We start from the raw sequence: 142897 nt of genomic DNA on the forward strand, positions 1-142897 counted from the left end.
CCGTCCATGGAATAACAAGTCCCTCGTGACAAAAAGATTGGCGACTGCTGCCTCAGAGTGCTGACACACTTGGAGGGCTCCGTCCCAGGCCAAAGTAGCCAAGGTCTGTCACTTTGTGTAATGTCTTATCAAGATTATATATTTATCTTTACATTCAACTGAAGAATGCGCCCAGCTGGGTTTTTTTCTTGGTATAGCTGGGATTAACTTTCTCTTTTCTCGGTGCTTTTACTACATAATAGAAAAACCTTCTGACTCTTGAAAACCATCAACAGATTATCAAACTTCTAAGTATAAAGCAAATATCATATTTCATGACTGTGCATTTCAGGATTATTTTGATCCTTCAATGACAGCCTGAAAACCTGATCTCTGATGAGCTCAGAGTTCATTATTTTTAAATCCAGAACTAGATAATAAATCTATTTTATTTGTACTTCATTTGATTTTATTTGATTTTCCTTCTCCCTTGGGGTCTGTTGAAGTAATATTTAAAAATCCACCAATAATAATAATAGACCTTAGGACTTCCAAAGCTGACAGGGTCTGTAAAGATGTTCTAAATAAGTTATTCCCCTAATTTCACAGAAAACCATAAAATAACTTAAGGTCACCCAGCTCCCAGAGGTAAGACCGGGATTTGTGTCTTCTAATATGCGATGAGGTGTTTATCCAGTTTTGTTTATGGGCCATTTGCTCTGGGCAGGGGCCTGGGCTGACCCTGGAGGATGCCCTGGTGAAGGAAACAGGACAGGGTTCCCGGCCTCCTGCAGCTTAACATTTGGTGTCAGGGACTGACGACAAAACAAGTAAACAAGCACTGAGTAAGAAATAATAGGATAATGAGAAACGTGGATAACTATCGTGAAGGAAACGAATGGGGTAAAAGTGACAGAGTAACTGGGATGGGCACAGATCGGGGAAATTGCTTAGGTCAAAGAAGGCCTCTCTAGGAAGGCGCGTGTAGGCAGACCTGAGGGCAAGAAGAGAGACATGAGGACCTGGGAGCAGTCAAGTCCAGGCAAAGGAAAAAGAAGTTTTGCGTGTGAGAGGTAGTACCGGAAGGCCAGGGCAGCTTTGGAGAGGGGGAGCAAAGGCAACGTGATCCAAGATGAGGCCAGAGAGGAAAACAGAGAGGCCGGGTGAGCCAAGGTCTGGGAGGTGTTGATGAAAGAAACATTTAAAGCTGTAGAGAGTTTTTGGTGAGTTTATTTGAGCCAAACTGACGACAATTGCCGGGAAGCAACATCTCAACAGACTGAGAAATGCTCTGGAGAAGGCAGTTTAAGCACCTTATTTTACACATTAGAATCAAAGGAGGAGCCAGAGAGAGTTACATGAAGTCTGTTGGTGATAGATTAGGGGAGGCAGGAGAAAGCAAAGCAGGGAACCCTCTGGGATTGTATAAAAGTAAAATGATAGACACATGCTTCTTTTACGTAGGTGGGCACAGACAGGATAATTAACAATCAACAATGCAGAATAACAATGAGGGGATTCTGGTCTCAGCTTGTGCCCAAGGGGTTTTGGGAAAAAATGGGATGTTACCTTGACATTCCAAGGGTATATTATCACAGATGCAGAAAAGACAATAGACAGGCTTAGCTCAGGTAAAACTTGACCTTCGTTAGGGAAAAATACTGGCCTAGGGAATGACTACCTGCCATGACCTGCTTTTAGTTAATAAGCGGTAATTTTAGAGCATCGTTTGTGGTTACTTCAGGTCTCTGAGTCTGTAAGGCTGCGGTGCAGGTCTGCGCGGAGCTTGTCGGGTTAATACAGGGTCCGGCAAAAATAACGCCCCTCGTTTTACTGTAAAATCTTTTATAACAAAATCATAAGCATGGTTTGTTTGTTTTTAAGTAAAAATCATAAGGATGTGATTCTGTAACGTAACAATATCCCACTCAACAATACCATATGACATGTTAGGTGAAAATGTTCAAATTAAAACTATAAATTATCACCCCACTACTATTAACCTACCAATAAGGTTACTTCTGGTAATCTCACACTTGAGCAGGCCTTACTTTTGCCGGACCCTGTAATGCGGCCCCTTTTCTTCTACGGAGACTTTAAAATTGTACTCCATTCCAAAAACCCAGCAGGATTTTCCTCACCGGATGATGTGAACTGACTTACGTTTTTAAAAGTTACTTTGACTCCCATAGACAGAGAATGGAATTAAGGCAGGGACATTTTACTTTGTTTATTGAATTACACTAAATTTGATAAGAAAAGAAAGCTAGCTTCTCCCAGGCATGGTAAATGTTGCCTATGGAAATGTCAGGCAACAATGTAGGTAATTTTACTCGGTGACTCTGATTGAGAATTAATTGCCACTACATCTTTTTGATTATTATTATTATTATTGTGAAAAATCCCCAAGGCTGCTAAATGAATAGTCTGTACTTTACGAAGAAATCGATCCCTGCTGTAGATCTCTTCCTATAGGCAGGCAAATAAAAATATAGGCGAGTGGAAAGAGACGAAATTAAAACTTGTGTTTGCGGACTCTCTTGTCAGTTCTAAACCTCTCCCAATTCTTTTTTTTTTTTTAAGATTTTATTTATTTATTTTTAGAGAAGGAAGGGAGGGAGAAAGAGAGAGAAACATCAATGTGCGGTTGCTGGGGGTCATGGCCTGCAACCCATACATGTGCCCTGACTGGGAATCGAACCTGCGACACTTTGGTTTGCAGCCCGTGCTCAATCCACTCAGCTACGCCAGCCAGGGCTTAGTTCTAAACCTCTCTTTTCTCTCTCTCCCTCTCCGTGGCATTACATAGGACAAATCCAGCATCTCTCACGTTACTGCCAGATCTCAAAAGTCTCTGTGATTTTTTTTAATGTGACCAGTACTGAGTATCTTCTTTGAACTTCCATAACAGTCTGTAATGTTCTAGGAGCAATGGGACCCGAGGGCTTCAGAATACCTGGGAAGTTTCTAAGCAGCTGTGTCTGCTTGGGGTGCAGGACAGGGAGTGTATTCCAGAAAAATGTAAACAGTTATACATCTCAACTGTAGATGATCAGACTTTTGAACTGGGAGGGGCCTCAGAGATCCTCTAATCCATCTCGCTTATACAAATGAGGAACTGAGACTCAAAAGCCAAGTTCACAGAGCTGGTGGGCGGCAGCTCTCAGGTTGAACCCAAACCTGCCTTCTCCCAGGATCTCGGGCCCCCTCAAGAGCACTTCCTTTCAAGGAGACCAACCAAGAAAGCTGAGCACTTCCTCAAAGATGGGAGGGAGAGAAACTCCAGGGGGACTGGGAGAGATTCTCATTTAGGCAGGCTCTGCTGAGGACCTGTGTGCCCGAGTTGTTAGTGCCATGGAGGTCCACAAAGCTCCTATTGGAAATGATTCTAGAAAACATTACCTGCTCCTCCAGGGAGTGTTGACCATATAATAAGCTACAAAAAATTTCAGAAAGAAAAGAACTGAAGGCAGAAGAGTGGACAGGAACAGGAAAGAAACACTGGGTGGGAGGATCATTATAAGCAACGGCATGGAAGTAAGGGGTACCTGGAAATAGGAAAAAAATGCCTGCCTGTGGCAAGTGAGCAATATATACCCGTACTTGACAGTGATGCTTAGAGCATTCGAAAGTAGAAAATGGTGAGGAATAATGTTACACAAGAGCAGCTAGACTAAGGTGGGCCTTGGAAGTCAGGTAGCAAGGTTTGATCAGTACACAAGACAGACTTGTTCAGCCAGGGAATAGATACATTATATATATAAACAGCTGGAATATGGAAAAAGCTATCAGTACGTCTGAAAGGAGAGATGAAGAAAAAACATCAACAAGTTGTACAAAATGTAATTAATTTATGAGCAAGCATTAAGTCTTTATTGAGTGCTTGTATTGTGCAAGCAATCAGGCAGGGAAAAATAACGAAGACATATAACAAGTCCTTTATGGGCCAAATAAAGTATGACACACCTGTATAATGGTGGGGCAGGATGCGGCCATTAAAAGGAACGTGGTATCACGGAAAGGTACTATGTAATCAATCTCTGCGTTTGAGTTTTAAGTCATAAAAGTGAGGAGCAGGACTACCACATATGTGTACGCTGTTTGTCAAGAAGAGGGGCAGACGTATGTTTGTATTTACATAAACAAGCCTTGGACAGACAGGAAAAACACAGGGGAGAAATGAAAAAAGACTCACTTTTTACTGTCCTTTCTTTCGACCCTTTTGTATTTCATAACAGATGCACGTATTGCCTATTCGAACATAATTTTTAGAAATTTAAAAATAAAAGCTCTATTCTTTTTCAAAGGTGCTCATGCCATGGGTCCTGGATCCTAATCTCACTTGTTTCAATCAACATGGACACTTCACCTCTATAGGTGTCCCTTCCTAGACTCACTAACATTAGCAGATGCACCTCTTCTCCCTTGCCTGCCCTCCGCAGCAACAGCAGCAATAAAAAGAGTCCTCTGGTCCGAGTAACCTTTGCATCCACTTGGACTGCCTGCCTTGTGCTTGCCGCATTATCTGATACCCACATCTCTTATTGAACCTGCCTCCTATGGGACAGCAACACTTTCTTTAGCTGGGATGAAAGAAGTTTAAAAAGAAAATAATAATAATAAAAAGCCCAGAGTTTAGCCAAATACGCTCTTTCAGGCTCCTGCCTGAACGTCCTGTTTCCTCTGGGCTTAAAGGAGATGATGTTCTTTGGCAAGAAGGGCGTTTTTTGTCTCCAGCCCACACAAACCCACACTTTTTTCTTGCGTCACGTGCCTGGCTCAAGCCATTGGGCTGCTGTGTAACTCGATCTCTGTGGCCAGCCTCTTGACCCACTCCAGTAGCGACAGCAGGGCACAATAGGATTAGGCGACAGCCACCTACGAAATAGGGGCCGAAGGGGAAGAAACAGCAACCTTGAGCTGTGGCCAGGACCTTGGAGGAGCTGGAAAGCAGCCTACTGCAGAGGTAAGCGGGAGCTGCTGGGGAGGGAAGCTGTTTGCCAAGGTCAAGACCAGTTCAAGTTCATTTAAAGAAAGGCAAAGTACATTCTTCTCACCTCTGCCACCTCCTTGTCCTCTCTACTTTCAGTACAGGTGAGATCTGAACAATGTCCCAGGATGTTTTCTTCCTTCTCCCTAGCTTCCTTCTTTCTTAATTAATTCTAAAATGTTTAAATTGAGGTAAGATTGGTTTATAACACTATGTAAGTTTCAGGTGTACAGCATGATAATTCACCACATGTATGTGCTATGTCATGCTCACTCCCTGAAGTCTAGCTTCCTTCCATCACGATGCAGTCCAGACCCTTTACCTGTTTCGCCCTCCCTCCACCCCTGTTCCCCTCTGGTAGCCACTGATCTGTTATCTGTAAGTTTGATTTTTGGTTATTTTGTTGTCGTTTGCTCATTTGTTTCTGTTTTTATATCCCACACATGAGTGAAATCATATGGTGTTTATCTTTTTCCACCTGACTTACTTAGTATAATACCTTTGAGGTATTAATGTCATAAACATTAATTCATGTTGTCATAAACAGCAGGATTTAGCCCTGGCTGGTGTGTGGGTCAGTGGACTGAGCACTGGCCTGCGAACCAAATGTTTGATTCCCAGTCAGGGCACAAGCCTGGGATGCAGGCCAGATCCCCAGTGGGGGGCACACAAGAGGCAACCACACATTGATATTTCTCTCCCCATCTCTTTCTCCTTCCCATCCCCTCTCTCTAAAAATAAATAAATAAAACCTTTAAATAAATAAATAAATGGCAGGATTTCACTTTTTTATGGCTGAGTAATATTCTATTGTATATATACCACACTTTTCTTTATCCATTTAGTTGTCAATGGACACTTGGGTTATTCCCATATTTTTTTTTTTAATTGATTTGAGAGAGAGAAACATCAATTTGTTGTTCCACTTAAGTATGCATGCACTGGTTGATTCTTGCATGTGACCTGATCAGGGATTGAGCCCACAACCTTGGTGTAAAGGGATGATGCTCTAACCCACTGAGCTTCCCAGCCAGGGCCTCCTTTTCTTGACTATTGTGAATAATGCTGCAATGAATATAGGTATGTATGTATACATATATATATATATATATATATATATTTAAATTGATCACTTTTTTAAAAGATTTTATTTATTTTTAGAGAGAGAGGGAGGGAGAAAGAGAGAAAGAGAAACATCAAAGTGTGGTTGCTTCTCATGTGCTCCCCATTGGGGACCTGGCCCGCAACCCAGGCATGTGCCCTGACTGGGAATTGAACCCACAACCCCCTGATTCGCAGCTCAGTCCACTGAGCAACACCAGACAGGGCTACATACATATTTTTGAATTAGTACTTCATGTTCTTCAGATAAATACCCGGAAGAGAAATAGCTGGGTCTTAGGGCAGTTTGAGGAACCCTCCTACTGGTTTCCACAGTGGCTGCACTAATCTACAATCCCACCAACAGTGTACAAGAGTCTCTTTTCTCCTCATCGTCACCAACATTCGTTACTTCTTGTCTTTTTTGAGGATAGCCATTCCAGCAGGTGTGAGGTGATATCTCACTGTGGTTTTGACTTACGTTTCCCTAATGATCAGTGATGTTGAGCATCTTTCCATGTGCCCGTTGCCCACCTGCATGTCTTCTTTGGAAAAATGCCAGTGTAGAGCCCTTGCCCATTTTTAATTGGTTTTTGTTGTTGTTGTTGTTAAGATATTTGAGTTTTTTATATATTTTGGGTATTAACTGCTTATTGGGTATAAGGTTGCAAACATCTTCTCCCATTCAGGAGGTTCCCTTTGCATTTTGCTGATGGTTTCCTTTGTTGCACAGAAGCTTTTTAGTTTGACCAGTCCCATTTGTTTATTTTGGCTTTAGTTTCCCTTGCCATTGGAATTAAATTCACAGAAACATCGTTAAGACTGATGTCCAGAAACCCAGCATTTATGTTTTCTTCCATGTATTTTATGGTTTCAGGCTTTACATTCAAGTCTTTAATCCATTTGGAGTTCATTTTTCAGTCTGGCTGACAGGCAGTCATCCAGTTTCATTCTTTCGCACGTGGCTGGCTACTAGGGCGTTTTCTCAGTGCACAGAGTACCCTGTGTGCCTGTCACTGACGCCTGCATCCTCTGCCTCTATTTGTACCACGTACCTCCACTGAAGTCTTGTTTGGTAGCAGTTGGCAGGTGATTCTGTCCTACAGACTTGGGTCTGGCTTCAAAACCATGTGTAGGAGAAACTCCCGAGTCAGAACTCAAAAGAGGAAAATCTAACTGGAAGAAACTAGCAGGAAGCAGCTGTGGTCTAATTGCTCCTCTCTCACCTGCCAAAGCCACTTGGAAAGCGATGGGGCCAATTACAAGTCTTAAAATGTAAAGCCCAAGATAGATGTGTGGGCTAGGAGCTAGAGAACCATGTCAAAGCTGGTTTTATTTTAAAAAAAATTTTTTACTTCTTTATTTTTAGAGAGAGAGAGAAAGGGAAGGAGAAAGAGAAGGTAAGGGATACATCAATCTGTTGCCTCTGACATGCCCCCACCTGGGAACCTGGCCCACAACCCAGGCATATAGCCTGACTGGGAATCGAACCCACAACCCAGGCCAGCACTCAGTCCACTGAGCCACAACAGTCAAGGCCCATGCCAAAGCTGTTCTGATGCAACATACTGAGATTATCAACAATGGCTCTGGTTTTGGAATTGCTAGTGGCCTGGTAGTACCTATGGCAGGTGCTACTTATTTGTGCTGATCCAAAAACACACGTAGGCCGAGGCAAAGTGTTTAGGAAGCCTGGCTTTTGTCAGACACTGTGGAGTTCAGGACGAGCCAGTTCTGTTATCCAGGCTCAACAAAGTTTACTGGGTGAGATGCATACAGTCGGTGTGCCGATGGGAGTGAACAATAGGCCCAGGGTTTGGGGTTCTCACCCAGGCCCTTTGGAGCTCACGACAAGCAAGACAAGCTAGACAAGGAACAGACAGACTTGTGGTCTGCTTCACCACTCATGTGCAACTCCAGCTAAATTTCTCTGCTCAGGATAGAAAGATTCCATTCTACTGGGTGAAACAGAAGTGCTGCGAGCAGCAACGTTTGACCTTAGACCGGGAAGCTGTTAGTATACGGAAAAGTGCTAAGGTGTTCAACAGCAAATGCTGGATGCATTCTGAGGGCAAAAAATAATGCTTTTTATTCATTTCCCCTTCTTTTACTTGTTCGGCAAATGCTTCCTGGGTATCTGCGACGTGCCAGACTTGTGTTTGCTGCTACAGCTAAAGTAAACAAGATGGGCAGGCTTTCAGCCTCTGGGGCCTGCAGTCCAGTGGGGCTGTACTCCAGGGTTCAAGTACAGGGCAGCAGCGAAAGGGAGCATGGCTAAAACTGCCCAGAGGGAGTTGTTTTTGTCCCAGAGGCTTTAACCTTTCCCTTCATGCATTTCATCTTCTCGGACGAATACCTTTTTCCTTAAAAGTCTCACTGAGGCACAGACCTTGGTCATAGCAGCTCCTCAGACCCCTCCTCACCAGTCTTTCAGCTGTGTCACTGCATTTCAGGTCTGTCTCTGAGGCCCCATAAGCAGATTGCTCGGCCTTTGCTAAAGATACAAACAGCCTGAATACCAGAAGCTTCAGTCCATGTCATTAGCCCTTTACCTGGGTCATTTCCCACTGATGAAATAGAATTGCACTATTCCAAAAACACATGTGACAGTAGGCAAAGGGTTAGGAAGCCTGGATTTTGCAAGGAAGTGTGTGGCGTTTGGAACAAGTCAGTTATGCTTTGTTGGCTCTATCTCCTTGGCTGTAAAGAAGAAGCAGTAGACCAGATGCTCCACAAGCTCTTTTTTTCCCTCTCCTCTAAAAGTAAATAATTGTCATAATTTTACAAGAGGTTTACAAATAAACCTTGCACATTCACATAAAGATTATGAATCTTATACCTATAAAAGGGGAATATCCTTCAACCATGTTGGATATCCAGGAACCTGGAATCTGAAAGAATCTGGCCACAGACAATAAAACGTAACATTAAATTCTCTCCACTCCCCCCACCCTCGCTTCCATCCCCTGTCCTGTATTCAGATCCTCGAGGTCATGAACATCAGCTGTAACGTCACGGTGTCATTAACCTAGATTGGGAGAATCGGCTGCTTTTGAAAAAAACACACTAAAAAGTATCTAATTTGAATAATTTCATAATACATATCAAATTCCCTTTAAGGAGGAATCAACTCATTGTTACAAAGTATCAGAATACTTACTTACAATGCATTCATTTCTTTCTCTTCCCTGAATACATTCTCATCATAAATTCTATTTCATAATCTCCTCCTATATACTTTCTCATTTGGAAAAATCAAAGTTATATAGTAATTCTTTATTAACTAGAACAGGAAGCATGTCTTATTTATCTTTGTATTCCTTGAGTATAGCAATGTATCTAGCACAAAAGGAATGTTTCTTGAAAGGATGATTAATATTTTAGAAAAACATGTTTTGCCCTGGCCAATGGCTCGGTTGGTTGGGGCTTTGTCCTGTATAACAACAGGTTGTAGGTTTGATCCCCGGTCTGGGTGTACACGGAAGGCAACCAATCAATGTTTCTATCTCACATAGGTGTCTGTCTGTCTCTCTCTATCTCACATTAATAAATACATTCTTGGGCGAGGATATTCTATGTTTCCTTTGGTATTGAAAACACACACAGACACAATATCTAATCCACTGTTCATGGCAAACAGAGGCTGATCTCATTCTTTTGTGTCCCGTTACAATCGTGATGCCTACTCTGCATTCACCAACATCAGCACATTCTACACTTTTTGCAGACTCAGGTGGTATAATGAGCGCTGAATTCAAGTTTGCCAGTAAATAGCCATGCAATTTGAAGTTGAATATTGAGTATCTTTAGGCCTCCATTTCTTTAGATGGAAAATGGGGGCATTGGAATAGATGAGCTTAAAACAACTTCCAGTTTTTAGATGAGAGACTTCAAAAGGTAGAGATAGAGGAAGCACAATCAAAATATGATGGTTATAGTACTTTAACATATTCAATATTTAATCATTGTTAATTTTGTTTGCCAATTTTTTTGACAGAGAGAAACATTGATTTGTTGTTACACTTACTTATGCATTTATTGGGTGTTTCTTGTATGTGCCCTGCCTGGGGATCGAACCCACAACCTTGGTGTATCAGAAGGATGCGCTAATCAACTGAGCTACCCATCCAGGGATAGTCTGCCAAAACTTCCAACTTGAGCACTACCATTATTAGCAAAGAATGTTAAGGAGTTTCGCTAAGTGAAGGCACATCTGCCCACCATGGGGCTTCCCTAGAATCTTTCTGACGGACTCTGTTCACTTAAAAGTAAAAACATGTCTGCAGACAGGTAGGGACGTACAGAAAACAAGCTGCTTAGGCATAAAATATTTAGCAGAATGGTAGGACTGAGTAGCTTAGAAGAGCCTGCTGCCTAGATAAGGATCTTAGGAGATAGCATATGGGCTATTGGCTTAGCCAAAGAACAAACAGGCAGGTTAGGAAATACTTGGTTGCTTCTACCGAAATCAGATGTCAACAGATAAGTGCTGTGACTCCTGCAGCCAAATGAACCCTCCACCATCAAAAGATAAAGAGTCACTCTCACTTTGGCCAGAAGGTTTACATGAAGCAGAGGGTCCCAAGGTCAAGTTTATCTATCAGCCTTTAATCACTCAGTCTCAGCAACACTCAGTTTTCATAACATGGGTACAATGGGCGTCAGCACCGTGCCTTTTGAAATCAACCAGAGCTGCCTCCTCTCAAGGTCAAAGTCTGTTGTACTTGTATCGACCTACTTTCTCTTAGGTTTTGTTCTTAATTTTAATATCTGGGTTTGTTCATTTATACTTACTTTATCCCTAGCCTCCATCTCAAAAGAATTTGAGATAGCTTCCGATAAAAGGGTATATACAGAACAGTTTCAAATAAGTAAAAGCTTATTAGAAACCTTGAGGCACTTAACAATTATCTCTCATACTGCTTTCATGGGGTGGAGGAGCTGGTGATCGGTAAGGGAAAGAACAAGGTGCTTCCCTGCTATCGCTTTGCCTTCGGACCATGTAAAAGTGTTAACAAAAAAAGGAGGAGGAAGAGGAAAAGGAAGGGAAGGAGGGGAAGAGGAGGAAGGGAGGATGGAAAGAAGGAAGGAAGGAAGGAAAGAAGGAAGGAAGGAGGAAAGGAAACAGGGCACCAGTTCTTTTTTTAATATATTTTATTGATTATGCTACTACAGTTGTCCCATTTCCCCCCTTCACTCCCCTCCACCCTGCACAGCCCCTCCCACCTACATTCCCTTCCTTTAGTTCATGTCCATGTGTCATAAATTCTTTAGTTTCTACATTTCCCATACTATTCTTATCCTCTCCCTGTCTATTTTCTCCCTACCATCTATGCTACTTATTCTCTGTACCTTTCCCCCCTCTCTCCTCCTCCCACTCCCTTGTTGCTAACCGTCCATGTGATCTCCATTTCTGTGTTTCTGTTCCTGTTCTAGTTGTTTGCTTAGTTTTTGTTTTTGTTTTAGGTGTGGTTGTTAATACTTGTGAGTTTGCTGTCATTTTACTATACATGTTTTTTATCTTCTTTTTCTTAGATAAGTCCCTTTAACATTTCATAAAATAAGGGCTTGGTGATGATAAACTCCTTTCACTTGACCTTATCTGAGAAGCACTTTATCTGAGGGCACGAGTTCTTAATTATCATTGTTACCTTTAACAATCTAATGAGAGCCAGGGATCTTTCCACCCTGAAAAATGAACATGGAAAAGTTGGCATACAAATTCAAGAGAGACAAAGACTTCTCAAAGCCTGTCAGGAGTGGAAATTAATCTGATTTAGAGTAAAGGGACAGCAGATTACTCTGTGACTCTTCAGTAAAATGCTTCCTGTGAGTGGGCACTGAATTTGTTGTAAAATGTTTAAATGTGTCTGTAATCTTCTGAGTAGGTAAAATATACTCGTGGCACGGAATTCACAACAGAAAAAAAAGCACGCAGTGAAAAGATGGCCCCCCTTCTGTCCTGGCCCTGAGCTGCCCAGTTCAGCTCACCGGAAGCCACCATCATAACCAGCTTCATAGACATCTTTCCAATGCCAGTCTAATGTTACACATTATTTTATTCACACATAAACAGCATGCAAATACACACATGCACAGTTGCAAATGTTCCACGCATTGCTTTTTTCACTTAATACTTCTGGCCAATACGCACAAAACTGCCTAATTTCTTTAATGGCTACAGAATGTTGCATTACTGAATGTAATGTGATTTGTTTAAGCAATCCTCTCTTTTTTAAAATTCTTTTTTAAAAAATTTATTTACTTTTAGAGAGAGGGGAAGGGAGGGAGAAAGAGAGGGAGAGAAACATTGATGTGTGAGAGATACATGGATCGGTTGCCTCTTGCTTGCCCCTAAATCGAGGCCTGGCTCGCAACCCAAGCATGTGCCCTGACTGGGAATCAAACTGGTGATCTCTGGTTCGCAGGCCAGTGCTCAATCCACTGAGCCATACCAGCCAGGGCTAAGCAATCCTTTTTGCTGGAATTTAAGTTGCTTCCAATCTTTAACCATTAAAAACAATTGCACTATGCCTTGGCTGGGTGGCTCAGCTGGTTGGAATGTTGTCTCATAACCAAAAGGTTGCAGGTTCAATTCCTCATCAGAGTACATGCTTGGGTTGCAGGTTTAGTCCCCTTACGATTCCTAGTTTGGGTGCCTATGGGAGGCAACCTATCAATGTTTCTCTCTCGCCCATCCTCTTGCTCTAAAAGCAATGAAAAAATGTCCTTGAGTGAGGATAAAGAAAACAAAACAAAAAAAAATTTTTCACAATGAATATCCTTGTACATCATTTTTAATACACAGAATTACATAATAGAAAAAAAATCCCAAGAAGTATAACTGAGCATTAAATTTAACTCTGAGTTTACTGGCAGCCAAAGCAAAAAGGGTGGGGGCAGGAACAAACTGACTATTTCTTTTTCGCATTCCACGAGAAAGCATGCCGCTTCTTCCAAAGAGAAAAACTTTGGTGCACTCATTTCTTCATAGGAATTTGTCATCTGCATCCTCATAAAAAGTGCACTATTTCTTTGGGGGAACTAAACAATGGTGTAAGGAATATCTTCAATGGTAGAGTTTATATTCATGTGGCAGATTTTCTACATCTGTCTTGTTTTAAAACAAGAAAAAGAGGAAAGCATGGTCGAACGAAAACCCAGCCTTCCTTGGACGAGCCGAAACCCGGTCTGGGAGGGAACGCTCAGTGCTGAGGTTGCAGACCGTGTGTCCGTGAGCACAGAGGAAGCCTGCACACTGTCCTCCTCAGAGGATGGCCTGGGTGTGCCCGGTCTCCTCCCCTGCTCGGGATTTTCTTAGCTCTGGCCCAGACCTCTAGCCCAGTGCTTGCTATGTGGATTTTGGCATGATGAGTGTATGTGTCCAGACAGAGTTTCTCCCTTCTCTCTGCATCTCCAGGGCTCCTCCACAGAGTAAGTTCTTCATAAATGTTCTGGGAAGGATCGGGTGAGCTTCGGAGAGATCAAAGAGCAAATGTCATTTGCTTCGCAAGCTCTTAGCACAGATAGCAGTGAGGATAAGACACTGGGGAAAGGCTAGAAAGGAGACTTTGACTTGTAAGTGACATTCCTATGGCATGGCATCTCAGAAAGAGTCCTGGAAACTTAAAAGGCAGACAGACAGACGGACAAACAATCCCCTCAGTTCACCTCCCAAAGAGGATGCTGACCTCAGCATCTTAACAGGGTCGACAGAACCTTTCACTCTTCCCAAGAAGCACTGAGGAGGGAAATCGTGGTGGTGCCAAGGCTCCACCCGCCTGCAAACGGTTTGCTCTCCGAGTCTTTCCCAGCTTGTGGCATTTCCTCTAACACTTGCTTCCTTGTTGTTAAGACCCTTGCCAGGCTCTCCCCAAAGAAAGGGACCCAATACCACTACCTTCCTCATGCTTAATGATCTGTGCTTTTGGGGACTCCAGGCAGCAGGCACACTGCAAATGACCTGCCTTGCCCTGGCCAGGCGACTCAGTTGGAGTGTCCTGTTCTGTGCACCAAAAGGTTGTGGGATCGATTCTTGGTCAGGGCACATAACTAGGTTGCAGGTTTGACCCCCACTCGGGGCACATGTGGGAGGTAACAGACTGATGTGTGTGTGTGTCTCTCTCTCAAATCAATAAATGTATCCTCAGGACAGGGTTTTTAAAAATTAAAAACAAAAAACAAAAAGAAATTACCTGCCTCATCCCACAATCCTATTGCTGTGCAAAGAAGGGTGGCTTCTCTGAATGGGGCCTTAACCACCATGATGACAGGGACCAAACCCTGGACTGGGCCAACCGGAGATGCTCTGGACAATGAAGAGAAAATCGCTATTTAAAAGGAGAATTCTGAGCCCTGGCTGGCGTAGCTCAGTGGATTGAGCGCAGGCTGCAAACCAAAGCATTGCAGGTTGGATTCCCAGTCAGGGCACATGCCTGGGTTGCAGACCACAGCCCCCCGCAACTGCACATTGATATCTCTCTCTCTCCCTCCCCTCTCTAAAAATAAATAAATAAAATCTTTAAAAAAATAAATAAATAAAAGGAGAATTCTTTGGAACCCGTATCACCCCAGACCACTAAGTAACGCTGTTGTCCTAGACGTGGAGCAGGGGTATTTCCCATCACTCGGGCAGCAGGTCACCTTGGCTCCTTCACCCTGGTCACATGGCAGAACCGGCTGGTCTGTCATGCTCCTCTTCAGCCAGGGTATGATGCTATTTAATAGGCGAGGAGGGAAGAAAATTGGAATGCTCACACATGTCAATTGGGGGTATAAACTGATGCAACCACTTGGAAAACAGTTTTGTAGGTCCGTCCTCAAAAGGTTAAATATAGTTATCATGTGCCCTAGCAATTCCACTCCTAGGCATATATTATAGAGGAATTTAAAAATATGTCCACACATGAACTTATGCATGAATGCTCATAGCATTTTTTATATTAGTCACAAAGTGAAAACAACCCAAAAGTCCATCAGCAGATGAATGGATAAACAAAATATGGTCTATCCACATAAGGGAATGTTACCTGGCAATAAAAAGAATGAAGTCCCAATACATGCAAGCACACGTATGAGTGTTGACAACATGAGGCTCCGTGAAAGAAGCCAGTCAGGAAGAACCACCAACGGCGTGATCCCACTGCTGTGCGACGTCCGGAACAGAACAGGCAGGCCCACAGACACAGAGTGGACTGACAGCTGCCTGGGGCCAGAGTGGGGGTGGGAGAGGATGGCTGAGCAGTGCAGGGTTTCTCCTGTGGGTAATGACGATATTCTGAAATCAGTGGGTGTGGTGGTTGCACAGCCCTGTGAATGTTCTAGAAGCCTTTGACATGTATGCTTTAAATAGGTAAATTGTATGGTATGTGAACTATATATCAAGAAAGATATGTTTAAAAAGAAAGAACAAATACAATTTTAAAGTCCGCTTAGCTTTGCCAGCAGAGCATGTGGTCAAGATTTTGGATGTTTGCCGCGCTGATGGGTGAGAAATAACACTGCCTTGTCGTTTCGATTCACATTTCTCTTTACGGGGGAGGTTCAGCATCTGGCCGATTGACATTCCAACAATATCGGTTTCTTTGTATCGTATAATAAACTCCCATTTATGTCTTAAGCCTATCATTTATTTTCTGGACTTTCCAATCTGTTATATAAGTGCCTACATAGGCTAGCCCTGCCCTTTCATTTATTCTTTTTTTTTTTTTTTTAAGATTTTATTTATTTAGTTTTAGACAGGGGAAAGGAGAGAAAAAGGGAGAGAAACATCAATGTGTGGTTGCCTCTCACACACCCCAACTGGGGGCCTGGCCTGCAACCCAGGCATGTGCCCCGACGGGGAATTGAACCAGTGACCTCGAGGTTCACAGGCTGGCACCCAATCCACTGAGCCACACCAGCCAGGGCATCATTTACTAATTCTTTACAATAAAACAGGTAGCAGAATACTCAACAGAGTCCAGCTGGCTGCCAACTCAAACACCCTCCCCACCAAACCCAGCCACTGCCCCAGGCTGTCAGCTTCCCAGAAAAGTTGTGGCATGTTTCAAGCACAGAGAAACACTGTACCTTTGTTGCCAAAACACTTCATATGAGTGCTGTGAAATGTGATAAAGAAGGAACTGAAAAAGGCCAAGACTTAAAAGGTCAATCAGAAGGGCACACAGAAGTCGCCAGAATACACACTGAAGATGCAGACCATCAGACCATCAGACAAATCAAGCAATGAATTCCTTGAGAATCAGGGCTGGGCAGTAGGGGGATGTCAGATGCTACACTGTGGATGCTACACTGAGGGGTACGAACCTGGACCAAGGGTTTCCGACTCCAAGGGCAAATTTGGGCACCAGTCTGAAACACTCGATGTTCACACACAAGAGATGGAAGACACAATGCAGACACAACCCTAACACTGCCACAAAACCCACAGGATATGCTGCTTCAGGAGATGGCTGGTGCACTGGCCTTGACCTCAGAACGGGGCCACCACGGGGTCAGACAGGCGTTGTGGGCACAGGAGCAGGATGAACCGTCAGAGATGGCACCCATCTTCGTGATCGGCGTGATGCAGGGAACTGGTGTTTCCGAACCCCACTTTGCACATACGGAAGCACGGCAGCCGAAAGGCGGTCAGCACGCGGCTCCTACCCGTGTGCTCACCTGTTCTCAGTGCTTTCACTGGGCTTTCGGCGCTTTCCAAATGCATGGGGAAATTCCAGAAAGTTTCCGCCTTATCACACTTCACAGTTCTACGGAGTATGTGTGTAAGTGTGAGGGACATATGATTGTCCTTGATAGTAACGAATTAGCTTGTTGTAAATGAAATATCTCCCCCAAACTTAGATCAAAATTCTAGTTCTAAAGTGCTATGGAATCTACTTAGAATAAAGGTTTTTACTTTTTCATTCAAAGTAATTTATTGCTGTATGCACTGACTTGTGTTGCATAAAAATAAAAGCTGGGAAGAGTACACTTAATATGTTTACATAGCCAAAAAACATTTCTTTTAGCATATATATTAGACAATGACTTTTGGTGCTTTTTGTTTATTTTGCTGTCTAAGTAGAGATGCAATTGGTTTTTAATCTGTGTTCATCCCTTTTTAATATTGGAATTGTTACCTAGTAGCATAATGACTACTGTTTGGATTCCTTAAATTAAAAAATAATTTTGTGTGTGTGTGTGTGTATCATTTTCTTTATGTAACTAGGGAAACTCAGCAACATCACATTAAAAAATAAAAACGAGCAAACCTTAGTTTCTCTACTCATTAACTATCGGTTTTATTAAAGACTCCCAGAAAGGTTTATTCTGTTGTGCCTACACAAGGAGATCTCAAACACACGACAAATGCTTCTCCTTCTAGCTGATTGTCGTTAGGCTGCATTTTTAAAGGAGGTTCATTTGTGGCATTTATATCTATTGGCTGCTCCACAGATCTGCTGATTGTTTTCAGAAAAACCTTGATCTTTGTATGTAAACCAACCCACAGTTAATGACAAAGAATATAAAATTGAACGCCCTCCAGTTAGAACAACTGTTTAAGTCCTGGCTAAATCATTCCTTTATCTCACAGCAATAACTCTTTAGTAACATGATGAGAAGAGAGTAAATGTGTCTTTTGAAAAGCTTTACGATATGGTTTTATAGCTGCTGGACCTACTACCCCTGGTCCCCTTCCTCTCCACTGTTCTTTTTCCTTTCTGGTGTTTTGCTGCCTGTTCTTGCTTATTTGTTTCTCCACATAAATTTTAGAATCAGTTTGTCTGGTTCCAGGAGCAATAACAAACCAACCTGTGTCTATATTGAGACAACTTTTAATTTCTAAGTTACTGTAGGAGAAACTGGTGGCTTTATGAAGCTGCGTCTTCCCATCCAAGGATGTGGCGGGTCATTCTGTTCGTTCCAGTCCACATTTGTGTCCGTCGGGAGTATTTTAAAGTTTCACCTCGATTTTGCATATGTCGTGTTCGGGCTACTAAGTATTTTCATCCTTTTTTGTTGTCTCATGCATTATTTCTTCTAACCATTTGTAGCTATATATCAAGACTGTTTGAGTGCTGGCTGGTTGACTGGAGCGTCATCCCCTACACCAAAAACTGGGGGTTTGATTCCCGGTCAGACCACACGCCTGGTTTGAGGGTTCGATCCCTGGTTAGGGTACACGTCAGGGCAGCTGGTCAACGTTTCTCTCTCACGTCAATGTTCTGTCTCTCCTCCTCTCTAAAATCAATAAACATACTTAAAAAAATATCTTTAAGACTACTTGATTTCTGACCCTTAAATTTTTTGTCCTACTTTTTCAGCTTTTGTGTGTGTGTTTACGATCGTTCATAATTACAAAATGGCAGGGGGAGAGAGGGGCTGGGGAGAATGGAAAACCGTAGACGGAGAGCCTGCTGAGAAGAGAGCGAACACACGAGCAGGAGTGCGCACGGGAGAGGACGCCGAGGGTTTTCATTCGGTTTTGAAATGAAAAATACTATAGCACGAGAATGACAATCCATAGGTCGTTGGCAGTTGGGGGACAGTTCAGGCGACAGCGATTTCTTCTGGATGCGACAGAGCCATACTGGGCCAGAGCGTGAGGCTGTTCCAAAGGAAGCGTTTGTCGCAGCGCGTGTCTGAGGAAGCCCGTTCCAGGCAGACCAAGTCCCACTGTCGACCCCCCCGATTCCTATGACTGACGCCCACAGCAACTTTTTAGATTGCCCATGAGTAGCAAGCATTAAAAAGTCACTGCTAGCCATTCTCCTTGACCTTCTCCATTCCCTGTGTCCTTGGTTGCATGGGAAATGACATCCAGACTCACCTGTGCTTTCTTATTTCAGATGAAGGGAGAAGCGGGAAGTCAGCTCCGTGATGAGAAGCCAGAGCAGGTAAATCCCACCCATCCAGCTGGTAAGGATGCAGCCCGTGGCTCTCTCCGTGCCTGTGCTTGTGGCATGCCTGACGTCTCTCCCAAGGTTTAGGGGTAACCGGTACATGGGCCATGAGCCCATTTCCGTGGCTGAGCTGAGAGCACTTAACGAGCAAAGCCCTTCTCCTGCACAAGGGAGCAGCCTGCTGACAGCTACCCTACCGTTGCCTCTTGACCCTTGAAGTGCCCCATGCCCCACGCCTCAGGCCTTCAGAGCCACCCCTCTCTAGAACTGCTCTGGGGACACGAGGGGCCCACCGGAGCCTGGACACTGGGGTGGGAACCAGCTCTGGACCCCAGCTCGCTTCCACCGTCCACAGAGATCTGTGTTCTCTTTCTACTCCCTTCACTTGGGCTGCTGGGGACCGAAAACCCCACAACCCCTGAAAAAATATCTAATCTTAAATGTGAAAGTCAGGTGTTTATTTTTTTTAATCCTCCCCCAGGGACATTTTTGCCATTGCTTTTAGAGAGAGAGGAAATGAGAGAAAGAAATATTGATGCGAGAGAGAAGCATCAATTCACTGCTCCCCATGCACGCCCAGACCAGGGATGGAACCTACAGCCCAGGTGTGCGCCTGACCGGGAATCAAACCCACAACCTTTCGGTTACAGGATGACACTCCAAACATACTGGTCAGGGCATGAAACTGAGGTTTATAACTTAATCTTGACTTGATTAAACTCAAATGAGCCCTTATCGGGTAGCGCAGTTAGTTAGAGAGTTGTCCCGATACACCAGGTTTGAGGGTTCGAGCCCCGGTCAGGGCACATACAAGAGTCAACCAATGAATGCATAGAGAAGTGGAACAACAAATCAATATTCCTCTTTCTTTCAAAAAATCCATCAATAAAAACAATTTTTAAAAAACTCAAATGAAAAATTCCTAGCGAGTTTGGAAAATTCACGTAAAGGGAATTTTGGAATTCAGGTCCTCTGAATTCCAAAAAAGGAGTAACCGCAGAAGCCCAGGCTAACCGGTCTGACAAGCTTGGGGGTGAGTTTGGAATGGCCTGTGTCACAGAACAAGTTCCTCTGGTCCCGTGGGTCCAGACCCCAAGGAGGGAGAGGCAGACAGGGAGGGAGAGAGAAGCTCATTGCCAGAGCTCAAGACCCCGAGGAGTGCAAGCCCGTCAACAACTTCTCACCGGCCATGGAAAATGACCTGCTTCTCTTCTGTCTCTTGATGGAAGGTGGGGTGGGTGAGCTGAGGAGAAATGATTCAGTGCAGACTCAGGTGGCTCTGAATGAGTCAATCAAAACAATCTGCTCCCTCAGATCTCAAAGGTCTGGGTTGAAACACAGTGTCCTGTTCGGTCCCTTTGGACGTGGCCCAGTTTACTGGGTACGCTGCAGGGGCACAGGGCCGGGCAGCTCCAGGTCTCCCCCATCAGGTTTAGAAACAGGGGATGTAGGAGAGGTTAGTGATTCCTGTCGGTGGCGCTGTAGAAATCGGTGACTCACCTGGCAGCCAGTGTTCTCCCTCTCCACGCCTGGGACCGTCTTGTGCAAGCATCAGGCTTGCAGTGACCTCTGCTTTAGGCTCTGGGGGGCCTCTCAGCAGCTACCAGTGACCACCAGTGGTCTGCGCTTGGCCTCTGGAACTGCTTATCACCCTGCCCGGCTGGCAGCCTTGGCCGGTCTTGCTGGAAGGCAGAGGAATTATTAAAAGTCAGAACATATGTTCATATACTTTTTCTTCAAGGGCGAATGAGCAGGTGATGGGGATGGGGAAACGGACCTGGCTCATGGGTGCAGGGAAGTCCCCGGGTCCTCACTAAGGGTTCTGCAGATCCTTCTGTGACGGCGGTCTCAGCCTTGCAATGAGCCTGCGAGCTTTTAAAAACCCAGAGGCTCAGGCTCCACCCGAGACTCTTGTGTAATTGGATTGGGGAAGGGCCTGAATATCTGAATTTTTAAAAAGCTCCCAGGTGACTCCAGTGTGTACATAATGGGCATCTCTGTTCAACAAAAGGACTGGTGACAAAACCCCACAGCTGCTGGAAGGCTCGCCCGGCCTTCTCTAGGGGACAGAATCGCCAGATAGTCTCTCCGCAGCCGGGCTGGTCTGTTCCCTTGGCCAAGCTCGAGCTCTGACATCATAAACACACCTGTAAACAGCCACAGAGTTCTTGATAAGCTGCCTGCAGGAGCTGGGGAAAGGTCGGCAGATGTTCAGTGCTGGTGCCGTTGAACCCCGATTGCACACCACTCCTGTCAGCCTCCGCAGAGAGTGCACTGTGTGGGACGACAGGCTCGCTGGGACCTGATCTTTCCCTGTCCTCCCAGGAGGGACACATCTGGGGCTCCATGCGGAGGACAGCTTTCATCCTGGGCTCCGGCCTTCTCCTGCTTGTGGCCTTCTGGAACTCAGTCACATGGTGAGTCTGTGGGGTCAGCTTTAATTCAGGACCTGAGGGCAGTAGGGTGGTGGTCTAGGGTCAGAGCACCCACCTGTTTTCACCCAGAAACCTGAGTGCTGTTTTTTCTTCTAAGGCATCTTCAGAGATTTTGGGGTGCTTCTGGCCACTTCTGGCAAGCTCAGTGGGAGAGGCTGCTGTTCGCATTTGAAGGGAAGGAGTGGATCCTCTACATGCTAAGTGAGCCTCCTCGACCCCCAGCCCTGGGGGTGGAGCACCTGACTATAGTTTCCTTCCTGTTCTGTTGTTTTGTGCTCTGCTTTGGGACTCATGAGCACACTCTTACGAGGAATAAGGACTTCAAGTTGAGGGTGGTGGTAAGCCCCGAGAGTCTAAGCTTGTGGGTAACCTGGAATGGATGTCTAAGGATATCAAACAGAAGAAGTGGAGAAATGGAGACCTCCCTTCCCTAAAAAATAGAAAAATGAAAAAAGAAATAGTTTGTGTGAACACGAAGGCATGTTTAGAGCAACGAGCCGGCTTTCGGGTGTGGGGCCCACAAGTGCAGACAGCAAGCTCCACGGCACGCGAGGCTGTGTCCTTGGCGCCATGTAGCTCTAGGAGGCTGGACAGCAAGTGGCCACTCAAATATTGACTGACAGTGTGAATGGCTCGAAACTAGCCTGAGGAAATGTAGTGGAAAAGCCACTGCAGCTATTTATAACCACCTAATCTACACGAGTGAGTGTCCTCATTCACTCAAACAATAGTTATTAGTGTTGCTGCTCCGTGCTGAGTTTGTATGGAAGGTATAGGGGTGTTTAAGATAAAATGTTTGTCTACCCCACAAAAAAACTACATCATGGTCTAGAAGGGGGGATTTTAAAAAAGGGTCAGTTGTCACAAAACAAAAGTATAAATAGAACGTCCCCTGTTTTCAGCCGGAAGGACAATCTGAAAATGGGCTGAACACTAAGTAGGACTGGTTCAAAGGAATCTTCTGCAGTCATCGAAAAGAACAGTGCAGATTGCAAATGTATAAGGGGAAAATGTGGGAAAGCATTTTACGTGTTTCTGTTACAGTGATGAGAATACTCCTTATTACCTCGGCAATAAGCAAATATCAGACAAAAAATATGTGCAATGGGAAATGTTAGAGTTAAAAGAAAGTTCAAGGTTATCACTTGTGGTTTTCAGTCTGTATTCCTCAAGGAGCCCTTAGATTTCCAAGTAGGCAGCCACCCTTATAAAAAAGTCTGTAAATAGATGCTCATTGTTAAAATAAAAATCAGACAAATCATATAACCATAAAGAAGGTAAAAAGTCACCCATTCTCCCATATCCAAGAAGTAACCACTCTTAAATATATTATTAATGTCTTATATATTCAATACATGGTTGAATTTACAACATCACCTTTTTCATTTTTATTTTTTTAAGATTTTATTTATTTTCAGAGGTGGGGGAGGGGAGGGAGGCAGAGAGGGAGAGAAACATCCACGTGAGGAATATCAATCATATGCACCCCAACCAGGGACTGAAACCGCAACCCAGGCACGTGCCCTGACCAGGAATTGAACCGGCGAACTTGTGTTTTGTGGGAAGATGCCCACCAACAGAGCCACAGCAGTCAGGGCAAGACACCACATTTTTTAAAGCTTTTTTTTTTTTCATTAGCTAGATTGTAGACATCTTTCTATGTCAATTGATATAAATTTACTTAACATTTCAAGCTGCCCGTTCCATTCCAATGTAGTCTTTTTCCTACTAGTGGACATTTAGGCTGTTCAAATGTTCTGTGATCATAGTAAGTGATGTGTTATTAATTATGCTGGAGGGACAGAGGTCATTCAAAACTGTCCTGGGCGAACTGGGAGATGTGGCCATCCTGTTCTCATGAGTTCTGAGAAAACCAAGTTCTAGGGTTGAGCCTGGGAAAGGCTGAGTCTAGCAAGGGCAAGCAGGCGTCTGTGCCGCAGACTGCTCACAGCCGTGAACACACTAGTCTGGACCACGGCTGTCCAGGAGGCTGTCTGACCCAGAAGTCCGTGGGACATCCGGATGCCCGAGGTCGCACTGCTCAGTTAGCAGGGTAACAGGGATTAGGCCCCTGGTGGACTCCTAGTCCTCTGCTCATTCTGAACCATACTGTGCTTCCTTTGCTTCTCCTTTCCTTGGAAATTCAAAGGGTTCGAGGGGCACAGACTCCCAAATGCCAACCTACATTGATTTATAGTTTAGAGCATCTACTTTTTTTTTTGTCTTTAACCACCTAGGTTGTTGTTCCTGTATTATGACTAAGAAAATAAGTAAAGATACTCCTTAAGTAATGACCTGTTCAAGTTTCCCTAAGCTAGTGTGTCACTCCAGACCACAGGTAGGTCCCCTGGCCTCAAGCACTGAGACTTCTGTGGCCAGGGACTGTCTACAATGTTGCCCAGGTCACTGTCAAGCATGAGGTTGGTTAACACCTGTGTGGTGAGCACCTGAAGTCACCTGACCATCCCCTCTGCTCCCCAACCCTAGGTATCACCCACGTGCCCCTTATATTCTTCTGGGGCCTCAATGGGCTTCTGCTGGTGGTCGACACAACTGGGAAACCCAACTTCATCTCACGCTACCGGATTCAGGCTGGCAAGAACGAGCCGGTAAGAGCTGCTGCAGCTCCTCCTGGCCAGGGCCCAGAAAGCAGGCACTGAAGCCACACTCTCAAAAATTCTCACCGCTGGCTATGGCCAGGGCGAGCCAAGTTAGGGTGTACAAGGCTCCCCCAAGGTAGAAGGTCAGAGAGAGGAGATAGTTTGGCCCAAATCTCAGAGCCAGCCATTGAGACTGCTGTTCTGGTCGTCTGAAGGCCCGCCCCACGCTGTCCCTGCAGGCAGCTAGGCCCTCAGCCACAGGAGCAGGGAAAGCCGTGGTGGGCGGGGTGGTGAAACCACGAAGAACAGCCCTCACGAGTGGCCGACCCTGTCACCATAGATTGGGAAATGTGGATTCTGAATGTGTAGGTAGTGGTTGTTTTTCAAGCAGGTCCTCCTTCCCAATTATTCAGTTCAACCAGCAGTGTTTATTTTACCCAGGATAAACAAGGCCCAGCCCCTTTTTACAAGGAACTGGCCCAGACAGGGAGAGAAGGCCAGCACACACATCTACTCACACAGCACCCACAAGATAGCTGCTCAGTGCTCTGGCAACAGCCAGGAGCCTTTTCTTCTCTCCTTTTTAAAGACTGTATTTATTTTAGAGAGAGGAGAAGGGAGGGAGAAAGAGAGGGGGAGAAACATCAATGTGTGGTTGCCTCTCCTGCACCCCCTACTGGGGACCTGGCCCACAATCCAGGCATGTGCCCTGACTGGGAATCGAATTGGCGACCCTCTGGTTCGCAGTCTGGCCCTCAATCCACCGAGCCACACCAACCAGGGCCCAGGAGCCTTTTCTTACTCAGCAAGGAAGCAGCTGACTCTTCAACCCAGGTTCTTTGCCCAGCTCCACCCAAATCACACCCTGGCTTCTTTCCCAGAGGAGATGATCATCTCTTAATGATCTGCCCAGGTGCCAGGTGGATCACCTCAGCTTGCAGGGTGCTCTCCCCCCGCCCAGCACTCCAGAAAGCGGAATGGGTGGGAAGGAGTGTCCTTGAGCCAGGCTTTCAGAAAGCCCCTTCTTGAACCAGAGCTGTTGGCCTGGCTCACTGTCCTCCTCACCTAGGACAAGAGCTGCCTGCCAGCCAGGGGGCTTCCTCCAGGTCCAGCTTGGCAGCATAGACAGGAACCTAAGTGCCCAAGCCAATGCTTGGCCACTGAGAGCCCTTCACCTGTCAGACCATGGGGGTCTCCTTACCAGGCACTGTTGACTAGATGCTCACATCTTCCAGGCAAGCACCATAACAACAACCTTCATGGTTCAGACGAGAAAACGGAGGCTTTCAGATCCAACACGGGCAGAACCACGATTCACACGCAACCTTTCAGACGCCAAGGCTCATGCTGTTAGCCATGAGGCCACCTCAGCTCTCAAGAATATCACCCAACACAGCGACACTTTCCCAGCCTACAGTGATTGCAGAGCCACACAGGGAAGGTGTCACACTTTGCAGAGGCCGAAGTTCAGAAAGGACCAGTGACTAGCTCAAAGTCAGACTGTCACCAGGAAAGAGAGCCGGGGATCGTCTCACCTGACTCCAGGTCCAGTGTTCCTACCCTGTGTGCATTGCCAGGTAGACACAACTAAGAAGGAAGCCCTGGAGGCCATTTAGCTTCCGGCCGATTCCAGAAGGGCCTGATCCCTTCCCTAAGACACTGGAAACAGATCCTCACATGGGATCTGAATGCTGCAGGCATTCGTAAGATCCGTCCCTGGTCTGTTAACTCTCCTGGATAGCTAGTTCCCACCTCTCCTCTTTCCTCACATCTCCCACACTGCCTCCCCCAACCTCCTGGAGCAGGGTGGCCTTGCTTCCTCTTCCCTAAGTAAAGCGGAGCAAGCAGGGGAGCGTTTCCAGACGCCCACCGCATGCTCTGCCTTCCCACCTGATACAGCAGGCGAGCTCTCCTTGTTCCAACTGCAGCCGTCCCTCCGCGCGCTGCACGCCACAGCCCTGCACCTCTCGGTTCCGCCAGGAAATTGTTCCGGCCATTCTCGCTTCTCTTTCAATGTATCCCTTTTTCCTTCCTCTCCTACATCATTCCTCTCTGGATTGTGAAAACATGTGACAACCACACAAACACCCTCGACTTCATCTCCCACGCTCGATACCACTCCTATTTTTGCTCCTCTTCGCAGCAAAGCTCTTTGTCTACAGTTTTCCATCCTCTGTCCACCCTTTCTTCCCCACCAGTTTGTAATTCTGAACACCTGGAAACACACACACACAGAAGTTGAAAAAGTAGTATGGTAATCACTTTTACACAGCACCTAGATCCACCCACTTCAAACATTTTACATTATCAATATATAAAAATATAAACATCTATGCCTCTGTCATTTTTTGCTCAAGCATTTGGAAGTCCCAGACATCATAACATTTCACCCTAAATCCTTCAGCCTGCATCTCCTAAAATAAACCCGAGTTGGAGAAAGAGGAAGAAAGCTTCAGGCCTGAGGACCACCTTGAACCCAGGCTCACCTCGGGGAGAAACCCCTCCTGACCAGGAAGTCACCAGTGATTATGGGGCTGTTCCCGGGCCCCCTGGTGCTCTGCTGAAGGGAGTGGTCAAGGGATTACTGATTCTCAGGGAAATGCTAGCTGTACTGTGGGCATTTGGGGCCAGCTCTCCACAGTGACCCTAGAGAGAAAGCTCAGGCAGGTCCCCATTTGACAGCCACACGGTCAAAACCAGGAAAACCAGGTCACGGGAATTTGGGAGGCCAGACGGGCAGCTACCTGGCTCACTTGCTGCTGTGCTCCAGGCCCCATCCAGTGAGGCTAGGCCCCATCAGGAGGCAGATGACCTTCATCTCTGCATCTGATTACGGTCAAGGTTCTCCAGGTGAGGAAGGGTTAAAAGTCTGAATAAGGATATCAAGCTGAGAGTTGATAGTCTTCTCCAAGTACCCTGGAGGCCCCCAAGGGCTTGGCCAGAGAAATGGGGAGGATAGTGGTAGTTGCAGAAGCAGGAAGGAGACTGCGGGCTGGGGCAGAGACTGAGGCTGCCCAGAGCGGAGTTTCCCAAGGCAGGGCCGTTAGCAGATGGCTCCACCCCAGGACTGGCAGCAGGCAGGGGCTGCTGGCAGACATTCCTCCTACCACCCACTCCGAATGAGGGCTTCCTGTGAGCAGGTCACAGTGGAGACCAGTTTCCGGAAAAGACCTCCTTCTCATGCCCTCGTGCATCTCCTTCCTCCCTTCCCTCGGGCAGGTGGACCCTGTGAAACTCCGCCAGGCTATCCGCACAGTTCTGGCCAACCAGGTCCTGATCTCTTTCCCCATCATGGTCCTCTTCTACCCCATCTGCAAGTTGCGGAGAGACCCTTGCCGCCGAGAGCTGCCCACCTTCCACTGGTTCCTCCTGGAGCTGGCAGTGTTCACGCTGATCGAGGAGGTCATGTTCTACTACTCACACCGGTGAGCGGGCCCCGCCCGAGCGCAGCTGGACCCACACTCTCCTCCCCCTCGTGAGGAGCCTGAGGCCTCAGAATCGCAGGCCAGCACACCTGGCCTCGAAAGCCTCCGACGTAGCTAACAGGGAGACGACTGTTCCACACCTGACAGCTTGAGGCGACCGGGAAAACGTCCAGAAAAGAGCGAGCCCTCTCCATACGCGTGGGTAGCAGGGCTTTTCCCGTTCATTTCCCAAGAGAAGCCTTTCTGGGCTTCATCCCCATTTTACAGCTAATACACCTGAGGTGGAGAGAGGCAAAGTAGCCCGCCCCCAAATGATGCAGAAGAGGCAGGGCAGAACTCAAACGCAGGGCTGCGTTTTCGGCCTTGCTCTGTAAATGTAACCCCGATTCCTACCTTTGGTCTCTCCTGCTCTGGGGGGTGGAGGGCGGGAGACTGGCAGATTGTTAACTATTGACCGTTTTCCAGGCTCCTTCACCACCCAAAACTGTACAAGAAAATCCATAAGAAACACCACGAGTGGACAGCTCCCATAGGCGTCATCTCCCTCTACGCCCACCCCATCGAGCACGTGGTGAGTAGAGCCCCGCCCTCCCTGGAGGCCGAGGGCAGAGGCCCCGCCCCCTCCCGGAGGTCTGCAGAGAACCAGCCTGCCTTCTCCCCACCGAAGGGCTATCGCTACTGCTGACTGGGCATAGGCCGGGCCGTGCTGGATACCCAACACGCTATCTCATTTAATCTTCCCGAGAACGATTTTAATCCTCACTTTGCAGATGAGGAAGCTGAGGCGCAAACCATTAATAACTTGTCCCAAGTTACAGAGGTGAACGATTCCAGCAAATCCCGGCCCTGAAACTCTTTCGGCTTCATCACACCTGATTCAAGGAAGTCTTCCTGGTACCACCCCTGGGAAGAGGGGGCCCACCGCTGGGTCCCCTCGCCCTCCCTGGAGCACGCCTTCCAACAGCCCCCTCTTTCAGGTCTCAAACATGCTGCCGGCAGTGGTGGGCCCCCTAGTGATGGGTTCCCACTTGTCCTCCATCGTCGTGTGGTCTTCCCTGGCCCTCGTCATCACCACCATCTCCCACTGTGGCTACCACCTGCCCTTCCTGCCTTCGCCGGAATTCCATGACTATCACCATCTCAAGTAAGGCCCCCCTTTCCACTGTGGGCCCTGGGCAGTAACCTCCACCTTACTCCGGGAGCTTCCGTTAGCAGACGCTGTTATCTCGGTTTCAGTGTGGGTGCTAGCGCAGGGAGAGGTCTGGAGGTGGGGAAAGCAATGGCCATGCTGGACCCCAGGACACCTTGCTGTTTTCCTTCTTTGACACTGGATCTTCCTGCAGCTGGGTTTTTATCCTTTATTAGGTCCTGGATCCTCTGAGTATCCAATATAAGCTATGGGTATTGTCAGAAAAATGTACACATACATAAAAATCCACCCTGGCCAGTGTGGCTTGCTTGGCTGGAGCATTGTCCCTCCGACCAAAAGTTTGCAGGTTTGATTCCTGGTCAGGCACACACCCAGGCTGTGGGTTCAATCCCCAGTCAGGGCACATACAAACGATAGATGTTTCCCTTTCACACTGATGCCTTCTCTCTCTCTCCCCACCCTTCCTCTCTTTCTCAAAGCAATGAAAAAATGTCCTTAGGTGAGGATTAAAAAAAAAAAAAATCCTGTGTGCAGTTCAAAGGGACTTGCGCACTGAGAGCCTCCAGGCTCTCTTAAGTGAGCCTGTGAACCTCCCGCACCAGAAGCACCTGAGATGTGCTTCGCAAACACTGGGTCCTGGGATTCACTCTACACATGCTAAATCCAAGCATCTGGGGGCCAGGGAAGGAGGAGCAGAGCCCAGAAACCTGCATTTTAATAGGTGTTCCAGGGGATTCTGATTCAAGTGGTCCCCGAGCCTATCGGAACAAACCGACAGAGGCTCCGACTTGTGTGCATTGCAGTCAGAGAGCTTTCCAGAAGGAGACGGCAGATTTTCAGTCTGGAGGTGCCCTGGGAGTGTGCGCAGCATCTCCCTGGGCTATTCTGATGCAGGTGGTCAGCAAGGTGGGGAGTAGGAGAGCTTAGACATGTGCGAGAGGCTGGCGCGAATGAATTGTGGAGATTAGCACCTGGGCCTCCAGCACCCTCTTCTCTCCCCCAGGTTCAACCAGTGCTACGGGGTGCTGGGCGTGCTGGACCACCTCCATGGGACGGACACCCTGTTTAAGCAGACCAAAGCCTACGAGAGGCACACCCTCCTGCTAGGCCTCACCCCGCTCTCTGAGAGCATCCCCGACTCGCCGAAGATGGAGTGAGAGGGCCCGGGGGCCATGCTGGCCGTCCCCTCTGCAGACTACTAAGGTGGCCTGAGGCCTCCAGATCACACCTAGGGACTTCCTCCTTCAGCCACACACTCTTTAAGGACAGCACCACGAGGACAGGGGGAGGGGCGGTTTCCAGGACATGTAGGCAAAGGCTCTCCCAACTGCCCTGGTTATACCTCAAGGGGCCCGAAGTTCACTTAAGAGGGACCCCTCCTTGTGTAGGCAAGATGGAGAGAACGACAAATGTAGCAGCCACAATGCAGGCAACATGGCTCGGGAGAGCCCCTTCTGCTGCCAGGGTGTGGGGGGACCAGGACACAGCGCTTTACCCCTTTCCTGTCCCCAAAACTTCTCTCACACCCAACTCGGGCCGGGGCCCCAACACCCAGGCTGCAGTCACAGCGGTCAAGACCCCATCCCCCATCACACACACACTGAGTCAGTGACAATGCTCCCATGTTATCTTGGACCCACGGCCAACAAAAATCATCCATCTCGGGAAAGGAAAATACCAATTGTGGACGCTCCTCCCTGGATGCAATGCAGACCTCAGAGAGGCGCAGCCCGAACGCCAATACCTTCAGCCATCCCCGGGAACCAGAGGCAAGCCCGGGACACCTGCTAAGCTGGGGGCCCTTAAACCTATGGAAGGGAAGGTCCCAGTTGCTGACCTTTGGGGTCACCTGACTGAGGCCCCTAATGAGTCTCAGAAGGAGGACCTGAGGCTAGAACCCTCTTCCTCCAATGAGAAGGCAAGAAAAACACGGCTGAACAAAGGGCAAAATCCTCATCTGTTCCTGTAGTTTCACACCACTTACTCAGGATTTTAGCAAGGGTGACTTTTCAAACGAAATTGTACCAGGAACCTTATCTAAAAACCACAGGTGCAGTCCCCTCACTTACTTTTCCTCAGCAGCCACTGACACTGCTGGGGACCCTGTGGCTCCCAGGAACCACCGAAGACCACTCCAAAGGCCACCATATGTCAGGCACTAAATTCTTATACATACTTGGGTCCATTCCTGAACTTGCGGTTCTAGAACACCCAGGTCACCACTCCCTGTAGCTCTGTGCAATACTTCACACCTGATATGGCCGAGTCTCCAGGCAGAACCATCAAAAAGGACCCATCAGTCCTAGGACCCCAGAGAACCTGCCCAGTAGGCCAACTGGGTGTTTACCAGGCAGTCCTCCCAGGCCTTGCCCAGCCCCCCGCCCCCCCCCCCGCCCCCGGCACTGGTGCACCCGGCCCCTCCCTAGGACAACCTGTATATACCCTTAGCTTGAAGTACAACTCTAGTGCATGGATGCTCTACGTTACCACGGCCGCTGGCCTACACCCACAACCTTTCCCTACACTTAGCCCACCTTCAGTATACTTAACAAGGGCAGGAAATGAGGAACGTGGAGAAAGAAGAATGGAACACCTTTCCCTCTTCAAGGTCTTGAGAGTTTGAAGGTACAGCAGGGTGCCTAGGGGCACAAGAGGCTGTCCGCTCACCCCCTGGGGCAGGCAGGTGGCTGGGCCCCGTCAGAGGGGCCGGGCCCTACCCTCTTCTGCCTCCAGCAGAATGGACGTGAGAGGAGGAAGCATGGAAAATAAACTGGTTTCCTTTAACTCCATCAGCTAGTTCACTTTTTTCTCTCCAACACTCACAGTCCTGTGGCTTCTGGGAGCTCCAGCGGTGCAGGCGAGACCAGGGCGATCAGTGGCCTCTCACAGGGTTCCCACCAGGTTGTGGAGGCCACGGAAGGCATTCAAGTGCCTGCCCACCTGACAGAGGGTGGCATTCTAGGCAGAACCATTTCTGATGGGATGCACCAGTGCCAAGCATGGAAAACAAAGTTGTCCGATGAGTGAGTCAATGTGGCCACACCTCACTTTTAGTTTTGTAATTACACATCTAGGCCAGACTGGCACTCACAACGTTACTACTGCCAGCGCCTGACCTCACAGGTTGGGGAAAAACCAACAGCCCAGAGACCAGCCACCGTGGGGGCACGAGATGGTGTCCCCCACCCCAGCATCCATCCTCAGGGCTCCGTGGCTGACCCAGATCCCCCATGGCCCGTGTTGAACTTGACACCCCAGCAGCGGAGTCTGTTCAGTGAGGGGCTGTGCCCGCCCTCCTGTGAGAAACTGAAGTGGCCTCCATCTTCCTGGCGGCCTCTTCCCACGATGCCAGCGCAGGAAACCCTGGAGTCTGAGCTGGCAGACTGGTGTCTCTTTCTGTGGCTTTGGCTGTAGCTCCCACTTCTTCCGTAAGACACAAGGTGAACACGAGTTCAAGGCTGGCAGCGCGCTCACGACCACCGAGGAATCCATTGGAATGCACTGGCAGCCTGAGAGGCCAAGGGGCCCTGCCTTGGGCACAGGTCTGTAAAGCGCTCACATGCGGGCCAGGATTCTTCCCACACCCCACAGCCGCACCCCAGATAGGAAACCAGCCAGTATTGTGCCTTTTCAAGTTTTTATTTTTATACATTTTTTTGTATTAAAAAGAAAAGCATAATTACCACAAATTACAAAGGACTAAAGCAGACTAGAATAATGAATGAATCACTTCAGCCTGGAACGCAGATACTCTCAATAATATTAATGTTATAATACAAGCTCATTCAAGTATTTTACATTTTTTTTTTGTCCTTTTAAGTGTGACATCCAAGCACATGGTAGAGATAACGTACTATGAGCGTAAGGTGGAACCTTCTCCGCAAAGCCAGATGACAAGTTTTCCTCTCCAGTGAGAATGGGCCGTTGAGTTCCAATCTTCTCTGCCACCAACACGGCTGAAGGAGAGGGCGAGGTCCGGGCAGATCCAGGGGCCCACCGCACAGGAGACAGTTGGGGATCCCACTCAGGAGGGCGCCCGATGATCCAGACCGCTCTACCCAGGCTTTTGGCAAAAAACCCCACCCCAACCCTACTCAGATAAGCCTTCTTTCTTGCCCCTCCTCCCCACTTTGAGGACCTTCTCAGGAGCTTACTTTTTCTAAAATCAATCACCAGGAAAGGTGGGGGGAAAAGAGCTACAAATGAACGAAACAGAACATTAACAACTTTGACGTGGGGGCTCAGCAACTCGGTCTGAGCCCCAGGGGTCCAGGCTGGGGCAGACCCAGTGGCGCCTCTCTACTGGCAGCACGGAGGCTCCCAGGTGCAGGAGAGGATGACAGAGACCTGTCCCTTCTCAGGGCCGCCACACACAGGCTTTCTGGTGCTGGATGCCCGAAGCTGTGCTGGCATGGCCTGGCCCTGGGAGGGAACAGGATGAAGAGGGTTTGGGCGAGCTGTTGCTTTGTGTCTCAGATCTTGGATCCCCGGGAGAGGATGGTGGGTGTGAAGTGGCAAGCCCCAATGGCCCCTGCCACTCCTGCATGCTTGTCACAGATACATCGGTCCTAAATTCAAGTGTCTTCAGAAAGTGAAGATGTAAACTACTCTTTGCAACATCAACTCCTAACATGTTACCAAAAAAAAAGAAAAAAAAAAGGTCTCCTTTCTCCCCATCCTCAGCCTGTGTTGAGATGAAGTCCTCACCTCCTCACCTCAAAAGGGCCTTTTCTCTTTCTGGGGAGGGTCAGGGAGAAGATGGCAGCGCCCTGGCCTGGGAATCAACTCTACATCGAACCACCTCTCCCCACTCCCAAGGCTTCTGCATGCCCCCACACCCAGCAGAGGACAAACACTGAGGTTTCTGTGGTGCTGGATACAGTACAGGGCTGCGCGCCCTGAAGGAGAGGGGAATGAAGCAGGAGGCGGCGGGGGTGTGGGAGTCCAGTGTCTGGTACAACGTGGGGCCGGCACCAGACCGGGCAGGGCAAGGCCTCAGATCCCACAGTCACGGCGGAGACCAGACACTTGTCCTTGGCTTTTGAGAGAACTGTCCCTCAAGAACTGAGATGGGCTTCCCAACACACTAACCACTGGGCGGGCAGAGGTGGGAAGGGGGCAGGCCAAAAGCAATGAGGTGCCCAAGACAAAGGCAAGCCCTTGCCAGTCTGGGGTACTGTCTCCTACTCCCAGCCTTTGGGCCCAGCAGAGGGAGCAATCGAAACAGAGGGCGAAGGAAGAGTCACCGACTGAGCAACACTACCAGGGACTTCTCCGTGCTGCCTGGTCCCCGCTGGAGGTGAACGTGTCATCACGCACGCACCTAACACACAGCCCAGCCTGTGCGGGCCGGTCCTTCGTCACTCCCCCCAGCTCCGAATGCCGGCAGACTCCAACCGTCCCACTGTCGTTCGCAGCCCAATCCGGGGCCGGAGAAGTCAGGTATACTCTATGTCCACATATACCTTCCTGCCGCGGGGCTTCTCCAACTGGCAGGGTTCTCCCCGGCCCCCAGCTCCTCCTCACCTCCTCAGTCCTCACTGCCAGGCAGGACCAAGCGGAGGGCGGGCAGAGATGGCTCGCAGAAGGGATGCAAGATGGGGAGACCACACCAGACCCACAGGAGAGTGGCATTTTCCTCCACCTTTTATGAGACAAAGCCTCCTTGAGGTCTCCAAGATCTTTCCAGGCAACACAGAACAACACTTCCAAGCCCCAGCCTGCCAGGTGTTCATCTCTCCCCGAGATGGGGGGACGGTCAAGTTGAGGACAGGCCTGTCCCAGCTCCAGGCCAACGCTCTTCTCTAACAGTCTGAAGCAAACTTGGCCATGGGGTAGGATGACGAGTGTCACAGCAGGGCAGGGCCCGGCGTGAGGCAACAGCAAGCGGAGTGAGGACACGACAGTGGCAGCAGTGTAGACACAGGATGTCAGCTTCAAACGATGCAACAGCAGGGATGCGTGGGGTGCGGCTCTCACCCGAGCCATCCCCAACTCTCTGGCCCCCGAGGCTGGAGGCGCTGTACATGCAAATCAGTCCAGAGAAAGACCCTAGCCAATCCAGCCCAGGCACATCCAGAGAAGGTGGGAGCTTGAGTCGACTCCACTGAGGAAAATAGGCATTTGGGTATTTCAGATTCCCGCTCCACAATAAGGCAACTTTTAAAAGAAATATTATTTCCAAGAACAAAACAAAATAAAACAAAAAGAATTCCATGGGTAGGAAATAAACATCACTTTCTGTGGATTAGGTGGGGGTTTTCTGATTTTTTTTTTTTTTTGGTCTTTTAAGGTCAGTTTTGTCCTTTTTTTTTTTCCTTCTTCCCCAAGGATGGAAAGGTCAGAGAAAAATAAAATAAATCATCTTTCAATAGTCTTTTCTGGTATGAGCAGCGTCTCTCTGGGCTGGGGAGTATGGGGCACGGGGAGAGAGGAGTGCGGGGAGGCGGAACCCCCCCTCCTCCACGTTCAGATCCTTTGGTTTCCTTCTCCCGGAAAACGGCAGAAGGGCATGGTGGGGACGGCGGGCAGAGGACACGGCGATGGAAAGCCCCGATGACAAGGGGGCCAGTGCCCGTGGGGCCCAGGGGCACTGCCAGAGCCTCCCATGGGACAGTGCCGGGCGATGGTGCCCACGGGCCTTCGTGTGGGCTGCATAGTTGGCTTGAGAGGGAGCAGGAGGCCGTGGGGCAGGGACCAGGGTTGCGGCCTATCCGCCGTGGGCAGGGCTAGAGTGATTTTGGTAATCCAAATGAACTATCAATAATTTAAAACTTGATATATATATGTATATATATATGTATATATATATATAAAATCTCCCCCCGTCCCTCCCCCCTTAGAAGCTAGGCTGTGACGAAGAGGCATGAAGAGAGGAGGGGGAAGGGACGTGTGGAGGCTCCTGCCCAGGGGTACCTCTGACAGCCCAAATGGTGTGCACACTGCTACTCAGCACGAAGGCCCATCCCAGTGAATCCAGGCCTGCTCCTTCTCTGTCCCCTCTCCTGGGACTGGGCACCCCCACGGAGTCTTGCCCATCCCCCCCCCCCCACAAAACCCCCCAGGGCGACAGGTTCTTTCACTTTCCCAAAGTCTGTGCGTCTGAGTGCTGGCTTGTCCATTTGGCATCTTCCCGGATGGGCTGGCCGGTGGGTGGTGTGGGGGGTTGGCTGACCACGGTGGCGGGCCTGCTGGAAGACTGGGAGGGGCACCGCTTCCTGCCCTCACCGCCGCCACCTCCTGCTGCCACTGGGTGTCGCTTGTGGCTGCCCTCTTCACCCATGGGGGGCTGTGATAGAGAAGGGAATGACAGGTGATTAGGGGGCACCACCCGTGCCTGTCCTCCCTGCCTTGGCAGCGCTGTCTGAGGAAACTCCTATTTCCCACCTGAAAATGTGATGTAGATAATGAGTAGGCTTAACCCTAAGAACAAATTACGAGTTGCACTGAGCACGTCCCCACGCCAGGACCTTGCACTTTGCTACTTTATGCACTTGCTCATGGGGTCCGCACCACCCTTGGATGCAGACCCACGCATCCATCCTGCAGATGAGGAAACCGAAGCACAGAAAAGCAATCTGCCTGGGTCCCCATGGCTGGTAACTGGTGAAGACAAAACGTGGGCTGGGCCCACGGACTGCTGAAGCCCGGGCTTTTATCCACAGGAGTTCCTGTTCCCGTTAGGGGAAGAGATCACTGCTCTGGGGTAACATGAGGAATGTGGCATGAAACAGGCCGAGACAGCTCAGCTCACAAGGCCCAAAGGCTCCGGGGACTGCCTCGTCCCCTCAAGGGCCTAAAAAGGACACTGATCTAGAAGTGAGACCACGACTGATCCAGTTGGGCTGCACCACTGCTGAAGGTCTTGTAACTTTGAAGAGATCTCCCTCCCTTTCTGGGCGCCAAAGCTGAGCCCACTCTGTCCCGCCCTAATTGGTCCTTCCTATTCCAAGGGTTCTCGGCACGTGTCCCCCCGCCTCCAGCCCTCAGGGGAGAGTGCTGAAGGAAGGACAAAAACCTACTCATCTTTATTCTGGGAGCCCTAGGCAGTGCGGCCATTATCTCACTGGGTGGCCGTGGGCTTGTTTATCCGCTGGTCAGGGGATGACACCATGAAACCTTCCTACTTCACCTCTTTATAAAGGTTAAAGGAGGACAATGCAAAATGTCTAGCACATAGTAAACAATCAATAGCAACTTTTAAAATACAATATAAACTACTATTACTGTTTACTTTTATTTGCCTTTTTTCTAAAAGGTTTCAAGGGAATAGTGGCATATCCCTTGCCACCATACATTGTACACTGTTTGAAGGAAGAAGAGTCTTTCACTCATCACTGGAGTCCCTGAAGACTGCACACAGAGAGACATTCCAATTACTCCAACCACCCTTCGCCTTGAAAAACCCAATAGCAATGACCCCGACCCACCACTGGATGTCACCATTGAGTTACTACTCCAAAAAGACAGCAGAGCAGGGTGGAGGTGGAGAAAAAACAACGTAACGTATAAACTCCTGGGGTTAGAACTGGCCTCTTCCAGTAAGATAAAAAAACATTTCACCTTGGCTACCCACCCAGACCAACTAGGGCACAGCAGCAAGGCAGGGTGTGAGATAAAAGGGAAAGAGCATCGTGACAGTTTAGCCATTTCTACTGTGGGCAGGCAAGGCAGGAGCAACACATAACCCCTCCAGTTAGCCTTCACTGCCCACTTCCCACGCTCTGCTTTACAGAGGCAGAGATGAGGCCCAAATTGGGACGGGCGCTGTCCCTGGGCCAGTGGTGCAGCTGGGGCCAGAGCCCAGGTTTCCTGATCTTGGGTCCAGTTTTCTTTCCAGGACAACCAGGGTGAGAAAGAGACTTTTACTTACATCCACTCGGAAGTCTTCAAGACGTCGGAATTTGCCGAGGTATTCTTGAAGTTTGGGGTCGATGTCCAAATTTTTGGCTTTGGAATATTTCAAGAAGGCCCAGAATTTCTCCAGCCCATAGAGTTGCCCTGTAGAGGAAGAGGAAAGAGAAGTAGGGAGAGCTGGGCTGGGGAGGAGAAGCTGAGACCAAGGGAGCGAGGTGCGACGTGACCAGGCAGAGCCAGGTCAAGCTGGGGAGGGAGGGGGACAAGGCTAGATGGCCGGGGCTCTCACCGGCTTCATAGTCCTTCACCGTTTCCTCCTGAAAATCCTTGAATATGTCCAGCCGGAACTTCTTTTCTAGGCCATAACTGTAGTATCTAAAAAGGCACTCCAAACCATATCTGCAGAACACAAGGCAGTGAGACAAGGACTCAGTTTCTTCACCTTAAACCAGGGGAATGAACTCACAGATGAACCACAAGAGTCTGATGGCAGTGGGTTATCGAGGAAACAGCAAATTCTGTAGGAAAGCTAACATTTACTGCTAGCCTGGGCGGCTCCAACATTAACGTGTACAGCCCACCAGGGGCCGGCAAACTCTGGCCAGGTGAACAGCAGCCCCCGACCACACCACCTTTGTGCTCCAGTTCACTTGTGAACTGTCATTGGCTGCTCTCTGCTACAAGAGCAGAACTGAGTAGTTGCAGCTGCAATCACAAAGCAGAAAATATTCGTCATCTGTCCCTCTACAGAAAAAGCTTGCCAGTCCCTGGGATAAGCTCTCTGGAAAGCCATCTGACTGCGCCAGTTAGTAGGTCTGTTCATGTCGATGACTCAGAAATGTCACTTCCAGGAACACCACAGGGGAATGGCCAAAAATGCAGATTTAGATTTTACAGATGCACCAAAACTGTTCATAGAAGAATTATTACAGAAAATCTAAATGTCTAAGAATAGATAAGTGGTGAAGCAAAACACGGTAAATCTGTTCAATGGAATGATAAGCCATTAAAAATGACAATGTAAATATTCACTGATGATACTGACAAATGCTTTGAGATATTATCAAGTGGAAAAAACATGTTCCAGAGCATCATGTGTGGAATTAACCCATTTTTATAAATGGGTAAATCTTACATCTGTGTATGCACACAAAATCTAGAAGGGCATACATTTAAATATATTAACACTGGTTATCTTGGGGAGTTGGTACTTTTTAAGTGATCTTATTTACATTTTCTAAGTTTTTAGGCAAAAACACATAACTTCTGTAAAAAGCCCCCAAAAGTCAATTATTTTAACAATGTGGAGAAATGCTCATGCTTATTAATGGTAAGACACAAAATGTGTCTCATTCACAGAACGATCTAGGAAAACATGAAACATGGCAGGGCTTTAATATGGGTCGTCTTTGGACTGCAGCTTTCTGAGCATTTCGGTTCTTTTCAAACTGCTTAGAGAACAAATTTTACTTCAGTAAAAAAGAGAAGAATCCTTTAAGAGGTTTTTTAAATTAGTCAAATATTGACAACAACCTAGACCCATCGATCAGCTGCCTCCCACATGCGCCCTGACCGGGGTTGGACCTGCAAACCTTTAGTGCACGGGATGACGCTCCCATCGCCTGGGGCCCCCAGCGTGGGCTGGCAAGACCTTTAAAATATACCACTAAGCAGAAAGTCAAGAAGCAAAAGCATACATAAGAGAGGCCATCTTTTGTGCAAATAAAAGGGGTGGGTAGGGAGACTACACAGGTGTATGTCTGTGCTTACACAGGCAACGTATGTTCAGAACGGACCCACACGATTCTAACCATACTGGCTAACTCTGGGGAAATGAACTGGATGGCGGGAGAAAAGCATGAAGAGACTTTTCACTATGTAATCTTTCAACTCTTTGAATCTTGAACCATGTGAATATATTACTCACTCAAAAACAATACATTTTAAATAAAGTACTTACACAAGCCATTTCCAGTTACCGTTCTGGAAGCAGACCCATCAGGGACCCCTAATCGCCTGGCAAGCACCAGCTAGAGCCCCTCCCCTCCAACCCACTCACCTGTAGCCTTCTTTGGCATCCTCCAGAGCCAGCTGCTTGAACTCCTCGTACATCTTTTTGTTGAAGTGATCTCGGAGGAAGAAGGACCAAAACCGAAAGAGAGTGTTCATCTCCTGAGACTGGCCGATGCCCAAGCGTTTCCGCTCTGACGGGGAAGGAAGGAGAGACACGTCAGGACTGGGCTGCCCGGGCTTCACAGGACAAACGGATCCCAGAGCTCAAGGACCTCGGTCCTTGCTCCAGCACCTCCCAGGTCCCGTGTTCAGCACCCGCCCCCCGCCCCCGGAGATGTGTCGAGCACTAACTACTCTGGGCCAGGCCCTGCTGCTGGACTCTGGGTCTGTGCCTCACCAGAGGCGGCTGGCATGAGCTTCCGAACCAGGTCATTTGGGTCTAGCTCTTCACCTCAAACAGTACTGTGCTCACGTGGAGTTAGAACAAAGAAGAGCATAAACAAGAAGTAGTCTGTACATTCCGACAAGTTACATTCTTCATTATTCATTACCAATAGTTATTTTAGGAGTAGTACAATATTAACAAGCACAGAGGGAAAACATTAAAAAACAGTACACAACATCATTGCACAAGACACTGAAAAAAAGTTGATAAATTCGATTAAAAAAATTAAAATCTTTGTGCTTCAAAGGGCACTATTAATAAAGAAAAGACAACCCACAGGATGGGAAAAATTTTTTGCAAATCATGTATCTGGTAAGAAATTGGTATCTAGACTACATAAAAAACTCTTATAAGTCACTAATAAAGACAAAAGATCCAGTTAAAAAAATAAGCAAAGGATCTGAATAGACCTTTTCCCAAAGAAGATGCACATGTGGCCAACACGGGAGAATGGTCAGCATCACTAGCTAACAGGACAGCACAAACCGAAGCCCCTGAGGTATCACATCACACCTGCTAGGACGGCCATAGTAATACTGACAGACAATAACAAGTACTGGGAGGATGTGAAGAAATTGCTGCCACTTTAAAAATATTTTTTTTACTGATTGATTTTGAGAGAGATAAAGAGAGGAAAGAAGAAAGAGGCAAAAAACAGAGATTCACTATCCCACTTATGTATGCATTCGTTGGTTGATTCTTGAATGTGCCCTGACTGGGGATTGAACCTGCAACCCTGGTGTGTCAGGTCCATGCTTTAACCAACTGAGCTACCCAACCAGGGCCGGTGCCCTCACTTTTGAACAAAACAATCTCGCTGTTCCCCAAAAAGTTAACAGTAGAGCTACCACATGACCCAACCACTCCACTCTTCCACCAAAAATAAATGAAAACATGCCCACTCAGAAACTTGCATAGGAAACCTCATAGCAACACTATTCACAATAGACAAAAAGTAGAAAACTCAAATGCCCATCAATTATGGACAAAATGTAGTACATATCCATAAAATGGAGTGTTGTTTGGCAATGAAATTAATGAAGTACCGATATATGCTACCACACCTTAGATGAACCCCAAAAATACGCTAAGGGAGAAAAGCCAAATCACAAAGAACCACATATGATTTCATTAATACGAAAGTCCAGAAAAGGCAGATCTATCGAGAAAGACAGTAGACTGGTGTTTGTAGAAGCCTGGGAGGAGTTGGGGGCAAGGGAGAGTGTTAAAGAGTGAATGACAGGGGGCCAGGGCTTCTTTCTGTGGCAATGAAAATGCTCTAAATTGTTTCTGGTGATTGCACTGTACAGTTTCAACATTTTATTTGTTTTTAGAGAGGGGGAAGGGAGGGAGAAAGAGAAGGGGAGAAACATCAATGTGTGGTTGCCTATCATGTGCCCCCTACTGGGAACCTGGCTTGCAACCCAGGCATGTGCCCTAACTGGGAATCAGACCAGCAACCCTTTGGTTCACAGGCCAGTGCTCCACACCATTGGCGCATTGTATAGTTTAAATGGGTAAATTGCCTGGTATGGAAATTTTATCTCAATAAAGCTGTTGCAACACACACACACACACGCGTCCATGCAGAGGAAGAGGAAAGTAAGACAAAGAACCAAGCATTTAGCAGCCATGCTTTGCTGAATGAAAGGGGGTCGGGTGAGGTTAGTAACTGCAGGTGAGTATTAAGACTGGTTTTGAGCACTTGACAGCCAACCTGACAGAAGCCTACGGTGAAAAGGCACTTCATTTGTGATCAAAGGAAACACGTGAGAGCACCTAGAGAGGATCTTCCTTAAACTATCATCTAGGGCAAGGGTCAGCAAACTTTCTCCTGTGAAGGGCCAAAGAGTAAATATTTTAGGCACTGCAAGCCACATATGGGTTCCCTCCACAACCTCTTAAAAACAGAAAAATTGTTGTCAGCTCAAAGCGTTCCACAGAAACGGGCTGCTGGCTGGGTCTGGCCCACAGCGCAGGTGGGCAGCCCGCTCTAGCAACACGTGCTGCCTCACACACACCGTCTGGGACGGACAGGAGACCACACCACAGCGGACGACGGCGGAGCTGGCAGTCTGGCCAGAAACTTGAGGGAAACTTGATTTTTTAAAAAAATCCTCACCTGAAGACATTTTTTCATTGATTTTAAAGTTACAAAGGGGGAGAGAGAAGCATGGACTGACTGTCTCCTGCATGTGCCTGTACGGGGAACCAAACTCGCAACTTTTTGGTTATGAGATGATACTCCAAGCAACTGAGGCACACCAACCGGGGCAACTGAGGCACACCAACCGGGGCCAGCTCTTGATTTTTTAAATTTTATTTTTAATTTCAGAGAGGGGAAGGGAGGAGAAAGAGGGAGACAAACATCGACGTATGTGAGAAACATCAATCGGTTGCTTCCTGTGCACACCCCAACCGGGGACCGAGCCTGCAACCCAGGCACATGCTCTGATTGGGAATCAGGAGACCTTTCGGTTTGCAGGATGATGCCCTGCAGAACTGAGCCACACAGGCAGGGCTTGTGAGTGTATGTGTGTTTAAATATCAGTAGAAGGTCAAAGAACGGGAGTGTTCTGAGCATCACAACTTTTGGCCTTCTGTATTCCAACACTACCTGGCCTGAGTCTATCCTCCTTTCTTCGTGCTGTAACGTAGCACCACTTGTTCTGGGGTCAGGGAAAAGCCACCTACGCCACCAGCACCAACACTCTAGACCTAAGTAGTAGCCCCAGAGTCTGGGCCCAGCCCTTTCCCCCTGTGCTTCTTACCGTTAAGGCAGCGCCTACGGTACTTGTGGTAGACATGTTGTGTGAAGCCATTTTCCTTGAGCAGCTCATGGGAAGGATGCTGGAACTTGGGCAGCGACTGAGGGGTACAACCATAGCTGCCAACCGTAGGCGTCCCTTCTGACGGGCTGGAGCTACGGAGGCCACGGAAGAGACAGTGTCACCAGGTTCCCTGGAGCAACTGGCTATCAGGTTAGCAGGGGCCCCTCCAGTTTCCTCCCTCCGCCAAGATCCAGCCCCTGACAGGACAACCAACAGGGAGGCCCCGGTGCTGTACTAGGCCTCTGACTTATACCCATGCGTCTGACTTGCTCTTTGCATCCAACTTCAGAGAGTTTTACAAAGGGGTCACTGAGGTTGACAGAAATTGGAAGACTCATCCTAAGTCATGCAGCTGTTTAAACGATGCGATTTGTAGACAATGCCCAAACCTGAGCTCTTAACTACTGACTTATCTCGAGTCAACATTTACCTTTCCTGAATGAGCAAGTATAGGTTAATCCACTACCTTTATCTTAAAATGCCTATTTTCGGTTCGTACCATCTTTTCAGGAAATAGTACACCAGTCAGTAGTTCCCAAACCTTGCTTTGGAACAGGGAACACTGGGACTATTTTGCTAAAAATGAATAAAAAGGAGTCTGGGTCCTTCCCCCAGTAGGACCCAGGAATGCGTTTTTGTTCAGCTCCCTGGCCACCCTGAGGTAGGCAGCACACATCCTGTTTTGAAACCGACCCGAGAACCCTCTCTGAGAATCCAGCCCCACGCGGCCGTGACACTGCCGCCTGAGAAAGAAGCCCCCTCTCCAGGCCTTGGATGCAGCTCTCCGGACCAGTCCCGTTTCTCTGGGTTCATCGATCTCACGGGGCTCCTCCCCGCCCCCCGCCCCAGAGCCAGCCGGGTCCCCCTCCCTCCCCGCAGCCCCGCACCTGATGGAAGCCGTCCGGGGCCTGTGCTCTCGGGAGTCCATCACCCACCCCACGTGACTCTCCAGGGGCGGGTTGGAGCTGTGTCTCGTCTTCCTTTTCCGAGGCATCTGCAAAGGTCAGTCCAGGGCTTGTTATTTCCTATACTCACACAACGCAAGGAGCGTCAAGCGTTTTGTAGTAGACCCTCACGTGTGTGTCCTCTCACAATCTACGGCCCACCTTCCTGTCTACTGTGTCACAACGTCCACATCTAGAGGCTGGTGTGCCCACTTCACAAAGAAAGGAGTCGAGGCTTAGGAGTGGAGCAACTTGCCCAAGAGACGAAACCCGGTCAGTCCTCCTTAGGTCTCATCCCAGCGCCGTGGGGCTACCACTCCCACACCCAGGCGGGCCCACCAGCCCGAGAACTCAGAGCAGGTGGGGGATCGGGCACTCTCTTGGTTTAGAGCAGGCAAGGGGGCAAAGCCAAGCACGGAGACGCAGCGAAGTGGGCCCAAGACTCCCAGCAGCCCAGCGGGAGCGCCTCACCTTGGCATCTAGTGTCCGTCCTTCCTTCACCACCGGGTAAAACCGTGGAGTCTGGCTTGAGTCTTTGAGCTGCGGTGTCCGGGGAGTGCGGGGGGTCCTGGCGTTGCGGTAGTTTGGCGACTCGGGGACAGTGGTGGGTAGAGAGCGGGCGATAGCGGAGGGCTCAGGAGCACCAAACAACTTGTTGGCCAGGGCGTCGGTGGGAACTGCAGAGGCAGAGCGGGGTCAGTGAGCAGGGGCAGGCCCAGGACTGATCTATCCTTGGAGGCCCCCTGCCAGAGGGCTCCAGACCCTCCAACCCAGGCCGATGTCCCCAGTGTCGCCCTTCACCTTGCTGGAATCGGGGTGGCCCCGGAGGGACCTCCTGGTTGGGATCCACAGGTGGCTCAGGGGTTAGTGTGTCAAACTGCTCCCGGCTGATCATGTTGACTTTCTTGAAGTTCTCGACTTCTTGCTGCAGAGAACACGAGACGGGTGGGGAAAGATGTTAGTAAGAGGACTGCCCTAGCCTGTTTAGGAATCAAGACCTGCAGGAAGCTGGGGAGGGCAGCTCCCACATCCACATACGTGGAATTCTGGTCCCCAGGCTGTCGGCTGCCCCATCGTCACTCCTCAACCCCGGTCACCGGGGCACAGTGTGCTAACCCGGGAGGGGGAGAACTAGCCCAGCCCTCTCTGCAACCAGACAGGCCAGGATTCCAGCTCCCTAGGAGCTCAGTGCAGATTCCTCCCAAATCTCTTTCTGCTCCTCTCTTCACCCCCACCAAACACACCGCTACTTACTATATAGGCCCCCCACCCCATACATCCACCCTGCAGAAATCTACAACAGAGGTTTTTACTGTTTCCAAACAGCAATGATTTTTAAAAGACTTATCTTTTCTCCATTTTCCAAACACAAAGCAAGCTCCTCAAAAAGCTTTTACATTTTTACATACACTTAAATACTTAAGAACAGAAGTGACAATCTAATCCTTTCTGTGCCCAAGGTCACGCAGCTCATTAGCCTTCTTCCCCATTTGTTATAGGCACCCCACGTCTCACCCTCACTGCCGTGTCAGAACCTTACCTTGATCTGGGAGTACTCAGGCTCGAACTTTGCAGTCCACAGGTCCTGCTCATAGTAGAAGAGCCCATCGTTAATGACCTTGGCCAGCTCAGCGCTCATCTTGGCACGGGAGGTGTGGTTGCCTGTGCGGTCCCCCCCTGGGTGCCGGCGCATGTAAGGTGGAGTCTGAGTGACGATGAGGATCTTGTTGACATCCCGGTCGTCAATCTCATAGTCAGAGTCTTCATCAGACCAGGCGGTGAAGGTGTTCTTCCGTCCGTCCATCTGCTCCATCTCCTCGTCAAACAGGAAATCCAGTTCCTCCTGCTCGTCCTGATCCTTGGACAGCAGCTGCTGAGAGGGCAGCTGCTGAGGCAGAGAGGTCTGGTGGAGGAACCTGGGCTCCTCGGACTTCTGAAAGAGAATCACCAGGGTGTCCTTAGACCAGGTTCTGTAGCTGTCCTACGATGGAGGTCTCAGCCCCTCAACACACTGGATCGCCACAACTGTGTCCTGATAATGCCAGTAAGTCACATGTGCCTTGGAGGCAGCTTCGAGGGGAAAGGACGTCCCACAGGATTCCAGGTTTCTCTACACACAGCTCACATCACAGTCATTCATAGGCCATGAGCTGCCCAGTTCCCTGCAGGCGGATACTGTGTTCTCATTCACCCCCAGAGCCTACGCAGCACCTCGCCTGGGAGTGGGCGGGCGGCAGTTCAACAGGCTGAATCATCATTTATCATCCACCCAGCACCTCCCATAACACTCCGAGAGACAAGGACCACATCTGCCTCACTGCTCTTTATATCCTCAGTACCTAGACTGGGACCTAGTGACAACAGATGTTCCACTATTTAATGAATGAGCAAATATCCACTGGTACCAGGCCCTGCATGAAGAACCCTAAAAGCAAAATAAACAGGACAAAGTCCTTGAACCTAAGGAGCTCACAGTTGAGTGGGAGAAGCCAACCATCAGCCAACCAAGTGCAAGGTGGTATATGGTCAAGACTACAAACAGGACCTGTACAACTACACAGGGAGAGGGGCACTTCACCAGCAGGGGCAGGAAGCAGCAGAGTCAGGGAAGGCTGCCTGAAAAAACGGATTACAGTGGTACAATGGAAAAGGGGAGTGCAGAATTCAAAAGGCCCAAAGTCCAAGGTCATCTTTGAGGCCTTCTCACAAGCCCCAGACCAAAGAGGGTGGAGGGAGGGGAAGGTGGATGGAGCAAAAGCCTGCTCCCGGGAAGGCGGGCAGTGACTTCAGTCTGAGAGTGAAACACTGCTTTAACAGCGAACTCAATTCCTACTCTTCCCATATTGCTTTACTGTTTCTATAGCAGTCTAACTCCTCCTTCGCCTCAAAGACAGGGAAAATGAGGCCTTGAGATCTTAAACAAGCTTCCCAAAGTCACTGGCCACAAGAGCCAGGAGGCCTATGTTCTAGTTTGCAGACTCCAACTGCACATCCAAGCTGTGAATATGCTTCCCCTCTCCCCTCTTCTGAGGGCCTGAGGAGCTTATTTAGGTGCAAGGAAAACAAATGCAGGGAAAAGGCACTTCAAATGCAGCCCCAGGGATTGAGATGGGGCAAAAGAACAGCCAAGCATCAAGAAACTCTGAACACTGCTGGCAGAAGCTGCACGCTCTCCTCCCGTGAAAATCACCACTGACAGTGGAAACAGGCCACATCAAGCTCCTGCAGCCACCAGTGACCTCAGCTCATACTACCACAGCGAGCCACCAGCTTGCCCAACAGCCCTTCGGAGCCAAGAGCTCTGTGATACCCCCTCCAAGCACTCCAGCCTGGGGCCTACAACCCACGGCAAACGACAGGCGACAGGCCGCACCCACCTTGAGTCGTGCTGGGGATGGCCGAGGCCTCTTCTTCACCTCAATCCAGTTCTCAGAATCCAGGTCAGGCAGGCTGGCAGACAGGCCCTTGGGCAGCGTCTTTAGGTTGCTGACCTCCTCTGTTTTGGTTGGCACTGGGGTGACTGCACGAGGAGAGCCAGGCGCCGACTCTGAAGGGTGGAAAGGTGAGGTCCTCATCCCTCCCGTTCCTCCTCCTGGTGCCAGCCCTGAGGAAGCCCACTGGCTGGGGGACAAAGGCAAGGGGAGGCACCTGTACGCTGGCAGGGTACCTACCTGTTTCCTTCTGGTAGTGCTGGCGGGGCACAAACTCAGGGCAGTTGAGAAGCTGGGAGAAATCGGTCTGGGAATAGTCCACTATTGGGGGACCAGGAAGAGGCCATTTCTCTGGCTCTTCCCTCCTGCGAACTTTCTCATCAACAATCTCCACCACCTTGCTGTCTTTTAGGGCCTGCAGGGGAGAAGGAGGGATAGGGAAGACTTAAACAGACTGAGATTTAGAAGCTGGAAGATGACCCCATGGGCTCAGCTGTAAGTCCAGTGCAGGCAGAAGTATTAAACGCTGGCACCACCTGCCATAACTGGTAGACGGCGAGACATCCTACCTCCGACCCTTCCATCTACATCCAGTAATCTGCCCCAGAGAAACACCTGCATGAGCAGGTGACAATACGTGTTAAGATACACATAAAAGACCATTCATAGCAATGTTGCCTGTAACAGGAAAAAACGTGAACACTTCCTTACTTGCCACCACACAGGCAATTTAAATAAATTATGGCACCTCCACTCAATGGAAATCTACTCAGACATTAAAAAGTAGCTTCCTGGGTGCTGAGGTGGAAGGAGCCACAAAAAATAGGTCTAGGTCAGTGAGTATAAAACCCCATTGGTGTTTAAGTAAAAACATATGAATACAAATTTTTCTAGGAGTAACAAGTAAAATTTACAAGTGTTTATCTCTAGGAAAAAAGGCAAAGAGTAGAGAGGGGAAGAAAGTTTTCTTTTAAATAAAATCTTTATAGAGACAAGGCCTGGCTGGTGTAGATCAGTGGATTGAGCGCAGGCTGCAAACCAAAGGGTCACTGGTTCAATTCCCAGTCAAGGTAAATGCCTGGGTTGTGGGCCTGGTCCCCAGTGGGGGCCACATGAGGGGCAACCACACAGATGCTTCTCTCCCTCTGTTTCTCCCTCCCTTCCCCTCTGTATAAAAACAAATAAATAAAATCTTGAAAAAAAAAAAACCCCACAAAAAACAAAGACACAATGAAAACACTTTGAAGTGTCTCTGCATTCTCTGCTGGCGAGGCTGGGGAGAGGCGCTCTCAGGTGCTGCGGGTACGAACGCAAAAGGCCCGTCACTGGGAAGAGGACCAGGCGACAGCAAGCGAAATTGCATCCGCACCTGCCCTTTAGCTCAGCCGTTCTTCTCCTGGGAGTTTATACCAGACACACTGGCAAAACCAGGAAAAGATGCAAGTCCAGCTGAAGAAAGGACAGAGGAGTATCTTTCTATTACATACTCCTATGCTCCCAGACAGATTAAGCGGAAACATAAAACAGGTGGAGAAACACACGTGTCACATGTGACCACTCATCTAAGAAAGAGGAAAGAGACAAATAAGTTTAGAAGTGTGTGCGTACTTTCTAATGGAACGATTCAAAAAAGGTTACCTATAGGGGAAGTGGGGGAGGTAGAGATGAGAGAATTTTAAGTCAGACTTCTGTGAATATACTTTATTGACTTGGAATCATGTAAATGTTTTACACAAATGTAAAAACAACCTGAGAGCAAGATGAAACTAACATATCAAGTTACAGACATAACCGTCCAAAATTTATTTTTGTAAGTTGAAAATACAGTCATCTGACTTTGTAAGTAGAAGGGAGAAAACCCAATTTTTAGTAGTTGTAGAAGAAATATTATGAAGGCAGTTATGACTCAGTAGCCCTGAATTTTAACAGAAAAATAACAGTATAACCTCATGATGTACTAGAAAACAAACAACCCCCTCAAAACCTCTAGAAACAATGAACAATCAAGTAGCAATTAATACCCCTTTAACGCAGATGTGTGGTATCTAATTATATACCATTTCCCCAAAACAGAAGAACCAGATCGCCCGGCCCAAAACGGTCAATTCCAGACCTCGAGCAGGAAGCGCACAAGACGCACCAGCGCCCCACTGGCCAAATGCGGGACAATGTGATTGAGCGGGACGACCCCGACACACTGAAATAAACAGAGTATGTCTGAATCTGTAAGTTGATAGTGACAAAAATTTAAAAAACCCAAAAAAGAAACAAAAAAAGCCCAGACCTCACTGGTTACCATGAAGATTATTGGGGATCAACTCATAACTCTGAAAACTGGTTAATAAAAGTAAAGATCAAACATTCGCCTATCCTTCCTGTACAAATTATATACCTCTTGGGAACTAAATAGTTGGTGAAGCAAAGGTCCTCCTTAAAGAAGTATTTCAGCTAACAAATGAAGATGGATTGATAAAATTAGAGGATCACCGTTTTTCAATCCCCCAACAGGCAAATAATAGGCAAGGGTCATCAGTAGAAGCTTTATCATAAGGGGAAGAACCAAATTATCTACCAAGTACTCTTGACAAGGAGGGGGGAAAAACCCCCAAACCTGAATCTGACCAGGCCTTTGGATCACCAATTTACAAAAAATCTGGAGTATAGGACATGTTAAATGACACCATTGTGTCCTATAAGACATATAACCCAGTTTATTCAAATAATAAATTACAAGAAAAAGGTAGGGGGGACCTAAGACAATACATGGGTCTCATAAACTACTAAAAGAAAAAAAAATTTATTTAACCTGAGGACATTTTTTCACTGCTTTTAGAGAAGAGAAGGGAGAGGGAAAAAAACATCAATGCGAGAGAGAAGCATCGACTGCCTGCCTGCCATAAGCACCCTGGCTGGGGATTGACCCCACCACCCAGGTACGTGCCCTGACCAAGGATTGAACCTGCAACCCTTGGGTTATGGGACAATGCTCCAACCAACTGGGCCACACAGGCCAGGGCCTAAAAGAAATTGTTTTTGACAACTGGAGTGAATTTGCAGCTGACCAAATATAGGTGATCTTAAGGAATTACTGATACTTTTACACGGGATAATAATGTTGTGGTTATTTTTAAAAACAAGTCTTTATCTTTTAGAGATAGGTACTCGTTACCAGATACTGTCTTCAAAGTAATCTGAGGGAGGAAACAGATTAGGGGGTAGATGGAATTTAGGCGGGCCATGAGTTGCAGAGAGAGAGAGAGAGAGAGAGAGAGAGGAGGTGGGGAGAGAGGCTGGCCAAGCCTCGGATCTTTAGCAGAGGGAATCAAATGGGGGCCCAAACTCCAGCTCCGTAATCTGGGACCATCCTCTCCCCTGACCCCCAGCCCCAGGGAGGGAGACATACCGCAAAGATGAGTGAAATGTCAGTGGTAAGGGCCTGCACTCGGTGGAAGGAAGCAATAAGAGTGATGGGAAGGAAACCGTCAGCATCCATTTTCCGTCGCAGGAAGAAGTCTCGCTGTAAATTGTCCACGCTGAAGTAGTATTCACTAGGGGGAGGGGAGAACGGGTGTAACTGCTGCTTCACGTACAGGTAGGTCTTCCCAGTTCTGCCGTACACCCCAGCAACCTCAGCGGCCTCTGACTTAACCCCTGAACCCCCAGTGTACATACATTGGTTTTAGGGACTGAAAGAAATGGTAGCCACCTGTGGCTCCCTAACCTTGGGTGAAGCCATTCCCTCCGCCCTTCAGCCCTTTTGCATGCCTGGCAAACTCCCTCTGTTCTGCTTCTAAACCACTATCACATTCTACGTGCCACGATGCCACATCTATTTCCTTGTGTGGCTCCCTCAGTGGACTGAAAGATAATAAATTGGAGTAGTTTGGAGCTAGGGTTTTGCCATCAGACAGAAGTGGATTCAACTCTGTGCCTTGTCACTTACTAGCTGAGACAATGGGCAAAGAACTGGGCCTGTTTACTCATCCATAAGATGGGGTTAAGACCCAGCTCAGAGGAATTAAGTCGATAACTGCAGGATTAAATAAATATGAGAATGCCTGTCAAGCACTTGAGAGTCACCAATAGTTAGGACTCAATAAGCATTTGCTAGCATTCTGGCAATGCAGCCATTACAAACAGGAGCACAGAGAGGGACTGAATCTAGACATTTGCTCTCCATTTTATTAGTGGCAATTTATAATTTTCCTAAGGTAAATATGGTATTACTTCTGTAATAAACAATAACTTTGTGAAAAATTAGCTTAAAAGATGAAAGTCATCTTTCTTAGCTCCAGCCAGGGCAGCAAATGAAGGGCCGGTGCAGCCCCACTTTGCCCGGCTGCCAAACTCAGGCAGCCCCCAGACCCCCACCCGCCCGTCCAGAGAGAAGACGCCCTTCCCACTCACATCTGGCGCTTGATGTAGTCCTTGAGCAGCTCCTGGTCCACGCTGTAAAGCTCAGTGCTGCTGACATTGTCAAAGTAGTAGGTGATGTTGTTCATGTACTTGTGGGTTCGAGGCCCCTCTGCACCATCGAATTTTCGGTAGCTGAACTGGTAGTCAAAATGGGCTACAGGGAAAACGAGTGCCATGAGGGAGAGGCGACCCGTGCCCACCGCCCCGCCGCACTCCCTGGGACATCCCGGAGCCCAAAGGGGCCTCACGTACTTCGAGCGCCACCCCGGCCGCGTCCCCGGCCACGACCACGCCCCCGTCCACGGCCGCGGAAGGAAGCCCGTGCCCCACCAGCCCCATCACTCTTCACACTCGATGTCTCATCCTGGTCGGGCCAGGCAGGCTCCGGTTTGGTTTCTGGTTGCCAGGCTGGGGTAGGGGGGGCCACAGGCACAGGCACGTAGGGGGCAGGCTCAGACCCTACAAGGAGAGAGGGCTCTGGGTCAGGCCCGAGGGACCTCCATGCCCAGGCCCCCCATAGTAGGTGGCACATACCTTTGATCTCCCCGCGGTTGGCAGGTGTGTGTCTTGGCTCTGGTGGGCGGGCAGGGCGTGAGACCAGTTTCTCTCTGGACACCTCAGGCTTCATGTCTATTTGCAATGGGACCCACTTGTGTTTGTTCCCTGGAGGACAGCATGGGCACACGAGACAGGCTTGCAGGAGGTCCTTCCCAGCCATCTCTATCCACAACCTTCCTCCCCAGTGTGGGGCTTCAGGCCTGAATCACAGCCTGGTGACCTTGGGCAAATTCCTCTCCCATGCTGGACATCATTTTCATCTCTAAAATACGGAGGTCATAGGCCTGGGTGGTGTGGCTCAGTTGGTTGGAGCATTGTCCCATAAACTGAAAGGTTGTGGGTTCAATTCCCAGCCAAGGCACATGGCTGGTTGCAGGTTCAGTCCCTGGCTGGGACATGTGAAAAAGGCAACTGATCGAGGCACGTCCTCAGGTGAGAATGAATGAATGAAAATGAATGAATGGAAAATAAAATTAGATAAAATAAAAATTAAATTAAATAAGGAGGTCATGGACCTCGGGGTGATGGATACTGCTGGGTGACTGACTCTTAACACCGATTTCTCCATGGTCAGAGAACACCATTCTGGAGCTAGACACATGGCTGCCCAGCATCAGGATGGCGCTCCCCAGGCTCCCCTTAGGCTCGTGCCAAAGGTCTGGCTGTGAGAGCTGAGGAAGGCAGTCAACCCCAGGTGGAGTCCCTAAAAGGGAGCCGCTCTCCCCGTCCCTTCCTGCTAGCTGGGATGAGGGGATAAGGACAAGCTGTGTTACATGAGAGGCCCCGACACACCAAAGCAAGACACGAGGAATCAAAGAGTTGTTATCCGGGGCCTGGTCTACTTACACTGAGCTGTCAGGTGAGAGAAGTAAATTTCATCTTGTTTAAAACACTGTTACTCTGGGATCTCTATTAGACCAGCCGAACTTGTGCCCTAATCTTAGCTCCGGCCAGAGCAATGAGAACTCTTGTCTTTAAGTGAAATCTTTCACAGGAAAGCAATGCATTGAGACATATAAACAGTACTCTGAGGCGGGGCCTCACCTGTCCCGTGCACTGCCAGAGCCCCGCGCTCGCAACAGGCTTACCAATGCTTGTCTAGTGAGAGAAGAATCTGATGGACTGGCGGCGGAGGTGCAGACTGCTGGCCCAGGGGCCTGCGCCAGCCAGCCAGCCTCCCGAGGACGTCTCAGGGACCCCCCGAGAGTCCTCTGCAGCCCTCACATCCTGCCATCTCACAGTGCCGCCTGCCACCCTCTCCCAAGCCCTGCTCCAAGTCACTCACCTTTCTTCTTCTGAACCCCTCGCTGGCAGTCCTCATCCCCATTCTTCTCCTCCCCTGATTCATCCGATTTGGTTTTCGGGCTCTCCTTACTATCACTCCCCTCTCCTTTCTCCTGCTCCTTCATGTCCTTTTTGGGTGGCAGCTTACGGGCAGGCTGAGACTTGTGGGGCTGTGGCTGCAGCAGGAAGTAAAGTGACAGGTGTGGTGAGTCTGAGAGTCTCTTGGGGTGGGACAGAAGGGAGCCCCCATCACTAGAAAGACAGGGGAGAAGTAGCTGGAGCACGTGAGAGCAGGTTGGGCTGATAAATTCTAAAGGTCCTGTTTTCATGCCTGAGACGCCTTCACTGGGAAGCGTGGTCCAACAGGCAGGAGGTGGGAGACAACCTCCAGGACAGAGGGACTGGGGCTTGCAAAAGTCAAATGTTTACTCCCTGCAACAGGACCATGTCCAGGTAGTCTGCGGGGGATGGAGGAGAGGCTGGTCCGACGCCTGTCCACACCTACCCTATCTGCCAACTGGAGGCCGGTGGCCACAACCAGGGAGGGACCTAGACCGTCAGCCTAGAACAAAAGCACAGGGAAGGACAGGACTGACCAGGAGCCCCTCCCTCTGCTAGGACTAAGTACAGCTACACAGCTTCCCCAAGACACGTGGTCTAGGGGCACCTGGCCAATGACCACTCTCCCGCTTCACTCGCTGGCAATTCAAGTGCAGTGACGGAGAACACAGGTTCTGGAATAATGCAATACTTGTGACTCCCAAGTACCACTTGGCCCTAAAGGGACAGTAATTAACCTCTCCCAGCCTTAGTGGCCTCATCTGTAAAAGGGAATTATTCAAGGGCCTACTTTGGAGTCACTGTGAGGGTTAGATGAAATGATGAACAGACAGCACCTAGCAATTCCTGATACACAGCCAGGGCTCAAACAGTGACTTTTAGCTATTTTGATGCCGCCCCAATTATACTACCCATTCCTCTTAAGGTAAGACTTGAAGCTCTGAAAGCTTGCGAAACCAAAAATGTGTACATGTAGACAGAATTCCATCCCAGCCATCCCGTCCTTCCGACTCACCTGCACACTCTTGTGGGCTATCTCTCCAGGTGTGGGCCAGTTGATTGCATCTCCAAAGTCACCAACCTGCAAGGCACATTCTGTGAGGGCTCTGGGGTGACCCTGACTGTGCCCTTCATCCTCTCACCCCAAACGCAGCTCCATCAAGAAATCAGAGGCCAAGATCAGTCTGCCCACCACCATCAACGCTGGAGCCCCAGAAGCGGCTCCCCTGCTCTTTAGAAAGAATCCAGAACTACCTGGCAGCTCAGAAGCCCTCGGCTAGAACAGAAAAGAGACTGCCACCTCCAGCAAGTCCTCCCCTTGGGTGGCCCACTCCCACTCCTTACCTTGCTGCCTTTGCGCTGTTTGGGAACTGCTGCCCTCACCACCTTGGCTGGAGCAGAAGGTTCTGAGGGAGCGAGAAGGGAGAGATGGTTATTCAGAACCTGTGGGGCAGGGCCACCACCAGCTCCTCACTGCCGTCACCACTCCCGCTCCAGCATGCAGCCACAGGCAGACAGGGCAGTGAGTTAAAGGGCACGTGCTCACACACCAATGCCAATTTTACCAGCCTGTCTGAAGAAATCATAGAAAGTGAGCTCACGGAAACAATCGGCCGTCCCCAGCCCCAGCACTGGACTCTGAGGTGGGAAGGCTCCCGCAGCCCCGTGCCCTCTTGTAAAAAGGGCCCCGAGGCCTGGAGAGGGTGAGTCCAGGGCAGATTGAGTCCATGCCAGAGTTAGCCCTCAGGTTCCATGCAGGAAGGGTCTACAAGACCCTCCCTGATTCTAACATTCTAAGAGACTGTGTGTGTGAGCAGACATGGGCTAGCGGTCACGGGGGAAGTGAGATACAAACTCTAACTGGGCAGCCCAGAAGCCCAGGAACCTCTCCTAAGCCCTCACGCAGAGGGCCGGCGTGGTCCTCAACGGCCTGTGGTCAACAGGAAAGACAGTCACTCAGGAAAATCCTGTCTACCTTGCAAGCTTCCAAAGAAAAAGTGAGACTCCCCCCCGCCCTCATTTGACTCAATGGTTCTGCCTTTAGGAATTTATCTTGATACAAATTAGACCAGTGTTCAGAGTTATGTGAAAAGATGTCCATCAAAGTGCTGCCTATAACTTCAAAACAGTGAAAACAACTCACTGCACTTTGGCAGGTATCGTGCACACCCACGTTTCTGTGCGCATCACACACGGGGTTATTATGGCCATGGCATGTCGTCACTACACCCACGTGTAATGCGCATCCTTATTTTTCCTCAAAAGGTTGGGCGGGAAAGTGCACATTATACACAGCAAAATACAGTGCATGTCCAACGGTAGGAAACTGGCTCAATTAAAGTTTAACAATGTTTATAGCCATGAAAAGATGATGATCTCTACTGATAGGAAGAGATAAATAGTAAATGAGGAAAGTTACAATCCTACTTTTGTAAAACAAATAAAAATGTGTATATTCACATCTACATAGTGGCCACTCTGGAAGGACATAAAACTAAGTAGTTATGGAGTAAAGTAGTATGTTTATAGTGATTTAATTTTGTTTGGAATTCTCTAGCAGTGTCAAAAAAAGACAGGTGTAAGCTTTGAAAAAGAAAACAAAGTGTGTGTGTGTGTGTGTGTGTGTGTGTGTGTGTGTGTAGGAAGTGGCTGTAACAGGCCTGGTCCCCTCCACACCTCCACTTGTGTTCTCAACACATTTGGAAGAACAAGAGTTTCTGAACCCTCCCTCCCCCAGAGCCCCGCGGGACTCTGCTCTCACCCACTCCTCCACCCCTCTGCCCCCACTGCTGGTCAGCCATGCCAGGGCGAGAGCTGCCCCGACTCTCTCGAGCAGAGAAATGTGCAGGGCTGGTCTCAAAAGGAACGTTCTAGTCCTTGACCAGACCCACGTTCCCTTAATGAGCAGAGCGAGTCCTGGCCCGACTCGAACTGAAAGGCATTGCATTCTTGGCTTCCGCTCCAGAGCCGAGCCACTGGCCCCTCGAGACACCCTACTCTCCTGGGAGACATGCGACCATGGAACCCAGTTCCCCAGCTCGCCCCAGCCCCAGTGCTGGGCAGCAGAGAGCCAGAACTCGCTCCGTCCCTGCAGGGTGGAACCCTGAGGCCAGAAAGAGGCTTACCTCACACCGATTTTCTTGCTAATCCCGGGTTGGCCCAGAGAAGCCTACCACTACCCAGTGCCCTGCCAAGGCTGCTTCCGACGAGGCCGCTGGCAGAGGCAGCCATTTCCTTACAGGGTCAGCCTCCTCGAGTACACCGTGCACCGGTGCTCTGGTGGCGGCCGCTCCTCCTGGCCCCGCACCCCCTGCGCGCTCCCAGGACAAACACAGGCGAGGGTCCGCAACAAGTTCATTGACAAGGTGGAAACGGGAATCGGTTTTGGTTGATGAGTTATTCCTGAAGACTTTCTTGGAAAAGGTAAGGCAAAGTTTTTGAGGTCCCTGTCTGTTTCTTCTAACAAAAACTCTTTCAAAACTGGAAGAGTCAGATCCTATGATCACCCTGCCTGATATTTTGTTCACCAAGATCATGAAAGGACACATGGTCAGCACTAAAAGCTCAGTCTCCAGTTAAGGGGAAAGCGCTCCCACTGCTAAAAGATCCCACTGATTCCCTCCACTTCCACCAAATCTCAAGCTGACAGGGAATGTCCAGGGAAGTCTGGACACACGCAGAACATTCTTCCATCAGTCTTGTGTGAAGTTTGCTGAAAAAGCCCTACCCTTAGCTAATGGCCACCTGTCCCAAGGACCCACAGCGGCCTGCTCTTATTCTGCTCCCAGCTAGGGTGTCGGGCTGCCCCTATCCCAAGGAAGAACCAAGTCCTCCAAGAGACAGAAGAGTCCACCAGGGAGACAGAACTACTTCTGCCTTTAAAAAATATTCCTAGATCTGTTCAAATCCTGTGGGACCTAGGGAAATCCCGGAAGGCTCAGGAGCTGCTGTTAAGCCCTGAGGGAGGGTGGAAAAAAGACTAGGCTTACTGACCTCAATTACACATCCCTTTCAGAGTCCACCCCCCCCACAGCCTCCCACCTACCTTTACCAGGCAAACACCACCCCCCCAATCTATACAGTCCCCAATCTATATATGGCACCTGGCATCTGAAACAACTCGCAACGAAAACCAAATCTCTGCACAGGCACCAGCCCCCTCCTCCCACCTCTGAATTCTGAAACTTGTAGCAACCATCTCTGACCCAGCCCAATTCAGAGAACACTCCAGTCACCACCCTGCACCTGCTTAAGAGCAGTTGTGAAATGTTAGAGCTGCAGAAAGGACCCCAGCTCTAATGCCCTCTGTTTGCAGACAGGGGAGGGGCTTCCACAGGAGGACCCAGGCCGGGAGCTGGAGGTCTCAGTGCCCCTTGTCCAGTGCCTGGTCAGCTCACCAGACATCCTGTGTCCCCTGGTGGGAGGACGGGTCCAAAACCTGCCCAGCGCAACCTTAGGGTGCTTCCCTGGTGTCTCCTGGTAAACGGGCTTACTGATGGTAGGGAGATTTTCTCAGGTTGAGAGGAAGGGAGAAGTGGGGTGAGGCGGGACTCACGTGGGGACCCCATTCTACATGGGGAGGAAGGTGGCAGGCCGAGGCCGTTCAGAGTCCCCTCTCCTTGACCATGGCAAGGCAGGGGCTACTGGTGATGTGGAGAAGGAGACACGCTGCTCTCGGCCCCGCAGGCCCACCGTCAGCCAGGAGCCAGCACGGACTCGAGTCCCAGGGGCAGCACGCCAAAATCCCCTTGTGCGGTGGGAGGGGCACAGAGAGACTTTTCAGGATCCCGTATCTGCGCAGCCAACTCACTATTTCTACTTAATAGTATTGCGTGGTGGGAAGCAGGGAGCTCAACTAATGCAGCTCATGCAGGATGGCAAGAGACAAGGGGTGGGCGGAGAGGTGGGCAGGCGGGGATGGACTAATGAGTGAGGTGGTGGGGGCCGAGAGGGCAGCTTCCCAGTAAAGGGGGCGGGGGGCTGACCACTAACCCCGGAGACTCTGCACCTCAACTTTCAAATGTGTGACACCCCTTTATTCAGACACTGACTAGGCAAGAAGGACAGCCTGTTCTCAAGCACACAGACTTTGTTATGTGATGCACTTGGGCCAGAGTCCTTGCAAACTCTGCCCCTTGCAACTTCAGCTTCCTCACCTGTAAAGTGAAGTCCTAACGACCTCACAGGGCCACTGTGACAGGGGAATAGAGCAAAGTAAGAGTGCCTAGCACACAGCAGGTGCTAAAACAGTTGACTTTTTTTTCTCCTCACCCAAGGACATTGTTTCATTGCTATTTAGAGAATAAGGAAGAAAGAAATATTGATGTGAGAGAGAAGCATCAATTGGTTGCCTCCTGTATGTACCCGGACTGGGAATCGAACCCTCAACATCTCAGTTACAGAATGATGCTCCAACCAACTGGGCCACAATGGCCAGGGAAATACAGTTGACCCTTAAACAATGCAGGGGTTTGGGGCAGCAACCCCTGCACAGTAGAAAATCCACATATGGCTTGAGTCCAAAACCTAGTTGTTCCTTGGTATCCATGGGGAATTGGTTCTAGGACCTGCCCTCAATAAAATCCACAACTGCTCAAGTTCCTTATATAAAATAGCACAGACCAGCCCTGGCTGGTGTGGTTTAGTGGACTGAGTGCCGGGCTGAGAACCAAAGGGTCGCTGGTTCAATTCCCAATCAGGGCACATGCGTGGGTTGTGGGCCAGGTCCCCAGTCGGAGGTGCACGAGAAGCAACCACATATTGAAGTTTTGCTCCCTTTCTTTCTCTTACCTTCCCCACTAAAAATAAGTAATAAAAAAAATAGCATAGATCAATACAGAGAAGTTGACCTACATCTGCAGATCGAAACAGTACAGGTATTTATTGGGGGAAAAAACCCATGCAGTTTAAATACATGTTATTCAAGGGGCAAGTGTAAATGCTAAATATTACAATTTAAATGCACAAGTGTAGTATTTCCAAGCGATCCCTATCCTCATCAGCAAACATAAATTAATCTCTCAACATGGAGAGAATCAAAGCATGTGGGGGAAAACTCGTGGGGATCAATTACCTCAATTCACTGATTCAGATTACAAATGAGCGCCCCCCAAGCCCAGTCCATCTTCTGGACACTGCCCTCCAGACACAGGCTGGGCCCCCGGGCCGATTTCCCCAGGAAAGAGGAAAGAAAGGGGGGGGGATTTGCCACAGGTCCCCAGGGAGGCGCTGGCAGCAACCTCCGCCACGCTAGAGAGGAAGGAAGAGCACACAGCGCCCTTTCGGTTAAAATGCAGTCACTCAGTTTTCCCCTCCGCACGGAAGTGGGAGAGAGCCCGGCCTCAACCCGGCTCTTCCAGCTCACACAGGGCTAAACCCACAAACACCTAGAACAAAGCCAGATGAAAAAACAAAATGCTTTCTATACTGTCTTGTTCCAGAAAGGCCCCTGAAGCTGCCGACCTCTGAATTTGAAATAAAAGCTACCCGCATGGGCCAGATCCGGGAAGTCCAAGGAGCAAGAACTTGGTCAACCGAGGGAATACTAGCGAAGGTCTTCAGGGGCAGAGGCATGTGGGTGAATCAAACCCATCCATCAGGTCGTGGTAAGAGGAACTGGCAAGGGAGAGAGAGAGGCTGCAATGGAACTTGAGGGCCCGACGTGGGTGAAAGGTGAGACAGGGCTGGGCTAAGGAGAACGCCTGTCGGACCGAGAGTGGGTGGCCCGAGGACTGGATTTCAGGCCTGACTGCCAGGAGAATGGGCAAGGCCAAATGTTTATTTTGGGGCTGGCATCATCTCCTGGAGAGACTGGCATCTGAAAAGGCCGAGTATACCCTGACTGCAAACAGGTAATTTGTTAGGCTTTGCTGAAGTTCACACTCCCCCACCTGCTGCCCTATCCCTGGCCATTCGGCTGACCCCTTTGGAGGGAGCCCTGGGAGCCCTCTCGGAGCCCGGGAGAAGTGCTCCAGCTGGGCGCTCCTACAGCCTCCCTTCTAAGCGTCAACTGCCTGGTTACAAATCTACCCCGCACCCTGCCCCCAGCGTGTGCTGCTGCTCCCTGAGGGCGGACACAGGCTGCTTTCACAGCACAATCCCAGCATCCAGCTCAAGGCCCGGCAACACAGCTGACCTCGGTTTAATGAATGGCAAGTCCACACACCCATCTCCTCTATAATTTTACACCAGAGAAGAAAAAAGGCTTTGCTGTCCAAGTGCTAATTCCCGAGGCTATGGCCTCAACTCTCAGTCTTCAGCAGGAAGCTCCCCCGCTCCCAGGCCAGGCAGAAGTGTCCTAGGCAATGCTAGCTCCCCAAGGAACCCAAGCCCCAGGCCTGCCTCAACTCAGAGGCAACCGATTACCCATCGTTCATACTGGGTCCCTAGGCCAGACACTACTCATCAGTTCTGCCTCCTTGGGGACACTACTGACCACCCTCCCTGAACTTTACCTTCTTCAACTGAACAAAAGATGGTTGGTAATATTAGGACCAGAGGGGAGGAGAGAGAAGGCAAGATCTCAACCACTGAGATTTCTCATCAAAGCAGGAGACATGCTAGCAACAAGCTGTGGTTGAGGCAGTAACTTGAGTGCAGACAGTGTGTAGCAAGCACTTAGCAAACGCCATGCAGTGTTAAACACTGAGTTAGTTCCTCTAATTGGTCTCATTTTACAAACCAGGAAACCAAGGCACATGGTGTAAGGTTTTTTGCCAAAATCACGAACAGCAAGCAGAACAGGACTGGAAGCCTGTGACTCCAGGCTTTGGAAGCAGTGTGACTCCAAAACCTGTGCTCTTAGCCGACAGGAGAAAGGTCCGAGTTACTCCTCACAGTGGCCAACGGAGCAGGCACTCCTTGGCAGGGCTATCACTCTACATGCTGGGGAAAACCAAGGCCCAGCGAGTGCAAAGAGACCTAAGGCCACAGGGCAAGTGACGCTAGCAGGACTGAGTGCTAGCAACCTGACAATCCCCTTCTCCCCGACCCAGAGGGGGGAAAACTGCCACCAAACACACCCGGCTGAAGCCCCTACCTCTGGCACCCTAGACGCCTTGGGAGGAATGGGTCACTGCTTCCAGCCCACCTGACAAGCATTCTGCCCCCACTTCTGTCCGAGCTGCAGCCCAGACCTTGAGTGAGGAAGTCAGTGGAACCATCTAAGGAAAGCATGACGCAGGCAGGAAAGGGTGCCTGGGTTACATCGCCCACGGGTGTCCGTCCATTCCAGGACAGCCTGGGGAGGGGGTGGAGTCACAGAGGAGTTCGGAGACCTTTCATCCCATCCCTACGGACCCTAACACCCCTAAGCAGAGGCACTCTACTACAAAGTAAAAAAAACACTGGGTTAACCCTTCTCACCTTGCTCGTCAGTTCTCCAGCTGCAGCTGCCGCCAGTCCTTAGAGGCCTCTCTCTGCCCAGCCCTCCCACCCCAAATGCCCCCCACACCTGCAGGCGAAACACAGAAGGGGACTGAAGGTCCTTGTGGGAAGGGGAGGACAGAGAGGGAGGGAAACCTTCCGAAGGTCAGACCATCTGGAGACTCCACTCAAGGACCAGCAGCCAGCCCAGGAGTGCAGGCTATGCCCCCAGGCTTGGGAGGAGCCGAAGGGGCAGGGCTTGGTCACATGATGCCACCCAGCCCTGCCCAGGGCCAGCCCCATCAACTATCTTTAGCCCTTGGTGACCCAAGCAGCCTGGTGTCCACACTCTCCCTGCAGACAGGGGCCCTGCTGTCCTCAGATTGCTGTAGCCCTGTCCACTGCTGGTACCAGTCCCTAAGCTCCTGCCCCAAAGCTGAAATGTATCAGCAAGCAGTTAAGTCCCTGGCCTCCAACTACCAGCTCCCTAACCTACTCTCTGAGCAGCACACCTACTTGATTCTACTCAGAAGAGCCATCATAACCACCACCTTTTAGTGGGTGGGAGCTGAAGGTGCCAAAAAGTAGTCTAAGTTGCTTTCTATGTGTGATTTCACTGAACTGCCTCAAAAACACTATTCCAGTTGTCCAAAACATGAAACTGAGGGAAGGGACTCGCCCGAAGTCACACGGTATACATTCCACGTCACATTACTGATGGATCTCAGGGTAAATCCTTCCAAGGAGGCCCTCCCTGATGGCCCAGTGAAAGTGTTTCCCAACCTGCAACTCTGAACCAAGTTCTCATTCAGCCTGTAACTCGGGGTCTTCAGAGCACTGACCACCCCCTGAAATAGTTGCATTTGTATGTATCCCAACCATCAGACTGACCAATCACTGAGCACACACTATGTCCTTGCAGTGTTCCAAAGCTCTTTCCACACAGCTCAGTTATTTTTCTGCACCATTCTAGGAGGTAGGTGTGATGATGGCTCATTCCCAGATTGCAGATGAGGAAACTGAGGCTCAGAAAATAGGCTACATGCCTTGCCCTAGTTCACTAGGCCAGTAGGTAGCAGGGCTGGGATTAGAAACCCAGGTACAGCCTGCCTCCACCCCTGGGTCTGACCAGCCTGTACCACGCGCTGGGCAGAGAACGACTGGGAGCATCGGGACCTTTTCTGCCCGGCCCACTGGCTTCTGGAGCCCACTACTGCAGCCTCTGCATGGCAGGCCCACAGTAAATACTTACTGAGCGGAGGAATCCACACAGGTACGGGTGCTTCTCAAAGACTTCCAGAAAATTCCCTCCAGTGAAAAAAGGTTAACTACCCCTTTGCATTATGACTGAACAGCTCGGCTGCCACAAGCCCCTGTGGAGCCCAGACCTAGGCTCCAGCTTCCTCCCCAGTTGGAACCAGCGTGCCTCCGTGCGAACACCAGGGGGCAGCCCCGGGAAGCAGAGGCCAGAGGAGGTGTGCACCGGACAGCAGCACAGGGCCTCCCAGGGGCCCCGGACCTCAGCTTCCAGGACCCAGGCCGTGCCATAAATCACCAGGCCGGTTGGCAGCCGTGGGGCTGGGTAGCACAGGAGCCAGCTCAGGGGCAGTACCCACTCAAGTGCAGCGGAGTCTCCGTCCTCAAACATAGGATTAGTGCTGCCAGAGCTTCTGTGTTTCAAGGAAAGTAGAAAAACAAAGTATTGTACTTTGCCATGTATAATGAACACCCATGTTTTGGGCCTGAACTGTCAGGGAAAAAAAATTTGGTTCTAATTTTTTAATTAATATGTAGGTACTTGTGGGTTTTTTTTGTATTATAAAGGAATTTAGCATTTATTTTTTAACATATTGTGGTATAAGAAATCCTATATAACCAAAACTACACAACTCAAGGCATTTCAGGTACTATTTTCCCTCAAAAATCTGGGCAAAAAGGTGTGCATTATACACACCAAAATACAGTAGATATCAAAAGAGAACATTCCTGCTTTCTAGACGCTTTAATCAACCCACATCTTAAAAACCCTTCTACGTACCATATCCAGCCGGCGGGCTCCCTAGCGTGAGGCCCAGGGCAGGCAGTCATCAGGAGCCAGGGCCCGGTTCAAAGCCACTCCCCGCAGGACATCGCGGGCGCAGGCAAGCGCGGCTGCCTGCCCGGCCCCTTGTCCTGGTGCGGCAGGCTGCCGCCCCTAAACCTGGTTTCCCCCATCCCAGTGGCCACCCACTGCCCCAAGTGTCGCAAACTCATTTTGACTGTCCTCCATGCAGGGCGCCCTCTGCTGGAAGAGGCTTCTGAGTCCTGAGGAAATTACTCTGGATCATGGTTTGTGCACAGGAACTGAGACCCGGGAGGAGCCAGGCTGTGCCCAAAGTGACCTGTGAACTGTTGTGGAGCTGGCCCTGGACACCAAGTTCCTGCCTCCAGACCCGGAGCTTTCCTCTCAAGCAGAAAAGCCAGCCCCCCCCCCGCCCCCGCAAACCTGCTCTGTGCACCACTGCACCCATGCACCGGGTGGGAGTAGGGCCTTGGGGACCAGGTATCAGGGGAACTGTCCCTCCCTGCTTTTAAGAAAACTGACTTTTTGCGTGGGCCAGGGAAGGAGAGGCGCTCAGGCTGCTCTGAGCGAAGTGGGTCTGGGAGGGGGCCTCCCCACTCCTGCCCCTGCTCCCACCTTGACTTCCTCACACTTCTCCCGAAAGACCAAGGACCGGACCGACCTCTCTCTGAAAGACGTGCAGTGGGCAGGCCTGACCAGCCATCTCTCCAGTGGGTGGCAGTTGGGGTGCCCTTACTAACAGGTTCTGCTCTCTGAAATGAACCAGCTTCAACAGCTCCAGCCCTGCAAACCAGGGACACTTGGGAACCACGAACTCCAGAGACGCAAGGGGCTTCCCTGCACCCCAGAAACAGATGGGGAGTTGGAGTGTCCACCCAGGCTGCCCTTGCTCCCCCCCAGTAGCAGCTGACTTCGCTCTCTAGGTGAGCTCGGGCCAGCCGTGGAGGCCCCTTCAGGGCCCCATGCCATGCCCCAACTCACAAAGAGCAGAGCCCTGGGACATATCATGGGTGTGGGAACAGGGGTCCCCGAAGCACCAAAGATACAGTATTCTACCCCTTCCCCTTTAGCAAACGCAGAGGGGGTCTGACCCCTGCCCAAAAGCCCACCCCACTGCCAATTCTCGAGGCCACAGGGCTAGAGGCAGGACAGGGCAGTTTAACAGCATGCACTCTGGGGTCCACCCGAGGAACTTCTCAATGCCAGCTGCCACCAGGTGAGTCTTACAAGGCTTGGAGAGGTGGTGCAATAGGACCAATCTCTCATGCAGCCTGCAATGTAAAAGGCATTCACTGGGCCTCACAGGAATAAGGGCCAAGCAAGCAGGTTCATGATAGCTGCTACCACACAGGATTTAAGCAGCTTAAATGAGGTCGTAGTTAAACAAAGAACTGGCATAAATGCCCGACAGTACTTTTTTTGTTTGTTTTTTGAGGCAATTCTTAAACCTGGTGCTAAATACGTGCACACACAGAGAGACAGACGCAGAAAAACGAAAACTATGGTTGTAACAGTAACAACTCAGAATACCTAATTAAATATGAATTTCAGCCCCATTCTGGTGTAGCTCAGTGGATTGGTGCCAGCCTGCAAACGAAAGGGTCGCTGGTTTGATTCCCAGTTGGGGCACATGCCTAGGTTGCGGTGGGGTGGGGGGGGTCCAGGTCCCTGGTGGGGGGGGCACATGAGAGCTAACCACACATTGATGTTTCTTTCCCTCCCTTTCTCACTTCCTTCCTCTCTCTCTAAAAAAAAAAAAGTTTAAAAAGATATGAATTTCAGGCAAATATCAAGAAATTTCTTAAAAATAAGTACGTCCCATGAAATATTTATGATACCTTATATATATTAAAGTATTATATTCAAATGCAGCGGGGCGTCCTGAATTACCTGCTAAACCTGGCTACCACAGGAAGGGCAGACCACGTCCCACGTTCCCGGATGGTGGAGTGGAGCGCCGGGCCACGGACTAGGAGCCGCAGACAGATGGGATGCCGGTCCTGGTGCACAGCCCACAGCCCTCGCTGCGGAAGCTGGGCAAACATTCCCACCTGCGAGTCTACACTTTCTCCACCACTCAGAGGCCTGTGCTCCGGGCGGGGAGAACCTGCCTTGTGCAGGCCTTCCAGTCCTAACTTTCTTTGATTTTAATCACTATGCTACTGATCACTCGAACCACAACTTCAGATGAAGTCAGCTTTCTAGGCTGCACTTCTTACACTAGTAGTGGGTATATGGGTTCTTGTTTTAATATTTTGTATTTTATACTTATGTTCCTGGTATTAAATAGTCAATAATTTCTTGAAAAGAAAAAAAAATAGCAGAGCTGTACCAATGGAAATGGAACCCAAGCCCCTTCCCCGCTTTATCTCCCACTCAGCGGGCGCTTCTGTGCAGAGACTGATAGGATAAACCCTCACTTCGAGCTGGGAAAACTGGGGCCAGAGAGTTAGCAGGCTTGCAATACCATTTCTGTAATCTAAGGGCACCGTGGGGGGGGGGGGCACACCTTTGGTTAAAATCCAGATTCCTGCCTTCCCCCCAAGCCCCAGAAATCAAGTTGGGGAGGGGTGCAGAGTTTCGGCATCTGCAGCTCTAACAAGTCTCCTGCACAATGCTGACTGACGCCAAGTGATGTTTGAGAGCTGAGCTGCCGGTGAGTGAGACTACCAGGAAGGACCCTGGTCTCCAACCCCCAGCAGCCCAGGGTCTTGTTCTTGCAGACAGGCACGAACAGGCTCCCAAGAGCAGGAGGCAGAATGCTTCCATCACACACACAAAGAGCAGCCCATCAGGTACCCCCTTCCATTACCCACTAGTCCGCTGTGCAGCATCCGGAACCAAGACTGGGTAGAGGTCAAGAAACCACAGGCTGAGCGTCTTAACAGACCTGAGGTCACAAAGGATCAGTCTGGTCTGGGCTCAGGGTTCAGTTCCACGGGCTCCCAACTACGAGGGCTCCTGAGGGCTCCGAAGAGAACTGCCTGCCTGCCTCCTCTCCTACCCCAGGCCTTTTTGCTCACCCCATGCCCTGAGGTCTGGGTCCCTTAAAGAAGAATGGATACACTTACTAAGCGTTTATGTCAGGTCTCCTGCTGCGGGCCTTTTGTGCCTTAGGCTTTTTAACCCTCACAAAGGCTTTCTCAATTGTAGAGGTGACTCAGAGACTAAGTGTCTGGCCAAAGGTCACACTGTGAGAAGGTATCTGACCCAAAGGATCCGAAATCCCATCTGAAATCCCAGCCTTACCCTAGGCCTGCCTCTCTTAGCTCTGCAGGAGACAAACACTAGGTTCTTTAGGTCTGCAAAGTGCCCCGGCTCAAACCTGCAGGCCTTACAGAGGATGGAGGCCACTAGCACCAGAATCCACTTCTCTGAGCCTAACAGCTAACCTGCCGACTGGGGGTAATGCCACTGTGCACAGGGGAAGAAGGGCAGAGCAGAGCCAGGAATCACAGCACTGCATATTGCAAAGACAATGCTCTAGGGTCACCTGCAACCCGAAGGCCGGGCTCTGGCCAGCACCAAGCTCAAGAGAATTGTGCTTCCTCCAGCAGATCAGAAAGGAGAGGACGAAGGACAGTGTAGAGCCTGCACTTAGGACAAAGGACAGGCAGGAGAGGGGAACAGGAGGTGGGAAAGCTGGGTGTTCTCTAGGCCCTGCTCGGGGGACAGAGGGGAGAGCTGAACAGAGCACAAACCATCCACCCAGGTAAATTACCAGCCCATAGGGTGCTTCCTCACACACTGTGGCACCTAAGCATCAAAATAAAGTCTGAGGTAGGAAAGAGTGGCTGTGGTTCTCCCATTACAGCATGTAGAACTAAGCCACAGCAAGCTCCCTGACTTGTCCCCAAGATACCACCTTGCTTTCTGAGATGCCCGCCCTGGGCTCCTGCCACCCTACCCTGAAACTTGGCCATGGGTAAACTTAGCCATGGAGGGGTCTGTGTTCCCCGCCACTGGGGAAGTAATAGTGAAAAAGACAGTCCCTATTCTGAGGGGCCGGCTTACATAAGAGCTTCAATCTTTCTTTTAGAAAGATTTTACTTACTTATTTTCAGAGAGAGGGGAAGGGAGGGAGAAAGGGAGAGAGCAACATCCATGTGTGAAAGAAACATGGATGTGTCACCTCTCGAACTCCCCCAACTGGGGACCTGGCCCACAACCCAGGCATGTGCCTTGACCAGGAATCAATCTGTGACCTTTCAGTTCCCAGGCCAGTGCTCAACCCACGGAGCCACAGCAGGCAGGGCACGGCTTTAATCTTAAACTCCACTCTGACTGATTGATCTTGACTGCCTGGGACCAATTAGCAAGGTCAGTTATGGGCAGAAGGGATACAGCTATGAACATATTTCTATTTCCAGTTTGGCAATGACTGAATATGCTCTTCATCTCAACAACTATTAGTCCACACTGTGTGCTGTGGACAGAGAAAGTGGGCAAGATTGCCAAGGGTCCCGTCATGAAACTGAGAGCTGACACGGGTGGCGGTGGCTTCAATGCTCTTTCCCTCCAGGGGCCACTCTGTCCTCACCACAGGCAAGGCCTGCAACCCTTTAGACCACGTTCTCCCGGAGGGATTAAGGCGAGACCCAGGAAGAACAAAACACAGAAGCACAAGTGACAGTTACGGAAGGAGTGCCTCTGTGGAAGGAAGGAGCACTGGGCTGGGAGTCGGGAAAATCTGTCTGCTTCCAAGGTCAGCCTGGAACACCCAACTGCACCACCAGCAGCTGGGAGGTGCAATAGTTAAGGGCCGGGGCCCGGAGCCCAGCTCTGCTACTTCTACCTGGGTGATCTGGGCTTCTGTAAATAGGAATGTTTCTAACCTAATGGGATTGTGAGGATTAAGAGAGTCTATATTTGTAAAGTGCTTGGAAAAGCACCTAGCACATAGTAAGCACTCACTATCATACTTGCTGGTGTGGCTCAGTGGGCTGAGTGCCAGCTTGCAATCTGAAAGGTGGCCGGTTCAATTCCCAGTCAGGGCCCATGCCTGGGTTGCAGGCCAGGTCCCCAGCGTGGGGCGTGCAAGAGGCAACCGATTGTTTCCCTGGCACATCAACGTTTCTTTCCCTCTCCTTAAAAAATAATTAAAATCTTAAAAAAAGAAACTTACTAGCTATTATTCTGGAAATTTACACGTCTCTGAACATCTAATTAAGGCCACTGATATTTTCCCATCCCACGCCAAGCTCAGTGGTGAAGCTCCTAGTAGGTACCTAGTCCTGCGTGTCTGCTTAGTGCCGCCCACCCCTCCCAGAGTCATCTGGAGGAGCTCATGAGTAAGGCCGGGCAGTGGAAGGGCGGGGCTGCTTCCTGGAAATTCAAGAGCAACTCCGGGCAACACCTCCTCCATTCCAGCAGGTCTTCCTTCAGCCTTCTCAGGGGGTGCCAGTGGCTGCCCAGCGTGCGGGGTGGGGGGTGGGGGGTGGGGTGAGACTGAAGGCCTGGGTCTGGAGGACCAGGAGCAACGGCACTGGCCCAGGGTCTTCCTCGGCGCTTGTGCTGCCAGGCCAAGTCCTCTTCCAACCTGTGCCCCTGCAGCGCCAGCCATTCCAAGGAGCTCCTGTTTCGCGCTCCTTGAAGGACGAGGCAGAATGAAGTTAAGACCTGGGGTGGCCATCACAATTCCCTTGATGCCACCTCGGAGACTTTGGCCAAGAGACGACCTCAGCTTCCTATAAAACAAGAAGCGACTAGATGGCTTTCAAAGCCCCTCTGGGCTCTAGCTGCCTCAAGTCTGGGATCTCCAAAGAGCTGCCGCCTCAGAGGGGCAGTGCCAGTGACGATGCAAGTCGGGAGAAAGGACCGGGAGGCCTGGAATGGCGGCAGATACCCTAGAGTGGCCACCAAAGCCAAGCGGCAGCCAGTGGGGAACTTCAGCAGCCTCTCCACTCCCAGACAGCAGCCTAGCACTCCCAGGCTGCCAGTGTCCTCACACCCTTGTCCCCAGTGCTCCGTTAGAGGGCCTCCTGCTCACTGGACAAACAGCGATGCTCACAGCTCCTGGGCTGAAAGGCCAACAGAGTCAGTACACCTTTTTAAAATGCGTATGGAGCGACTACTGAACCCTTAGTACGATTTGTCACTGTGTTCAGTGCCTCCCCCTTGAAGCACGTTACCAATGGGAAAACTGACGTTTTCTCTCCTGACTTTCCCTTATTAGATGTGCTTTAAAGGGGGAGGGGAGAACTGGCTTTGTCAGTTTCTCTTCCACTCTGACCCTGGGCAGGTCCCCTGATCTCCATAACCCTATGGAGAAGGAATTTCTCCATAAAAGGGAGCCTACTACTACCTGCCTCAAGGGCACTAGTAACATAGGAATAAAGAAGTGTCTTGGAGAAATCAAAGGATGGGGGCTTAGAATCCTCAAGTCTCACAGGCAGCAGGCGCCAGTCTCAGACCAGTGTCCCGCCTCCGGGCAAGAATGCAAAACCCAGTCACCTTCCCTTTCCCGATTGGCCCCTCCCAGATCGGCCCCTCCCAGACTGTGGAGACCGGGCTGGCTGCAGGAGGGTGGTGCAGAGACTGGGCACAGGACCGCAGTCCCCCTGACACAGCCAATCTTCGAAACCCCAATCATCAGTAATCCCATCCCGTAAACCTGAAGGCCAACTCAAGGTCTCTGCCCATCCCCAGCCTTCATACAAAGGAAGGGGCAGGGGATGGCCAGCCACAAGCTAGTGATATACCTAGAAAGCAATTCCATCTCACAGGCTGAAAACTCAGGCACAGATTTATGGGGGTGGGAGGGGAGAGAAAAAAGGGGGTGGGAGGGGAGAGAAAAAAAGAAAACCAGGCCTGGTGAGAAGTGCACGTGTCCCTGCACCAGCAGGGCGGGACTGTTTGACAAACTATCAATCGTTTAGAGATTTCTAGGTCCCAGCCTCACCAAGGCCAACCCATGTCCCTTTCTGCACCAGGTGGCCCAGCTGGTGTTTCTCCTACTGCTGGCCTGGGATGTCTGGTGGACTCAGGGGCACCCCAGGACAAACCCACGAGGAGGCCTTTGCTCACCTCCACCAGTTTCCTCTTTGTACCCAGGCAACTTGCAAACCCCAAAGGAAGCTCCTGGAAGGCAGCTGAGTGTGGTGCGAACAGCGCCACACTGGGCACGGGGAGTGCTTGTGTTTCAGACACTGCATCCCTGTACGGCGGCCTGGGCCGGCAGCTCTCCCTGCGTGGGCTGCTTCCCTCAGCAAAGTGGTGTGTGCGGGCACACGGGCTGCGTGAATTCTGGGCTAGGCTCGGTGGTCTCACACCAACAGCAGGGGCCTGCAGGGAGGGTGCAGAGGAGTGGAGGCCTCCCAGGCAGCGGAGCTGGGGGGCACCCCCGCCCTCACAGAGAAGCAGCACTAGCCAGCGCCTGGATCTCCCTCATCAGGGCTGCTCTGAGCATTCCAGAAGGCAAGCGCCCTCAAAAGCCTGTGTTTCTAAGTAGGGAAAAAACACGGCTCATAATATGACCCCATGATTTAAAAGATGTGCATGCACGTGTGTACACATATACGAGTCTAGAAATGTGCTAACACAGCCGTCACCAGCACGCATGCACACGGACCATCTGTAATGCCGCTAGTCCAAACTGAGAAGTGCTTTAGGCGTACAAGACACACTAGATTTTAAAGACTTGTAACAAAAAATATGAGATATTTCACCAGTAATTTTTATATTGGTTATATGTTCAAACAATATCTTGGGTTACATTATTTAAATTGATTTCACTTGTCTTTATTTTTTTAAATATGGCTACTAGAAAATTTAAAATTACATATGTGGCTTGTACTGTATTTCTATTAGGCAGCACTGGTCTAAAAGGATATGTTTGCTTCATAGTATTTATGGTAATTGGTGAGACAAATTATAAAGGGACTTGTCTTCTCTCCGTTAAAACATATTTAGATATTTTTCTACAATGAATCGGTGTTGGTTAGGTTGAAAAGATTTCCCCTTCAAGAGAAGCTAAAAGGCCCCACAGACAATAGTGTTTCCCATTCCCCTCTGGTAACCCAGAGCCGCACCCCCCCCACCTCTTTGCAAGGGCCAGAGGCCGCGCCTGAGAAACCACAAGGTCAGCACTGCTCTTTCCAGCAGGCCGCACACGGCCTCACAGAGCTGAAGAGGAATGCTCATGGGGGACGAGAGGCCAAGGCTCCCCAGCAGGAAGTTCCAGGCCTGGCTCGTACCCATTCAGGGTGGCCAAAGGGGCAGGCAGAGCTGGCCCTCCAGGCTGGGCCACCAGAGGCCCACAGACATTCCTGCTGTCCAAGGATGTGTGCGGGTCCTCTGCAGGCAAGTTCTCCAGGTGCGTCTACTTCTGTGGTCTGGGAGACTGCAAAGCCAGATGGTAAATAAGCAAGGCAGGAACTGGAACCCCTGCCTCCTCCTAACTACTGCACAGCTTTGAGCAAACTGCTGAGCCTCTCTGACTCCTGCTTTCTCATCAGTGACGGAGGATCGTGACTGCAGCTAGACCCCAGAGGGGTGTTGTGCAAATGAACCCGGACTGTGAAGGAGATGTGTGCAGCGGCTCCGACGCAGTCTGGCCTGGCTCCCTGGGTATCTATCCTCACCACAGCACGCTCCCCATGAGGCAGATTCTAGGACACCTGACTGAGCCAGGGACATGCCGATAACGGCGCATTAGCAACAAGGGATGAGGAGCAACCGCACTCATGAACACAGGATTCGGTCCCTTCATAAAAGGTGTTAAAAAGAAGGTCCAGCTGGGAGAAATGAGGTGGGGGCAGGGGCTGAAATCAGAACTTGGATCCTGCCCTGGCTGGTGTGGCTCAGTGGATTGAGGACTGGCCTGCACACCAAAAGGGCACTGGTTCGACTCCCGGTCAGAGCACATGACTGGGCTGCTGGCCAGGTCCTCAGCTGGGGTAGAGAGGTAATTGACTGATGTTTCTGTTTCTCCCACACATCCATGTTTCTCTCCCTCTCTTTCCCTCTCTTCCCCACTCTCTGAAAATAAACAAACTCTTAAAAAACAAAACAAAACAAAAAATCTTGGGTCCCTAGACTTTCAGCTCAGGAAGTTTATTCTGACCGCACCCCCCCCCCACACCCACACCCACCCTCAAGATCTTACCTGAAATAAAAAGCCAGGGCAGTTTCAGACAAGAAATCAGGAGTAGAAAACTACAACACAGAGAGGCCACTCCAGGCTCATTCCCCACTCCCAGGCCCCACCATCCCTGCCTCCAGCTCCTGCTGGTGCCCCCCCCCCCCTATTCACCCACACACCCTCACCCCACCTCCTGGGACAGACCGGGGAAGGCTGGTCTAGGCAAGGAAACCACCAACACTCCTCCCGGATCTGGGACCAAGAGGCCCAGAACCAGGAGTATAAACATCTGCCTGCCTCAGGCCACCCTTCTGACTAATGGGCACAGCACAACAAATTCAGCTTCTGGATCGTTTAAAGGAGGAGGAGTAATAAATAGCAATCAGAAAACTTCCTCTTTAAGTGGCCTAGTCTCAGCAGGGAGAAAGCTTTAAAAAAAAAAAAAAAAATCAGGCCTGAGTCACCATGTCACCATGCCACCATCCATTTCTTTCCATCTCTTTCCTGGACTACTGCAGAAGTCTCCAAAAGGATCTCCTTGCTTCCAACCTGGCTTCTTCCGGCCCCGACCCCAGTTCATTCCCAACAGAACAGAGTAACCCTGAAGCAAAAATGAGGCCACGCCGCCTCTTTCAATATTTTCAGAACAGGATCCAAACTTCCTAAGCCGGCTTCCAAAGGCCTCTTGCTTTTCTCATTTTTTGAGCCCCTCGCCTTTCTCTTGCACAGGCCTCTCTGGACGTTCCTTGGAGAACTCTAACCTCATTGCCACCTAGTACCTGATGTTCCTCCAGGCTGGAATGCTCATCACCAGGCTCCCTAACAAATCCCACCTTGAGGCACCTTTAGAGGGAGGGATTCCCTGACACCCTGACCGAAGCCACTCCCAGACATGTAGCCCCAATACTTCTCTATCACACTGCCTTTCTTTCTCTCACAAAGCACTTAACTGCTATCAGAAGCTGCCCGTAGTATTAAAGATGGCCACAGATTGACATTCCTTCCACTGAAAGGCAGGACCGATGCCCCCTTCCCTTTACTCTGCAGGGTCTGTGACCTCTATCAACATAGAGCGGTGACAGTGGTGATGTGGCAGCGCGCAGCCCAACACCTTAGAACACGGACAGCATCTACTCTTTCGGACACTCTCTCTGGGAGCCCTAAGCCACTACGTTAAGTCCCACTACTCCGAAACCACCGTGCTGGAGAGGGCCCTCCAGCCCGGCTGGACGCAGCCTTTCAGCCATCCCTGCCAGGGTACCCAACATGTGAGCGGAGCTGTGGTCGACCTTCCAGACCAGGACACCTGCCACCTTCACTGCGGCCATGGAGACACGAATCACTTGGCTGAGCCCTGTCCAAATGCTGACCCACAAATCAGTGAATAAAAGGGATGTACTAAGTTTTGGGGGTGGTCTGTCCGGCAGTGATAACCAGAACTACCTCGCTGGTTTACTGCATCTCCCGGTAAGAACGTAAACTATGAGGGCAGGCCCCTTCAGTCTCGGTCCCACCAGGATTCCATGGTCTAACACTTAGCAGGTTACTCACATGCGTGAGATGAATGCCTGTCACTTTGGCAGCAGCCAAGTTAGTTCTTTCACATGAAAAAGGTTAGGCGCAAGCCCTGGTGCTTCTCTAGATAAGCTTGAGGACTCTGAATACTCACTTCCTTTCGAGGAGTCAGCTGACACGTTGACCCCGACCTCCCAGACCTAGGCTCTAAACCGCAGGGCCAGAAGTGGGGGTCTCAGCAGCCACCCAATCTAACCAGGCACAGGACAGATACATCAGAATCTTCTCAATGATATTCCCAGAGATGGGTCCCCGCTGTCTCTCCACACTGCTGAGGGCACCCACAAACTTCTGGGGCAGCTCACCCTAGCCCAGCGTTTTCCAGCCCAGGTCGGAATGCCTCACGCCCAGGCAGAAGAATCCCACAGCCTTGGCCAACCTCTCCGGATGACCTCTAAAGGGAAAACAACCCCCTTTAGATGAAATATTTGTTACCAGCTGCAATCTTGATCTCTCCAATTTGATACAGCAAACTTAATCCTAGTGGGAAGGGACCACAGAAGGTCTTCTGGCTCCACCACCTTCATTTTCAGTAGAGGGACAGAGGGACAGGAGTCCAAAAAAGGTTCATTAAGTCGCCCACGGTGTCTTAGCAAGCAAGCCAAACAGCCTGTACTAGAGGACTGGTCGCCAGTTTCCTGCCCAGAGTCTCCACCTGACCCCTACAGGGTCACACCAAGAACTCCGAGGAGCAGCTCTGCCGGGGAGAGGCCTCTCTCCAGTGTCTGTGGTCCCCAGAGAGAACAGAACGATCCAATGAGGTCCACTGCCTAAAAAGCAGGACCATGATGCACAGGCCTCTAGCCAGGATCTTTCCCCTTCCTACCCCAAGACATAGTAACATCTGCCTTAGCTGGTCTCGTATCTAACAGGGTGTCTGAGCTAGAAGGGACCTTAGAAACTGAGATCAAAGACACTATACCCACTTCACAGATGGGCGAAGGGAGCAGCAGCTCCCTGGGGTCCCACAAAACCCAGTTTCCCTGGCAGCCCATACCTGAGCTCTCAGACAGCTTGTTACTGCTGCTCCAGGGCCTTAGGCCACAGTGCCCAGAGGGGTCATGTCTCCCCATCAACCTCAGCGGGTAAGGAGTCCCCTCTAGGAACTGCAGTTTCTGCCCTTTCTTCTCAAACTCTTCTCCCAGACTATGCTCCTTCAGCTTGTAGACTGGAAAGGCACTGTCCTCTCTCCTTTGTACAACAAAACATACAAAGTCTGAGCCTGCAAGCCTTATGCTGGCATCCTCGTCTAAAGGGAGGCTATGCCCCACCACTGGACAGAGGCTCAGTGTGGCCAGGTCTTATTTTTTTTCTGTAACAGCTATATTAATATAATTCATGTACTATGCTTCTCACCCATTTAATATATATAATCCAGCCCTGGCTGGTGTAGCTCAGTGGATTGAACACAGGCCTGTGAACCAAAGGGTCACTGGTTCGATTCCCAGTCAGGGCACAGGCCTGGGTTGTGGGCCACATCCCCACTAGGGGGCACTGGAGAGGCAACCACACATTGATGTTTCTCTCCGTCTTTCTCCTTCCCTTCCCCTCTCTCTAAAAATAAATTAAAATCTTTGAAAAAAAATACAATTCAATAGCTTTTTTTGGGGTGGGGTGGGGGCAGGATATATTCAGAGTCCAGCTCTTTAAAGAGAAGCTGCAAATCTCCAGGTTTCCAGATAAATTCTCTTGATTTTAAAATATAGGTGATTTGCCCTTAGCCAGTACCGGTATTGCTCAGTTGGTGGGGTGTCATCCTGCAAAATGAAAAGGTTGCCAGTTCGATTCCTGGTCAGGGCACATGCCTGGGTTGTGGGTTTAGTTCCCGGTTGGGATTCGTATGAGAGGCAACCCACTGATGTTCCTCTTTCATTTTGATTGTTTCTCTCCCTCTTCCTCCCTTTTTTCTCTCTAAAAATAAACAAATGAGTGAACAAATGAGTGAATGAATGAATGAATGAATGTGATTTTTTTTTAAAAATTCAAGGCCGAAACCTGTCAGTAGGCTGGCCTGGGCCTGAGGAGATAAGGTGGAAGGTGCCCACTTGTGGCTCCGAGATGTGAGCCCAATCAAGGCAGCAACCTGTCTTGTTTCCCCCTGGATTCTGGGGCCCAGCCCCTACCTCGGTGTTTCCTGAAGAACAGATCTAGGGAAGCGCTCTGCAAATTTGCAGCTGCAGAGCCCTAGAGCAAACTGCCACCCAAACTTTAAATACTATCACCACGTCAAGGAATTCAGTACCTCCTGTGGCAGCCAAATATATTTGGGGGCACTTTCCTCAACTGTGAAGTGGGTATAAAAAGATCGCCTGCTCAGATTACATGGAGCAGAACGTGGGAAGCACCCAGTGAAGGTAACTGTGGTATCACTATTATTAACCTCAGGGTGATCAAAAGTTTCAATAAGCTAGCGTGTGTGACAAAGAAAGCAAAAACCATACAGAGCCCAGGTGGACCTTTCACCCAGGTGGCTCCCAGCCACCGTGGGACTTCAGTTCCTCTGAGCAGCTCACACCCTAACTTTAAAGCAGGGATGAAAAAAGGCTACCTCGAGGTACATTATGTTGGGAGGGTATGGTGGTTGCCACCAGAATTCTGGAAGGTGACTACAAAGCACCCTGTACACAAAGCTTCTGACAGAGGGGTCATCTGGGTTACTAACAGTGCCCCAAACTAGGATGGGGCAGCCCCCACCGTACGTGACCTTTACATGGCTAGCTTTACAAAATTCATCAATCAAGGCCCACACTCCTCACTGCACACCCACCCACCCACCCACTTAGGGCTTTGACAGTCCAAAGGCACAGCCAAAAAATGGCACCGTGCCAGGACTGTCCTTTGGATTCTGGACTTCCTAAGGGAGATTTCCTAACTTACATGCCTGAAGAAGTTGGCCAGGTGGTCCTGGTAACTATTATAAATAGAACTACTTGAAAATTAAGCTAACTCCTGACTATCCATCCTCACTTAGGAAAGCCACGGATAACCCGGAACAGGTGCTTTGGAATGCAGCTTCCAGAGTATAAACCACTCACACGTGTGTGGGACATTTTAACAATGAACTGGGCTACCCCCCACTCAGTATCAATTTGATTCTCAAAGCCACCTCAGCATAGGGGTTAGTCCCATTCTGTGAAAAAGAAAAACACAGGCAGGCAAGCCTCTGTCTAAGGTCACTAAGTGAGAACAGAGACAGCTACTCGGACCATCCTGTGGGTTAAATCCCATCACCCACTTTCTTTGCTGCTTTACCCCGTTGCTTTCTATACTTACATTAGGCACCAAAATTTATTTCTTATCACGAACTCTCAGCAAGGCAAGGCTGTCCTCTCTCCTGGCTACTCCCTTGGGTTACTCTGGACCAGCCAGGGAGGTTCATGAGCCCAGACTGAGGCACCTGTGAACCTTCTCGAGGCCCCAAAACTCTAATTACCCCCTTTCAGCTTGTCTTGGATTTTGCAAACAGGGGCACTCCCATCTGCCAAGCTCTCCATTTTATAGAGGTTTTTGTGGTTTCAGGACTGCTCCTCCTTCCCTCCCTACCCACTTCCCAAAGGGAGAGAAACAGTGCTGAGTAACAGCTATAAAATGCTTATTCTTGCCTAGGTCCCACTGCAGATGGGGTGGGTCATCCAAGAGCCTCTGCCTCTTGGGAGAGTCAGAGTTCAAGATGGCTTAGACTACCCACCAGCTCCCAAGGGCCTGGAACAACCTCCTAACCACCCCTAACCTTTCCCTCCCTAGCAGGCGCTCACCTTCCATCTAGTGTAAAACCCAAACTCCCTGCCCAGAAGGAGGAGGGGCAGGGGAGCTGACGGTTCTGAATGAAGACCTTCCCCCACCTTTCCCCTTCAGAGGATGCCCTAATTGTATGCATTCGTTTTTTAAAAAATTGTTTTTTATTGATTTTTAGCCAAAGAGGAAGGGAGGGGAGAGAGTGAGAAAAACACTGATTTGTTCCACTTATCTATACATTCATTGGTAGTTTCTTGTGTGTACCGTGCTTGGGGACAGAACCCACAACCCTGGCACATCGGGACGCCGCTCCAACCAACTGAGCTACCAAGAGAAAGTAATTTGAACTACACGAAAAGAGCTTTAAGCCCTCACTTATCTAGGCTAACCCAGCAGTTCCTAGTCAGAAGTGTATAATACAACCAGTTACGGAGTTTAAAACAAACAAAAAACAATCATATGCCTCTGACAATTCATTCTTTAATTAACTTAAAATGATCAGATTTCCTCAACTGTCACCAAAATGTCTCCTTATAACCAGTCTCTTCAAACAGGACCCAAACAAGATCCACACAGTACATCTGATTGATATCTGCACTCTTTTCATCTGTAACCGTTCCGTTTTGAAAAATGCCATTTACTGGCTGATAAAGGAATCTGTGCTGTAGAATTTCTCCCATTCAGGAACAGGATAACTGCTTCCTCACAATCAGCTTGTCCCTCTCTCCCCACAGATCTATTGTTCTATTAGGTGTGGGTTCAGTTTTTACTTGGTGGGGGGCAATTTTCAGACAGTGTCGTGCACTTGCCGCTACAGCGCTGTAAGGCACATACTGCCTGGCTGTTCCGCCGTGTCTGATACATGCCCCATCAAGTGCGTGGTCTAGGTTCCTGAAGCCAGGAGTCACTCCAGCCAGCTCCCACAGAGCTGGGATTCGAAATTGGAGTTTTACCCACTACAGCAGATACAAACACACACATGTACAAAAGAACTCTATTTTGGTTTCTTTCTTTTGTGGGGAGAGGGTTGTTTTTTTTGTGTTTTTTTTGGTTTTTTTTTTTAGTTTTTTTTGACACTCAAAAAACTTTGACGACATCTAGACCTAACACAATTCGGTCATTTTACAAAAGAAACAGAGAAAGCATGGGGGTTGGTGGTTTCCACAAAGCTGGTCCTGAGCAGAATCAGAAATGGAACAAACGGATCCTAATAATGGTGATCACTTACTGTAACAATTTTAAAAGAGTAATTATAAAATAGGTAGCACTCAACAGATACTCTGTGCTTGGCACTATGCGAAGGGCTTTATAAGTATCTTCTCTAATTCTCATGACCTTCTGAAATAATAACTATCATTCTCATTTTGAGAGTAACAGTAGCTCAGAGAGGCCGAGCAATTCACCCAAGATTGCACAGCAAATTAAACACAAAGCTGAACATATATACAAATATACGATCATTATGTTGTACACCTGAAACTGACATAATATTACACGGCAATTATAATACAGAAAAAGCAGCAGCAGCAAAAGCAGCAAAGCTGGGGCTCAAAAGTGCAGACTACGTGATTCCAGAGCAGAGCTCTTACTTGCATTCCAGGCTACTTGTAGTGGTGGGGAAGGGAGAACTGGAGGCTGAAGTAGGTCTGAGGCTGTGAGGTCTTCACTGTGTGAAGACTGAGGCCCAGTTCCACAGATGCCTCACCTAGTGCCATGGGGTGGGGGGGACCTGAGGAAGGGCCCAACCCCAGGAAGGAAAGTAGAGAAAGGACGTAGAAGTTTATCTGAGGCCAGTTCAGTGGGGTGGAGGATCCCTGGGGTTGCCATGGGCTAACTGAGATTATAACCCTTTTTTATTTTGTGCCATCAGCTGCTATACTGCCAGGGACACAGAGAAAAGTGATGCCCAGAACAGAAACACTCAAGTCTTAGAACCTGCCCCCAACTTTCCTTTAAAGAGAAATCAAGAAGACTGCAGCACTGGTCAGTGTAAGTCAGAGCTGCCACACGACCAAGCCCCTGACTCCCCACCAGGGGCTGAGTGGAAGCAGGCAGCAACGACACACTCTCAGAGGCTCAGCCCACTGCACGTGCGCTCAACCTCAGTGAGCCTTCCCTTCAGTCAGACCGGCCTTTCCCACAGCCGAGAGCACGTGTGCACTCCCTCAACAGGTAAACTTAACGAAAGGCAAATAAACAAGTTAAAACTGACTTTTAAAGCAGTCATCACGCCACATTTTAAAGCAAAAATAGCCAATTCTTTGGGTAACCAACATTTAAGATTGATTATCCATACCATGTTCTTTATGTGTGCAGATAAGCAAGATTCCCTTTTAGGAAGATGATCCCATATATTTCATGGAGTACCAACACAATATCAGAAAAGGAAAGTATTACTACATTCTCCAACCTCCTCCTTTTACAGGGAAAAAAACAAGAGACCCAGGAAAGAGTCTCGGAAAGTCCCCCAGTCTCAGTGTCCCAGACATGGTGTAGCTGCTACCATACATCAGGCACTGGGCTAAATGCTCTACACGTATCACGGCGAATGCTCACAACAGACCCAAGAGGCAAATAAACCATTATTTAATCCCTATATTCAAATGGGGAAGCTGAGGCACACAACGGGTAAGGAACTTGCTCAAGGAGGCACAGCTAGCTAGCAAGTGGTAAGAGCTGGCGTTTGAACCCATGTGGTTTGACCCTAGAACCATCATTTCTTCTTTTAACTAAGATGTCCTTATACTAAAAGAGTTGTGGCTAGGAAAAGAAAAAAAAAAGTAAACATTTTCAAAATATTCTCAGGGAGGGAAATAAAAAAAGCGAAAATGCAAATCCCAAGATTCCAAACTACAAATGTAAGACGTGGAGGCTTAAGCCAGAATAAAGAATCCCACAAGCAAGAGGGGAATATCAAAAAACATCTTTTATTACTAGTTACTGCATGTGTCCCCTAAAGAACTAAAACACTAGCATCTGAGCCAAAAGGAGAGCTAAAAATAGGCATTTGCACTAAGCTTTGGAAAGCTTTTTGCTTGCTTATGAGGCACTCATTTCTGTAGACTCCCAAAAACATATGCATCACAGAACACAAAAATTCCCAAGACCACCACTGCACTGGTATCACATTTAAACCTGTCCAAGCTGCAAATAAAATCAGGGCTGGAAAGGGGCCTTAGAGATCCATGTCGACTAAAAGAAAGGACTATCTAACCTTACCAGACAGACAAGTCAATCATGAAATTCTCCCCTCTAAAAGCATCCAAGCCCTAACTACAGATTAAACGGAAGCCACTGAATTAATTCAGTTAGTCTAAGACTACTCCAAAATTTCAAAATCAATGAGTAGACAAGACACTTTCTTGCCTTAAGATTCTAGGGGGAAAAAACAAAAACAAAAACAAGAACAGAACAAATCTATCCGACTCAGAATTTTGCTCTGGGCAAGCAAGCTGGTTTCTCCGCTCAGAGAAAAGGTGAGATGTCAGCCAAGCTGTCTTCTTCCCACGATCAATAACCCCAGTGACGCACCCTATCAAGGGCCCCTGGACTTGCACAAAATACCAGCTCAGGCACCCAATACCACCTGATGTCATGGCTGATTTAAAACCCACAAGGCAGGTTCACCATTGGCTAAGCAGCAGCAGCAGCCAGAGTAAGTAGCCCCATTTAAACTTCTGAGGAGTGCTCTCTCCTGGGGATGATTATACCCCTTTGAGTTTAAAGAGGGGGAAGGACCAAAGAGTGTCTTAGTTGCTTTCCCTCCCTCTGTGGGTGGATCAGGAGGGATATGCAAGAAAATGGAGGTTTCAGCACTGCCCTTTGCATAAGAGGGCTCTGGAAGGGAAAAGGGGGAAGGGCAGAACAGAAGGAAGAGAACCCGGTTTGAGGTACTTTAGTAAACCCCAAATGTCCCCTCCTCCAAATGAAGCAACCTTAAAAGAAATAAAAATTGCAACACGCCATGTTCAGAATTAGCTGTTCTGGCTTTCCTAGGGCTACGAGTGATCCTACTCCCTTGAAAGTGAAGGAATTAAGCTTCCCTCTGCAACTTTCCCCATTTTGATGGTTTAAACCAGTCAGCCCCAACCAGCGACTGCAGAAGGGGAGGAGTTTTGAAAAAGCACTAGGGCTATGGCCACAGGCCACCCTTCTAACTACAATCGGGTTTTGATACTGGCCCACTTCAAAAGGACCCCAAACCAAAGAATCCAGACGCCTTATGCCCCTACGCGCCGGCAAAGGGGGAGAGAGGGCGCGCTCCAAACCCAGCCGACGGTCTATTCTCGGCAAAGGGAGGCCCAGATGAGCCTCCATATTCTCTACGGCCTCCCTCCCCATGCTGACAAAGCTCCTTTGGGATTTCCTGCACCCCCACCTCCCCTGAGACCCGGCCCAAAAGGACCAAAAAATCGAGGGAGAGCGCGGGGACCGCGGGTCACATGCCGCTCCCCGCGCGGGGAGGCACCACGTTGTCCCGGCTGCGGAGGAATGCCGGGAAGGGGGGCCGCGCACTCACACTCGCGCACACGCACACTCCCGACCGCGCCGCCGGCCCGCAGCGGCCTTCCACCCCCAGCGCGGCGGCGGGCACCGAACGCACAGGCTGAGCGGCCGCGAGCAGCCCGCGGGCCGGCGGCGCATGGCGCCCAACTGTCACCCGCCCGCCCAGCCCGGCCACTCCCTCTGCCGCCGCACGCCCCTCAAGCCGCCGCTAGACCCCTCACTCGCCTCACATTTTCCGCCAACCCCTTAACCGGATTCCCCGCACACTCGCCATCCCGCCCCCTCTCAAAGCGGAAGGTCCCCCGGATCGGAGAGGGAAACCACCGAATTCAATGACACGTTGGGTTTCCTCTTCCCATTCTCTCCGTAACCGACCCCTCAATCCGTCGCCAATGGCGATTCTACCGCCTGGCATTATCTACTCGAGAACAAAAGTTGTTAACTTTTAAATCCCGAACCCTTCTGGTCGGTATGAACTCATCGCCGGCGCTTTGCTGCCCATGACATATGCTCATTAAACATTTACAACATGGGGACGATCGCAATGCTAACCAAAACGGGGATCGTGGGGCAGAGTGGGCAAGAGGTGGCTTCCCGAGGAAGGTTTAGGCTGGAAAGCGTCTCTCACGCCAACACGAGGTGGGATCGAAGGCCCTTTGCACCGAAACCAGCGCCCACCCGCTCCCGGCGGGGTAGGCCCGGACCACGCCGTTGCCCACTAACCGCTGGGTCCTCCCGGAGGCCGGGTCCCCCGGCAGGGGCAGGTTCTCCAGTGTGTCTGGGAGAAGTGTTCACCGACCCAAATTAGCCAAGAAGCAATATTTAAAAAAATTCCCGAGTCACCACGATCAGCGGCGGACCCCCGGGCCCTGGAGGCCGCTGGGGGAGGGGATGTCTCCGTCCCCGGAAGAGAGGCCCCGGTACCCAGGATAGCAAGCAGGGAGACCCACCTGGAGGGGACTGTCCGTTCACAGCGGCTACGACCGGCGGCAGCGTGTTCTTAGTCCACGGGTTCACCTTGGGCGGAGGGGCCTCCACGAAGTCCCGGCGCCCGGCGCCCGCGGCCACTCCTCCGGCAGCGCCCGGCTCACCGCCCTCCTCCCCGTCGCTGAAGGCCAGGCCCTCGGCGCTGGGCGGCTGAGGAGGCCGCGGGCTCTCGCGCTCCAGCTGCCCGGTACCCTCCTTGTGTGGCTTGGCGCAAGGCGGCCGAAGTCTGCGGCCACTGCTGTCCGGCTCCCCCCCTCCGATGTCGTTCGCCCCGGGTTCGCCCTTGCCCTCAGGCGGCGGCGGCTTCTTCCTCATCAGCCCGTGCTCTTCGGCCTGCAAGAGCGGGGCGCCTCCCGGCAGCAGCGGCTCCACCTGAGTGGCCATCTGCGCGCCCGCCCCCCCGGAGAAGCCGGGCGCGACAGAGGCGGCCTCCCCCGCCTCGAACTTGGCTCTCAGAGCGCCCGCGACGCCTTCCTCCGCGGCGCTGGGACCCAGTCCCTGCTAAGGGTCGGGGTTCACGCTAGGCGCGGCCTCCCTCCCGGTCGGATGCAGCCGCTGTAGATCCGAGGCCCGCTGGCGGGGCGGGGGGGGGAGGAAGGCCCCCCACTCTGCGGTCCAGGCCTCCTTGGCGCGCGTCCCCCCCCGCCCGTTTCTAGGAAGGCAACCCCACCCGGAGCCTGGCGGGCTTCTCGTCCCGTCCCTCCCTCCCCCCCGCCGCCGGGACGGCCCGAGCTTCCCGGCTCGGGGGCTACTGCAATATGGACGGACGGGGGAGAGGCGCGGCGAGCCGAGCCGACCACGCGATCCGCGGCAGGCGGCGGGCGGGCGCGCGCCTCGCGACGCGGCGGGCCAGGGGAGGGACGGCGCAGCGGGGGCGCGCCCGCCGGGGCCGACTCTGGTCGACGGGCGGGCGGACGCGCGCGCTCACGGCCTCGTGGGCCCGCCTCTCGCCCCGCCCCTCGCCTCCGATTCCTCTGAGCACCTCCCAGACTAGGGGGTGAGGGGTGCTCAGATCCGACGGGGGCGAGCACGTGCCTGATGCAATTCGGCGGGGCGGGGGGGGAAGGAGGGAGGGTGAAGATACGGGGGGGGCGGGGTGAAAAGGGGGAGGTGTCTTAAAGGGCCAACACTTGAGAGCGGCCGCAGGTGGAGCACATGGGAGCGAGCCACGCGGCTGGCCGGGCCTGCTCGTGCTCTCCAGGTTGAGTGCACCAGGTTCGGGGAAAGGAACCATTAATGTCATCTTCGACTTACAGGATGATGGAGGGGGTGCCCATCTACCCCGAAGACGCGCCGAGGTCGCCCCATCCCCTGGCACCCCACGGGTTTGGCCCCTCCAGGCCCCGCTCCGGTGACCTTGGGCGAACCGCCCTCACCTCCGCGAGCTGTGCTCAGCTCCTCCCCGCCAACCCTGGGGACACTGCCGGGAGGTGTGTTTGACGCCCATTCCGGAAGGCGGGTCCTTAACCCTTGGAAGCAGGGGGCGCCTAGGAAGAGGGAACGGAATTACCAGCCCCCAACCCGGCCAAACCCCTGAAACTGGGTATTTATGGGCAGGAAATGTCTTTTCTTTCAAGTGGATTTCGTTTTTTCAACAGAATTGTTTTGGGCGGAGTTGAACCAACCCCTGACTGAGACTCCGGAGGTCTGAGATTTTATTCTGGCCCTGGTGCTGCCCGTTATCACCTCAGCAGCAGTCACTAACGCAGTGGGCCTCAGTTTCCCTAGTGTAAAACGAAGGAGTGGTGTATGACCACAGTGTTTTCAAACTTTACTGCACATTCAATTCGATAAATATTTACTGACCTCGTACTGTGGGGGCCTTTGGGTTCTAGGAAACCGGGGTTTGGCAATAAACCAGGCTAACAAAGTCCCTATCCTCATGGAATTTACATTCTGAGGTGGAGAAAGAGACAATTAAATAATGTGATAAACAAGTTCTTGTCTAGTATCTATGAAAACGGTACTGACTATAGTAATATGTTAGTCTAGATCAGCTACTTTGGTTTGGATGATGAGGGAAAACTTTGAGCACAGATTCCAAAGCATGTCTAACAAGACTCCTTGGGCGTTTAGCCACCAGGTGGTCCCACACACTTCACTTGGAGAAGTCCTTGCCTCTAACTTAGTCTGTGATCCCACCTGCTCAAGACAGAACAGCCTGGAAATGTTGGCCATCTCCAAGACAATCAGCACCCACAGCCTGCTGGATGGAGGAGAAGGCTGGCTGAAAACCCTGCTGGAACTTCCCCTCAGGACAAGGGTGGCTGTAGGGCCGTTGGAACCAGGGCTACCTGGGAGAGGTGCTGGTGGGGATAGCCAGGCTCTCTGATGTCTAATCCCATCTCTTCCGTAACTTGAACTCTGCACCATGGCCAGCTCTGCACATGCCCTTGGGCCCCATTTGCTGGTGGGAAAATTGGGGTAAATAATGCTTGACTTGCTTCTACTCCCTGAGCTTTTTGTGAGGAGTCAAGTAAGACAATGTAAGCCAAAGAGCTGTGCAAATTATAGAGACTGAGGTCAATGCTTCAAAAGAGGAACTAAAGAAAGTAATGATTAAAAGGATCTCAGTGAATTTAAGCAGGATTTTTCATAATTGTGTTATATATACCCTTAATCAGAAGGTAAATTGTTGCACATTGCCACTGGAATGCATTATTTTTTACTGTATTTATTAATAAGTCATTCCTGAAGAGGGTTATTCACAGTAGGCCACCGGTGGCAAACACAAGGCCTGCAGGCCGAATCCGGCCCTCCACCTTGTTTTATCCTTCCTGGCACCTTGTTTCTCCCTTGTTTCCGCCTAAGCTCCTTGCCCCTAGTTAAAGAGTAGTTACATGTATACAATCCTAAAATTACATTCGGCCTTTCCCTTTGAAGGCAACCGCGAGGCTAATGTGGCCCCCAGTGAAAATGAGTTTGACGTCCCTGCACTAGGCCCTCTGTCACCTTTGTTAATAGCAGACATGGTAGTCATTGTTGGTCATTCTTTTCAATATTTCTGTCATTGGAGGTAGAGGGGAAAGGTGCCCCTGTACAACTCAGAAGGGGACTCTGAGTACGACTCTGTGTGGACAAGTAACCCAGGTCACACACTCAGCACCCAGTCTGAGCTAAACAACCACGGCCAGGACCTGCTGTGAGGAGGCTGGAGGGGCGCTGGGATCTGCACACCCTGGGCCTGCCCTGCCCCAGAAAGGGGCTTCTCGACACCTGTGTGTCATTTTACAGATGGGCAAACTGAGGCCAGAGAAGATGAGAACGGCGTGAAATTACATCTAACAGTGAGGCTGTTAGATTTAGAAAAAAAAAGAATCTGAATGATTACTCAGTCTCCTCATTTTGCTGATGAGGACACTGACGTCGAGAGAAGGAGAGTTACTTATCCCAGGTCACATAGGTAATCTGTGGCAGAGCCAGGTCTCACACCTGAATACACTGATCCTAAATCCAGTAGCTTGTTCTGCATAATGGGTTTGGGATTTGAATTCAGGGTGTTTTGTTTTTTTCTTTCTTTTTTTATTCCTAACCCACACAGCATTCTACCCCCATGTGTTTAGTTTTAACACTAATAATGATCCAGTAGTTAAGAGTAGCTTTTATTGAGTAGTTAATATATGCCAGGTTCTATGAGAAATACTTGACATTCATTATCTCCTTCAGCCTCACAATTAACCCAGTGAGATAGGTATTCTTTCCACAAGTATTTATTGAGTTCCTACTATGTGCCAGGCACTAGGCTAGGCCCCACAGGTGTAATTATCTTCAGTTACAGACAATTATAAAGTTCAGAAAGGAAAGGAAGATGGGTAGCTGGGTCCTAGGCAGCAGCTAAACATCAGAGTGGGCTGTATCAGGGCAGTGTAACTCCGCAGGCCCGGTTCTTACCCACCACCGCACACTGTAAGGCCTGCCTTCCCTCCATTGCCACATCCACTAGGATTTATGAAGAACCTATCAAATACATAGACCTGGAGAAGATACTGAAAATCTTGAATCCTGTCTCTCCAAAAGGTAGACTCAAACTGGGGTAACCAAGTAATTAAGACAAAAAAGAAAAGGAAAGAAGGTGAGACAAAGTGTGATTTAGGCAAAAGGGACAAGGATCAGGCTAAAGAGTGCTGTCCCCATGACTCTGACATGTCATGTGCTGAAAACACAGACACACAGAGAAAATCAGACTTGCAAAATACAAATGACAAAGGGGGTCCAGGTACTTATTTGTAATCAATTGTGTGTTTGTTTGTTCCTGGTGCTGACAATGTCCTAAAGAGAGACAGAGGAAGCTGAATGAGGACCGGAGAGCCAGGAGACCTGGTTTATAACCTGGGGTTCGTCTCCGGCTTTGCCAAAAGACTTTGGGCAGCCTCCTTCCTAGGCTTCCCTCTCCCTGTACACAAAATGAAAAGCAGGACGCCTGCCCATCTGGCTTGTGAGGGCGAAGAAAGATACGGCTTCCGTGAAACTTTATTCTGTCTTTGGGGGGGCACAGGTAAAAGTGGGGAGGGGGTCGTTCTTTGAGTGATTCAGTGCGTATTAGGAAGGAAAATTTCACACCCTCGGATGTGAAGTTTTATCTCTCTTTGAGTTTGATTTTCCAAAGGACCTTGTATTTCTGGGAGAACTTGGGCTGTATCACTTATCTGCTTCTGATATCGGGGCTCCTGGGCAGGAGGCCTCTTTACACTGACACGGAGGGGTGGGTGGGGTCAGCAAAAGCAGGGGTCTTGGCCAAAACAAACAGTGCCAGCTGGGGAGTGTTTTTCCAAATCCTGAAGATTCTTGGGCCTTCTGATACATGCCAAGAAACTCCAGTTCCTGGGAGGAGGCTCAGCCTAGCTCACCTCTTAGGAAGTAGATGTAGACAGCAAGAGTTAATCTGAAAGGCGAGGAGTGAGGGAGGGTGCTGACCGATCCCATACTACCCGGTAAACCCCCAGGGCAAACCTTCCCTGTCAGTATGATTATCCCCATTTTAAAGATAAGGCGGTAAGCTGCTCAAGGGAGTTGGTAAAGGAACAGAATGGGTTTGCGGTGAAGAAGGTCTGAGAGAGAATTACCTTTTAACCCATTCATTGCTCTGAGGTAGAGAGAGGTACCACCCTAGCCTTTTTCTCTTCCATTCTGCCTATGCAGCCTCTCTTCCCGGCCTCGCTACCCTCCCTGGCATTCCTGCACTTCTCAGGTGGTCTCATGATAGGCTTCCCCACTAACTGTTCTCCCTGCCATATATATATTTATATGCATATGTTCACACACATATACAGTAGTTCCCTCTTAGCTGTGTTCCAAGACCCCCAGTGGCCACCTGAAAATGCAGACAGTACTGAACCCTGTATGTGCTGTTTTTCCTATATGTACATTCCTATAATAAAGTTTAATTTGTGAAATAGGCATAGTAGGAGATTAACAACAGTAATAATAAAATAGAAAAGGTATAACAGTATGCTGTAATAAAAATTACGTGACTGTGTGTGCTCTCTCTCTCCCCCTCAGTCGCGCTCGCTCTCACTTTCTCTCTGATAACCAATCTGATAACAGACAGCTACTGAGTGACTAACAGCTGAGTAGCATATACAGTGTGGATGTGCTGGATAAGGGGGTGATTCACATCCCTAGCGGGACAGCTCAAAATTTCATCACGCTGCTCAGAATGCTGTGTGATTTAAAACTCATGAATTGCTTATTTCTGGAACTTTTCATTTAATCTATTTGGACTGCAGTTGGCTGCAGGTAACTAAAACCACTGAAAGTGAAACCATGGGTAAAGGGGATCTACTGTATATATAATATACATTATATAGATATACTTTTAAGTAATAACATATAAAAGTAAAATGCGTTAACTTTAGCAAACAAAAAATGTTACATCTTGTGAAGCAAAAAGCACATAAAAGCCCACCCCCACAGGCACTGGCAACATGGAATATTTTCTTCTAGTATTTTTCTATTATATTTTACATAATTGAGATCATACTGCACATCCAGCATTTTCATATTTTGCTTCTTCCAATATGTTACCATGAGTGCTTTCTCCACCGCACTGCAGAACCTCTCCATACAGTCAGTTACGTGTCGTCTGTTAAGCACCTACGGTACCCCTTACCTCACAGCACACCTCCTATTTGTACCACAGCGCATTTCCCAAGGGGCTTTCACGGAGACAGGACAAACACGATTGTCCCAGCTGGTATCTGAAGACCTGGGCCCCAGGGAAGTTCAGTGACTCACCCCTGGACGCCAGGGCAGCAGACGCAAGATCAGAACCCAGGTGTCACCCCTGCCATTCCAGGCCCTTAACCACACAACAGGAGGCACAGATAGCACACATGGAAAATGCAGAACCGCACAGTCAGACAGACTCAAGTAACCATGTTTAACCTCTCCAGGGTGAAGAGCATCCAAGTTCATGAAGACAGGTGGCAATCAGCAGCCAACACGAAGGCAGAGGCAGTTTTCCCAGCAACACAACCATAACTAGCCATAGGTGCTGAGCTCCCAGGACAGAGGGCCCTGACCTAGGGACGAGGGTGGAAACAACAAAGGGTAAGACATGCTCCCTGACCCGGGAGCAAACCTCTCTACACTAGCACATTGTTCTCTTCACGGACCACTTGCCTGTCCTTTACCTGTGGTACAGAAAAAAAAAGGCAAAAGTTTGGGATCAACAGCTGGGTTCAGGCTCAGGTTTGCTACTTCCTAGCTGTGTGATATCAGGCAAGTTCCTTCACTTCTCTGAGCTTCAGTGTCTCCATTTACAAAATGGTGAAAAGGGAAATACTTGCCCAATAAAATTCATTATGCCTCTGAGAACTTCAGCGAGCCAATATTTGTGAAAGGGTTTTATAGTCCCAGCCCCACCGTCCACCAGCTCTTTCACCTCTCTCGGCCTCAGTTATTCAATCTGTAAAATGGAGCTGATAACAACACCCACCTCTTAGGGTTATTGTGAGGACTGAGTTAATACATGCAAAGTGTTTAGAACAGTACCCGACAAATAGTAAGTGCTCAATAAACATTCACTATGATTATAAAGGGGGTAGTGGTCACTGGCATAGAGTCCAGAGAAACATTCTTCAAGTCTCATGAAGAAAGCAGAGCAAGTGCTACCTTATTCTATAGTTGAAGAAGCTGAGGTTCAGAAACATGAGGTGTTTATCTGGAGTCACACTGCTAGGGGGGTGGCAGCCCTAGGGCTTCTAAAGAGTCCAAATGCAATGCTTTCCCCTCCAGATAACATCCTAGGTGTTGCAAGCTGTCAGCCCTTTGGCAAGTTACAGCCCCCATGCGTGTTTTCTTTGTCCCACACAGTGTTTTTTTTCATTGAATTTTAAAAAATTCAATTAAATTTCCCCACTGTCTGCACTGTGATTAGATGGGTCCAGCACACACTAGTGGTTTGATGTTTCCAGCCAACTACCCTCATTTAGATCCCTGCATAGGCTGATGCCATGCCATTCACTATACACATGGTACTGTCAAGTTCAGGAGACTGAAAGGGAGGCAGAGAGGACCACAGGCCACAGGGTTGGGGAAGAGGTAGTCAGGGAAGCCTTCCTGGAGGTGACTGTATTTGAATTAGGACTTAAAATTGAGGAGTGGGATGTGTCCAGATTAAAAGGGAGAGTAGGGGGTAGGGCAGATTGCTTTAGCATTTGGTGACCTTCAGGGATGTTTTTGACTTTTCCTGCCAAGGATTCTCTCGGCTTTTTCCCTGGTAAAGAAAAAGAAAGAAATGAGCTGCCCTTCATCTCAGAAGAGGCCACACGACTCAGGGGTTCAGAGTCAACACACACTGTCAATGTTTGTCGATTGAGCAACTGACCTGTGCCACGATCCCTGAGGGCTCGGCCCTGTGCAAGGCACCTGCAGGGAGGAGCGACCACAGGAGCCCAAATATGGTAATAACAGCAACAATGGTACTCATAGCGGCAGGGCCTGGGAACAGGGGCTTTTGGCTTAGGGTGGCCCTTCCCGAGGAATATTTCCCAAAATGTGAAGAGACAGTCCACCCAGATGACATCATTTCTGGGAAATGAAACAATTTGAGTTCAGCAAAGTTAAAGGAATGTTTTCCCATAAGGGTGTCTTGGGGTCCTTAACATTCACGGTGAATCTTTAAAAGGAGGTAGCGACTGCAGCAGCCCCAGAACACATCTGGGCCTGGAAGTCCGTGGAACCCCCTCTGAGAAACGCTGGCCCAGGTTTGTCGAGGCGCCCCCTTTCAGGCTGCGGCATTTAGGAAGAGCTCTGCCTTCCAATTCCCGCTCTGCTGCTTCTTCCTATGGGACCTAGAAAAGTCCCTTTTCTTCTCTGGACTCCAGTTTTCCCATTAAAAAAAAAACAAACGTCTGGATATCCTGGAAGTTTCTTCTCATCCCAGCACTCTTGATAGCAGCTGCTAATGTTTCATACCTCTGCGGCAAATAGGATGAGCGCTGGCCGCAGGAATGAGGTGGGGAAGCGCGTGGCACACTGGTGAGACGCTACAATGACTGGATCAGAGAGGTTTGCCAGTTCTCACGGGGTCCCACAGCACTTGAGTGTCTAGATCTGTGACATGTGAGTGGCCTAATTACCTCATATGGGCAAAGGGCAGAGAGATCACTAGATAAAAACGAGGAATGAATAGCACAGCCCGTGCTGTGTGGGCAGCATGGCCTGGTGTGTCTTCCCCAAGGCTCCAGGGTAACTGGGCTCCCAGGCAGCCCCTCAGCTGGGAGAAGCAGGAAGGGTTACAGCGCGTCTGCCACTCTGCCGCCAGTACCCCTCCGCTAACTCCATGCTGCAGCAAGAATGAACTCCAGACCTCTTCCCTTGACCCACAAAACCCTGTTCGCTCCAGACTCCAACCCCCTCCGACTTCTCCTCTCTTTTCCTCTCTCCAGCCCCTGCCGTGGGCCAGCCCCTCAGACACATGGGGCACATCCTAGCCTGGGGGTTCTGGGCACAGAGTTCCCGCTGCCTGGAGCATGTTCCCCCAACATGCGCGCACACACAAACACCACAAACTTCTCATCCTTCGAGCGTCGGCTTGAGCGGCCCCTGCTCAGAGACCCCCCTTGACCACCTTGGCTGGTGTACTGCATGTCCCTCACAGCACAGATCACAATCTCCAGTTTTATGTGTTTGCCTGCTTTTTGCCCATTTCCTCCACTAACATGTAAACTCCACGAGACTGGAACTTACGGCTATTTCGTTCATTTTTTAGTATCCCCAGTCCTAAGCATAGTGCTTGGCATAGTAGGTGGTTAATATTGTATTGACTGAGTGCTGTGTGGCCTTTGGTATGTTGTTCTCCCTCTCTGGGCCTCTATAGCCCCACGTGTGAAACGAAGTGATTGGATGAGGAGCTTCTGAGGGCCCCTGGAGCTCTCACTGTGGTTCTGTGACTAATACCTGGGCCTCAGGCCTGGGAGTGAGTCTGGCGTGTGGTATCTCCACAGCGTTGCACAGAGTGCACTGATTTAATCAGGCAGCAGGCGCCCTGTAATTTAGCATTCTGCTGCTCCTCCTCCCCAGTCCATGGGTTAGGGGCCATGCTGTCAGATTTCCAGGATGACCCATGTACCACCACCTGCTCTCCCAGCTCCCTGATCCTGCTGCCTGCAAGGAGAGGAGGGCTGGCAGGTCAGGTGGGCTGGGAGAGGACGTTCAGTCTGAAAACTCAAGGCCGGGAGGACTGGTCACTGTCCTGAACGGGAAGACTGGAATTTTCAAGAGACTTCATCAAATCCTCTCATCTCTGGCTAGAAGGGACTGTCCAGGACGCTTGGCCGGCCTGCTGCCTTAAGCCTAACTGCCCTCTAACCAGGGCTCAGCAGTGATCCACGTGAAGTGCTTGGTAAGGGCCACACCGCCTGTCCCGCTGCTCACCTCGCCAACCAATAGTTTTGTTTAGAAAGTTCTTTAATCAGCAGCATGGTTAAACACGACGCAGGGCAGCACAGGGCAAAGGGCCCGGGCTCGGAGCCCAGTGGCCTGGGCAGAACCCACCGCTGCAACCTACTTGCTGTGTTTGCTTGAGCAGGCCGTGACCCCTCACTGTGCCTCCGTCCCCTCTGCTGTAAAAGAGGGGCAACCCTCGCTGGGCTGTTGGGGGAGTTACAAGTGTTAATACCTAGTGGGAGGGCAATAAACGTCTGTAATTTACCACCTACGAGTGTTCTTGCTGTTTTTATTGTTGAATTTAGATCTTCTTGGACTCTGTTCTCTAGGAAGGTTTGTTTGCAAAAAAGACAGTGCTGGGTCCAGCTCAAAGACACAGGTCCTGGAACTCAGAGGGGTAGGCTCGCTGGTGACCGAGGGAGTATTCATCTCTCTGGGCTGCAGCACCCTCTCCTGAAAAAGGAGCGTGCATAAGCCCTACCTGGCTTTCTACGCTAGAGCCCATGTATACATCGAAGGTGAGATGGAACAAGAAGGCTTGGAAAAGTGGGAAATGCTACAAAATGTGAGGGACTCATGCTATTTTGTTGGAGAAGCCCTTTCCTCCTTTAGCAAGGCACATTAGCTTCCAAACAGCAAAACGGCTAAACTCAACCTATTTGGCAAACAGCGTGTTTTTTGGTACTTGTTGTGAATGTGAAGCTAATCCCTTCAGAAGCTTCTTTCATTAATGTACCGGAGCGAGCAAATTTGAGAAGGGTTTGTTTATAAGCATTTGGTACATTCCTGCAGGATGCAGGGCTTGGCGTGGCTGATTTCTGTCATCTTCCTTTATTGTTCTGGCTATCAATTATTGCTTTAGTTCCTCTGCTTCAGGGACTTGGAAGGATCCGGGTGGAGTGCATTCACTTCACAAATGTCAGCAGCGCACAGTAGTGCTGCGTGGCTGCAGGAAGTCTCGTGTGACTCTTGCTCAGTACCTGTGCTTTCGTGTGGGCCTAAGGCTGCAGGCAGCCCCTCGAGTCAGCTCTGTCGTTGTACAGGTCAGAGCCCAAGGTCCAGGGAGGGGAAGGTACTCCCCCAAAGCCACAGCTGGTGAACGGCAGAGGCCGGACTAGATAACCAGGTCTCTGGACTCCAAACTCTGTTCACTTTCCCACAGTTGTGTGGAATCTTGCAAATTTTTCTAAGTTAGCTTATTTGGTATCAAAATCTTGTAATTCCTTTGTCAAAACTCATTGAGCTGTGCGCCGAAAATCTGTACAGCATATTGTTGTAAATTTAGCTCAATGTTTAAAGATTTTATTTATTTATTTTCAGAGAGAAGAGGAGGGAGGGAGGGAGGGAGGAAAACATCACCCAGTTGCCTCCCTTAGGCCCCCTGATGGGGCGAACCCAAACCCTCCTGTGCCCTGACCCTCCATCAAACCAGTGACTTGGGGGACAGCGCCCAACAACTGAACCATACCGGTCGGGGCTTAGCTCAGTTTTTTTAAAATCGATACAATGTATTTCGTGAGAAGATCAGTGTCTGAGGTCAACACTTAGGGCAAAAATCGTGTGTGACCTGCAGGTCTCCAGAACGTGCTGCAGGAGGCAGCACGCTGGAGCCGGCAGTCTCCAGACAGTGCTCCGGGGGCACGACCCCTGCCTGCTGCTGCTGCTGCTTCCGACAGTCCCGACCCGCGGCCGGCTGGCAGGCAGAGGTCGGGGTGTGAGAAAAAGAGTGACTATCTCCGTAGGGTGGTATTCGGTAGAGCGAGAGAAGGTACATGTGGTGACCAGGACTGCTCAGGGAAGGGCGGTTATAGTGTCCCACCTCAGACACACACACACACACACACACACACACACACACACACACACACACACACACGTGCATGCACTCATGGAGCAGATTCCCAGAGCAGATTGATTAACAAAGGGCCTGGAGCTGGAGACAAAGACCTGAGGGTCCCCGGGACCCAGCGTGTGAGTGGAGTCAGGGAAAGTTCGGGCTCTCTGAGTGGGAGGGCTGAGGGGGAGAGGGCTGGGGCAGGGCTGGAAAGCTGGAGCAGTGGGAACACCTCCTTTTCCGTGACAGGGCAGAGGCGGGACCCCAGCAAGGGGCAGATCAAAAAGAGAGACATTAAGACGACACCAAAACCTCTACCCCACTGTAGCCTATCTTTTCATACACAAAGTTTACATAAGTTGAATTTGTATTTTTGAGGTTTTACTTTGTATGTAATTAGAAATCACTACTAATAATTAATGTTAACATAACAACAACAGTAACATTAGAGCAAGCCTAACCTGCGCCAGGCACTCGTGTTTTTCACGAGTTCTCTCACACAATAACCCTGTGAAGCAGGTACTGTTGATAAACCCTCCCTGCAGAGGTTAAGTTGCTGGTGCAAATTCACTTCTAAGTGTCGGCGCTACGTTCAAACCCACAGCAGCCTGATCCCAACGCCTGTGTTACTGACAGCCTGGCTATTCTGCGACACACTTTCCCATTGTCCTGTCCGTGGCTCCCTTCATTAACCACAAACATGTAGTTTATATGTTACTTAAATTGTGCAGACAGTACCCTCACCACTCTCTGATGGCTGTAGCAAATCTGTTTCAAAGATAAGACAAAGGTCAGCTTTCCTCTAGAAGTTCCCAGCTATGTAACATTCCAGGTGGGTCCAGGCAGCTCATGAATGAGACAAGCCCCCCCCTCCCACTGGGGACGCGGGGCGGTGTGGGGTTGTGGGGCCGTACCCCAGACACGCCCTTCCCCATCTGTATGCGAGCTGCACCACACACTGCAGCAGGACAACCGCCTCCTCCCGGGACCCACTCCCACCTGAGGGGAGGGCAATGCGCAGGCAGGAAAGGCTGTCAAATGTGGTCATTGTAACAACATGATTTATCTAGAAAGAATGATGGCAATTATGTAATTAACACTTTGTGTTCAGACATTTTCATCTCTAAGGATTCTGAGTGTCTCACAGATTATTTAAATATAGATCACATACATTGCTGGAGACAAAGTCTATAGTTTCAGAAGATAATTAAAATTCCCTCCCCTTTGGAATTAAGAGCACTGCCTCTGGGATGAATATTATGCCCACCAGACAGATGAATATGTCTCAACCAGAGAATTCTAAACACAGCGCTGGAAAAGATCTTGGAGATCAATTTGTCCAGGAGAAACAAATAAATATCCAATAAACATAATACCATTTGAAACAATCCCCTGCTCACCTGGAAATTATCAATCAATCACAGCACTTCTTCCCACTAAGCCTGGACTAGTCCTCAGAATCAGTCTCTATGCACCACCCCATCGGAGTCGAACCCTGTTTGCCATCCTGAAAACGTGTCTCCTCCCAGCCTCCCGACGTGACAGAGAGGGGACTGCAGTTCAGAGAGGGAAATTAACTTGTTCCAAGTCGCACAGTCAGCAAGGCAAAGCTGAGGTTTTCAAACTTCTGCTTTTATCTTAATCTCTACCCTGAGTCTTGGCTCTGTTCAAAACATTTTCAATACTTGGTAGATTATAAGTTCCTCACCAGGTTCCTCTTTCTTGAATGAGCTGTTTGGGACGCCTCTGCCAGCGATGCGCTGCGTGACAATGGACTTCTTTTAACCTCTTTCGGCGTCAGGTGTTTGCGGGTCGAAAGTGGAGCTGGTAATCTGGGTTCGTGTTCCTGCCTCTCTCCCTAGTAAACTGGAATGCTCTTTTGCGAAATGTCTGCTGCTTACATTTCTTTGACTGTGGGGAAGGGATCAGACGTTTTGACAGCAGTGTGTCTGGATAGGGCACTGAGCGCCTGCCGCAATGTGTTTTTGCTTTGCTGGAGAGTAAAGCAATGAAGCAGGACACCGGCTGGCTACGGCAATCTGACTACGGTAAGGTCACAGGGAAGGAAGTGGCCTTTAAGTAAGACTTTGGAGATCAATAGGATTAAATGTTTCTTTTGATTATAAAAGTAATACCTGGTCCTTACATAACGACCGGGAAAGACAGAGTCTCAAGGGGAAAAATCACTCATATTTCCTTTATCTGTAAACCATGTCCGTATTTTGTTTTCTATTTCTCTTCTAATAGCTTTTCACTCCATGCATCAGTGTTTAGTTTTTATTCTCCTTTCACATGGTGTTCGTTAATCTACGCATGTGACTTGATATTTTGATTTGATAAAATTCTTAATATACTATGAGAGTGTTCCTTAACCCAGTAATTCCACTTACCTCGAATAGCCAACAGAAACGCACGCATGCCTATGTTCGCCAAAAGGCATGTGCATGCAGCCCTTTTGTAACAGCCCCATCTGGAACCACCCTCACTGTCCACCGACAGAGTGGGCAAACACGTCGTGGCATGTACACAACATCGGAAACCGAGCCCTGGCTGGCATAGCTCAGTGGATTGAGCACGGGCTGCGAACCAAAGTGTCGCAGGTTCGATTCCCAGTCAGGGTACATGCCTGGGTTACAGGCCATGACCCCCAGCAACCGCACATTGATGTTTCTCTCTCTCTCTCTCTCTCTTCCTCCCTTCCCTCTCTAAAATAAATAAGTAAATAAATATTTTTAAAAATCGGAAACTGTCCTGTGATGAGAATAAACCAGAGCCACACACAGCCATGTGGGTGAATCCCACAAACAGGGTGCTGAGCAAAAGGAGCCAGACACAAGAGAGAACACACCCTGTGACCCATGGATGCGGCCGTGGTAGAAGATGTCAGAACCCTCAGGGACAGGGCTAGCGACTGGAAGGGAGGTCGCCGGCTGTAGGTCACACAATACAGCTGACCCTTGACCAAACAGTTTCAGCTGCACAGGTCCACTTACACGTGGATTTTTTTCACTAACTACAGTTGGCCCTTGGGATCTGTGGGTTGTCTGCCGTCTGTGGATTCAGACAACTGTGAACCAACGACAGTATTTTCACATTCCCAATGGTAGTTTCCCAACTGTGGGTGGGAAATACTGTTTGGATCTGTGGTTTGTTGAATCCACAGATGCAAAGAGTTGACTACAGTTAAGGGTTTGGGAAGTCAAAGGTTAGATGTGGTTTCTAACTGCAGGGATCAGCACTCCTAACCCCTATGCTGTTCAAGGGTCAAATGTTTAAGTAGTTAGTGAAAATGTATCAAGCTATACATTTACATTTATGAACTTGTGTACTGTTTCATGTATGTACTATATATAGGTCAATAAAACATTAATTAAACACCCTGGCTGGCATAGCTCAGTGGATTGAGCATGGGCTGCAAACCAAAGCATTGCAGGTTCGATTCCCAGTCAGGGCACATGCCTGGGTTGCAGGCCACGGCCCCCAGCAACTGCACATTGATGTTTCTCTCTCTCTCTCTCTTTCTCCCTCCCTTCCCTCTCTAAAGTAAATAAATAAATAAAATCTTTAAAAAATTAATTAAGTAAGTTGTTGTAGGAAAATAAATCCATCAGGCAGAGGGGGCCAGGAATGTCACTTTGGGCAGAAGGAACAGTACAGAAAAAAATTTTAGGGGTGGGAAATGGAAAACAATCCAGCCTATCACACTGGTATCCCAATATTTTGTATCAACAAACTACCCCAAAACTTAGGGCTTAAAAACAATTATGTCTATTTGCTCATAACTCTGAGTTAGCAACTTGGGCGGGGCTCAGCTAGATAGTGCTGCTAGTCTCACCGAAGGTCACTCATGTGGCTGTTGTCATGGAGACTGATGGGCTGTGTAGTCCAAGGTGGCCTGTGCTGTTTACCCTTTTTGCCTGCTCTAGAAAAATGAATCTGGGCCCTTTAAATATCTTTTTTTTTTTTTTTTGCCAGTTGACGGTATGCTGTTTTGTCAGTAGAGAGAGCTGGAGAGACATTACAACAAGAAAGGGTCTTTGCTCCCTGGTTTCAGGGGCCAGCTCCCTGGCCTCCAGTAGTGTGAGTGGGTGCCCTACACCCACCAGCTCCTGCAGCGGGAGGAGGGAGGCTCCCCACTGTCTCCTGTGCTGCGAGGTGACAAGCAGCACCTGGAAGCCAATGGCTTCCCCAGAAACCTCTCAACTGATTTGGTAGCAAAGTGTCTTTAGTGAGACATTTCCCTATGAATGGCTTTCCTGGCACCTGACAAGGTACATTTTCAACAACTTTCAGAGGATCACTTCTACCCAGTCCGCTGGCCTGGCAGGGTAGCACAGCGACTTCTCTGCAGTTTGGCAGACGTGGCCACGTCCTCTCCAATGAGATCTGGGTCTCAGCCCGGGGGTGCTCCTCCTCGGGGGTTCTAGAGCAGCTCCGGGGACTCGTGGCTGCTCCTCATATCTGCTATTTCTATTTCTTTAGAGTCCTCTTTACTCCTTACTAGTCCTCTCCTTGTTACTCCAACCCCCATTATAAGGAATAATTCTTTATACTAAGCATTCCCGGTTTGAAGTACTGTGTGGTTTCTCTCTGGGTTGGACCCTGGCAGACTCAGGCCTCGCTCATCTATCTGATGGTTGGTGCGGGCTGTGCCTTTCTCTCCATCTGTCTCCAGCAGGATAGGCTCAGGTTTCCTCTTTATTTTTCTTTCTTTCTTTTTTTCATGGCAGCTGAGTTCCAGAAGGGTGAATGCTGAAAATGCAAGGCCTCTTGAGGCCAAGGCTATGATGCCCCATAATATCACTTTAACCGATACCTATTAATCAAGGAGGCCACAGGACAAATCCAGATTCAAAAGGAGGAACAATAAACTCTATCTCTTGATTGGAAGAGTGGCAAAGTCACATTGCAGATGGGCACGGGTGCAGGAATGAGAGAAGCTGTGACAGCCATGACTGCAAACGATCTACCACAGACCCACAGCATCAAACACAGCGGAATGCTTTTTGAAAGTAGATTCCTTAATTCTACCCCGGGGCTGCTAAATCCAAATATCTGGGGTGGGGTCTGGGAATCTAAAACTTGGACACTTCTCCTCTTCTTGCCCCAGCCCAGCTAATTCATAGGCATTACAACTTGAGAACCATGCTTACATGACATTCATTCTCATTCGTCACTCTGAAGCTATCTTTCTATTGTCTCTTGGCTTGAATGATTTCTCTTGAGCGCCTGTCAGTTTTATTATTGGTCCTTTAAGATTTTCCCCTCACCTTTGGTTCCAGCAGTTATAGGCCCTAGTTCAGGTTTGTCTGTCTTTACTCTGCTTGTTTTTTTTTGGTGTTTTTTTTTAATTTTATTATATATTTTTTAATTTTATTTATTTTTTAAATTTTAATTGTTGCAGTACAATTTTCTATCTTTTACTCCCATCCCAACCCACCCTGGTGTTGTTTTTGTTTTTTTTTAGATTTTATTTATTTATTTTTAGAGAGAAGGGAAGGGAGGGAGAAAGAGAGGGAGAGAAACCTTGATCAGTTGCCCCTCACATGCTCCCAACCAGGGACCTGGCCTGCAGCCCAGGCATGTGCCCTGATTGAGAATCGAACCCAGTGGTTCATAGGCTGGTCCTCAATCCACTGAACCACACCAGCCAGGGCTGCGTGGGGTTTAAAGTGATTCTTAAATCTGCAGCTTGATGTCTTTCACCAACTTTGGAACATCATTGACCACCATCAAATACTGTTTCATTTCTCTTCTGTTCTCTCCTCTCTTCTTCCTCCTCCCTCTCCCTATCCCCATTCCCTACTTTCTTTCCTCTTCCTTTTCTTCTTCCCCCCCTCCTTCCCTCACTCTCAGACTTCAGTTACAAATATTTAGACATTTCAACATGTTCCCATGACTTTTTTCAGTATTATATGTCCTGTAGTCTGGGTACTTCCTACTGACCTTTTGGTTCACTAATTTTCCCTTTAGCTGTGCTCCTACACTGTACTGTACTGCTATATCCACCTACTAGGTTCCTAACTTCAGCTACTGTGTTTCAGGCTTAGAATTTCCACTTGGTTTTCCTTGATAGAGTCTAATTCTCTGCCAAAATTCCCCATCTGGTCACATAATTTCTGGAATATATTAATCACTATATGTTTTAAAACCTATGTATTATAATGTCAATATCTGGAACTTCTGGGAGCCTGTTTCTTTTTATTCTAAGATTTTATTTACTTACTTTTCAGAGAGAGGGGAAGGGAGGGAGAAAGAGAGAGAAAGAAACATCGATGTGAGAGAGAAACATTGATTGTACGCACCTTGACTATGACTGAAACCACAACCAAGGCATGTGCCCTGACTGGGAATCGAATCAGTGACCTTTTGCTTTATGGGATGATGTCCAACCAACTGAGCCACACCGCTCAGTGCTATGAGACTATTTCTATTGTCTATTTTTTTCCTCTTGGTTCTCAGGCATTTGGTCTTTTTTATTGAGATGTCAGGTAAATTTTGATCTAATGCCAGATATTGTGTATGCAAAAATTATAGGAAAATGTGAGGTTCTAAAAAATCAGAGAGATTTTTCACTTTTGCTTCTGGTAGGCATTGAGACCCAAGTCCTAAAGAAATTGAATTGATTAGATGCTAGTCTTCAATTTTGTTGGGGCTAGTCTATTTCTAACTCACTTCTCTTCCTAGGGTGTGGCCCTTTGGGGGTTGCACCTGAAAGCCTGGGGTGTTTATTAGGGGCATGGCTCTTTGGTGGACCCTGAAGCTTCATAACACCCCTAGATGCTCTCTGCTCAGCTTCTATCCATCTCTTGAGAAACAGCGTATGCCTTGAAGGGCAGAGTGGCAGCTGAGCATGGGGCTGACCTCTGCATTTCCCTTTTCTCTGGAATCTTAACCTCCTCAGGTCCCTGTTGCTTTGGTAATTCTCTATTGCCTTCAAATAGCCCCCCCCACCCACACACACACAAACATTTATTTTGTTCAGCATTCAGCTCTTCTAACAATTCTCAGTGGGAGGGTGGTCTTCAACAAGCTAGTCTATAATTATTCAGATTTTTAAAAACTCTCACTCACCTAGCATTTATTTATATTATATCCTTCAGTGGGCAGGGACCATGGCTTATTTCTCTCTTTAGTGCCAGGGCTCCCTTGCTTTAAGTTCTAATAAATGCCATTTGAATACATGCGTTGCAGTTTGTAAATTGCTTTCACTTCGACAAGTTTTAAACTGTAGGTAGAAAAGGAATTACCTTTCTATAGTACTAGACATGGGGACCAGAAAAGACTAACTCAGAGGTTAGCAAGTCAGGGACTTACTCTGGTTAGTCCTGGACTAACCAGAACTCCGAGCTGATGCAGAACCAGCGCAGTGTTCTTCCCTACCGGGCCAGACTGCACTATAATGTCATGGTCCAGAACTTCATGGGCTTGGGTGTCAAGCAGCCCTGAGTTTTCATCCCAGTTCTGCCCCTTAGCAGATGTGTGGCCTTGGCCAGGTTTTAGATTCCTCATCTGGTAAAGGGGAGATGATAATAACAGGAGCTCCTCAAGATACTGCCGTTGTGAAGGTCAAAGTAAGTCAATGTGTATAAGGTACTTGGCAGAGTCACTGAGTCCGTAAATAGGAGCTGGTATTTAAGGGAGGGCTGGCGTGGTGCACGAGGGGCCTTTTTTCTATGGGTTGCAGAGGTAGTGCAGCAACTGGTGATATCTCACCCTCGTTTTCTCCCTGAGGGCTGGGGGCTCTACCCCTGGAGCTTTATCGTTCTCTCCAGGCAAAATGCCCACCCCAAGTCCTGCTGATAATCTCACACCCATGAAGGAGAGGGTGGGGGTAGTCCTTACTTCTTAGGGGTCTTCAGGACCCCACTGCCTGCTTCCCTCCTGCTGAGGGCTTTCCTGACGCCTGGTAGTGAGGGGTGGATGGAGGATCAGCAGCCCTGCTGTCGGGGAGCCCACGTCTTCCTCTCCCACTAGTCCCCAAACAAGTCCATGCAGCAGAGTGGCTACACACAAAATCCAGAGAAAGATAGACTTGGGTTCAAATCCTAGCTCCACCATTTCCCAGTTGTGGGGTCTTGGCTAAGTCCCTTAGTTTCCCTGACTCAGTTTCCTCATCTGTATAATAGAGTTGATAATGATAACAGTGCCTACATATAGAGCTGTTGGAGAGATTAAATGAGGCACAATAAACAGTACCTCTTACTTTTTCTCATGTCATTTCCCCCTCAAATGTACACGGCGGAAGGAAATAGCACAGCTAGAACTAGAACCTGTGTCTTCAGACACCCTGTCTCCACCTTTGCTCCCACCACTCCTGACATTACCCGTGCTTTGGGATTGAGGCCGGGCTTCCCAACTTCCCCCTTCACGGTACATAATAGTATTCAATACCCCTTGGTTTAAACTAATGAGGCTGTTCGAAGTCTGAAGGTCACCACCCCATCAGAGTTGGGGGTTCTGGTTACCCCAGGCTCCACCTGGCCACTTGAGACCCAAGGGTTCTAGATCTCAACACACTTGTAACTTTTCACTGTCCCCTAGCTGGGCACCTTTGGGTTAAGGTGTTGACAACCTCTGGTAAGAGGAGTATTGCATTGCCCAGAGTGACACATTAACCCATTGTTGGTAAATCAGTCTTGGACCAGTTACTCAGTCTTCTAGTGGGAATCCAGAGGCCAGAGGCCAGAATGTGAAAAATGGGAAGAAAATAAGACGTTCGATCCAGTCCATGCTGTGCCTCCAACTCATGTGATCTCGGACAAATTATTCCCTTTCCTTGGGATTTCCTTTCCGTCTCAAGCAGAAAGGAGTTAGACTAGAGGAAAGATCCACGTGGTCCCTTCTGGCTCTGATATTCTAAGAATCAGGGATTCTATGAATTCCCCATTGCTTGACTGTATTCTGTTCCCGGTGACCTGGTTCCTGCCTCTGGTTCATAAAATGTAGCAAATGATAGCCTCACCCTTCCACCCCCAACCCTGCAGGTCCTCCCAGCTCTATCCACTTGTTATTGGCTAGTTTCTGAGAATAACCCCATGTCTGGCCCAGACAGAAGTCAGAGCCAGACATGCACCCTGCCCCCGTCAACAGAATCCCCCTGAGTCCCCTACATGTCCAGCTTCCCCTGACCACCCCATCAGCATCTGGGAGAGAAGCATTCCTACTGCCCTGAATCATCTCTTCTTCCCACAGTTCCCAAAGCTTGCACAATTGTCTGCACTCATGCAGAAGCAGAGGCGACTCCAGTGACAGGAGCACAGCAGCCGCCCGGCTGGAGGAGGTAGGGAGGCTGGAGGCGGATGCCCAGGGGTCTGGGTTGCCATGCTCTGGAGGCTGGACTTGGCCTTGTGGGCAGTGGGGAGACACCACAGACCTTGAAGCAGAAAAGGGACAGGGTCAGAATTTACGGTCAGAAGGTGTTTGGACTCCATGAAGTTAGACTGGAGCAGAGAGTGAGAGATTGGGGGCTGTTCGAGAAATGCAGGCCAGAGCGGTGACATGGCAGTAGGGACTGCAAAGGGGAGGAATTTAGGATCAATTGGCAGACTGGGCGACTGACCGATTGGTTGTTCATCCACAGAAGGGACTGTGTCACTGTACTGGGTGACTGGGATTATACTGTCGTGGTGTAGAAGGACTATCTGGTTTGTTGGGATGAGGAGGAAGACCCCACAGAGAGCTGAGAAAGGGTCTCAGGCTAAGAGACAAATACATTCAAATCCCTTCAGTGGATCTAGATACTTCTTATAACTTTCTCTTTTTTGGTCCTCTTAACCCTCAAGTACTGTCTCTGTTTAGCAGATGAGAAACTCAAGGTCATGGCAGACCTAGGACCTTGAATTCAGGGCTCCTGACGCTTGGCCCCAGAAGGCTGCTTGCCTGAATGGTTGGCAGCAGAGGTAGCAGGAAGTTCGCTTCCCACCGCTGGCCCCCCTCCGCAGCCCCACCCCAGCCACCAATCGGCAGTGTGTCCAGCTCAGTGGTTTTCAACCAGTGTGCTGCAGAATTTTAAAACGTGCAATGCCTGACTGTGTAGTCAGGGGCACTGACCTCTTTTCCTTTAGACTGTCAGATAAAAAATTGACAACAGCCAACCCCACAATAACTGTCCGGTGTGAATGAATCAAAATTATACCAATTTTTTTGTCAGATCGGCAAAAAATATATTTTTAGGCGTGCCGCAGAATTTCAGTGATTAGTGAGACGGAGAAGGTGGAAATTCGCCGCTCTAGCGCCTTCATCACTCTCTGCCTCACTCTGCTTTGTGTCGTCTGAAGTGGCAGGGACAGCCGAGGGAAGGTTTTTGACATTCAGACACAAATGGGTGATCCCTTTTTCACAGAGGAATCTTATTATATAAACCACTAAAGTGAACTCAAATAGAAAAGGACTCGCTCAGGCTGAGGCAGAGGCGGCAGGCGCAGAGCTATCTGGATGCTTGGCTCTCTTGCCCTCACCCTGTCGCAGCCTCCATGAGACCCCCAGCATCACCAGGGTCCCACAGCCCACGGTTTGCAAACCCCTGGACAAGCCGACTCTGGTTTGAATGTCCTCACAGGCTGTGTCACCAGAGAGAATTCAGGAATTTGGATGGAAAAAAAATTCTATCTTTATTTTCACTAACCTCTAACTCAAGCTGAATTCGGTGTTCGGTTATGAATGCAGACAATGACCACAGCAATATCGGCAGCTCCTGTGACTATGTCACCAGGAAAAATCACAGATATTTTCATATCATATTATAGTCTTTGTAGATCTCTCGAAATGCCAGTTATGCTCCTCATTACTTGAAAATGACAAGTTATTATGTCTGCTGCCAGATCTCCTTAAAATGTATTAGTAAGGAAGGACACATTAGTCTATCACAAACATGTGAAAATATCTTTGTAACTGTATTTTGATATGATGGGTTTCCCTCGTAGTCCTATGGGTTTTATTTTACCACTCAAAAAACGCTCTCAGAAGGAGCCTGAGGGCTTCCCCAGGCTGCCCGAGGGGTCCGCGGCATCCGTAAGGTTAAGAACCCCTGTCCTAGGACTTCTCTTCCAGAGCAGAGGGGCCTGGGAAGCGTGCGCAAGCCTGCCAAAGAGGGTATGTAGGGCCTGGGATCCCTGGGGGCCCCGTGCTCCGATGTGCACTCTCTGAGCCCGAGAAAAATGAGACAGGAAACTGGGGCAGGAGCAAAGGGACTCTAAGAAGTGGAGCAGAAGCCAACAGGCCAGGCTGGCAGGGCTCAGTCCAGTGGGACGGACAGAATTCCTCAGCCCCAGTGCCAGCCAGGCTTCTTAGGGGAGCCAGGACGCCTAGCTCCTAGTCTCGCTTCCGTCATTTCTCCTTCCGTTCTCAGCTGCCTTCTCGGAGCTAAGGCAGTGGCAGCAGTCGTGGCCTCAAGGTCAAGAGAGACACTGTTCTGGATCTTACTCTGCCTCGCCCTGCCGAGTGACTGTGGACGAGTCGTCTTCCTTTTTCAGATCTGTTTTCATTTCTGTAAAACTTTGGGCATTAAGACTGCAACAATACCTTGCCCAGCCCTCAGCAGACATTGCTGATACGTCTCAGCGCATGATCATTTAGTGCCCGTAGGTAGCTTCAGAAGCCTTTCAACACTCAACCAGTTCGCTGGGATTAGCAAATGAAGGGAAATGTATTTGCCAGTACTGGACTAAATGATCTACAGCTAAGGCACCATCCACATTCCCATCTCTACAATTCTAGGGCTCTAGAGATCTGATCTCAGAAACCCAATTAAGATACTAGGTAGATGGGAAGACCTGTAAAGCATGACTATTTCTGAGCCGTGTGTGTGTGTGTGTGTGTGTGTGTGTGTGTGTGTGTAACAGAGAAAGAGAGAATGGTCTCAGCTGGGCTATACATTTTCTATCATGCACCCTACAGCAAAAATGGGGTCAGAATAGAATACTCAGATGCTGAAATCTCAATCATCCTCCTTGAATTGATAAACAGAGGCACATGGAAAGACTTTCTTTCTCTAAAGGATTTTGTTTCTTTATTTTTAGAGAGAGGCAAAGAAAGGGAGAAAGAAAGGGAGAGAAACATCAATGTGTGAGTTGCCTCTCACACACCGGAGACCTGCATGGGTCCTGATTGGGAATTGAACTGGTGACCTTTCAGTTCGCAGGCCGCCACTCAACCCACTGAGCCACACTGGCCAGAGCAGAAGTCAGACTCTTTGATCAAAGTGTTGGGAATGGGCATCACACCAGGATTCCTGCCACCAGCCCAACGTATCCCCAAGTGTTTTGTGCCACAGGGAATATCAGACATGCCGTGTAGTGGAATGCTGGTGACAAAGTATAAAATACATTGGCCAACTCCTGCTGTCATTCACACAGACTCTGGTCACACACAGCCAGGTGGCCAAGATGTGGATGTGCTGCAGACAGGTGTCTCCTCCCCCAAGCAGCACAGAAAGCCACTTAGGAAGTTATTTCAGAGTGCTAACTTGTTCAGGTTACAGCTAAAGCCCAGAAAAATACCACAATTTCCCTAAAGTTACAGCCAGTTTCAGCAAGTACTAGGACCAGGTTTGAGGTCTCCACAGGCCCTCAGGGCCAGGCTGCTATCATAAACACAAAGTGGTCTGGGTGGGTAGTAGGGAGTGGTGGGGACTGTGGCATACTAGAGGTCACGTGTCCCATTTAAAGGCAGAAGCTTATAATCAGTTTGAGTTGATTGTTGGCATATGAGAAGGTGGACCCATAGTGCCACATCTTCCTTCTGATTTTTTAAAGAGAAATCAGAGTCTGGGTGGGTAGTTCAGCTGATTAGAGCATCATCCGGATACATGAAGGTTGAGGGTTCAATCCCTGGTCAGGGCACATATAGGAATCAATCAATGAATGCATAAATAGGTGGAACAACAAACTGATGTTTCTCTCTTTCCCTTTCTCTCTTTCTCTAAAATTAATTTAAAAAATGAATTTAAAAATGCTCGCATCTAGATTTTTATATTAAAGGGCCTGTTTTCAAATGTCAACATCTAAATTTTTTAAATGTTAAAAGAAAACACTGTGTAGGCCAAAGAAAACACACCTGGGGATTTCAGCATTGGGCCTGATTTGCAGCTTCTGATGGGATGAGTAAGAGCCCAGGCTCCGGATTTAGACATAAAAAGGTCTGAATCCCAGTTCAGCCACTTGTTAGCTGTGCAGTCTTTGTTGTTGTTGTTGTTGTTGTTGTTGTTAGATTTAATTTCTTTTTTGGAGAGAGAGGAGGGAGAAAGAGAGGGAGAGAAACATCAATGTGCCTCTTGCACACCCCCAACTGGGGACCTGACCCATAACTCAGGCATGTGCCCCAACTGGGAATCGAACCGGCAACCTTTTAGTTCACAGGCTGGCACTCCACCCACTGAGCCACACCAGCCAGGGCTGAGTACTCTTATTCAAGATTTGTAGCTTCAGTGCTCCAATCTGTACAATGGGAATACGATAATGGGCTACTGGGAAGATTCAACGAGGTAATGAATGTAAAATACCTAGCACAATCATTAGCCCATGGCAGATGCTCAGCAGTTCCTCCACTGAGGAGCCTTGAAGCTTCGTGGTGGTTGTAGGAATTATCTGTATCCCGTCCATCCATCTCAAACTTATTTTTCTCCAAGGTGTGGGTGCTCTCTGTCTGTGGAACTCTAACTCAGACACCCAACGCCCTCAGACATGCTCGCACACACCCTGCACACACCCTGCACACACCCTTGGGAGGCTTTTCAGATGCCAAGGCTGGTTACCAAGGAAAGATGTTTAGGAGGCTTCCCTGGGGCACAGCTGCAGGCTTCCAGTGTTGGCTAGAAGAGAAGCCTCCCACCCCTGCCCCAGCAGGGGCCTGGATAACATGGCCTCTCAGGGGTCCTTACAGCATTAGAGAATTTTCAACTTTAATTTTGCTAGCTCCGGTGCACATGTACACACGGCTTACGTGCATCACCTGCCCAAGGGGGTGGCTGCCTCCGTGTTCCAGGGAGACTTCTGTTCTCTCATTCCATCTCATTCTCCCTGCCGCCCCGCTGGGTGGGGAGGGGGCTCACTGTCACAATCCCCTAAAACTGATTTGCTTGGCAGGGAACTGCAGAGGATGGGAGAGCAGGGGGAGGAAGCTCAGATGAGGTGCTTTGTACCTTGACAGCCCACCCCTTCCCCAAGCAAGGAGCAGCAACAGCCTGGCGCCCCTGGGGGACTGCGTTGGTTCCAAAGTACCTGCTCATCCAGTGTCACCCTGGAGCCCCTGCTGCCCCAGATGGGGGCAGGTGTGCGAGGAAATGGACCCAAGTGTCTTCCTCTGGATCAGTTTATCCAGCCCATTCAAGCTCCCAAGGATCCGGAGCCCTCCAGATCTGGGACCCTCTAGTGGATCGTGTGGTTTCTGAGTAGCTGTCCTGAGCTGCACCCCCAACTCAGCAACATCAACAAGGGCCACTCACCGGGTAGCCAGGTGACATTCCCCCCACTCCCCAGCCACTGTAGAATTTAGAAGAGACTGAGGCATAGAAAAGTGACTCGCTCCCAAAGTCACCAGTAGGTCTCACGGTCTGTATTTGAACCTGAGATCTTCTGACTCCCAAGTCCATGCTTTAATCACATGTTGTACTGCTTCCTGCATCAGGGCTACACTCCAGGCCTGGTTTCAGTTTCAGGATCATTAGAAAATACCATTACTCAGTGAGCTATTCCCCCCTGCTTTTTGTTTATATGAGTCTGTATTTCAAAAAGTCCCAATAAAGAGTATTTCAAAAAGTAAAAGAACCTAACAAGCAGCCACGATTCCATCATAATCAAAGCTCCATGAAATTCACTATTTTATTTGGCCCTAAGAACAATTTTGGCAGGCATGTATTGCCAGGATTACAACGCCCCTTTTACAGCTGGGAAAACTGAGGTTCAAAGAGGTTAGGCAACCTGCCTGAGATCAAGTCCTATTTCCTGACTCCCAGTACAAGCTGTGTCCACCATGTACTCCCGGCTTCCAGGCCCTGCACTTACTCCTACCTGTTCCCATCATCCCTGGCCACCCCCCAGCGGGGGCCTGAGGGAGACCACAGATCCCCCATCCAGGCTCCCCAGCCTCAGCCAGAAGTGGGAGGAATCCAGTGCAGAGGCTCCTGGGAGCAGTCCAGCCCCATATACGTTTTCAGGCCAAAGGCTTCCACCTTCAAGAACACATCTCATGTGTGAAGCAGCATTGTAGAGACCAAATCTGGGTTTGAGGTGTGATCAAAGTATTTCTGCGTGGTGCCCGCATAAACCATGCAAACTAGATCTAGGGTTCCCCCACCCAGGGTCCCCCTTCTCTGGAAATTACCCACAGGTGCCCTAGTTCTCATATTTCAAAAGGCCAAATGAAAACCAAATATTGATTCCAGGTAAGATCTCACGGAGAGACTAAAACACCGCATTTCTTTGCTTTTGGTTAAACTTCCATCAGCTCAGGAGTATCACTGTGTTCCCGCTGACCGGAAACCACTGATTGGCCACCACAGGGCCCCAATTAACATACAAGGGGGAAAAGCAACTAATGACATTACATAACAGGTACAGCTTGGCAGACCGAAATCTTTCAAAACAAGGGGGTGTGACAGGAGAAAATAATAAAAGGGAAAGCTGACGTGGAAGTTTGAGCTCCTTATTTCCCCAGATGGGGAACAGGAGGCTCAGAGAGCTAGAGGGACCTGCAAGGTCACACAGCACGGCTGGAACCAGCACCCAGAGCTTCTGCCCATCGGGAGGGGCCTCTGCCCACCACACCCTGCTATGCTGAGGTTCGAGAAGCCAGACCATCAAGACTCACCAGGGGTTGCTGAGGGGTCAGGACAGGGAAATGTCTTCTCCCTGGGACCAGTGGGCTCTTTCCTGGCGGGCAGCTGCCAAGGCCACGTTGTCTTTCCTCCCTGGGTGCCTGCCAGGGTAGCTAGGCCTGGAAGCCTCCGGGGAAGCCAGCTCTGGGTGAGGTGAAGGAGGCCTCTCTGAAGAAAGCTCCCTGTAAGACCCGAAGTGACTAGGCCCCGGGGTCACAGTGTGGCCACGGAGGGCTTAGTTACTCAAGCCTGCCTCCTGGCATCCAGGGATCTCTCCAGGTTGCACGGCTGGTTTTCCTGCCAACTGCTCGGTGCCTTTAAGAGAGTGATCGCAATTCATTGGCTGAGTCAGGCTCCCCCTACCTCTACCTGAGCAGGTGAGAGCAGGGAGGCTAGGGGCAGGCTAGAGACTCAGGTGAGTAAACAAACCCTGGCAACCAACTGGCTCCCCCTTTTCCACACCCCGGTCCTCTGCTTCCTTTGGTGCCCTTACCCCGAACCCCAGGGACAGCCTGGGGGTAAAGAAAAGGCAAAGCATTCTGCCAAGTGCCTAGGGCTGTTCAGTTCACACAGCTTCATGATCTCGCAGTGAGCCTGGGCCAGTACTATCAACCTGACTTCTCTCTGGGATGAAGAACCGTCCTTGGAGGGGTGAAATGACTTGCCCAGTTCCCACAGCTCTAGGATGGAAGGTGAACAGAGTAAAATAGTGCAAGGATCCGAACCTGCATCTCCTGGCACTACCAGACCACACCACCTCCCTCTCGGTGAAGCCCTCGGCCATCAGTTTCCACCTCTGTAAAGTGGTACAGCCATGCTTGTATGTGAGCCTACACCCACGGTGTTGAGTGTGCCTTGTTGGACTCAGGGCAAAAAGGACTTTGGAGACCATCCAGTCCAATCATCCAGCGGGCCTTCTTTCATTCAGCAGGCATTGCTACTCAGCGACTATTCTGTGCGGGCCTATTCTAGGTCCTAGGGCAACACCCGTGAACAAGAAAGTCGAAGACCCTAGTCTTATTGCATTTGCACTCTGGAGAGAGGGGAGATAGACATGTACACGTAAACAGGTTAGATAGGTAATAGCACCACGAAAAAAATGAAATAGCTGATATGATGAAGTAATGGGGTGGCGATGACTATTTCAGATTATGTGGTCTGGGAAGCTCTCTCTAAGGAGGTGATCCTGAAGCTGAGACTTGAATCATGACAAGGAACCAACCATTGGAAGAATTGGAGCGAGAGTGTTTCAGGTGCTGGGAATGGCAAGTGCAAAGGACCCGAGGCAGGTGTATTTGGAGAACAGAAAGCAAGCTGCTGTGGGTATGGTATAGTCCAATCCCCGTGCCTCTTTTTTAAAAGACAAGGAAGTGATTCAGAGAGATGAGTTGACTTGCCCAAGATTCCCTTCTCACAAATGTCCCCTTCCCTTCTTTTTAAAAAATTGAATGTATTGGGGTGCCATTGGTTAATGAGAGTATACAGGTTTCAGGTGTACAAGTCTATGGAAATACAACATCTGTATATTGTATTGTGTGTTTACCATCCCAAGTCAAGTCTCTTTCCATTACCATTTCTCCCCTCTTTACTTTCTGCTACCTCCCCCAGCCCCTTTCTCTCTTTATCTTCACGTGTTAGGGAGGGAGACGAATCTGGAGCTCACTGGAATACGTGGGGTACCAACCTAACATTCATTCCATGAACCTGCAGTGCCCTAACCCCATGCTTCTCTACTCCGCAGACATGTATGAACTCCCAGAGGGTAAAGGCTATGGCTTTTAGAGTCCATCACATGGAAGAACAAAACCCCGACCAACAGAATATAGTATGAAAAATCCCAGCAGCAATGAAAACCGCCGACAGTCACATGGGGTCAGCATAGACCCCTCCTGCTGAGTTCCTTTGCAGGTCCATTTTCAGAATTTTTTACTCCGATTTTTCAAAAGGGCTGCCTGTTTTCAGCCATCATATTGATGGTGGTAGCCTTGGGATTGTTACTCTGAGACTGTTGGGTAGGTGGTGTGGGATGAGGCACTGGGCTGGCAGTGCTGGGAACCAGGACTTCCGGTGTGAGGGAAAGTACAGATAAAAGATGAAAGGGGTTGAGGAAAACCTTTTTAATTCTGAAATTTGACTGGAAGTTCCAGTATGAATTTTTTTTATGTAGCTGATCTGAAAACAAACAAACAAACAAACAAACAAACAAACAAACAATGTAGCCTAGCTCTGCCTACTGTTTTCAGGTGTAGAAATGACCAGCACTTTAGTGAGCACCTTTAACGCCCATACTGTGGTCTCGAAAAACGATTTCCCACTTAAAGGAACCCGGGCTCCTCAAGAAAATAATAGGTGATTCAACTTTGGGGCAGAAAATGTACATGTACTGAGACTACCCTTCAATGCCACGCACCGAGGAAGCTGGAGTCGTGGCAAAGGGACTCAGAAGACACCCCAAACAGGCTCCCATTCTCCCACTGGCTGAGATCAGGACAGTTTGAACATCAGTGAAGAAAACAACTGTAATGTGTTGAAAAACATAAAATATATTTAAATCCATGAGTTTGAAATGATATATCACAAATAAACAAAAACCTCAGTCATCATCTTGGAAGATATTAGGAAATCAAGTTATAATTTTGAAAACTGGTTAATAAAAAGAAACAATTGAGCATTTACTGTCTTTCCTGTAAAAACTGTGCCTAGGACAACCAAACAGTAGACGAGAGGAAGCTGCTCTTTACATAAGCACTCCAACAAATAAAACAAACAGGAGCGATGAAGGACTGACTCTGACAGCACCGCTTCGCAACTCCTTAGGAATTGGCTGATCTAACAGCATTACAAAAAGAGAAGGGATTAGACATGGTGGGCCTCTTGATGGAGTTAGACATCACCCTAGGAGGAAATCATGTCCCACAAATCAAACAGGAATCTGATCAAGCCTCGAGAGCAGTGGTTGACAAACTTCCTCACTAACTGCCAGGTGATAAATATTTTAAACTTCACAGGCCACACAGTTTCTGTTGCAACTACTCAACCTGATGCCGTCACACAAAAGCAGCCGTAGACAATAGCTCAACAAATGGGCATGGCTGTGTGCCAATAAAATCCGATTTACAGAAAGGGCAGGGCTGGATTTGGCCCACGGACTATAGTTCGATCTCACTGCCAGTTTATAGGAAGCACATGAAATGAACCACAGGGATGAAATAAGCAAAAGCCTGACTCAGGAAAGTCTAACAGGAAAACCAACCTGATTTCTTCAATGAATGAATGTCAAGATAGTAAAAAGAGAGAGAGAATGATTGGGGGTGGGGGGGCACATGAAAAGACACTTGAGAAATATTGACCAATCCCAACATACGGACCTTTTCGAATCCTAACTCAAACAAATATAAAAAGGAAAAAACTATAGGGGAAGTGAAAAAAATGTGACCACTGACTGAAATATTTGGTAAGGGTAAAGAATTACCGCAGACATGTGGAGGTGTCTGACGACGTACTGAAGTTATGTTTAAAAAGGGGAATCCTTATCTTTTAGAGATACATGTACAATAGTTAGAGATAAAATGGTGTGATACCTGGCATTGGGCTAAAAATAATGGGTGGTGGAATAGAAAGGGAACAAAGTTGTAATGGCATTGGTGATTGTGAAGGTGGATGATAGGTCCATTATACTATTTTCTGTTATTGTGTAAATACTTGAAAATTTAACCATGAAAAGTTAGAATATCAGCCAATGAACAAAATTTTGAACATATGACAAATTCAAATTTTGTAAAGGATATGGGCAAAGGGTAGCTCTCTCAGCTGGTGAGGATGTTAATTTCTAAAACAACTTTTAATAAAACTTTTATGTATTTATCTTTAGAGAGAGGGGAAGGGAGGGAAAAAGAGGGACAGAAACATCAGTGTAAGAGAGAAACACCAATCGGTTGCCTCAAGTATGCCCGGACTGGGGATCAAATCTGCAACCCAGGCATGCGGCCTGACTGGGAATTGAACCAGCAACCTTTCACTTTGCGGGACAATGCCCATCAAACTGAGCCACACCCACCAGGGCCTAAAACAACAGTTGAGAGCAATTTCTGTTCACCTCATATTTCAAAAATTCCACATCTGGATATATATCAAGAGAAACTTTAGTCCATTAAGAGACATTTAGGAGCATTGTTTAAATAGGAAAATACAAAAATGGGTAAATTATAGTACATTTGAACTTTGAACCATAGGGGTGAGGGGAGGCTGTGGAATGCAAACATTTACAAATGGCAACTACAAGTGGAGATAGGAGCTGGGGCCCCATCAGGATAGATTTAGCTCAACAGATGTTGACCTGGTGCCCAGTCTGGGCCAGGCCCTCTGCTAAGTGGTGGGGATACAGAGGTGATGTCCCTCAAGGGTCCAAGGTCCAGATATCAGAGCTGGAGGGGTCCTAACACATCATCTAGCCCAAGCCACCCATTTTACAGATGTGCAAAAGGAGGTCCAGAGAAGTTACACGACTTGCCAAGGCACACATTTGGTTCATGGAAGAATGGAATCAACTGAGCCAGATCTCTGATGCTCAGAGAAATCAGGAGATCTTGGAGCTATGCATTTTTAAGGTGCATCTTGGCTCTGTAATTCACTAGCTGTGACCTTGGCCCAGTTTGAATTGTATTTTTGTTTAATTTTTTAAAAGATTTATTTAGTTTTAGAGAGAGAGGAAGAGAGAGAGAGAGAGGGAGAGAAACATCGATGTGAGACAGAAACACCAATTGGTTGCCTCCTGTACGCACCCCAATCAGCTGGGGACTGAACCTGCAACGCAGGCATGTGCCCTGACTGGTAATCACACCTGTGAAAACTTTGGCTTTGCAGGATGATGCCCAGCCCACTAAGCCACACTGGCCAGGGCTTGGCCAAGGTTTTTAAAGTCTCTTTCCTAAGAAGAAGAAGAATACCTACTTCATAGATTGATGTGAGGATTAAATGAAATTTAAGGGTTAAATAAAACCCTTGAACCTGTGACAGAAAAGAAATAAGACCTCAATAGGTAGCTTATTTACTTGTATTATTATTAATACAGAGTAAGGCTTTAGCAAAAGGACAACATGCTACTTTCTATGCTGCTCTTAAAATAGTTAAGCCCACACTTGTTAGAGCCAGGATGGCCAAGTCCCTGTACCAAGTTGAAGGTTTGTTCCAGGTCAGTTAAGTGCTTCTGGCCCAGACCCTTCCCCAGGCATGCATGTGTAAGGGGCTCCACCCCACCCATCCACTCTGCTGTGACCGTCTCTGAGGCCCGTGCTGAGACATGACAGGGTAGCGCAGCTCTGCAATCTGTATGGATACTGTTCTGCTGCTCTGAGGCTCAGCTCCCTGCAAATGAGCATAGCAGAACCTACCTCACAGGACTGTTGTGAGGTTTAAGTGAACTAATGCTTAGCATATAGTAAGCCCTCAATATATTGGAGCTACGATGCCCACACTCCCCACCCTCAAAGTGCTTCAGTCCAGGGGGGAGAGAGTCAGAGCCCACTCCATCCTTCCCACGTCATCCCATGCTGTCACATTCCAGGCCTGGACCAGGGCCCAGAGAGGCGGGCTCTAACAAGGACTGAGCCAAACGTCCTCTGTCTGAAGCCACCCACACACTCACCCCATTCCCAGCTCTGCAGAATTGCCGGGTGTCTCTGGCTGCTGAAGCCAAAGCATCACATGCCCTGAATAATAAAGTCATCTAGAAAGTTCCCTGTGGCGAGCTGGGCACCACACTCTGGTCTGCACCCTGGGGGCCAGGCAGCCAGAAATATCACAGAAGGTCTGCCCTCAAAGCCAAGCTCCTGTCCCCAGCACACCGGAGCCATGGCGCCCAGGGCGTGTCAATAGCCAGGTCCTTCCCTTTACAGATGCCTTCTTCTTCCAGTGAAACCACATGTACAGAGTCTAGCAAAACACTCTCAGTAAGCCCAGTGACCATTCATCCTAACTCTCCCAACCACAGAGACAAAGCCATGGTAACACTAATCTGAGGCAAGTGAAACCAGTTAAATACAGGGTGGGGCAAAAGTAGGTATACAGTTGTTCCTGTGGAGAGTAATGCAATAATCAATAAACCATGATGTAAGAATAAACCCTGTTTCATGCACTCACAACTGTTGCCCACCCCTGTATATTTGGTCCACCTGTGGACGCAGGCGTACAGTTGTTCTCTCGAGCAGACGCGGAAGCTGTAAATGGGGCAGCTGCTCACAGGCTGCAGGCCCCACGGACAACTGGTCAGCTGGACTGCTATTCACAGGGAGCTCCTTGTGGGCAACGGCTGTGCCTTGTTCCCCACTCTGCCCAGCATTCAGCACTAAATTCCACACCTAGTTTTGAGTGGTCACTCAGAACATGTTTTCAAATGAATAAAGTTGCTTAGTTAGACAGTTAGTCAATGGGTGTAGATGTTTCTATTGCACATTCTTGTAACAGCCTGAATTTTTCCTGCTCAGTGCTTACCATACTTGTAATTCAGTAATTGCACGTGTAATTATTTAATGTGTGCCTCCCTGACAAGACAGTCAGCTCCCCAAGGGTAGGGACTATCTCCAGTAGTGTTCCCTAGTTGTATTCCCAGTGCTTAGAGTGGGACTTTGCATATAGTTGGCACTCAATAAATGCTTGTTGAATGAATAAATGAGCACAGATGGCAAAGAGACGTAATCGGTGGTTCAACCCACCTGCCAATCTTGAAGTCCTGTACGTCTCTAGGTGCTGGGCCCCACTAACAGGCCAAAGGAAGCTGGCCTAAGGTTCTTTATGTCAAGATGCTGACAGTATTATCAGAAAGTGGGAGAATGGGGGTTTGCTAATGTCCAGGCTCAGCTATTCTTAGAAAGAGTCTGCTTCCTAGAAAATCTGTCCGTTTACAAAAGAGACAACATGCAACGGGAAGCAGGCTCATCTGCTAGTTAACCAGGGCCTTCCCTTTGCCTCTAGTTGGTGATTTGGGGTGTTTGGCTTAGAGGTCGATGTACTGAATTTCAGCCTGCAGTTAAGCATAGAATCTACTCTGTAGAGTTGTTAGTAGATGTGTAAATATGTACTTCAGGACCTGACAATGGCACGAATGCTCAGTAAGGCCACCTAGAGTTGTTTTTGCTATCAATACACTGCCTTCTAAGACTGTCCTTGGACGAAGGACCCCCTGGATGCCACCACTTGGGTAAAGATCTTCAGGGCGAAGTGTGGCGGTAGGTGCTGGGCTTCACCAAGGCATTTCCTGGGCCCAAGCTGGCCAGACCGGGGATGTCTCTTTCCATCTCCATCAGCCCACACTGCTGTCTCCGGTGTTTCAGAGACGCTCAGCCCCCGCCCCAAGGTGGCTTACATACATCCTATCCTCTCAGCTACCACAGAAAAGAGAAAGTTTCCTTTCCCCCAAATTCAGATCAAACGCCTAGAATCAAGTCTCACTGGCTGTTATTAAGTCACATGATCACCCCTGAACCAATCATATGGCCAGGGGATGCAAGGCTCTGTTGGCAGAGCTGAGTCACATGCCCACCTCTAGCCTATAGGCTACAGTAGCTTCACAGACCGGAAGGGAAGTTTTCCCAAGCAGTGTAAGCTTGCTGCTCCCTGAGAAGGGAGAATGTTGCTGGATCAGCAAAACAAATCTCCCCTGCAGATTGCAGACCTCTCTGCAGGTCAGGTGATGAGGGCAGTGTCACAGTAAAACCAAACAAACATCAGTTTTGCCAGACAAATAAAGTGGTAGGATCTGGAGGGATTCCCAGTGGGCAAGGGAACATCACTCAGTTGTCTATCAAAAGACCTATTTTAGAGGCCTTGGCCAGGTAGCTCAGTTGGTTGGAGCATTTTCCTGACACCCCAAGGTTGCATGTTCGATTCTCTGTTGTGGCACATACAAGAACCAACCAATGAATGCATGAATGGGTGGAACAACAGATCAATGTTTCTCTCACTTAAAAAAAGGAAAAAAATCAATTAAATGACTTGTTTTATAGGGCCCAGATTAGAATGAGGCACTTACCTCAGGCACTAAATTAAGGGAAGCACAAAAAAACTTAGTAACCTAAATAAATAATGCTTGAATGCAATATTTAAAAAATAAAAAGTAACACAAAAACTCTATGATAAACAAAATACCAAAGTTTAAACAGAGGCAGGATGAGTGATAATGCCAGGGAGAGCCATATGGGTACTTGCAGCAAAATGAAAAATCAGAATTACTGATCCTACTTTTCTTTAAAATTTTGGTACTTTGTTCATCATGAATATTTTGACATTAATTTTGATTTTTAAAATATTGCACTAAAAGGTTATTTATCTTGATCACTGATTTTTTTGGCACCACCCTAAATGGCCTCACTCCCCTCACCCTTGTCTGGGCCCTGCTGTCTTATGTGGGATTTGCTGGAGGCAGAGAGGAAAAAGTACCCTGAAGGAAATGGATGTATCTGAAAGTGACCTTCCCTTGTGGGAGGGGCTCTGGGCTGGAAGAGGGGCCCTGGGATCAGCCTGGTTCCGGCAACGGCGTGCTATTACTCGGTTACCCTGGGAAAATGTTTTCCTCTCTAACCTCAGTTTTTCCACTTGCATATGAGGGACAAGGCATGATTAGTGGTTTTCAAGCAATAGAACTCAATCCCTCAATTAGAAAACAAGTTTAAATGGAGCCGGGGCAGGCCGTGTGCACTGAGGTTGACCCATCCACACCTCTGTCCCTCCACCAACTCAGCAGCCCCCTCCGAGTGTTCCATGGAGCCCTAAGGAGTTCCAGGGAATATGGTGTGAAAACCATGAAATTCAATGACCTCTAAGATCCCTAAGCAAACCCGTTTTTCTGCCTGCACACATCTCAGTTCCTCCTGTCTGTTCTTCATTTAGGTGTTTCTCAGATGGCCCACAGTTCCCTACATCAAGGAAACCACAGCTGCTATCATTTGAAATGCTGTCTCCATGGTCCTGCTCTAGTCCTCCTGACTCAGAATCTCCAGGGCCTGGGCCAGGGTACATCACTTTGAACAATCACTTTCCTGCCAGTTGATGTGTTACCACAAGTAGTTAACTAGTTATTAATAAGAAAGAAAGCAAAGGGAATTAGACATTGAGTTTAATAATCTGGGGAGCATAAACCTACGCACCTAGCCAAAAAGCTATAGCATTTACAGAAGACGCCCACTGAAGTGTTTGGGTCCTTCCCAATGATTTCCACAGAACCTCATGAGTTATTTTGTTTTGGAATTTTTGTTACAACTGTCCTTCTGAAAGAGCAGGACGAGGGAAAACAAAACAAAACAGGAATATTCAGATAAACCCAGATAAATGATCAAGGTCTGCCAAGTGGAAACAGATGTCAGTGAGATCTCCAGGGACCCTTTCCTAGACAGAACATCCTGGCAGCCCCCATAGTTCATACTCGAAAGAAATCATCTGTGCATTTCTTTTCTTCTGAAGTGGCACTGGTAATGTCAGGGATTATTTATTGAATTATCAGGTTCCTTATTAGTATATTAATGGGTTCCTGGGAGCTAGGAGTCAGCACACCCATAAAACTGCCAAGAGAATTCATTTTCAACTTTGGAAATATGGTAGAGTCTTTTCAACTGTAAGGGAAACAGTCATTCATTCACTCATTTTTTTCCCCCACTCAACTACCCTGGCAGATTCACGGGCGCATAAGATATTTCCTCTGCCTTTTTCCCCAGCTTTATTGAGATATATTTCATACACCATACAATTCACCCTTTTAAAATGTAAATTCAGTTGTTGTTAGTATATTAAGGACATGCAATCTGTACCATGATCAATTTTAGAATATCTGTTACCTCAAAAAAAAATATTACCTCAAAAAGAATGCTTGTACCCTTTAGCTATCACTCTCCAAAATCCTCCGCCTCCTCTGCTCTGAACAACCACTCATCAGCTTCCTGTCTCTATAGATTTGCCTATTCTGGACATTTCATTTAAATCAGTTAGCATAATGTTTCGGGGATTCATCCATGCTATAGTATGTATCAGCATACCAGTCCTCTGTTATCTGCAGGGGATGTATTCCAAGACTCCCAGCAGTTGCCTAAAAACATGGTGGTATTTACAGTTGACCTTTGAACAATGTGGGGGTTATGGGCACCAACCACCTGCACAGCTGAAAACACGAGTATAACTTAAATTGGCCCTCTGCATACCTGGATTTCCAACCACAGATTAAAAGTACAGTTGACCCCAATGAAATATCAGAAAAGAGAAATAAAAAATACAATTACTATTTCAATTACAATAAAAGGAATAAAATACCTAGAAATAAACTTAACAAAGAATGTGAAGCACCTTACACTGAAAACTACAAAGCATTATTAAAGAGCCTGAAAAAGACACAATGAAATGGAAAGATATTCCATGTTCATGGATTAGAAGAATCAACATACTTAAAATGTCCATATTACAAAAGCAATATAGAGACTTAATGTAATCCCCATCAAAATCTCAATAATATTTTTATTTTTTATTTATTGATTTGAGAGAGAGAAACATCTGTTTGTTGTTCCACTTATTTGTGCATTCATTGGTTGATTCTTGTAGTGCCCTGACTGGGGATAAAACCTGCAACGTTGGCACATTAGGATGACACTCTAACCAACTGAGTTACCTGGCCAGGGCCCCAATGACATTTTTAAAAGAAATAGAACAAAAAAATTAGATTGGTGTGGAATCACAAGAGACCCTGAATAGCCAAAGCAATCCTCAGAAAAAAAGAACACAGCTGGAGGTATCACACTACCTGACTTCCAATTATACTACAGAGCAACAATAATCAAAACAGCCTGGTATTGGCAGAAAAGCAGACACACAGACCAATGTAACAGAATTGAGAGTCCAGAAATAAAACCACATGTATATGGGCAAATACTTTTTGACAAAAAAAAGCAAAAAACATACAATGGGGAAAAGAAGGCATCTTCAACAAATGGTGCTGGGAAAATTGAAAAGCCACATGCAAAAGAATGAAACTAGATTACAGTTTTCCCCCATGTACAAAAATTAATTCAAAATGGATCCAAGATCTAAATACAAGATCTGATATAATAAATTACATAGAAGAAAACATGGGCACTAAATTCATGGACCTTGGTCTTAGAGAACATTTTATGAATTTGACCCTAAAAGACAAGGGAAGTAAAGGCAAAAATAAATGAATGGAACTATATCATACTGAAAAGCTTCTGCACAGCAAAAGAGACCACCAAAGAAACAACAGTGCAACAACCGAATGGGAGAAGATATTTGCAACAACACCCTGACAAGGGGTTAATATCCAAAATACATGAACAACTCATGCAACTCAACACCAAACAAACATAAAACCCAATTAAAAAATGGGCAGAAGACCTGAACATTCTCCCAAGAAGACATACAAATGGCCAGCAAATATGTGAAAAGATGCTCAACTTCACTAGCTATTAAGGAAATGCACATCAAAACTACAATGAGATACCACCTCACACCTGTTAGAATGGCTGTCATCAACAAGACAAGTGATAATGAGTGTTGGAGAGGTGGTGGAGAAAAACAAACCCACTGCTGGTGGGAATGTAAACTGGTAGCCACTATGGAAAAGAGCATGGAGGTTCCTCAAAAAACTAAGAAGAGAATTACCGTATGACACAGCAACCCCTCTATCCCTCTTCCGGGTACCAAAAAATTTGAAAACATTTATTCATGAAGACATATGTACCCCAATGTTCACTGCAGCATTATTCCCAGTGGCCAAGACATGGAAACAACTAAAGTGTTCTTTGATAGATGATTGGATAGAGAAGATGTGGTACTTATATACTATGGAATGCTACTCCGCTATAAGAAAAGATGAAATACTGCCATTTGCAACAGCATAGATTAACCTTGAGAATATTATACCAAGCAAAATAAATCAGTCAGAAAAAGCTAAGAGCCATATGATTTTATTCATATGAGGGATGTAAAACTGAGTCTCATAGACACAGATAACAGTATGGTGGTCACCAGAGGGAAGGGTGGAGGGGAGTAAAGGGTAAAGGGGGTCAAATATATGGTGATGGAAGATGATTTGATTGGGATGGTATGCACACAATATGATATACAGATCATGTATCATAGAAATGTACACATTGAAAACTATATAATCTTATTAGCCAATGTTACCCCAATACATTTAATTAAAATAAATAATATTGTTTAAAAATTTTATTTACTTATTTTTAGACAGAAGGGAAGGGAGTGAGAGGGAAAGAAACATCAATGTGTGGTTGCCTCTTGAGCGCCCCCTGTTGGGGACCTGGCCCACAACCCAGGCATGTGCCCTGACTGGGAGTTGAACCAGCAACACTTTGGTTTGCAGGCCAGTACTCAATCCAATGAGCCCCACTAGCCAGGGCAAAATAAATAAAACATTTAAAAACGAAAATACATACAGTTGACATGAAAAACATAGGTTTGAACTGTGCAGGTCTACATAAACACAGAGTGAACCTGTGCAGTTCTAACCCATGTTGTTCAAGGGTCAACTGTATACTATGTTTTTTCCTGTATGTACACACCTATGATAAGGTTGAATTTCTGAAGTAGACTCAGTGAGAGATTAACGACACCTAAAAATAAAATGGAACAATTACAACAATATATTACACTAAAAGTTTTGTGAATATGGTCTCTCTCTCAAAATATCTTATTGTACTGGATCCACCCTTCTTATAATGTGAGATGACACAATGACACCCTTCTTCTTGTGGTGACACGGAGCAAGATGAATGACATAGGCATTGTGAGGTGGCATTAGGCTACTACACGGTGACTTGAACACAAGCACTGCCATACCGTGACAGGAGATTGAATAATCCAGATGGCTACTAAGTGATTGGCAGGTGGGGCGTATCTACATTGTGGAGACGCTGGACAAAGGGATGATTCACTTCTTGGATGAGACGTCTGGAGATTTCATCACGCTACTCAGAAAGGTGTACAATTTAAAACTTATGAATTGTTTATTTCTGGAATTTCTCATTTAATATTTTCGGACTATCGGTGACCATAGGTAACTTAAACCATGAAAAGTGAAACCACAGATAAGGGGAACTATGTACTTCCTTTTGGTGGCTGAACAATATCCCACTGTGTGGATAGATCACGTTTTTGTTTATCCATTTATCAAGTGATGGACATTCGGGTTGTTTCCACTTTCTGGCTATTCTGAGTAATGATGCTGTTAACACTTGTGTACAGATTTTTGTGTGGACATGTTTTCTTTTTTCTGCTTTTGAAGAGCTGCTGGTCTAGCAGATGCAGGTGCTAAAACTGGACGTACATACTACCAGGGTTAGGGTGTTGCAAGAGAACAGGCAGCACAGTACGACGGCTAAAAGCACTGATTCTGCCTTTGCTGAGTGACCCTGGGGTTGTGTTTCCTCACCATTCTGTGTGTCAGTTGTCTTATAGATAAAAGGGGATCTAAATTTTCCTTATCTTATGGGACTGCTGTGAGGATTACATGAGACAATGCATGTTTGAAGCTTAGCACCAACCTTGGCACATAGTAAGTGCTTGATAAAACTTTGCCGTTATCATTTTCATGCTGGAGATTTCTAAGCGTAAGTTTACTAACAAACGATGTACTATAGTGATGGTAAAGTCATTGTTCATTCAACAAATGTTTATTGACTATATTATGAGCTTGGCACTGTAAGGTAAGTACAGACCTGACTCCTACTTCCAGGAGTTTGCAATCTATAATCTTAATGGCAAGGCCCACTGGCATGCATTTCCAAAAATTAGGATTCTCCTTTATAATCACTGCACACTTACCACACCTCACAAAGTCAATAATTTCCTTATACCCCAGTTCATAATCCGATTCCCTCATTGTCTAGAAACATAGTCTTCATAGTTTTTTTTTTTTTAATGAAACAAGCACGAATCACATCTTCAATTTAGTGTTAGACTATTAGGTCTTTTTAAATCTAGAACCTCCTCATTGCTGTTGCTTTTGTTTTGATGACATTGACTTTAAAGAGATGATGTCACTTGTCTTATAAACTGTCCCACGTTCTGGATTTGTCTGACTGCTTCTGGTATTTGACATGTTCCTCTGTCCTCTGAAATTCCTCTAATGTGAAATGCCATTAACATGTCCTGATGAGATTCAGACTCAACATTTTGGGCAGAAGCCAAAACAGGTGTAGCTGTGTCGTGCGCTGCATCCTATCGGGAAGCAAGCCATGCTTGGTTGTCTGTCCCACCATTGGTCTCGGGTTAAGGTCGAGACAGGCAGGTAGAGGAGGAAGGAACTGGGAAAGAAAGGAAACCCCTTCACAGGCAATGGTGTTGTTATAAGGCTTTCAAGGGTGTGTAGGAGCCGACGGGGTGGAGAAAAGGGAAGGAAAAGGGTTTTCTGGGCAAACATGGAGACAGTGTTGGCAAAGTGAGTCCCGAGCTTCTGGAAATAGGAGGCGGTAGCCAAATGGGGTTGCGAATTGTTAGAACAGGCACATGGGGTGAATTTACTATGTTCCAGGAACTATGCTAAGTGACTCACTTAATTCCTCACCAGGTCCTGTGCAGTGGGTGCTACCATCCCCATGTTAAGGGTGTGGAAATCAAGATTTAGTGATATGTAGTAACCTGCCCCGGGTCATACAGCTGGGAGCAGGAAGACACGGGGTTGGAATCCGAGGGCCTGACTCCTGACCGAGTCTCTGCTTGGAAGATCACAAACGTCTGCGTTAGGGTAACAGGGCCAGTGAGTTGGAAAGGCAGGCTGGGTGTAGGTGGAGGCAAGTCTTCTAAGGCGTTCGGGTGTTACTGCAGCGGCGGTAGGGGCGGGACCGTAGTGCCTGAGTATGAAGCTGCTGGAATCAGCAACTCTCACTCCTCACCCCTGGAGGTGGGGGGCTCGGCGCCCCTTCTGGCGGGCTGAGCCCAGGGCACAGAGATCCAGGGAGGAATTCAAATGCCTCTTCAACCCCCTGCGCAGAGCCCCGCTCTGTGGCCACGGCAGGGGATGAGTCGGAACCCATGAGGTTTCCCCCTTCGGGGCACCCCCCAGCCTTCCGGTGCTCAAAGAGGCTGGGGTCCTGGGTGGGACCCCACGGGCGCGGCACCCATGGCACCCACGGACCCCAGCCGCTGTGAACGGCTGCAGTTTCCACCACACCCTCCCGAAGGCCAGGGCCCCTGTGGGGCCACATCGCGGTGGGTTGCGGGCGGCAAAGAGCCGGTGAAAGGATCGGCTTTAACCTTCCCAGGCCCGGGGAGGGGGAGCGACTGGCCCAAGATCTCACAGAGAGACAGAGGCCGAGTCAGGACTAGAGTCTGGTCGCGCCTCTTGATTCCAGGTCCGCTCTGCTCTCAGGATGGTGTTTATTTCTGAATTAAAAGGATTGAAGACACAATCGCTGCGGACTGGCTACGGGGATGCAGAGTACTCCGGGGACTCCTTCCTTTTGTTATTTACATGTGCCCCCTTCGGGAATCCTCTCTGAGGGACCCGGCGAAGGAGGAAGCTGCTGCTCCCAGCGCCCTCAGGGACTGGCTGCTGCCACCCAGCCCCGCATCCCCGCGTCCCCGCACCCCCGCAGGGCCTGCGCGTCCGCCCCCTCCCCGCCTTCAGCCAGCCGGGGGCGGGTGAGCCCTTGGTGCCAGGGATTCCTGGGCGGAGCTGGCGGTGGGGTGCAAAGCTCGGGGGTCCCTGCGGCCCACCTTTCAGCCTCGGCCGGGAGGGTGCGGAGGCGCAGTGCGCAGACTGCGCCGGGGCCCGGCTGCCTGGGTTCCCGTCTCTGCCTGGTACGCATCACCTGTGCGCCCCCGGCTGCTCGCTCACCCGCTCTGTGCTTCTGTTTCTTTATTTTTAAACTGGCGAAAATAAGATCAGTGTGAGGACTGGGTGTGAGGATCAAATAACGTAAGTAGTATTCTAGGGCATAGTAAGGCGCTTGCCACATGATAAAGCCTGGTTTTATCACTATTTTTCATTTTATTTTTTTCCATCACCATTTACTCCCCCTGTGCCCTCTTCCACCTCCACCCACGCTCCCTCCCACCTCGCCGGCAATCACCACACTGTTGTCCGTGTCCACGAGTTCTTTCTTTCTTTCTTTCCTTTTTGCTCAATCCCTCCACCGCACCGCATCATGGTTATTAGTATTGGCCTGGCAGTCAGTAGGCTAGGGTGCCTGCCATCAACCTCCCTAGGAACTGGACAGACCTTCCAGATCCTGCATGAAACCACGAGGACCTCCCGGAGGAAGGGCACTCAGGCCAAAGCCTGTCCTGAGTCCCAGCATTTAGAGCGCAGCTGGCGTGTGGGGTGGGGGAGAGCAGCCTGCACACTCCTCCCCACAGCACTAACCTGGGCTCAGAGGCCTACTAGCTACTCACCCTGGGGTAAATCCCTTCATCTTTCTGACTCAGTTTCCTTGATAAAATGCGCTGGGGACAGTATGAAAAAAGTCAGATCCCTGACTATGTTTAGAATGAAAGGAAACAGCAAGAAAAATACTTTAATAACTTGGAAAAATGACGCTAATCTACGTACTTACGGTGTTTGTTTTTATATTCCGAATTTCTTATTTAAAAATTTTATGAAAAGATGCATTAACACATCTTTGTGGTAAAAGATTCACAGTGTAGTGTTAATCAAAAAGAACAATCAATTCTATATGAAATGTGACCCCAAATCTGTTTTTTTAAAAGATTTTATTTATTTATTTTTAGAGAGGGAAGGGAGAGAGAAAGAGAGAGAGAGAGAGAAACATCAATGTGTGGTTGCTGGGGGTCATGGCCTGCAACACAGGCATGTGCCCTGACTGGGAATAGAACCTGCAACACTTTGGTTTGCAGCCCACACTCAATCCACTGAGCTACGCCAGCCAGGGCTCCCAAATCTGTTTTTAAGAAATATAAATACACTGACAAAAGATAAAGATAAGGAAATCCACCAACATTTTAGCAGTGCTACTATCTCTGGGTGGTAGGCTTACTGGTGATTACTATCTTCATCTTTAGTTTTCTATATTCTCCAATTTTTTCTAATGAGGATACATTTTTATAAACAGAAGAAAAGTACAATTATTTTTAAAGAAAATGAATGTGTTTATTTTTCCCAACTATTAACTATTTTAGTTTTAGTTTTAAGTATTTTTTATTGATTTAAACTAATGTGTTTAAAAACACTCAAGGCTGAAATGTTTCCTATGTGTGAGTAATCAGAAACATTTAAGATTAAAATTCTGCCTTTTATCTCTTTTTTCCCTTCTATCTCATTGACATTTTAAAACTGCATTTATTTGGGTAACTTTGGTTAATACAATTATAAAGGCTTCAGGTGTACAATTCTATAATACATCATCTGGATATTGCACTGTGTGCTCACTACCCTATAAAATTCTGCTTTCTAGAAGCCTCCTGTCCCCCAACCACGGGACAGTCCATGATTTGTTCTCTTCGAAAGCCTCATGCAGAACTCCTCACTCCAGTGCTTCCAGACATCACCGGCCTCTTTGGCCAGAAGTTCCTCTTTGGCAGTTAGGCCCGGCGGGGCCAGGGGAGCGGTGGGCAGTGGTTGGTGGAGCTGCAGAAGACCCCTGCCGCCCCTGCAGTTACCGGCTTACTTAGCTAGCTGAGGAGGCCTGTCACTTTCCAGCCTAAAAACCAGCCATGGCATCCGTGCCCCCCTGGCTTTGGGTTGTCTGCTTCTTCTGTATGTTCTTTATAATCCTTGAAGGTGTTCTTAGAGTCCTCCCACAGCCTCGATTACCTAGAAGCTCAAAACCTCAATGGCTCATTTCCTTCAGGGCAGATATTGGCCAACTTCCTTAGTCTGGCATTTAAGGGCCTGTGGGATCTGAACCAACTTGCCTGATAACTCCCACATGTCCACCAAATGGTCTGCTAGCCAGTTGCACCACTAAGACAGGAAGGGACAATAATGACGGAAGAGAGTGGAGTAGAAGAATGCAACGGGGAAAGGTGGGGACAATGGCAAAATGGAGCAAGAACAGACTTTCTAAAGGGACCGTCACTTCTCAGTGGCAGCCGATGGCTGCCTGGTAGGATCTTCCAGTTTTTTTTTCAAGAGGAGTAGGAAATCTGGAACTTTATGTGAAACCTCCTGATTTTTAAGTACTTGCAGCTAATGCACCAACCATATTTTGCCAGTCTGCTGATCACAATTTGTGACTTTTCATAGGAACACATTGAACTTTTCTCCCTCTGTACCTCTGCTTTCGCACTTCCCACAGCCAAGAACGCCCTCCCACTCATCTGGGACTGACGAACTCCACCTCGTCTGCCAGGCCGAGCCCCAACACCTCCTCTGCTGTGACCATCCCTGGATGACCTCAGCTAGAAGTGACACCTCCTTCCTTGGGGCGGCCACCAATAATTTAGCTCTGAGCCTGTCCTTCTGGTGCCATAGTCACGAGTCCCATGTCCACGGATAAACCGTGAGCTCCTGAAACATGCAACAGATATTTACGGAGCACCTGCTTTGTTGCAGACGGCAGGCTGACAGAGAAATTACCATGGCCAAAGGAGCTAAGAGGCCAGTGTGACTGAGGCGTGGACAGAGAGGGGCAGCGTGGCTAGAGGTGGGCTGGGAAGTGACTGTACCGTACAGGAGGACCTGGAAGGCCAGGGTTTGATCCTTATCTTGAAATTTCTTCTATTTCCCCCTCCCTAACCATGTTGCCTATGGGTGTCGCTGCCCATGGACACTTCCACAGAGCACGTGACAACAGAAACTGCCTTTACAGAGCACCTACCATGAGTCACACTTGGTGCTGAGCCCACCTGTCCAGTTCAGTCTTCCTTCCTTATCCTAGCAAGGAAGTAAGGATAATGGAATTATCTTCTGGAGGGCGGGTCCCATGTAGTATCAGCCTGTCCCACTAGGTAAGTGTTCTAGAAACCCATCTGTAGCAGGATTCCAGCTGGCGTTGTTGTGAGAGGCTGTATTCAGCCCTGGTGAGTTTTTTTGAAGACTCTATCAATGTTTGCTTATTTCATGATGGGTGATTTACAAGCACACCTGCCCACACCGTACTGAGTGTTCAGCAGTTTTTGACCAAAAAGGCATGATCCCTATCCCCACCCTCCTTATTCACCTGGTCTCGCCCTGAGCACATTTTTTTGTTGTTGTTTCCCCCAAAGAAAAAAGTCCTCAAAGGGAAACATTTTCCCAGTGTGGAAGAGGTGAAACAAAAAACAGCAGAAGCACTAAAAGGCATCAAAATTGACGAGTTCAAAAACTGTTTTGAGCGGAGGAAAAACTGTCTCGACAGATGTATTGGGTCAAATGGAGAGTACGTTAAGGGTGACTGAAGTTTAAACATGTAAGAATAAATACACAATTTTTAATAAATAAATTCCAGTTTCTGGGGGTCCCCCCTCATATTCTCGGATTCCAAAGGGACAGCTGAGAAAACTGAGGCAGAGAGGGTGAGCAGCCTGCCTACAGTTACCTGGCTCTTAGGGGCAGGCTGGAACCCTGCCTGGCTCTGTGGGATCCAGGCCCCTCCTCTTGGTTGCCAAGCAGCAGTGGCCCTCATGAATAAACAGAAGGCTGGGCTAGTCCAGAGCCTTGCTACTCTCAGTGGGGTCTGGGGGCTTCTGGCACTGGCAGCACCTGGAAGCTTGTCAGGAAGGTCAGATCTCAGGTTCCACCCCAGTCCTACTGAGTCGGAATCTGCACTTCACAAGAAATGTTGCCCATTAGAGGTTGAGGAACACTATGGTAGAGAGTAATTCAAGCAATAATTGCCTTTGCAGCCCTTAGGCAACAGTCTAGTATCTCAAAGGCCAGGTCTCCAGTGACTTGAAAACAGCTTACAGCCGTGTTTGCCAGAATTGCCAACTGTCCTATCCATGCACCAGCCGCAGTGTTGTCTTCTATTGCAACTCCAAGGGTAAGGCTGTAAAAAGGTACATCGACTCCAAGAGAAGGGCCGCTGCACATGCTTTCCGCTCAACTTCTTCGCAGAATCTGCCCTCCCTTCCCATGGTTAATTACTGCTACAAATCACCTTCCGAGCGGGCCCCACTCTTAATCACCAGATCGTTTCCTGGGACTCGCCTTCACAAGACGACTGCTTCTCTTTCTTAGCTGCATGCCAAGGGAGGCAGAATGGTTCGGGTAGAAAAGATTAGCAGATGAGGAAAAGCTGGGTGCTCCTTCAGCGTTAAAGCCACAGGCTGTGTGACCTCGGGAAAGGCCCACCCCCACCTCCCCACCCCCACCTGACGAATGGATGGGAGGGAAAAGATGCACTAGATTAGGATCACTAATGAGCTCAAGGGCTTGGCCAGGAACCTAAGGGAAATTCAGTGACCTAGGTGAACAGGAGGGAGTGTGGAGACCGCGCAAACTAGAGGATGCAAAGCTCTGATTCAAAAGGGAGGACCTGTCAGCACTGGGCTACTGTTTGCCTTTTAAAGTTTCAACCAGATGCCAGTATTTAAACACCACAGGGAGGGAGCGGGGAGGAGTCAGATCCCCAACTCGTGTAAAGGTAGAAAATATGCCAACACCAGACCCACACTCCCCGTGACAACAACACTCCGTGAGCCAGAAAAAGATCAGGAACAGGCCAGATGTGCCCGTGGGCCGCGCGTTTGCCGTGCCTGGCCTGGGAGTCACCCTAATGTTATGCGTGTATGATTCCACCCTAAGTGAAGCTCTTTTAGAATGCCACATAAACCGCTGAAGGAGGGGCAGCGGCATCCCTCCACACCGCGGGGCTGGCCCTCATCCGCGCTGCCTCCACCCTTCCCCGGAGAGGGCCGTGCGCGGGGACTCAGGCCCGCTGGCGGCGGCGGCGGCGGCGGCGGGTCGCACGGCGTCGCTTCCTTCACACCCAGTCTACCTGCTGGTCTGTCTACCCCGCCCCCCGACTGCTCTACGGGGATGACTCAGCCTTCCGAGCTTAGGGAGGGCGGGGAGGGCGGGGAGGGGAGGGGTCAACCTGGGGAGCGAGGGAGGGGGTGGAGCTTCTAGGGAGACAGAAACCCCAAACCCCGCCTCCTCCCTCCGCCCGCAGCCTTGGGCTGGGCTGGGCTGGGCTGGGGTTGGAGGAGGGGAGAGGGTGGACTAGTGTGTGGTGGGGGGCAGGGGGTGGATAGAGAGGGAAGGGGAGCGAGTCAGAGAATCGCAGAGTGGTGGGGCTGGGGCGGGGAAGGAAGTGTCTCGTTCTAAGACTCCATTCATCCCCCATCACTGAGTACCCGGGTGAACACGTGGTTTCTAGCCGCACCTACAGGCCCACCCTGCCCTTGTTGGATTAGTGCTGAGGAACACACCTCTATCTATTTTATTTTTCAGAGAGTTGTTAGGAGCTTATTTGAGCCGAACTGGAAATGCACCTGTAGACACAGATCTTGAGTGGGCACCTCAGCGGGGAGGCCTTGGGGACTGGACTGGGCAGTTAGAAAGTGACAGACACCTGATGGGGGGCCCTGCTTCCTCGGGCTTGCAGGGGAGGGAGAACACCCGGAGCGCCTAGCCACAAGTGGAAATTTAAAGGGAGAAAGGATCTACTGGCACATTTCGCTTGGCTACACAAGAAGCTGGGCTGAACACAGGGCTGAGTCTGGACGGTGCCCCAAGGAAGTTTCCTTAGCCGCATTTTTGTGTTATGAATGAATGGATGGATGACTGGAATGTGCTATGGGAGCATGCCCGTGTATCTGCGGGGGCAGGTGGGGTTTTTCAGGCCGTGTTGCCTGTCTGTCTGAGACGATGTATTGGAGTGCATCTGTGTGTCTCAAGCATGTATGTCTATTTATTGTTAAATAACAAACGTTCAGTGAATACAGTTGAAGATCTAATTGGCTTTCTTGATCAGTTCATGAACTGGATGGCAGCCCATCTAGCAAGTGGAGAGGAGCCGGGAGAAGCAGTGCAACATGGAAGGTTTTTACAGGCAGAAACTGAGTGAAATGAGAAAGTTTTTAGCAAAAGAAAAGGAGAGGATTGTTGCAGGCAAGGTTAAACTCCCTTAGGGTTTTGTTGTGAGTGAGTGAGTGTGTGTGTGTGTGTGTGTGTGTGAATACATTTGTGAGTCTGTGACCAGGGCTGGAGTGTGTCTTGAGGCTGTGCGTGTGTGTGTGTGTGTGTGTGTGTGTATAAATGAGAATGTACGTGTTTCTTGGAGTTGTGTGGGTATCATTATATGTATCTAGGTGTAGATCTGTGGCTGTCCTGTTGATTCAATTTGTCATAAGGACCATGTGATTCTTAAGGGTTGGGCTGGTCAAGGCATTTCACAGAGGAGGAGGTCCCTGGCAGGTGGGGACTGTGAATGCTGGCCCAGTGACCATCCAGATCAGTGGGAGGTGGAGTGGGCCATGTGGGCCTCCTCTGCCTTCTCAAGCTGGCCCGGCTCATGGTGGTCTGCCTCGTCAGTGCTCCTCTGCAGAGCACGTGTCCTTGGTAATTAACAATCACAACCTTACAGAGCACCTACTCTGTACCTGCCCCTGAAAAGCACTTGAGCAGCTCTATGAGCCAGAAACTTAGTATCCCCAATTTTACAGAAGGGAAAGTGGGGAAGTAAACTTCCTGTTTTTGGTTACACAGCTCATGAGGGTGCCTCAGACTCCTCCCAGATGCTAGACCCGGGTCTCACAACCTCAGCACGACTGTCATTGGGGCCGGAGAATTCAGCCTCATGGGGCCTGTCCTGCGCCCTGTAGGATGCTCAGCAGCATCCCTGGCCTCTACCCACCAGATGCCAGTAGCACCTCCCTCCCCAGCTGTGACAGCCAAAATGTCTCTAGACGTTTCCAAATGTCCTCTGGAGGTGAAGTCTTGCCAGACTGAGAACCACTGTGCTAGACTCTCCTGCCTCCCAGGATACATGTTTTCCGAGGGGCTGTACAATCTCCGCTTTGTCCAGGGGCTTTGGCCATGCCTCTCCTTCCACTGCGAGCCCCATTTCCACACAGGTATCTCCTTGCCTTTACCACAAACGAGAGAATTACCAGCTGGGCCACCGTACCCAGAAACTCAACCTCTCTGAGCCTCAGCCAAAGTAAGCACAGGGCTTAGCACCACATAGATCCCCCTTATTATTACTCTTTGAGTCACAGGGGTTCCCTGAGGTCAGAGCCAGGAGGAAGAGGGCCCCAAGCCAGCAGGCCTCCTCTGGCCAAGCTCTGCGGACGCTGTTGGTTCTGCGAATTTGCTTTCCCAGTTCTGCGAGGAGAGCACAATGCTGCAGTGCTGGGCCAAAGCCGGTCCCATCTGACACTCTTACATCTTATGCTGTGTCATCTTTGCAAATGAAGTGGCTGGACTTTCCCCACCTGCAGAACCTGATTGTAACGAGCAGTCGGAGCCAGAGCAGGTGCTCTGGAAGGGCAAGGCGGGGCCAGCTGCAGGGTTCTCAGCATGTCTGGGCAAGCAAGGTGTCCACACCGCCGTGGGCCCGGCCACCTTGGCTGGGAAGGACCTGGGCAGCAGGTGGAGAAGACTGCAGTAGCTCTGCCCCATGCACAGGAGGCCCGAGACTCCTGTTACAGACAAGACACAGGTGACAATGCCCACAGAGAACTTCCACACCACCCCTGTCTCTGCCACTCTGGGGAACTCTCTCCTCTTGACTGTGTGTTCTGTGGCTGCACCATCTCTCCCTCTGCTCCCTCTGCTGTCCTGCAGTGCCTGCAGTGTCGCTGATCTCTGCAGGGCCCTCCCTCTGCTCCTCTGGTGGGGCTGCAGAGCACAGTGGTTAAGGGGGAGGATCCCGGCCCCTCACCACCCGGGTCTGTGTGATCTTGGGCAAGGCACTAAACCTCTCTGTGTCTCGACTTCTTCGTTTCTAAAGTGGGCATATTGAGAGGCCCTAGCTGACAGGATTAAATGACATAATACCTGTGAAGAAGCCTAGACAGGTGGTAAGTCCTTGATAAATCACAGCTACCATTGTTGCTATCATTCTTGATTAGCCATGAAATGCAAATGAGCACCGACTAGTTGCCAGGCACTGTGCTAAGCCCTGGACAGCTATCTCACAGCGCTATGAGGAAAATGGCATTATTCGGCCCACAGCGGCACAGAGGACGGTCAGGTACGCTGACGTGAAGGAACGTACCCAGGGTGGTACCACTAAGAGGAACCTGAGCCACAGTATTGTCACTGCAAAGCCTAAGTACCACGATCTCCCCGGCAAGCAGATTTCACCATAGGAAGGAGGGGCTCCTCTCCCACTGGTGTGTCCCAGAGGAATCCGAGAGGCCTGGAGAAGAAGGCAGACAGGGCCCTGGCTGGTGTGGCTCAGTGGATTGAGCGCGGGCTGAGAACCAAAGTGTCGCAGGTTCGATTCCCAGTCAGGGTACATGCCTGGGTTACAGGCCATGACCCCCAGCAACTGCACATTGATGTCTCTCTCTCTCTCTTTCTCCCTCCCTTCCCTCTCTAAAAATAAATAAATAAAATCTTTTAAAAAATAAAAGTAAATAAAATAGTTTCCAAATTCTGGAGGGATTAAGTAGGGGGAAAAAAAAAGGCAGACAGGGGCCGGGGCTGGGCTGGGGGGCGGGGTTGTGTTCAAAGAGGGGGAAGTTTCCCTTTTTCAGCTGTTGATAAAATCACCGAGTACAGTGGGCTGTGGCTCCTGACCTCCAAGAGGAGTCACCAAGTTTCTACTAGTGCAGACAGTTTCTTTTACGACAAGCTGGGCTATATATTGTTCCAGTGCATTTTGTTGGAATTGGATTGTAGGAAAGCTGCTGAAAGGCATTTGTTCAGCTTGCTGCAGGTCAGAGGAAGCAGCATGTTAGAAATGATGAAAGAGAATGATGCTGTTTCACCAGGAGCTCTGAGAATGTGGCCAGGTGCGGATATACGGGAGGATGGATTCTGCGGAACGGTTAGTTCTGCCAACACATGTGCCAAGAACGACAGAGAGAGCCGCATAACTTTATTTTTAAAGCAATTCAAGACGTCTGTCCTTGTACTGTGACTGTGTAGTCACAGGAGGTAGTTATCACTGTGTAGCGAATTGCCACACAGTTTAGTGGCTTAGAATAAGTATTCACTCTTTCACAGTTCCTGTGGCTCTGGAATTCAGAAGTGATTTAGCTGCCTAGGCTCTGCCTTGGGGTCTCTCGTGAGGTCGCAACCAAGATGTCAGCCAGGCCTGAAGTCATTGGAAGGCCCGATCAGAGCCTTCCCCCTGCTCTGGGGCCGGCTGCTAGGACACCCCCTGCTAGGCACCCCCTGCTAGGACAGCTTGCTCACACGCTGTCAGCTGTCAGCGGAAGGCCCTGGTCCTTCCCCTGTGATCCTCTCAGCAGGGCTTGTTCAGTGTCCTCACCCACTTCTGGTGCCACACACCATCATTCCCTGGATATCCAGGGCTTACCCAGGTCAGCCCTGCTCAGTGTGGGAGGAGCCCACACAGGGACGTGGATGCCAGGACATGAAGTTCATGGGGCCAGGAGCTGGGCTACCACAGTGGCCATTGTTGCCGACTTGTTCATTATTCTACAGAAGACTGGAGTTCAGATCAAATCCAGTATTCGAGAGTGTGCTGCGAACTCCAACAGGTGGAGAGCTGCTCACCCCATGGCTTCACTTTCTCTGGACTCACCTGTGGGGTCCCCTTGGGGGCAGGGCTCCAGCAGTGTCCCAGGATGACTCCATCAGAGACAAAGTTGTCTGTGCCTGGGGCCAGCAGGGCGCAGGGGTTAGGGTTCTACTTGAACCTTGCAGACAAGTAGAACTGGATTCAAATCCTGAGCCCCTTATTAGTGACTTGGGGACTTTGGGCAATTGGCTTAACCTCTCTGAGTGTAAAATGGATTAAGGTGTCCCTTTCCCATCACACCTGTCAGAATGGCACTCATCAATAACTCAACAGACCAATGTTGGTGAGGATGTGGAGGAAAGGGGACCCTTATGCAGTTGGTGGGAATGCAGACTGGTGCAGCCACTGTGGAAAGCAGTATGGAGTTTCCTTAAACAATTTAAAAAATGGAACTGCCTTTTGACCCAGAGATTCCACTTCTGGGAATTTATCCAGAGAAACCCAAAACACTGATTTGAAAGAATATATGCATCCCTATGTTCACGGCAGCATTATTTACAATCGCCAAGATTTGGAAGCTACCCAAGTGTCCATCAGTAGACAAGATGAGTGGATAAAAGATCAACTCCACAGCGTCAACGGCGAGATGAAATATATGCTGACTGAGCGATGATGGGAGTCTGGTGCTCTGCCAATGCTGACTCATAGGTTTGTTATTAATAGTGATAACAATAAAGTAATAATAATAGCTCATGTTTACTGAGCAACTATTATTGTCAGTCTCTGAAGCTTAGAGCAATTAAGCTCCTTGCCCAAGGTATACACCTAGGAGGGCTGGGACTTGAACCTAGGTCTGTCTGTCTCCAAAGCAAAAATGTCGGGTGACTTGTTTGTTCACTTCACAGTAGTCTGCAGTGATCTACACGCCACATGGTTCCACCTCCTTTTTTTTCCCCCTCTTCTTTGGCTTCTCATTAGTATATGGACATACCATCATCAGTTAACTATTCTTTCTATTGTTGATACTAGTCTTTAATTCTTTGCCATTGGCAATGAGGCTTCAGTGAGCATCTTTGCTGGCCAGGCATTTGCGCAGAGCTTACCACGTGCCGGGGGCTGCACTGGGTACTTGACGTATGTACCTCACTTAATCTTCTACCAGCCCAAGGACACTCAGCCAGGCAATGACTCTTTCAGACTCTTGTCTAACACAGAGTGCCTTTTAAGGATGGAGAGTCTCTTGCTTTCTCAGCCCTGAAGTTCTTCATTCTAACAGGGCCCCCAAGGACTAAGTGCCTGTTATTCCTCTGCAGCAGGCTCACTGAGAGACCAGAGGGCTTGGAGTCTGCAAACTCAGACAGATCTTGGTTATCGCCAGACTCGTAGCAGCCTGGGCTCACCAGATGTGGCCCTGTATTAGTCAGGATAGGCCAGGTTATGCACCAGTGACAAACAACCCCACAATCAGGACTTACAACATCTGCTGTGCAGTGTGATGGGCTCTGTAGTTGATTGCACACTGGCTCTTAAAGCTTCACCTGGAAATGACTCATAACTTCCTCTCTCTCTCTCTCTCTCTTTGACAAAGCAAGTCACATAGGCATATGTAACTCTCTAGGGGAAGGGATGTGCATCATCCTATCATGTGTCGAAATGGGAAGAGCTGGGATTTTTTAAAAATCCCCATCCAAGGACATTTTCCATTGCTTTTAAAGAGAGGAAGGGAGAGAAGAAGGGAGAAAGAGAAACATCAGTGTGAGAGAGAAGCATCAACTGGCTGCCTCCCCATATGCGCCTGGACCAGGGATGAATCCACAACATAGGTATGACCAGGAATTGAACTCACAACCTTTCCATTATAGGACGGCGCTCCAATCAGCCGAGCCACAAAGCCCAGGGCGAGGACTGGAATATTTGGTGAACAGCACTGAGGACCACCGCAGGTCTTGTCTTCAGCTGACTGATCAGAAAAACAGTTTGACAATCCTAAGCACATTTTGGAACAATTAAGACCAGGCTGGACTCTTAGAATTCTGTCCTGGAGGGAAAACTTGCCTCTAAACCCTCTCTTGCCCGCTTCCCTGAATCCCTGGGGCTCCACAACTAAGGAGAACAGAGGATGTGGGTCCAGGAAAGCGATTGGCTGCCACCTTGATCACAGGTGAGGGTGGGCGGAGCTCTGAATTCTGGACAGTACAAGCCCACAGTGACCACATGTCTGGGACCTCGGGCAGTGGAAAGGGCTTTGACTCTAGTCAACGTCAAAACTGGGAAAAGTCATCTGGAAACAACCTAAATGTACGTCACAGGGGATTTAATATGCCAGCCATAACACTAAATACGAGAGAGAAACAACCCAGGGTTTATACAGTCAGAGCTCAAAGACATAATATTGAAAGGGGAAAACAACAACAACGGCTCATGCAGTGTGAAGCCACTTACGTAACTGGGTACCACAGACGCTGAACAACACTACACATATTGTTCTCGAACCCTGTGCTGCACGCGACAGTGGAGGGGGTGGGGAGGAAGGGCTGCGACAGAGAAGGGGCTTCAACCCTGTTTGTGACTAAAACAGAAACACACAGGAGTAAGTGCATAGCATGTGATAAACTTTTAAGCAGCTGTCAATTCTAAGTAGGACTTGGATGTTCTCGAGACTATTGTTTGTATTTTTTTGTTTTTGGAATGAAGAAGGGGAAAGCGTGCCTGGTCTCCTGAGGTCTCCGTTTCCCCATTTCTGAAGTAAGGCAGTAGCCCTGGCTGGTGTGGCTCAGTGGATTGAGTACCAGACTGCAAACCAAAGGGTCACAGGTTCGATTCCCAGTCAGGGCACATGCCTGGGTTGCAGGCAAGGTCCCCAGTGGGGGGGTGCATGAGAAGCAACAACACATTGATGTTTCTCTCCCTTTCTTTCTCCCTTCCTTTTCCTCTGTTAATAAATAAATAAAATCTTAAAATAAAATGAAATAGAATAAGGCAGTAGATCTGGAGTGTCAGGTTACTATGAGGCAACAGGACTTCACAGACCAAAGACATTGGGGGGAAAAATCCCTGGGGAACTGACAGGGATGCCCATTTAATATTTTGCCCAGAATGGGTTTTTACCAAAACCAGTTATCATCTATGAAGGAACATGTCAATGTGAAATTAGTGGGAAGGACACAATCTCAGAATGAACTAGAACAAAATTTTTTCTTGTTTTCTAATAACTTATTTAGTAAAAGAAACCCATACTTACTGTAAAACCTTTGGAAAATTCATTGAGAGCAAAATAAAAATTATCTACCCCTGTTCTTACCATCCAGAGGAGAAATTACTCTTAACTTTTCAGCTATTTTTTATAGTTTTATATATGTATAGTGTATTTCTAATTTATATATGACTACTGTTCCTTTCTCCTTATTGTAACAGCATTATATTAGTGGGAACTTCGGGGGAAAAAGATAAACAGAAGAAAATGGAGAGATTAATATGTTGAGATTTTCCTCCCACATTCATGTTTCTCATTTCACCTGAATCGAGTCCCCAACCAGCCATCAGACTGGCAGGGCAGGCGGAATCCAACTCGGAGCTGGACGAAGCTGTGCCCACTTTAAGTTCCTGGGGGGGCCAGGGCTCGCCTGAGGTCCCCCGGGATGTTGGCAGGGCCAGGGCTATGAGGCCCTGTGGCTCCCAGGCCGGCCAGCCCTGGTTCCTCGTCCTCTCCCACTGCATCTTGCTGCCTCCTGGGCGAGAAGACACAGGGACAGAGGACCGAGTAGCCAGGGTTTCCCGAGCTCCAGCTAGAACACAGGCTAACAAGAGTTTGACCTTCCCATTTCACAGATGTCACGACTGAGAGACTGCAGAGGGTCTGCGGAGGCTATACCCCCAGACCAGGGGACCCTAGAGCCGGGCTTCTCCCACAGTCACGGTCTCCCCCTTCACCAGCACTGGGCCCGCCGTGCCTCCCTCGGCTGGGGCAGACTGCCGCACGCCCAGGGGTGCTGCAAGGCTGCAGCCTCGAGGCTGGCAGAGTTTGGATTTATTCTTACTTTCTCCACGTGTTAGCAGTTGAAGGGGCCCCAGAAGTCTGCTTGACTGACCGTGCTCATCCTGGATTCAGGTGAAGAAAGGGGAAGCCCAGAGCATCCCTGGGTCTAGGCCAGGGGCCCTGAGCCACCAACCGTTGTGCAGCCGAATGACCTTCAGCAGGGCAGGCAGAGGAGCGAGGCACAGCCCCAGAGAAAGAATAATGCTAAAGAATAATAATGTAGAGTCCAAGGTCAAGGGCGCCTCTGTCCACAAATGTGGCCAGTACCTTGCTCTCACTGAGCCGTCCTCAAACTGTCTGGTCTCAGGACCCCTATATACTCTCCAAAATTATTCATGACTACAAGATCTTTTGTTTATGGTGGTTATAGCAATCAATATTTGCTGAACTAGAAATTGAAACTGACATAATGAATAAATATTAACTAATGAATGTAAAAAATAACAAACACTATAACGTCATCTATTTTACGAAAAATCACCATACTTTGGGGAAAAATAATGCGAAGAGTAGCACTGTTTTACATTTTTCCAAATACCTGTACTGTCGGACTTAGCAGAGGATGGCTGGGCTTCCCGCCTGCTGCTGTGTCCAATCTGCTGTGCGGTACCATGGCACGCAGCCTCCGGAAAACTCCGCTGCACGCTCACCAGAGGATGCAAGTACACAAGACAGAAAACATCTGAGTCTCATATGGAAGCCACTCTGACTTCATGGATCCCCTGAAAGGGTCTTGGGGATCCTCAGGGGCCCTGGACCATGCTCTGAGAGCCGCTGGTCTACACTATTGGTTCAATCTTCACACCAACGCAGTGAGTTGGACTCTGCGGTCATTCCCATTCTACGGATGAGCAAAGGGAGGCTCAGTCAGGTCAGGGGGCTTGCTCAAAGACACACAGCCAGTGAGTGGTGTCGGGATTCGAACTGAGGACCATCAGCTCTGGAGAGGAGGCATGGACAGGGGGCATGGGGTCAGGGAGGAGCCAGAGGTTCGGCGGTGACCCAAGCGGGGAGGGAGAGGCAGCGTGGTGGTTAAGAGTGTGGACTCAGGGACAGTCTGCGTAGACCCACGTCCTGGCCTTACCCTGTGCGCTCTGGGTGAGCTGAGGCAGAGCACTGGGCCCCTTGGGGCCTCAGGCACTCCCTCCCCAATATGTGATTCGATCTTTATATCTCAGGGCCTCTAAAAGGATTAAATGTTAATTCGTGTAAATTATAACCATGCTCAATGAAAATTGTAAAAGTATACATTTTCCAGTTGGTATAAATTTGAGAGCAGGCTGCAGAGAGGCAGGACCCACCTATGACATGGATCCTGAAGGCAGGGCCGGGGGAGGGAGCCAATGGGGGCTGGTGGGGAAGGAGGGTCTGCGAGGCTGGGAACTGGCGGCTTTCGGGTGGGTGGAGACTGAGGCTCCACTCCACGGATTTCAGGTGTCCAGGCCAGCCCTGAGATGGGGCATGACCAGAAGGCCAGCCTTGCCTGCCCCAGGGACAGAAGCCAAGTCCCTTGTTCAGGGTCACCAATCTAGCCACTGGGGACTGAGACCTGGCCTTCAATTTCCAGGCTGGAAGAGTCACCGACCACCTGCCTCTCCTGCCCCTGTTCAAGGACTCAAGCCACAAGCCCGAGCTCGCCTTCTCGCTGGCCAGCCCAGCTCTAGAAAAATAGTCTGGAACCACAGTGCCAAAGGGTCCTAAGCACCATCTTGCCAAACTGCCCCCTTTCTCTTTTGGTCGATGAAGAACCTGAGTCTAGAAATGGAACAGACAGCCCAGCTCACACGGGAGGCTGGGGACAGGAGGCCCAGGACGCCTGGCGTCTGGTCCTGGCACTGCGCACAGGCCAGGCCACCTCTCTTGCTCAGCAGGGACTCGTGACCATGTGCTTTTGAGGGCAGCAGCCCTGGCACTCGACTGCCTGGTGCGAGTCTGGGCCCTGCCACTTCCAGGCTGTGTGACCTCAGTCAGGATGCTTAACCTCTCTGTGCCTCAGGCTTTTTGTAATAGCTCAAATGGTAACAATAGTTTTACTTCCTTCCTTGGGCTATTGTGT

At 49.1% G+C, this 142897-nt stretch overlaps 2 protein-coding genes and 1 long non-coding RNA gene across 12 annotated transcripts; 1 reads left to right on the top strand and 2 right to left on the bottom strand.

Annotated features, from left to right (window-relative positions):
- Positions 1–4780: 4780 nt before the first annotated feature.
- Positions 4781–31356, top strand: FAXDC2 (fatty acid hydroxylase domain containing 2). The gene is made up of 9 exons (XM_045820719.1): positions 4781–4945; positions 18904–18951; positions 21283–21374; positions 21490–21593; positions 23880–24001; positions 27212–27417; positions 27883–27988; positions 28395–28561; positions 29571–31356. Exons 2-9 carry the CDS (start codon positions 18904–18906, stop codon positions 29722–29724), a joined length of 999 nt encoding a protein of 332 aa, XP_045676675.1. The 5' UTR covers positions 4781–4945; the 3' UTR covers positions 29725–31356.
- Positions 12852–21276, bottom strand: LOC123807151. Its single transcript, XR_006783593.1, has 3 exons — positions 20735–21276; positions 20458–20639; positions 12852–13543 (listed from the first exon to the last, which is right to left on the bottom strand). It is a non-coding gene; the product is annotated as an uncharacterized LOC123807151 (long non-coding RNA).
- An 834-nt stretch (positions 31357–32190) lies between the features above and the next one.
- Positions 32191–111499, bottom strand: LARP1 (La ribonucleoprotein 1, translational regulator). Of its 10 annotated transcripts, none has more exons than XM_045820695.1 (20): positions 111249–111421; positions 54750–54811; positions 54421–54486; positions 53851–53907; positions 53347–53521; positions 52038–52166; positions 51756–51962; positions 51495–51657; positions 50491–50635; positions 47328–47502; positions 47034–47203; positions 45197–45589; positions 44458–44581; positions 44128–44333; positions 43600–43706; positions 42653–42804; positions 39483–39627; positions 37713–37822; positions 37440–37567; positions 32191–35855 (listed from the first exon to the last, which is right to left on the bottom strand). In XM_045820695.1, the coding sequence occupies exons 5-20, from the start codon at positions 53468–53470 to the stop codon at positions 35646–35648; spliced, it is 2688 nt and encodes an 895-aa protein (XP_045676651.1). In that variant the 5' UTR covers positions 53471–53521; positions 53851–53907; positions 54421–54486; positions 54750–54811; positions 111249–111421; the 3' UTR covers positions 32191–35645. The 10 variants fall into 10 exon arrangements, with proteins under 10 accessions (XP_045676651.1, XP_045676619.1, XP_045676608.1 ...); XM_045820663.1 differs by lacking the exon at positions 111249–111421 and adding an exon at positions 83680–84540 and having other exon boundaries at positions 51855–51962; XM_045820652.1 differs by lacking the exon at positions 111249–111421 and adding an exon at positions 83680–84539 and having other exon boundaries at positions 47034–47176.
- Between the last annotated feature and the right edge of the window lie 31398 nt (positions 111500–142897).

Source organism: Phyllostomus hastatus, unplaced genomic scaffold (genome assembly GCF_019186645.2).
Source record: "Phyllostomus hastatus isolate PE091 unplaced genomic scaffold, TTU_PhHast_1.1 phas_contig_150, whole genome shotgun sequence".
Lineage (NCBI taxonomy): Eukaryota > Metazoa > Chordata > Mammalia > Chiroptera > Phyllostomidae > Phyllostomus > Phyllostomus hastatus.

Bases quoted from the DNA above. Each gene is read 5' to 3' on its own strand.
- FAXDC2 (XM_045820719.1), top strand. From the start codon at position 18,904: ATGAAGGGAGAAGCGGGAAGTCAGCTCCGTGATGAGAAGCCAGAGCAG. The intron at 27,418-27,882 runs GTGAGCGGGCCC...ACCGTTTTCCAG, and splicing joins ATGTTCTACTACTCACACCG to GCTCCTTCACCACCCAAAAC. The intron at 27,989-28,394 runs GTGAGTAGAGCC...CCCCTCTTTCAG, and splicing joins CCCACCCCATCGAGCACGTG to GTCTCAAACATGCTGCCGGC.
- LARP1 (XM_045820642.1), bottom strand. From the start codon at position 84,100: ATGGCCACTCAGGTGGAGCCGCTGCTGCCGGGAGGCGCCCCGCTCTTG. The intron at 42,805-43,599 runs GTGCGGGGCTGC...TGGCCTCCGTAG, and splicing joins CCCCGGACGGCTTCCATCAG to CTCCAGCCCGTCAGAAGGGA. The intron at 35,856-37,439 runs GTAAGTAAAAGT...TCTCTATCACAG, and splicing joins TTGAAGACTTCCGAGTGGAT to CCCCCCATGGGTGAAGAGGG.